Source organism: Indicator indicator, chromosome 19 (assembly GCF_027791375.1).
Source record: "Indicator indicator isolate 239-I01 chromosome 19, UM_Iind_1.1, whole genome shotgun sequence".
In the NCBI taxonomy this organism is placed as follows: Eukaryota; Metazoa; Chordata; class Aves; order Piciformes; family Indicatoridae; genus Indicator; species Indicator indicator.
In genome coordinates, this window is record NC_072028.1 from 452,473 (window position 1) to 574,368 (window position 121,896).

Consider the following 121,896-nt stretch of genomic DNA (forward strand, 5'->3'; position numbering starts at 1 on the left):
GCCACCAGCCCCCTGCTCCTGCAGAGGGGCAGTTTGTGGGAGTCTCTAGCACAGCAACTGGCAGGCAAAGCAGTGCACACACACTGTCTGCACCCCGTCAAGGGGGCTTGAGGAGGAGCCTGCTGATGGAAAGGACGTTAAAAAATGGCTGATTTTTGTTTGTACAGACACCTGGGCTGCTCTGGATGTAGAGGTGCTCCATAAGCTACGAGCATGTGCTGACTTCCCACCCCAGCTGCCAATGCTCTGGGACGAGGGGTGGCTAAGTTTGAGATGCCCAGCAGTACCATAAAAACATACATTTATAATAGGATATGAGCTGGAAGGAATTACCTGAACACCTGAATTACCTGAGACTTTCTGAGCCTTCTCTAGCTCCTTGGAATATGCTTATCATGCCTATTGTCTCAGCTTTAAAATGCAGTGGCTGCAGACAGCACTGAGAGCCCTGCTGTGTGTGTGCTGCGTCTCTGCTGTAAGCATGGACTTCAGTGCAGGGGAAGAGATGCCCAGAGCGAGCAAGGTACATGTAGCAAACTCTATCTTTTAGTTAATCTCCTATCCCAAGCGAGGGCAGCGGGCCCCTTCCCCACCCTTTGCTCACTTAGACATTTGCAATTCTTTTCACCAGTGAATTGGGTCAAACCCAATCCAACCAGTAAATTCAAACCAATAAGTGCAAAGCACTGAGGGGCACCTCCTTTCTCTTAACAGCAAAGCATCTTCCACCACTCCCTTCAGTGTGGAGATTCTGGTGCAGCCCTCCAGAGGCTGTTCCTTTCCTCTAGCCTCCTGCAGCAGGTCGATGACACAAGCTCCTCAGGGGCAATTTGCCCACCAGCTTACTGAGAAACCTTGGCCTTCCTCTGCCCCCCCAGCCTGCTGCAGGACCTTGCTGTGCTCATGAGCAAGCCCTCAACTCTGTACACAGTGCTGGCAGACAGCTACTCCCTTCCTCCCCAGCATGTGATTAGTGCTCAGCCTCACTGCCCACTGCCACAACTCATTCCCTGTGTCCCCACGCCTGGGACTGGTGAGGGCAGGGGGTGGAGAAGGAAGGAGCTGCACCAGACGGGCAGAGGCTGGCAGCATTGCAGCAGTGCTGGGTATGCAAGGAACAAGCTTGGTGGGAAACTTCCAAAAAGCCACTCTGCTGTAGTGAGGACCAGCACCACTATGCACACACCCACAGCACCCTGCCCACGCTGGGTGCTGCTGGAGCTGCCCAAGCCCTCAGCCAGCACACACAGTCCTGGTGTGGATGCAGGTGTGGGGGGAGATGAATGGGAATGTCACAGGCCCTGCCCACAGCCCTGCCACACTGACCTGCTGCATCCAGAGCACGCTGCAGCCGCTACTGCCATGCTCTGCCACAGCAGGGTGTGGGCTGCCTGCTGCTTGCACAGCATCATGCTGGACCAGGAAATCCTGAGGTCCTTTCCAGCTCTGACTGTCCTGTGAGATTTGGAGCAGACAGAGCATAAAATCCCTTCCCACCACCCAGCATTTGTTCCATGTGCATAAACCCTACAGACAGGGACAAAGCCTGGGGTCACACCTGAGAGAAGAGCACTGCAGTGCTCTGCCCTTCCATGCTACTGTTAAAGCAAACATCCCTCAGCACGCTGCTGGGAAAGCCTTTCCATCTGGGCCATGACTTGGAGACTTGTCAAAGGCCCAGCTGTGTGCTGGGCTAAAGGTTCAGGTTGGGAGGGAGAGAAAAGGCAGTGCTGCAGCTGGGCAGTGCTGTCACAGCAGAAGGCAGGCTGCAAAGAGCACCACGCTGCGAGAGCTCTCTTGCCGGGGGCAGAGCTGGGAGCCTTGTTGAAGGCTCAGCCCACAGTTTGGGTTAGGATCAGGGGAGCACTGCTGGCTTTGCACTGTACTGAAGGCAAGTGTCTCCGAGCACCTCCCTGCTATCAGTAATTCACCCTTCACAATATTGCAGGGTGTGCTATGTTTATATAACTGCTGAAACACCTGTGGTAGATGGGATCTTAATTTTGAATCACAAAATGGTTGATTTTCCTGCCACTGAAGAACTGCTTCATCTACAGTTTGTTTCAGTTGCTGGAAAGTCTTTGTCTGAGCCCATCAATGGTTTGCTGAAACGACACAGGCACACATGCACACAGTGAGCCATGGCTCCGAAGGTAACTCCAAGGAGCAGGGCTGTATTCCCATGCTCTAACCACGACATTTGAGTCCCTCCCACACGCACCCTGCAATAATCCCTGCTCAGATAACAGCGTTTCCCCACTTGACACGTCGGGCAGCATTGCTCAGTGAGGCACATCATAGCTAACAGGAGCGTGGCTCTGCGGTGCAGGGGAGCAAGGAAGCGCAAGCCCAAGGCATTATTTCAGCCCAACGCCACTAGAACCAAACTCTTCCCTTGGGACTTACCAGCTCTGACTCCACCAACGTACACCTAAGTGAAAAGTAAAATCCTTAACCCCGACCCACATTCGCTATTTGCCCATCCCGAGCAGCGGGTGGGCTTTGGGGGTGGCCTCCCCTTCCCTCAGCCTGGACCCCGCCGGGGGTGGCAAAGCCCCTCGGAGCTGCCCCCCTGCACCGTGGAGCGGGACGGCTGCCAGCTCAGGGCCGAGCGGCCGCACCTGCACCTGCTTCGGGAGCCTTGGTGAGGGCACGGCCTGCCCCATGGCCCGGGCATCACTGCAGGCACCTACGGGTCCCAGCCTGACTCTTTGTGCGCTCCGTGTGGCGCGCTGGGCACACCGCAGGGCAGGAGCGCTGCGGAGCTCGGCGCTGCCGGCTCATCCTCCCGGACAAGGCGGGCGCGGATGCTGCAGGGGCCGGGGCCGGGACCGGGCAGCTTATGCCCGCACACCTGGGGCGCACCCTCGGCCCCGCCAGCGGCATCTGGCCCGAAGCTCCGGCGCAGGGGAGGGCGGGCAGGGACCGGGGCGTGCCCGCAGACCTCCTCAACGGCCCCCGGGCCAGGCCGGCCCCAGCGTTACTTCACCTCGGGGACGGCGCGGCCGGAGCCGCCTCCCGCCTCGGGCCGCCCCTTCCCGCCTCACGGCGCGGGGCCCTATCGCCGCCAGGACTCGCGCCACCGCCCCTCCGCGCACCGCCGCGGCCCCGGGAGCGTCCCGGGAGGGGACGGTGGCGGCTGCTGGAGCACAGCGCCGGCACCCGACCCGCACTGCCGCTGTCCCCGCTGACAGTCCTGGCGCAGCCCGCGCCCTGCCCCGCGTCCCGCCCCGCGTCCCGCCGACACTGAAGAGCCCCGGGAAGGCGTCTCTGGTGCCCGACCCGGTCGGGGCGAAACTCCCCGGGGACTGGGAGGGGCTCGGGTCGCGTCCCGCCGGGCAGGGACAGGCAGCGGCAGCGTTGACAGGCGAGCGGAGCCTGGGCCTGCCCGCGGTCCTTTTCGCAAGGCCCCCGCTGTGCCGGGTGACAGCTTGGCCTTGCGGGAGGGCTGCGTGTCCCCAGCGCCCGGCTGCATCCTAAAGTCAGGCGAGGAGAGGCGCAGGCCCCTCGGCGGCTGGCCGAGTCCCCGGCCCAGGCGGGACGCGGGTGGCAAGGCGAAGCCAAAGGTGGCTCAGAGGCACACCTGACACCACGAACATTTCGGAAGTTGTCCTTCTCTTGAAGGCAGCTGGGCGCTTATGTCTTTGGGGCGGAAACGAGGGAGCTGTGCTCCGCGGTGGCGCTCGATCACCAGTCCCGGCAGGAGCAGCAGGACCGGCGGAGATGCGAGATCCTGAGGAAGAGGAGGGCTTTCGCTCTCCTGCTACAGAGAAAAGAACTGGCAGCAGAGGTGGAAGGTTATGGTAGAATATATGCTGTTTATTTATGAACGTAACCAGGACTTCCAACAAACTTTATATGCAGTACTCCGCCACCCCCCCCCCGCCCCCGAACTCAAACAACCCCCCAAGGTGTGTGCATTATACATGGTGCACACAGAACCACACACCACACAGACACATGGCACACAGACGCCCCTGGCACCGGCCCCGCTGCCACACTCCTCAGCCTCACCTCCGCAGCTCCTTCTCTCCTTCATGGCTATCTCTACTGGATGGATTCTTGCACAGCTACGACATGAGGAAGAGGTGCTCTGCATGGCTAGCAGCAATTTTGTTTATTTTGCTCTCATGCTGGGAGAAGCTCCAGGGTCCAAAGGTGCTGCAGTGCCAGGGACGAGCCTCCTCACCCCACCGCGGGTGTTCCGCAGCCCCACCCAGGCACCCCTGCCTTGGGGGTCGGTGAGCAGCAGCCAGCCCCGGGCAAGGTGAAGGCAACACACACTCACACTCACTCACCCACCCAAATAATAAAATAACATTGCAGCACAAGGGCATAGTCTCTGTCACCAGATAAGAAAGTTGTGTGATGGCAAAGATCTGAGTAACGCAATAAAAATAAAGTGGAGCTAGTATACACTGAAAGGCTTTCACATTACATGAGGCACAGCTTGGGCAGACAGAGATGTGGAGAGGAGCAGATGTCCTGGAATAAAGCAAAGTACAGGGACAGTTCCTAGTAAATACCCGCATCAATAGGTATTTATTCATTGTGCTTCGCGACCTTGTGACATACAGTACGAGACACTGCTGCTCCTTTTGCTGAAGGGAGCTCTCCACAAGCCCTCACCAGCTGCTGCTCCATCAGTCCCAGGCTGTCCATTGTTCCTGCAGCTGCAGTGGCTTCTGCCCTGCTGCCGGCCAAGGCAAGGGACTGGGCTCGGCAAGGGCAGCCCAGCCAGGCTGGGGCAGTCCTGGCAGCAGCCTGGTAGCTGCCCCACACCTCAGCGCTCAGAGCGGGTGTCTGGCACTGTGCATCCCTCTGCCTTAGTCCTCTTCTTGCTGTCCTCCCTGCAGCTACCCCTGCCTGCTGCACTGCAGGGCAGCTGGGGAGGCCTGGCTGGCAACGGCAGATGCCCTGTCCCAAAGCCTGCACATTCTGCATCCTTCTTCCTTGCGCCTTGACAGGCTGGGGGGAACAGAAAACCCCAGAGCTCCTGCAGCCAGCTTTTAAGGCACATCTGGATTGCTATGTGTGCTTTATTACTATTATTGTTATTTACCCTGTGTAGACGTGGGCTTTTCAGCGTCTTCCTTCCCCTCGCCTGTCCCCTTACAAAACCCACCATGTTTTCAGCTTATTCGTGTGTCATCCCTAAGGCACAGACCTTTTGATACTACAGCTGCCTGGCTTCTTGTATTGGTCGTTAACTGTTAAAAAAACAAACAAAAAACCAAAACAAACACCACCCCCGCCTTCCTCCCCCCTCCCGGCACAATCCGGTGCGTATAGGATCTATAGGTGAGTGGGGGTGGCCCCGCAGTCCCGGCGCAGCTCGGCGCTAGGCGCAGCTGCCCATGGCCTTCACCAAGGAGCTCTCGGGCAGCTGCCTAAAGATGCCCCGCAGAGTCTCCAGCTCCCGGGTGAGCTGCTCCACCCGCTTGCGCAGCCGCTCGTTGTCGGTGGTGAGCTCCAGCACTTTCTGCTGCGTCTCCACGTTGCGCTGCTTGGCCTTGTCCCGGCTCTTGCGCACCGCGATGTTGTTGCGCTCCCGGCGCACCCGATACTCGTTGCTGTTCTTATCCACTGTCTTTTTCGATTTGCTCCGGTGGTCCGCAGGCATCATCTTGAGGGCGCCGGCGGCGGCCAGGCCGCCGGGGGGGTGCGGGTGGTGCGGGTGGTGAGGGCTGGGCACGGGCGTGGGGGGCGGTGTGGGGTGCCCGGGCTGGAGGTGCATGGTGGTCTGGGCGCAGTGGGCGATCTGGTACTGCAGGTGGGACGGGTGCTGCTGTGGGGCGTGGTGGGGGTACAAGGCTGACAGGGCCGCCGCCTTCACCTCCTCCTCCTCGCGGGGCTCCTGCTTAATCACCAGCGGCCGCAGGCCAGGCGCAGCGATGCGCTCGTACAGGGGGTCGAGCTTGCCGTCCACGTAGCCGGCCACGCAGCCAAAGAGCGGCTGCTGGTGGTGCTGCTGCTGGTGCCCCGGCGCCGAGGCGGCGGCGCCGGCTCCATGCATGCTGTGGAAGTCGAAATCCCCGGCCAGGATGGCCTTGGCTTTCTCCTGCTGCTTGCTGTGCTGGAAGAGGTCGGCCAGGAACTCGTCGTTGAAGGCGGCGGGGTCGATGTAGGCGCTTATATCGATGGAGTTCTCGTTCTCGCAGATGTCGCCGAGCTCCGCGCCGCCCGCAGCAGGTGCCGCCGCCGAGGTAGTCTCTCTGTAACTGTAGGCGCTGCCGGGCAGGGGAGTCTGGAGCTGGTGGTGCTGGCCGCTGCTCATCGGGGGCCGGGAATCGACCTCGTAGAAGTTGGCTTGCTCCATGAAGCACCTACAGTCTGCCGGGCATGGTGAAAGGCTCCTGCAATCCAGCTTTCGGACGCGGCGGCGGCAGTGGCGGCTCTACCAAGCCCGCGGCACCCCTGTCCTCTGCGGCGACCGGCGGCGACCGGCACCGCGCGGCACGGTGCTGCTCGGCTCGGCGCTCCCTGAGCCCGGCCCCACCCGGCCCGGCCGAGCCCCGCTCCCTGCCGCCCCGCTGCCAGTGGCTGCCGCCGCCGCGCGGCCGCTTTTATACCCGGCCGGGCCCGCGGGTCGCCCCCTAGCGCCAACCTCCTGCGGGGAGGCCCTGACCGCCGCGCCCGGGTCTTAGCGCCCCGCCGGGGCAGCGCCGTCCGCCCGCCCGCCCCCGGTAGCCGCCGCACGGCCCGCCCCCCGCCCCGAGCTCGGGCGCTGGACTACGCCCGCCGAGGAGGCTCGGTGCTGATAAGAGGCCCGGGGACTTTGCGCTCTCTCTGCCCGGGGCCGCTCGGCGGGGCAGAGCTGCCCAACGCGGCACCCGTTCCAGCGTTCCAGCGCCCGCTCCCACCCCTGCGCTCCGCAGAGTCCCAAAGTTCCCCGTCGCCCGCACGTCCCTGCCAATATGTAGCCAGTCGGGAATATTCGCCCCGCCGTGTCCGCCTGGGGAAGCCGAGGTGCTGCTGCATCGAATCCCATTGCGGCTCGGCTTCAGCGGCGGGACGCACGGGGCTCTCCCGGGCACACCGAGACCGAGGAGCACAGCCTCGAGCGGCACTAGGACCCCAGACGGCTCCCGGCGGGCAGGGGCGGGGACCTCGCGGGGGGCTGCGGAGACTGCCTAGCTCCGTTCTGTTCGGTGGTGAGCGGCCGGGGGCCGCCCTGCCGCGTCCTGCGCTTACTGTTGGTCCATCAAGCCCGGAGGAGCTGCCCTGCGGGGCCAGGACAGCTCGAGCCCGGCCACCCGTGGGCCAGTCGCGCCGTGCCGCCAGCTGCTCGGCGAGGTGCTCTCTCCTCCCGGTAAGGTGCGCACCGCTGCCAGCATCGGCAGCCCCCCGGCCTTCGCCACACACAGGAAAGCCGGCATAGAGGCGCGGGTCTTCTGCCGCAGCCTCGCACGACCCGAGCAGGTAAACGCAATAATAGATTCCCGAAGAGCAAGCGCCGCAATCCTGATCGACTCCCGGCGCTTACCCGGGCCGGAGCGGGCGCAGCCAGGCCCGCCGCGGAGACGCTGTTCGCCTTCCTGGCCTCCCGTTCCTGGCGACTTCGGAGGAGATCGATATTCGGCACGGCCCGACTGGAGACAGGAACTGCGTGTCCCGGCAGTGCGCTGCTCTCCCGGGGCAGCAGGGTACGTTCCTGGGTAAAGCCGCAGACTCCGAGGAGCCCCCGTTTCAGAGCAGCTCGGCAGGGGTGTGAGGATGTTCATTTCTCTCCTTGCCTCCATCTCTTGCAGCCTGAGGAGCAGATGGGTTTGTCCTCTCTTGGATACCTTCTGGGTGCACCTCAGAAAGCCCCACAGGCCTTTACCTCAGCTGGTCCAGAAGGTCCCGTTGAAGGTGTCACAGAGAAAGAATAAATCCAGGCCCCTGGAGCAGGTGCAGGCTTAAAACTGCTGCAGAAGGTTTTCAGCGAAAACTTCTCAAACATAAAAGGCTGGAGAAAAAAAAAATTGCTGCAATTAATAGTTCTGGATGTTCTGGTAAAACTGAAGCTTGTGACAGCAGATTCCTTGCTCAGAAAGGGTTTGCCAGATTCCTTGTGATACAAACTGACAATGTCCTAAAGAGGAGAGAGAATCAGAGTGCACCAGGGAGCCATGGTGCGTGTCACACAAGGGGCAGTGGAGGAGCACAAGGAGCCAGTATCCCCTCAGAAGTGGGTTCTGTGACTGCAGCACAGAAATGGACTACAGAATGTGCTTTTCACTATCTCCCTGTTCACTATCAGCCTCCACTGTCACCAGCAGAACCACATTAAAGCCTGGACTCTTTTGCTGAGAGGCCACACGCTGGCTGCAGTGCAGCAGCAGTGCCTGGTGCCGTGGCACAGAGGGCCAGGGGGCTGTGGCACTGCCTATGCCACCAGCACACTGCTCTGCACTGGGACAGGAGCGAGTCTGGGAAGCAAAAATGTCCCCAGCGGCCCAAACTCTTCTTGTCCTACTCAGGTGAACCCATTCCCAGAACAGGGACAAAGCCAGAGCTGGGCTTTTCCCCTGCTGGGGTGAATGTCACCTGGCTGGGCAGCAGTTTTGTGGAGCTGTCTCTGAAGGCAGCAGAGAGAGGAGCAGGCTGAGGACATCTCCAGTGCCAGGCCAGTGCTGCAGGAAGCAGCAGAAGCATGTAACTCAGCTTGTCATTCAGTAACAATACCCACGCCTCTCAAGGCTTAAAAGGCTCTCACATTTTATAATCATTCTGAAATTAAGGCCTAACCACATATTAAAAGGAATTCAAAGTAAATCAGAAAGTTTAGGATCAGATTCCATTCCTAATTACTGTAATTAACAAACAAGTCCCCACAATTTAAGGACTGGTTTGCTCAGTATTTTTCTTTTACACGAATCCTTTTTATCCAAGTTAAGAACTTTTAAATAACCTCTTTTTACATGAAAACAGAAATTCCTGTCCAAACTGTTTTACTGTGGTATAAAACGAGGTTCCCAGACTTGGGCAAACAACAGGATTCATCTTTTTATTGTCCCTCCTTCTTTGAAGACAAATAAAACATTTATGGCATCCCTTCCTTCAGACAAGCACAAATGCCTATTTCCACTTTGATACCAAGGCTGATTGATACCAAATATTTCCGATCTAGCCTTGACAGAAAATGTTTGTTCCCACTGCCTCAGTTACACATGTCAGGATGGAACTGACCCAAGGAGGAAGTGTGTGGTTCAGGCTGGGTCCCTGAAGCAGCACTGTCAACTCTTGAGGGTGCTATTCTTCCATCTCAAGGCAGACCTCACCATCTAGGAGCTGGGGGAGGCAGGAGAAGTGCTCCAAAATTCAAACCAGCACCAGAAGTCATTTACACAGGGACAGCGGCACCGGTTTTTGCTGGTGAGGAGGGAAACCCAGCAGAAAAGCATGAAGAGGGAGGCATGTGAATAAACGTTTGTCTGCTTCATATGAGGGAATTCTGTGACTGCTGAGAGGTTTTAACTGCACTGAACATTGAGGTCTCCTCAGTGCAGCTGAGCTCAGCTCCTGTGCCGCTCTCAGGCTTTTTGTTGCCCTGGGCTGCAGAACAGGTTACTGCACACTGCTCCAGAGCCAGCAGCTGGGAAGGGTGTCCAGAGGATGGCATGTGGCAGCCCCGTGAAGAATCAGCATACTATTACACAGTTACTTTACTGCCTTGTTAAGCTGCAGCCTTTCATTGCTGCTGACAAGGCTCCAGCACGTCCTGGCTGGTGTGAGGCTCTGCGGGGTGAATGCCAGCATGGCATGGCACAGCCGCTCCTCTCTCCCACCTGCAGGAAGGCTGAGGGGCAAAGCAGGCAGGTCTGGCAAAGGCAGGGATGGGCACCGTGGAGCAGAAAGGACAATGGAGCTGCCATGGGAGATGAGGAGACATTGTCCTGAGCTGGGCATGGTGCTGTGCCCCATGTGCACCTTGGGGAGTGGGCAGGCAGGGAGCAGCAGCAGTTCCCTGTGTGAACACAGAGCTGGCAGTCAACCATCGCACAGTTGTTGTTGTGAAATGAAACACAAATTTCTCCCCTCTCCTGTGTTTCCTGCCCCAGAGAGGAAACATGATCCTGCACTCCAAAGCTGCCACCCAGGACACTTCTCAAAGCAGAGGCTTGATGTGCCAGAGGCTTGGAGCCCAGCAGATCAGAGTGCAGCACAGTTTCACAAGCCAGCCAGGACCTTCAGTAGCCACAGCAGCTGGTGACTGGCCACTGTACAGTTTGGCCCCACAACAGATCATTTGATTTCTCACCACAGCTTCTCTCATTTGGAGAAACCTTGTTACAACTCCAAGGTGAACCAACTCAAATCTCTGCTATTTCCCTCTACCCTTTTGGTATCATTGCCCTTGCCTCCAGGGTCTCTGTGACAATGTCCTCAGCCCTTTCCATCCTTGTGCTCTACCGACTTCTGTCGCCTCTCCTGAGGGCTCAGTCCTTTGCACTTGCCAAGCTAGCTGACTGGGAGCACCTTCTCACTTCCATTTGCCTGATTCCTGCTCACCTCCATTCAAACGGCACTGCTCACTCTGTTTCCAGCTGGCACAGCCATCAAGCACAGCCAGCTGTCAGAGGGGCAGTGCTTCATCCATTCACAGTCCCTGCATGCTGTACATGGCTCCTCCCTCATAGCTAGGACCACATTGCACTAATCATAGCCACAGTGCCCACAATACTCCAGGTGCTTCTCAGATACAGGACTAAGTCCTGTTCCAAAGAACATACAGCTGAAAGGCTAAAACAATAGATGTGCCAGCACTGCTCCTCACTTCTCACTACTCTCTGCAGCATCAAACCCTCTCCTTGGCCTCAAGACTTCCCAGAACACTGTTTACAATTCTCTGGTATGCATCAGCTATCACTTTGCTCAAGCCTCACACCATCTCCCCCTAGCCTTTTACCTCAGACTAAACAGTAACCTCCCTTCTTTCACACCTCCGTTTACTTTCCAGCCTTCTGTCTACCTTACAGCCTTCAGCAGTTTCTTTCCATCTGTAATTCATTCATGGCTGAATGAATGGTGGAGCAGTGTCCTTACTCTGTTTCACTAGAGAACTGGGAGACAGAATGACTTGCCAAGGCCACACAAGAAATAAGGAGCAAAGCTGAGAATTTCATCTTTCCTATGTGCTGGGCTGATATCACAAGCAAAGAGCAGGCAAGGGTTTGACTGCTGCTTCTTTCCAAACAAAACACTTTATTTCATATGGACCCCTCTGCTATCTTTAATAGGTTTTTTAACTGAAAAGTTAAACTAATTTTTATCTTGAAACAAATGTATTTCTGAAGTGAACTTCCAAGAAAATGCCATCTTTTGATTTCTGCCATTGTATCCTGAAGGCAGCACATAGGAAACACAGCTGTTTGTTCCACAGAACTGAAGAGTGTCCGTGGTCCGAGCAGGAAGCAGTGCAGGCCTTTGGCTGACACACAAACCAGGCACCAGCACAGGAACAGAGTGGTTACCATCCCCCAAACTTGGTTCCTAACTCTGATTTTAGGGGCAGACTCTCTGTAAATGCTGACTCGTGGAACATGGTGCTCATGGTTATCATCCACAATGGAACCCAGAAATGGAGATTTAAGCCTCCTGTGAATGCAGAGAACTGCCTGCACACAGGTGACACCAGCCTCAGGGATTTCATGGGGATGCTCACCATGGGCCTACATCAGCTGTGCAGGGCACTCAAGCTCACAAATCCCAGTGTTCTGCACTGCACCTAAAACTACCCTGAAGTAACTGAGTCTTGAGGGGCTCATCACACACGAAGCCCACTGCACTGCACTCCTGCTTTAGCACCACTCCTCAGCAAGGTCTGCTGCCTGGAGCAACAGCATCTCCTCACTTCAGGGTCCCTTCAAGCCCAAAACATCCTATGAGTCCTGTGGCCAGGCTGTAATATCATTCATATCTGCAAAAGGCAGTTCCTGGGGATAAGCAGAACTTGGGCAATGTGTAAGGGGACCAGGGACAGTCAGTCCCAAACCATCCAGCTTTCACAAGGTGCATTTACAAAGATGTGCCAAGACATTTGGAGAAGGCTCCTTAAGTAAAGAAGAACCTTGCCACTGACTTACTTTTTGCTAAACTCTTCAGATGTTAAAAAAGAAGGTGGTAGAGCGTGGCTCAGGTTTCATCACTCTAAGCAGTTCTTGTGTGCACTGAGGAAATTGTTCTGGAAGTACCTGACAAAGTTTTGCTTTCAGTGGCAGAAGGTTTTGGGGTCACAGGACTCATTTTAAAATGCCAAGGTTTGTAAGCATTGACTCCATACTAACAGAGATCCTTTTACTGCTCACTGTAGATGCCATCTTTTATCTGAAAACTTTACCTCCCTGTTGAGCTAAACTCAGCTTTCTCTAATTATGCCACTGCCAGCCCTGGGATTACTGGCAGGAGTAATTTAAGCAGGAATTGGCCTACTAAATGGAAAATGGCACAGGCAGCAAGAGGGAAAGCAGTCACAAGAAAGCTCTGCAGAGTTCTTAGTCACTTAGTGACATCACCAATGAATTCAAACCAGCCACCAGCACAGCAGAGGAAAGAAGTCAGTCAGATGCAATCTCAGCTTGGAAACCATCAGATTTTTGTTATCAGTTTCAAGCTAATGACAGTGATGCTTCTGGCAGCAGAATTTGCATGCTTCTAAGAGTAACCCCTGCATAAGGCTTAAGAAGCAGCTTATGCTTGGGAGCTGCCTTGCAGTGCTGCAGCTCTCACCTGCAGCATGCTGACCCTGCCACAGAATGACCATGCAGCAGGCTGATGGGGCAGCACTGCTGGCAGGTGAGGTGGGACAGAGGTTTTCATTCCCTGCAGGGATTCCAAAGGTCACTCACAAACCCTCAGAGAGCATATCTGGCACTGCTGCCTGCTGGGAGAGCAGCTCTGCTGCCCTGCAGGCCTGCACAGAGAGAGGAGCTGCACACGGCAGCACTCAGCACACCAGTCCTGGTCACACAAGTGAGGCATCACCCATGGACCTTCTTCTGCTCAAGCTGCAATCTGATGCTGTGGGTAAAACAAGTCTTCCTCTCAAGTGCAGTAGGAGTTAATCACAAACCAGGTGTATCTGACAAGCAGTGGGTTTTTCTGAAAGGATCACACTGCCATCAAATCCAGACACTAAGGCTGGGAGGTTGCAAGGACATTGCAGAGCTTTAGAGAAAAGCAGGACTGACTCCTTTGAATTATGATGCTTGGAACAAACCATTCCTCCTCCTTTGTTTTTGAAGGCAGCTGAGAGCTGACCCACAGAGTGCTTTAAATAAATATTTTCAGACTTAAAATGAATAAAGCCAGAAGGCTTCTTGTGGTGGGAGCCATCATCCTTTTCATTCATTCCATGGAAGTATCAAACTGGTATTTCATTTGCAATAACATTTCTGAAAGTAAACCACCAGCACCAGTGCTGGGCGTTTGCAGGACGTCTTGGTGTGAAATCCTCTTCAAGCAGTGCTGGGAGGGCACTGCCCTTCAGCCAGGAGGTAGTGACATTGCCCTGAGACTTGTATGACCACATAGCTAACCATGGAGTTAAGGATAACCAGAGCTAATCATTCATCAAGAGCTCAGGGCTGAGAGGTTTCTAATGCCAAAGAAAAAGGCCTTGCAAAGTACCTGAGTGAAAGCCGACCCAGCTGTGAGTTGGGTTCCCATACTGCAGCAGTGTCTTCTTCTTGCCTTCTACCCCTGTAATGGAAGGTAGGAAATGGGAGTACGTTTTTGGAATCTAAACTATTCACATTGAATAATTCTTTCAGGCCTAAACACTAACTAGCTGCTAGTTCTACACAAATTACATGTAACGTATCAGTATGAACCCAAACCCCACATTCCTCCACAAACCCAAGGTTCTGTCAGTGGGGAAAAGGAGCAGTACAAAGTGCTCCAGAGTCTGCTGCAGCATTCTCTCCTGATGCCCTGCACTGGTGTTGAACAAAGGCCACTGCATTAAGGCAGTATTCACAGGAATGAACTCTTTTGTTCCACGCTTCTTGTGCTTACATCACTGCACTTTGTGCCCCAGGTTTCCCAGCTAGTTATGGCGCTAGCAGAGCACAGCATCCCGGGTTAGCTTGGTGGCAGTAAGTGGGCATCACTGCTGGAGCTCTCCTGGACTTGCTGCCCATGTGCCTATCCCTGCTAGGGGCAGGCAGACACCTGTGCTCTTGCTCTGCATGCCCATGTTTGGCCATGGGAAGGAAGAGCCCAGCACTGCCTTAGCAGGGGGCCAGGGGAACCCCTCGGGTTTGTCCTGATTGCTCAGCACCTGAATGCCAAAGGGCTTAAAAGGAGGCTGTGAGGTGAAAGTGCACACAAACAATGTACATCGAAGAACTCAGTTTCCTGGTGAGCAGAGTCCTCCTCTCCAACTGCTAAAGCAGGCTTCCAGCAGGACTGTGGTGACTTCAAAGCAGTGCCTGTGCCCCTGGAGCAGGGCCCCTGCAGCCCAGGTGGGCAGCTGCGACTGCCACAGGCACTCCGTGCTTTCAAGGTTCCTGGGCTTGTGCACACCTCGGTAAGGTCCTCTTTGGAATGTCTGTGTTCAGCACAGCCTGGCTATGCAGGAAACAGGCTTCAGGGAAGCCACTGTGCCTCAGCAGGGCAAGTCAGCCTCTGCCAAGTGGCTGCTGGTGCTGTCTTGCCTGCAGTCCACGAGAGCAGGCTCAGGGCTCGGCAGTGCTGTGTCCCCCTCACCTTCTCCTTTGCTTCTGTATTTTCACAGGCAGCCTGTTCCCCTCCAAGTCACCAACACAAACGCTGTAGTAACACTGCTGATCCGGAACTCTTTCTTTGGGCAACATTCCTGATAAACTGTGTTGGTCTCTTCATTGTGTAAGAACTTGTGACCACACAATCCTGTCTGATTCAGAACCCCACACAGTGTCCAAGCAGCCCTGGACAAGGACAGCGTCCTCTCTATACAGCTTGGTTAGGTTGGTTTTAAGGCCAATGAGGTGCTTCCTAGGAGGCAGGAAATCAGTTAACTCACCCAATGGCAGGGCTCAATGCTAGAAGCCAGGAGGCACTGCTGAGGGAAGTACTTCTGCTGGGGACAAGAGATAGGCTCTGCACAAAGGTGTCCCTGCTTCCACCTAGCACAAAATGCTCCCAGGCGTTAGCACTAGGAAGTGGGTGACAGGCAGGCTGCAGCTGCCAGCACACCTTCTGAGCCTGCCCTCCCACATAGCTGGGTGAGCCAGGCACAAGTAATGGACGCAAGTGAGTGACAGGCAGGCTGCAGCTGCCAGCACACCTTCTGAGCCTGCCCTCCCACATAGCTGGGTGAGCCAGGCACAAGTAATGGACGCAAGTGAGGCAGGGCCAACAGCCAGGGACACCATCCCCTGTCAGCTGAAAAGCTCTCTGAGCTTTTTAGGGTACTTCAGAGGTCATACAGCTCCCAGGGAATAACAAAGCCAGTGATCAGAAAGAAGTTTGTGTCCTTCTCCCAACACCATGAGGCTGAAGGAGATATACCTCCAATTTCACTGCTTTTCTGCAGGGTATTTATTTTAGACTTCTGTTCTGAAGAACTGTTTTGAAGTCTGGATAAAATTCATGCCTAAAACCATTTACTCTTCTTAATAATATGTGAGGGAGGTAAAGTTTTCCAGGAGAGCCTGCCCCGTGACAGGTAATGCCCCAGCAATGCTGGGTGGGGATTTTCAGGCAGTGACTTATGCTGCCTTGGCCCAGAGCCACTGCACTTGGGAGCTAAGTTATCTCAATCCTTGCAGTCCTCCTTTCTGCTTTTGGGAATACAGGACAGGTGTGGCAGTTACTAAACCTGGATACTTGAGAATTCACCTCTTATTCCCAGGTGTGGGCCATTAACTCTCGCTCAGACTTGTCCAGCTCTCAGGAGGCTCTTTAGAAGCAGCCTTTATGTGCACAGGGGAGAGGCCATTTTCCTCTCCATCCACTTTCCTGCTTTGTTTTCACTCGTCCTTAGCTGTGCAGCCTCCTAACACGCCACACAGCTATGGCAGCAAACCCCAGTACTGAAGACTGCCAGCCTGCAACTCTGTGCCATGCTCTGCAGATACCACAACACTCCATTTGCGTCATGTAGGAGTTCAGGCAGGCCTCAAGCCAAGCCCCAGACAAACTCCCAACTATGGCTGCACCAATTTTATTGGATCAGCAGACATCAGAGAAAAGCCAGAGAACACTCACACACAGGTTGGTAAGAAGTGGGCCATCACTTGGAAGGGACCTGTGGCAGCTGAACACCACTGCACAGCTGGCCATCCGTGCTTCAATAGACTGCACACCTTCTGAGCAGCCCTCTGGATTCTGAGGAGAGGGCATGCCAGGAGTGATGTCAGGAACAGCACACGTTTCTGTGCCAGCATGCGCATGGCAGAGCACTGTTACAGGGTGACAGTTTCTACTGGGGCTAAGGAGATAGCCTGCTACCTCCAAGCCTCTCAAGATGCCACTGCTGCAGTTGTGCCTCTCAGATCAAAGTATCAGCTTGTGAATTGTGCCACTGGAGAGCCTGAGCCCATCTGGCTTGAAGCACCAGTTCTTGGCAGTGTGAGGGGTAAGCACAGGCTGAGCAAGAGCTTCACTGGGAAAGAAACTCATCATCAACAAGAATTTTGTATCTATGAATGGGAAGGCTCTGACATGTGAGTGCTGAAGAACACAGCCTGCTACCCCACAGCATAGCCAGGGAAGCAGAGGCCTCTGTCTTCTCATTCTGCCCTCCTCCACTGCTGGGGAAACATCCCCTTTGCCCTGTCCACACAGCCACTCGAGTTCCTCCCTCTTCAGACACCAGTGTGAGACGCTCCAGATACCTGGACAACTGCAAATGAGGGAACAGCCCCGGGAGATGCAGCAGCAGAAACTGGAAATACTCAGCTGCAAGAGTTACTAGCTGCAGAGAGGGCAGAACAAAGGCATTTGCTCTGCTGCAAATGAACTCCAGGCAGTGCCACAGTGCAGTGGATGTTTGCTATGAGAGCCGAATGGCTCCTTTTTGACAGAGGATTTGCTACAACAAAAGGGCTGGGACTTTCCAAGGCTGCAGTGAGGCAGGGCTAGGACTGGAAGTGCAGTCCTGCAATAGTGGTCACTACTAAGCAGTGTTTCCTCTCCTTTTTCCCTTCACCTACTCTAAAAGCCTACCTCTGACAAATCATCTAGCCACAGACAATCTACCAAATGAAATGACTGAAGTGGACTGAAAGCACTCCCAAATCCTGTGCTGAGCAAGCTGTGCCAAGCAGACAGAGGTGTCCAGAATGCTTTTGCTTTCTGAATTTCAGGTTCCTGGTCAATGAAACTCTGCAACCCTTCTGCTTCCTGAAGCCTTTATAACCTCGGGTCTGCAAAATTTAGATTTCTAAACCCGAGACTTTGGCCTTATGTGGTTCAGTCCTGGATGCAGACAGTAATTCTGTAATCCCAGAGTGCAAGGGTGGGTAAGAGAAGGGAGGTTTGCAGCAGCAACATTAGGGAAAGCCTCTGCTACAGACTTCCTATTTCTGGGTTCTTCCGGGATGAATGGCCCATGCTTAGTGATCACAAGGCACACAACCTTGCTCTGAGAGTCTTGCTACCCAGCTTTCAACACTTGGAGGGAGCAGGGAGGGCAGTTACCAAGAAAGGATTAGGATTATTTTATTTTATTCTACAGTTCAGTGCATTTGCCCTCAAATACATGGACACATCATGCAGGACAGCCTGCAATGGTGTGCTCACACCTATGCAATCCCACTTGTAAATATAAACACAAATGTATTTTTGTCTGACTCACTGGGAAGGAAATGCCTGATTGCTCCTCTAGAAGAATGCCAAAGGCATGGATGTCAGACCAAAGGGGGAAACTGTGCAGCAGCAGCAGCTGTGAAAAATAAACCTGTGACAGCAGTCTGCAAGTCTCAAGTAAATAAAATCCAGTGAAAGCTTATCCTTGAGGGCAGAGGAGGCTGAATGTTCACAGAAAAAAACCCACTTTTTCCAAGGGTAGGCTATGATCCAGGGTGCTTGTGTGGGATTTATTTCAGGACAAAGGAATAATTGCCCATGAAGACAGAGGTAATATGCATGAAAAGTAGGGTCAGACACAACAGGAACATTGCCCCCACAAGCTCCTCTCCCTGTCACACCTTTTGCCTCCAGTTCCCACAGTTCCTGTTTCCTCAAGAGCCTTTCTGCCTCGGGTTTGCTGTAGGTTACCTGAGGGTGCTGAATGCCTGTGTCCTTTTTTGCCAGGGACCAAAGTGTTTAAAGAATTGTGAGACTGGATGAAGCATGTGAAAATAAGACACTAGTGCAACATTCCCTATAGTCACCTAGTCATGGTGCTACAGCAACACAGTCAGGACCAGTGCAGGGGACTCCAGCCCAGCAGGGACCCACCTGCTTGCAGCAGCTCATCTAACTTGTAACTAAGCAGCTGAAGTGTCCTTTCCCATGCCTCATCTCCAGAGCAGCTCCCCAGATATCCCTGTGATTACTTTTTACATCACTTCCATCACATTCTATTTTTACTGTCATGCTGTGGGGGAAAAAAAAACAAGCCCTGCTAGCACTGAAGAGCCCTCTGTGGTGGTCTGCCTGCACTGGGACACACTAAGCAAGCACTGGAGCACCTCCTGTGTGCAGAATGACCTGGGACCTTTCGTCTGTAAAACAGACTTCAGGAGAACAAGCTGGCCTACATTTGATTGTCTTCAGCTTCCTTTGATGGGGCTTAATGACTGAAAGGTTATAAAGTGCTCTCAAAGCCTAGCAAAGCAGTCTCAAGAGCACACGGTCAGTACCTATTGTGAGCAAAGGAGCATGCATCATGCTTACCTGGAACTTTGCTCTGGCTACAGATGGGCGAGTCACTGTCACAGAAAACGTCACAACTTCAGCTGAGAAACAGAAACACATGACAGAAGTTAAAGTGAACACTTGATGGCTGACAGCAAAAAAGGCTTTCCTGGTAAAGCTGTTTGGCCACACTCATCCTTGTAATTCTTCTGCAAACCTTTATTTTCCACAGGGCTTTACAAAAACACACACAAACACCACCCCCCGCCCCCGGCAGGCAGAGAACGCCTCCAGGGCAGGTCTATGTGACAGACCCGAGCGACACACAGACCAGGACTTCCTCCTCTGCATATAAACAAACTCTGCTTTCCCCACAGTTTTCACTGGCTGCACACCTCAACTCTTCCAAACCTTGCTTACCTGATTAAGCTGACGGCTGTCAGCAGTGCCCCTGCAAATGCACACACATCTGTGCATCAAAGGCTGCAGTTCCCACTCGGCAGCTGTGCACACATCCCATGCACACACAGCTCCAGATCCATGCAGATGCATTTTTATGCTGTGCTTGTTTAGGCAGAATTAAGGTGACATGAACCCAGGAGTGCCCAAAATCTTAAGGGCCAAACCAATTATTTTCTACAACCCCCAAAGTATTGTTATATCAAATACAGCAGGGAATTGGTGCATAACCTTCCTATGATGTTTTGTGATCCAGAGGCTTCCACTAGCATTTACAACCTAAAAAAAGATGTCTGAGAAGTAACTAATAATCCAGGAAATGTAAGCATTTGCAATTTTTTGTTGTTGTTGTTAAAAAACAAACAGCAAAAAAAGCCAACAGTCGTTAATTTTTATTTGAAGTCTTTGGTTATCCTTCCACCACATCCCACAACATCCTGGAGAGGCAAACCACACAGCAGCTAGACTGAGGCAGAAATACACTGCCGGGGGTGAATTAACAGCCCAAGGATAATTAAGAGATGCCAACCAGTGCAGGAACACAACACGATTTCTTTTGTTGCCCGGGGGACACTGGCTGCCCCCAGGATACGACCCAGCCTAGCCCGGCTGGAGGGGAGGCGGCAGCACCAGCCTCAGGGCGTCCGAGACTGCCTTCTCCTGGCCCGGGAGGACCTCCCCGCGCTGCCCTCTGTGCGGGGAAGCCACCGGGGACAGGCAGTGCGGCTTTTCTCCCCTCGGACTGAGGGCAGGAGGCGTGGGGCCCGTTCCAGGGGGCTGCTGCGCCCGGAGCTCCCCTGCAGGCCTTCTCCAGCCCCTCTGCCTCGTTGGACAGAGCGAGACCGCGCCGCAGGCCGGGCCAGAGGGCAGCCGGCCGCTCTGGGCACACGCGTGGCATGCAACGAGCCGGCCTGCCTCCACGGCGGCCGCAGCACCACGGCCCCGGGGAAGCCCACGCAGGGCGCACACGGCCCGGGCCGGAGGGGGCCCGCTGCGGCGGGCGGAGCCACCACCACCCCGCGCCTGGGACTCGCCGCGGGCCCGCCCTGTGCGCGCGCGGCACCTGATTGGCCGCGGCGGCCGCCAATGGCAGCGGCGATTGCATCACCCGCGGCAGCCGCCAATGGCAGCGGCGATTGCATCACCCGCGGCGGCGGGCGGCGATGGGGGTGGCACGGCGGTGTCGCAATCGCCGCTCGCCCGCGCCGCACGCTACCGAAGGAGGCTCGGGCCCGGCCCGGCCCCTCCCGCCGCCGCCTCCCGCCTGCGCCGCCACAGGTAAGCGCGGGGGGCCGGGGCGCGGGGGGCTGGGAGCAGCGTCGCGCCGGGAGAAGCGTCGCGCAGTGCCGGCCCTCGCCCGCGTCCCTCCTGTCGTTCCGCGGCGGGCGCCGCGCCGGGAGTGTATGATGCAATCGGCGGGCGGCCCTGGCTCCGCTCCTCCGGTGAAGTCACGGTTTGGCAGCACCGGGCACCCAGCGCCACACGCATGGGGGGAGGAGAAGCAGCGCGGCGACGGACGGGCGGCCCAGAGGCCGCGGCCCGCCGGGGAGGGCGGTGGCGGCGGCGTCACAGGCCCGCGGGGGAGGGGCGGGACGGTCCTGGTCCCCGCAGTGGCTTCGGCTCCGCGCCCCGCCTCGTTCCCGGGATGTGGGGCTGTGCCAAGGCATCTCTGGGCGCTTTTGACAGCAGGGCCGGGCGGGCGTGACCGAGTGCGGCTGCCCAGGGAGAGGCCTCAGAGCGGGGCTCGTAACCCCGCTGGTTCTGTCACCCGTCCCGGGACGTCCCGGGAGCCCTGGAGCTGCTGTGGCCGCGCTAAATGCCGCGCTTTAACAACTGGTATTCTTTTTTCCTAGCTTCTGAGTGGAGGTTTGAGTGTCTTGCCAGAGCTCTCTGGGTCCCAACAAGTTGTTGTAGCTCCTGACAACTTTGAAAGCGGCCCCGGCCCCGGCCCCGGCCCCGGCAGCTGGGCTCGGACAGCGGCTGGGGAACAGCCTGGTGCTCCCTGCAGCCGCGGTGCCACGCTGGCTGTAATGCCTCTCCGTACAAGATAAAAACGTTGGGAGTTAAGGAATTAGTTCACGTTCAGCAATAGCTACCTGCATTATAGTTCAAGAGAGTCAGATTGATACCTCCTTGCCTTCTGGCATCAGGCAGCGTTTGTGATTCTGCCATCAAAGCTGCAAGCCTACAATTAAAGTACCTGCTTCAGATGTTCTGAGCACGCTTTCAAAAGACCTTGGAGCGTTTTTGTCTTGTAAGGTCTTTGGGAAAAAGTGGAGCAAATGAGCAAAATATGGGAAGGTGCTGTCAGCTGTGGTAATGCGATAGGGGTGAGCTGCTAGCCCTGGGTGTGTGAGGCACCATCAGCTCCTGCTAACCTGGAAGAGGGCAGGAGACCAGGCAGGAGTGGCCTCTCCCGTGAGTTCTGTGCTGTGTACAAGGTCAGCTGGACTGAGTCAGGCCCTCCTGGGGTGTTCCTACTGGAGCCACTGAAGGGAGGCCAGCTCCTGCTCTTCAGCTGTGGGCTGGTTCTGTGTTAGGGAAGGCAGCTGAGTGAAGCTGTGCAATGGACTTGTCCTGACTGGTGATCAGGGTGAGCACAGCCACAGCTCAGGAGAAGAGCAGAGTGCTTTGTGTTTTGTGCTGCTAAGTAAGAAACCAAACCAGCTGACTTTAAAACACACCTTTCAGCTTCCTGCCAAAGCAAACATTTGGAAGTTGAATTTTTGGAAGTTTTTTATTTTTTGGTGAAAGCAAAGATAATAAAGACTGATTTGCTTGGGAGTCTCTGTGGTCCCTGAAGAGTGCTGTGAGACTGTAAGAACCCTCTCTGCTGGAGAAGACACCTCTGAGCTCCCAGCTGTGGTGGGTGGCCAGCTGGTGGCCTGAGGAGAAGGCAGTTCGAACTGGCCACTGCAAACACTGCCATGTGCTGGGTGGAACCAGCCTAGGGCTGTTGCTGAGCCCAGCCTAATGAGCAGCTTTATGGGAACAAGATGCTGGGAAACTGCTGGCTCCTGCTGTGCTGGGGCTGTCACCCTGTCACAGGAAACCTGTCTGCAGAGAGGAGCCCAGCAGCTGTGCTTGTGTGGCACAAAGTCTGGGAAGTGAACTCCTGAGACCTCTCTGCCTGTCCAAGCTACTGTGTCCTTTGCCTGGCACTTGTGAGAGGCCCTTCCCTGTCTTATACCTGCTGCCTTTAAATCTTCTTGCAGCATTCCCTGAAGGATGCCCCCTGGTACTTCTTGGTGCCCAGGATACCTTCCTTCTTGTCCTGCTGAAGAGCTGACAACTGGTGACAGGGCTCTGGCCTCCAGAGAAGCAGGGGTAGAAGTTAGTTTCCAGCCCAGCTGCCAGCAGCCCTGCAGCAGCAACACGTTGTGGGTGATGCAGTGCAGGTGGTGCTGCCTGCTCTGCACAGGTAGTGGCTGAGCAGGACAGGAGCCCAGGTGTCAGCTCCCAAGTGAGGCAGCAGTGCAGACCAGAGCATGTTCAAGAGGTCATTTGACACAAAAAGCATCAGTTCCAGGGGAAGGGATCAAGGGAAGCCTGTCCTAGCAGAGCTGGAAGGCTTGTGGTGTGACACTGCTTCATCCTCTGCTCCTGCCTTTGCACTGCCCCATTCAGACAGGCCATCCATGTTTGGGTTAATGGAACAGGTTTGCCACTGAGCTGCAGGGCAGATGGAGAGAGATCTGCAGGGAAGGGTGAAGCAGTATTCAATAGCCTGGAGAGCACAGAGAGAAACAGTGCCTGTCACCTGGCGACGTGAAAGAGCCTGGTAGGTGTTGGGTGGATGCCTTCAGGAGCAGGAGACAGCCCTTCCTCTGGACCATGTCCTGAAAATGGCAGGGGTCACTTCACTGGGCTGCCCAGGGAAAGCCAGCAGGCACCAGCATGTGTTGGAGCAGAGTGGAGGAGAGCATCCTGAGAAGACACCAAAGTTAGTGATAAATGCTGTTCTCAGGGGAGATCAAGCAGGGCTGGGTGCTCTGACTCTGCACCAGTCCTGTATTGAAAAACAAAGCTGAGACAAAGCAGTGCATGCTCCCCAAGAGTGCAGTGCATGGGCACCAAGGGGTGCAGTGCATGCTCCCCAGGGGGTGCAGTGCATACCTCAGGAGGAGCACAGGCTTGCCTCTGCACTTGCTTGCAATGTGGCAGTGACCAAATACCCAGGTGGGGAGGATGCATGGATTTGTCTGTTCCAGTGTCAGCAGTGCTGGGCTTTTGCTGCTCTGGACTAGGAAGAGCTGCTGGGCAGGAGGGCTGTGGGTGTGCTCACAACTTCCTCTGTTCTAAGGGGGAAGACTTCAGAACGCTGCTTTTGAGTAGCATTCAAAATACACTTGCTGGGCTTCCCCTTTCAGTGTACTGAGCCACAGCACAGCTGCCTTTCTGCTCCCCTCCTTAGGGAAGCAAATGTGGAGTGACTCTAGCCAGCAGAACCTTTGTGATGGTACCCTGGTACCCTGGCAGGATGTGGAGCAGCATCTCAGGCTGCTGAGGAGAACAAACAGGAGCAGTAAACAGCTGCTGAACTCATGAGCTTGGAGTGACCAGTGCCACCCAGCAGCTCGCTTACAAACATCTCACCAGCTGGGCACAGCATGCATGCAGCCAGCTCCTCTGCTGTTGCTGCTGCAAGCCATCAGCCCTGGGCTAGACACTGCCCATGTGAGGTGGTTCCCATTGCCCACTGCTACCTTCAGCTGCTTTCTTCCTCAGCAGGTCCTCCTGAGGACAGGCAAGGAGGGTGTTGGAAGCTGACTGTGTGGTGCTGCCAGAGCACAGGTCTGCACCACTGCCATGCAGTCTGAGCTTGCCATCAGGGCTGTTCCAGTGAGATGCTTCTGACAGTCAAGGCTCCCTGGCTGGCCACTGAGTGCTTTTCCTTGGAGCCATAGGTTGGTGTTTCAGGAACCTGCAACAACCCTGCCATGCTTTCCCCTTTCTCTCCCAGGCACCTGGGTCCAGTTGTGAGGTGAGAAGGGCAGCAGGTGTTAGCCTTGCCAGGATTATGTCCCTGCAGCAGCTCTGGTGGAGTCCTTCCTATGCCACAGTAGGGTCAGGAGCAGGCTGACCTCAGCAGCAGAACATAGATGAGAAGGTGCCCTGCTCACCAGGCCTGTTTGCCTGCTGGAAAGGGCAGTAGAAAATGACCAGGGCAGGGGCTGCAGCAGGGGAGCAGATGTTGTGGGTGAGTCAGCCATGGCTGCGGTCATCTGTGGGTGGCAACAGTGCTGTGGCTGCCATGAGTGATTCCCACGGTGCCATCACCTCAGGTTCATGTCCCACCTGCTCGTCCTGGGCATGGTACAGGTTTTAGCTTCTTGCAGTCAGAGGGGTCCCTGGGATGTCCCTCAGTCACAGCCCTGGCACCACGCTGCCTTTTCCATAGAGGTTCTTTTTTCTGCAACAGTTGGCAGCTTGTACATTGTCATCAAAAGCATCTGCTGTAAGGTGATGGAGGAAAGGTCTCCAGAGAAAAGGGACCAAGGAGGAACTGGTCTGGAGAGGCCAAGGGCCAAGTACTCCTGTTGGTCAAGAGTCAGGCTGGTAATAGGTTTAAGCTGAGGAAGGACGTCTCCAGTCTGAAAATCAAGAGGATTATATAACTGGAGGAAAAGTTAGACAGTGGAAACTGTTGCCAAGACAGAGGTTGTGAAACTGGAGATATTCAGGGCTAGGCTAGACACCCATCCAGCAGGGGTGGCTTTGGAATGACTGAGGGAACAATGCAAACAGCCTGACTGGATGACCCAGTAACAGCCCCTTCCAGTCCAACTAAGTCTGAGAGGCTTCAGAAAGGCAGTTGGCAGCTTGTCCACTTCCAGCAGAGCTGGGATGTGTCCTTGCCAGCAGTGCCTCCTGCTAAAGCCAGGTTGCAGCAGACTGGGGCTGAGCCCAGCACCTTTCACAGCACTTCTTTCTGTTCCTGCTGGGTTCAGCTCACCTGAGTGCAGCACCTTTCACAGCACTTCTTTCTGTTCCTGCTAGGTTCAACTTGCCCTCGATCCATGTGAAGCCCCGTTGGGAGCCCCTCCTCGAGACACCCCAGGCTCAGCCCCCCTGCTGCACGGTGCCCCAGGGCAGCCTGTCCAGATGAGCAAGGCATCCCCAGAGGCCCCCGGCACAGAGGCCAACGGCGTCAGCGTCATCTACAGCCAGGCACACAGCAGTGGCCTGCAGCAGGTGCCCCAGCTGGTGCCCGCCAGCCCCGTGGGCGGGGGCAAGGCTGTGCCCCCCAGCAGGCAGGGCAAGAAGGGCTGCCTGGTGGACAGGAGCAGCGAGGAGTACCGGCAGCGGCGCGAGCGCAACAACATGGCAGTGAAGAAGAGCCGCCTGAAGAGCAAGCAGCGGGCACAGGACACGCTGCAGAGGGTCACCCAGCTCAAGGAGGAGAACGAGCGCCTGGAGGCCAAGATCAAGCTCCTGACCAAGGAGTTGAGCGTACTGAAGGACCTGTTCCTGGAGCACGCACACAACCTGGCGGACAACGTGCAGCCCGCCAGCACCGAGCCCCCCAGGGCAAGCCCCGACGGCAGCGGGCAGTAGGCGCTGCTGCAGCCCCTGCCCCTGCGCCCTGCAGCTGCCTGCAGCACCCCTGCGGTGACCCAGCACAGACTCTTCTCCTGACCCTCGCCTTGGGGCACTTTCCCTCCCTCTGGGTTTAACACTGAAGATTTGATATAGTTGCACCAAAAGCCACCTGGGTGCTCTTTGAGACCTTCCTTTCCTCTCCAGGATCTACCCAAAGCTGCAGAGCTCAGCTCACAGCCAGCAGGCAGCCTGCTCCCAGGGAAGGGCATTCCCACAGAGGGTCACTTACAGCTGGCACACTGGGAGGAATCCAGCAGGATGGACACTGCAGTACCAAAACTCCTCACTGGCTGAAATGCCTTTGGGTGGCTGTGGCTGTGTCTCAGCCCTCTGGGGTGGCTTTGTCTCAGCCCTTAGCTGGCTCTGTTACAAGCTGAAGAGACCCTGCCCTGGCTTGGTTGCTTTCCCTGGACTGTAGATCCATGGAGTGTGTCCTACAAAGCACTTCTTGGGGCTTTCTTGTCCAGTGGTAGCTGCTGGGGGGGGTGCAGCAGTGGTGATGGGTGCTTGCTGGACAGCAGCAACATGCTCTGAGGATATGTACAGGTTCTCCACAGGATCTGTACAGGCAGTTGGCGGCCCAACTACAGCCAAGGCTGAAGCATCCTGCAGTAGAGGTCAGGCAGCACACCCAAAGGTCACTGTGATCCTGCAAGGCTTTGAGGGTGCTGCTTGACCTCTTGTATAGGCTCAGGATGCTTCAGATCCAACCAGGGCCTCACAAGAGCAAGAAAATGCCCAAATGCTGCCAAACCTGTGCTCTGCAAAGCTGCATTTCTGCTGGGTTGCAGGTGTCAGGAGAACATAATCTGCAGCTTGCCTAGGGTCAGCCACAGTGCTTGGATCACTGCCCTTTGACACTCAGCTCCATTTTCGTGACTGCTCAGATTTGCAGCCAAGATCTCCAGGGAACCCAAACAGCCCTGGTCTGAGTACCTGATGCAGTGACTTGCTGCAGCCAGCACACAGCTCTGAAGTCTCTTCAGTCTTGGGTTATGTTCAGAACAAGTTTTTTCCTGCTAGTGCTGAGTCTTTGCCAGGTCCATAATGCAGTGAGCTGCACTGCAGTGAGCTGTGCACAGCAGAGCAGAATCTTTGATGTGACCTTAATTTATTTTCCTTTTAAACTATTTCCTTGCTGGTATGGTTGTGTTCCACTGAAGCAGTGCTGGCTAGTGGCTTGCTGCCCTGTCTGACTCTCCCCACAGGTGACTCTCTAGGATGCTGTTGGCTTCGTGCCTGTCCTTAGGAAGAGAACTTGCATATTATCTCTATGAAGATGCTGTTAGCAAACCTTACAAAGTTGGGTTTGAATTTAAACTTTTAATACCTACAGAAAAGTTCTATGGATTGTTTTGGATTCTGGTAGTCTTTTTACAAAGATTTTTTTTGGTTCTAGCTGCAGCTTAAGTAGGTAGGGTTGAAAGAGCAGCAGCTAATAAAACCTTTTGCTTCTAGTGCTGGCCTCTTGTCCTCTCCCTTTTCGTTTCAGAGGTGCCCACCTCAAGCTGCTGTCTGGGGGTGTGAGTGCAGCAGGCTCCATTCCTATCTTCCACTCAGGTCTGTACTCAGTGGAAAGAAAGACTGATTGCAGCTTTGGCTGAACTCCAGCTGTAACACATGCAAAGACATTTTTCTGTAACACATGCAAAGACATTTTTAGACTGAAAAGTTGTTGCAGCTGAGGGAGTTGGGGGGGCAGGACACCAAGAACTACAAGGGAAAGCTGACCAAGAGCATCTGATTTGTTACCTGCAGAAGCAGGAGCTGCTCTCTCCCCTGGCTGGCTGCTCTGTGAGCTGGGACAGTGCAGCCTTGGCGTGCAGCTGGTTTGAGAGGCTACCGTGGGGTCCTCCCCTAACAACCAGAAGGCAGCTCCTGGTCTCTGGAGCTCCTTTCTGACTGCTGTAAAAGATTTCTGAAGTCCCTCTGAGTGGGAGCAATCCTGATGCTCTGGGGGTGACTTCTCCACCTGTCACTGCTGACAGCTCCAACTCCACTCCTTGTTTGGGCAACACTCCCTCTCAGTGAGGAGCAGTCACCTGCCTGCATGAAGACACTTCTGGCTCAGCAGTCTCCATGCTTGCTTCGGCTGCCCAGGGGAGCATGCAGGCTGTGAGCAGCACATCACTGCAAATACCTGAAGCCATGCACCCAAGATAGACCAAATGATCACTTTAAGTTTACCCTCAGTGAGAGCCTGGCTGCAAGGAAGGTGCCAGTCTGTGGTTCTAAGCCCACTCCTGACAAAACAGCAAAGGCAGAGCTGAGGTTTTCCTTCTCTTTGCCCCAGGTGGAGCAGCCCAGCCTGTGTGACAGCAAAATGCCTCACCTTGGCTCTCCACTGCAAGGCACAGGGGAAGCCCCACACCTAGATGACCTGGACAAGGCTCTCTTCTTGCTACAGAGAGGCTGGGACCCTTCTAAACACCCTGACTTGCTCAGCATAACCCACTCCTCTGCTTTTGGTGCTACTCCATGCCAAGCTGTTTGCACCAAGGGGAAAAGGCATTTAGGGAAACATGGCAGGCAACAGCCTACACCACCCTAATGCAGTCAGAAAGGACCTTCCCCAGCCTCTCTGTGCCCCACTGACACATTCTCAGTGCATTGAACAGCCCTTGGCCTGTTTTTAAAGGCTTTGCCTCCCTGCCAACACAGCAGAACAGCTTAATGCACTTTTTGCTTAAGTGGATAGAAATGATCATCATTACAGCACAGACTTCTGGAAGGAAGGATGAGACTTCTGTTCACCAAGTGGATGGGGCTGATTCTGAAGGCAAATGGGAGCTGCTCATACACCCCAGACTGAAGCATGGGTGCTGCACTGGCTCCCAGTTGTGCCTTCCCCTGCAGCCTGGCAGAGCTGTCACTGGGGCACGCAAAACAGAACCAGTTCTGCCTCCTGCAGCACACCAGATTGCCTGACCTGTTCTGCAGCACAGGGCCCAGCATCTGCCAAAGTTACTCACAGCCAGGGAAAGGCCCTGGGTTATGGCTGAGCTGAAACAGCTCCAGAACTCCCTTTAAAAAAACCAAAGCTGCAGAGTGATGCTTTAAAACTGCACCCAAGCAGCAGCAGGGTTCAGAGCCCACAGCACTGAGCCAGCCCACAGCTGTGCTCAGAGCACACCACAGGAAAGCACTTGGGTGTGCAGGGCACAGGCCTCAGCCACAAGCACCACCTGGCACTGGGGAAAAAAAAAAAAACTCCCAAATTTTAGGGGCAGACAAGTCCAGAGCAGATCAGTTCTCATAACTGAGAGCCACCAAAGCACAGCCTGATGCCCTCTGCACAAGGACTGCACACCGGAGCTACAAGGCTTGAGTCACCACAGCAGGAAGGAACAGCACAGCTGCACACACAAGCTGCTGCTGTCACACCCTTCCCCCCTTACCTCTTCCCAGCTGCCACCTCCAACACTTCCCTGGCACAGACCAGTGCCCAGCAGTCTTTATAGGAACACAACCAAGTGACATTAAACGGGAGTGAAGTCCCCTGCACTGTCCCTCAGTGTGTCTCTCCAGGTCCCTGTCTGAGCACTGGGTCACCAGGCTGTGCCCAGAGCACAGAGCAGGTTCTCATCCCCACCACAGCAGCTTGTGACACCTCCAGGCTGTGCTGCACTGCCCCCCTCATGTGAGACAGGCACTCCAGCTCCCAGCTGGTCCCACTGCCTGCCTGCCAGCTCCAGGACAGCAGCAGCAGAACCCAGGTGCTAAGCTGTTCAAGGCAGCTGGGCAAATCCTCCCCTGGCCAGAGGTGAGAGCCAGGCTCTGACACCCTGTGGTGACTTCAGCTCCCTGGCACAGCAGAGGTCTGCGGTGGCTCTGCAATTCCTGGTGTCAGGGAGATGATTTTTATGTACTTACAGCCACGAGTGCTGGGTTATGATGCAAGAAACACAATTTCTCCTCCTGCAGGGTGATGAACACCTACAGTAAAGAAAGGTTTTCTGGGCAGTTTAAGGCTTGCACAAATGGGAACTTATTTGATAGTCTCTATGAATGTGCTGTACCCAAATAAAATGCACAGGATCTCACTCCGGACTGGTTGGCACTGGGCAGGGACTCTGAGCCCTGCACCAAAGGGATTTGTTCCCTTCCTGCAGCTTCCACAGCCCCTGAACACCACAGCACTCTGTATCTTAGGGAGCCAACAGCTGGGCAAACCTACCAATCCCCAGGCTGCGTGTGGAAGCTCAGCACCCAGAGCAGTCTGGCTAATGAAGGGTCGAGGCTTACAGAACACAAACTGCCCAGGTGACAAAGCAGGAAAGGGAGCAGAAGAGCACAATGATCACAAAGGTGGGAGCATCATGATGCCAAGGAGGAATTTTAATACAAATTTGATTCTGCTTACCCCAAGTGACTCTGAGATAAGATCCATAAGAAAAGCAGAAGTGTCCCTGCACTCCCACAGAGCAGCTGAGGTTTCTGCTCTGGGTTTGGCAGTGCTGGTGCTGCAGTTTAAGAAAGGACTTGGCCTGCTGCAGTCACAGCCAGCAGTCAGACAATCCCTGTGCTGTGTGAGAGTCCCAATCATCAAGGTGCAGATTCCATTGCAAGCCGTCTGAGCTGAGGTCTGACAGAGGTGTCAGCCCCTGGCAATGCAGCAGCAGCTCTCGGGTTACCTGGGCATGAGGTGCTGAAGCCTCCCTCCTTCACTGCTAGGGAAGGAATCACTGCAGCCAGCAGCCTGCCGCCCCTCTGCCCCTCGCAGCTGGACACCCTCAACTGTGCCACGGGCAGTCGGTGACTGGCTGTGGGGCAGGAGCAGCACCCTGCTGCTACTGCTGCTACTGCCTGGGACTGGAGAGGCCATTGAAGGCCTTGGCTCCGCTCCGACCTTCTGCCATGAAAGCCTCAATCTCCTCCACGGTGCGTGGAACACAGGTCAGCAGCTCCATCCCGCTGGCTGTCACCACGATGTCATCCTCGATCCGCACCTGGCAGACAGAATGGGAGGTCAGTGCCAGCCAGGCAGCGACACCAACAAGGGCACCAGGTGCATGCCAGCCTGGGCTCTTGGTGCAAGCACTGCAATTACCCATCCCCACCAGCACCGTGCTGCAGAGCTCTGCAGGATCCAGTCCTCCTTGGGCCACTGGCTCCTGCCACTCTCCTGGGATCACACAAGCTCCACGGTGGCCCCAATAGAGCAGCCCCGCAGGAGGCGGTGGCCACACAGGTGACTTGGGTGGTGCCTCTGCTGCCTGGAGTGCCAGCAACAGGCTGAGCAAGATGCTGCAGCAGTGAGCTCATGCAGCCAATAAATCCCAGCTCCTGGCACCAGGAGCAGCCAAGGGACACTTCCCTGGTTCTGCCTCTGGCCTTGCTGGCATAGGCCAGGTGCCTCCTGACACCCGCAGTGTCCACTCTCCAAGCAGTCCTCCTGCTGCTCCTCACACTCACATATCCCATGCTCTGTGCTGCAAACACAACCAGCTTCCAAAGGAGGACCTGTACCATCAAGCAGCTCACAGCTGGTACTTCAAAGATGGGATCTGAGCTGATGAGAAGGCCCTCGCAGGTTCAGATCTTCCTTTCAAAGTACAGTCCCTGCATTTCAAACCATGCAAGGACAAAGCAGATCCTCTCAGTCTCCCAGCTCTTGGTCTGCTGCAATGAGAAGCCTGCTCCATTTCTGCCTGGATCTGATGTCTCCCTACAGGACCTCTTGGGCAGCTGCTGAGCCACGGCAGAGGTGCCTGGGTAAGGTGTGGATCCCAGGGAACACAGGCACCTTACAGCTGCTCTCTCTGCTCCTGACCTCCTGGCATTTTCACCTAAAAATAAAGCTGGCTAACATTTGTGCTTCTGATTGCAAAATAATCCATTTGTTCAAGCAAAATGAGTCACCCAGCCCTCGTTAAGTGCCAACGGGTGCCTGTGCCAGCTGATTCCCTTCACTCGGCATCCAGTTCACCGCGTTTTAAAGCAGAGCTGAACCAGCCCCACTGAACCAACCAACCATCACACACTGGATGCGGGCAGCTGCAGAGCTGAAGGCCCTGAGGCTCTTCACACATGTTGTGCCTGCAGGGCTGGTGCCTTGCTGCAGGAGGGGAAATGAGCAGCACAGGCTCCACGCACCTCAGCACATTTTACCAGGGTGGCTTTTTTGATTCACTGCTTTGCTTTGGGCCAGCTGAGCCAGAAGGAACCCAAGGGCTCAGCAAGACAGTCACCTAAATGTGAATGCGGCCCTCTGTCTCACAGCAGCTCCCAGAGGACCACAGTCATAGAGCTGTGTTGGCTGGAGAAGCCCTCTCTGACCAACCATCAGCCCAAGACCACCACGTCCCCAGGTGCCATGGTCACAGAAACAGTTGGGTTTGCAACGCAGTGCTTCATGCCTTTGCCCACACCATGGCAGCCTGGGAAAGGGCAGGGAAAGCAAAGCAGATGAAAGGCAGACTAAGAGGGAGGGGGAAGAAGACAAGGGGCAAGGTTTCCATCAATGCTGTGCCCTATCCGAGCCACAAGAGAAAATCAGGGTGGGGAAGGAGCTGACAGAGCTGGAGTGACACAAGGAGCTGGGGTAAGGAAGATGCAAGTTGGGCAAGGCAGGATGACAAATAATGGACAAAGAGGGATGGGGCTGGCTCAAGAGCCCCAGGAGAGAGATCCTGGTGGAGACATGAAGTGAGAGACTCTGAGTTAGAGCACAGAGGGGTGCTGGGCTGGCCTAAGCCAGGGAACTGAGAGATCCCAAAACTGGGGACGACTGGGGGAAGCCATCAGTTTGGAGTGCCCCAGAGCAGCTCACTGTACAGCTGCGGATTGCTGTGAAAAGCAGGAGAAGCAGCAGCAGCCTGCTCACCATCAGCAACTCCAAACGGTCTTTGGAGTAGTGCTGGAGGTGCACAGACCCACTGCTCCCAGGAGGCCTCACCCATCACCTCTAGGAAAGCTCCAGCTCTTCCCCCAGCATGTCACCACTTCATGCTCAGATGAATCTCGCCTGGCACAGGAGATTGCTCTGTAGAGTGGAGTGCACACTCTGCCTGGAAGCAGTGGCAGAGCAGAGGAACTCGGCTTCTCAAGGGGCAGGAAGTTTTTATGTCTGCTCTTCCCCTTCACATGCATCACCCTGAGCTTAAATGCAGCAGCAGCAAGAAGCTTCTTCAGAAGAGCTGCAGAGCCTTCCCCCAGCAGAGCCCAGCGCTTGGCCTCGTCCTCTGTCCAAACGGACAAAAGGTGCTGGAGCTGCCCCCAGCGGCTGGGTGACCTAGGACTACCCTTCCCAGTGGGGACAGTGCTCTCCGGGCTGTCCCTGCCTGCAGGCTCTTTGTTCAGCAGTGCTGCTTGTTCCAGGGCTGCAGAGCAGGGCTTGAAGGCACAGCAAAGCGAGGTGTGGGGGTCGCTGTGCCAGCACCTCTTAGGGTGCTCTGCCAAGCCCCTAGGGACACTCTGCTGTCCCGGGGCATGCTTCACACTGTGCTCCTGCAAGGGGCAAGTGCCCAGGAATGCCAACACTGTCCCCAGAGTGCCTTTTCCTTATCAAGGACAGTGCTATGACCTGTCTAGATGGGGCTGGTTGCACAACTGCCTAACGCCAGCACAGGCCATGACATGGCTCGGCCCAGGGGACCTGGCTGCATCCCAGCACGGGGCTGTGTGTGCACAGCTGTGTGCACAGCCATGGGTGCAGCCATGGGCATAGCCATGGGCAGCACAGGAGCCGAGCACCAGGAGCCAAGCACCAGGGCTGCAGTCAGCTCTGCACAGCCTTGCACTCTGTCCTGATTGAGCAATGCACTCCTGCTCCCCACAGCCTGCTCTGCTCTCTTCCACGGCAGGGGCACTGAGCACTCCTCCCATCCTTCTGATGGGACGATCTGATGGGAACAGGCTGCTGAGAATCCCGCAACAGTTCTGGCCAATTAAATAGTCCAGGTTTGCACAATGACAGACCCCAGAAGTGATTTTAGAAGACCACTGGTGACACGGCTCTTGCTTTTTTGAATCCACTGAGCATTTGTTTGATGAGGGCTGTGGAAAGCAGCAACCTGCCCCTGCAGTAGGCTTGCCTGGGAAGCAATGGCAGGATGTGGTCTGCACACACTGCCTTGCCAAGGAGATCAGGGCAGGTGCTGGAGGAGCCTCATAGCTCTGTGCAGCTTGTACAGATTCAGAGTCACAGAATGGCTCATGGGCAGCCTCCAGCAACATTCTGCTGCTTTGCTGTTGCCCCCTGCCCACATTTCTCAGGATTCCTGCTGTGTCCTTTACAGGCAGAAACACTACACACAAACTCACCTGTGTGATGCTGGGCACAGGATGCTGAGTGCCTGGCACTGGGCCTCCCAGTGCTACACACAGCTTATGCAGAAGCAGAGTAACTATGAGCCACATCCAGGCCATTGGACTTCCAAAATCAGAAATGAGTGAGGAGACTCTCACACATTCATAGAATCACAACAGTCTGGGTTGGAAGGGACCTTGAAGATCATCCAGTTCCAACCCCCTGCCACGGGCAGGGATGCCTCCCACCAGCCCAGGTTGCTCAAGGCCTCATCCAGCCTGGCCTTGAACACCTCCAGGGAGGGGACAGCCACAGCCTCCCTGGGCAACCTGTTCCATATGCATAGAGCCAAGGGAACTTGTTTTGACTCAGCCACCAAATCCTCAGTAATTTTGAATAGAGCAAACTCTACCTCTCTGTTTCAAGGGGGACTGCTTAGGAAACAGAGCTGCCCTTATGTAAACCTGCAAGGCTGGGAAAGGCACCTTCCTAGCACCACCTTGCATAAGGTGGTAATGCCAAGGTGGTTTCCTTAGAGGCTAACAGGCTCTGTGATTCTCATCCCATGCTGCCAGGCCTCCCTCTTCTTATTCACAAGCAAATCCTTGTGTCAGGCACACTTCATTTTAACAGTCCACATATAAACACTTTATACCAGAGGATGAAGATTAGCAGGGTGAGGCCACCTATTGAGCTAGACCAAGTGATATGGCTGGAAAGACAAGCTTCAGGCACAGGCCCTTCAGCCAGGCTCAGAAAGCAGCAATAAACCATAAACTAAATACAGGTTAGAAACAACTGCTCTTACTTTAACCTAATTATGTTAATTAGACAACTTAAGAAAAAAGGGTTAAAGAAGGTTTATAAGCAACTAGTTGCTGGTTTTGGCCTTCCTACAACTCTCCCTTCTCTGACAAGAACTTGAAAGAAAGTTAGCTATTTCACTGGGACGACTGCTTTGCTCTGCAGGCTCTCCCAAAGGCTGTGTAGCATCGCTGCTCTTGTGTCCCCTGCAGTGGTAAGGAGCAGGTGAGCAGACGGTTTACTGCCCAGTAAACCATTTCATTCCACAACACACAGCCACCATCAGCCCAGAGACACAGCTCAGCCTTCTGAAACATGAAAATCAGAGCAAAGAGATGACTGCATGGCTCTGCACACCCGAGGCAGAAGCAATTAAAACCCCTGCTGTGTGTGGTTCACCATTGGCCCCTCAGGGAAGCACCAGTGTTTGGAAAAGTCTTCAGGGTGCTGGGCTCTGTAAAGCTTTTGACCTTTTAGATGGGAAACATCTGCAACTGCAAGTCAGCAGGCTGCACAGGCTTTGCCTGTGCTAAACCCAGTGCTAGTTCTACAAAAGGAAAGGCCAGGACAGAGACTGAATAGTTAAGACCAAACAAAAGCCTGAAGGGCTGCACTGGGCCTTTGAGCAAGCATCATATGAACAGCATGAGCCAGTAATCAGCTTATGAAAGGTGGAAATGTCAGACCCTAAAGGGCAGCACGTGGGGCTGATGTTTCCCCTGAGGGACTGGCTCCTGAGCAGCACCCAGCCCTGCACCCAGCTCTGCTGGCACAGCCACAGTTATTTATGAGAGGCCCTGGGTCAAGCACTGTGCCAGCGCCCAGGGGCAGCCCTTGGCCCACAGGATTCATGGCCTCAGTGAACTGGGCCTTGGGTCTGCAGGTGGGGACACAAAGCACACATGACAGTGAATGCCCAGATCTGGCCGAGGGGCTTGGGAAGGACTGAAGGTAGCAGCTGAGCTGAGCACCCCAGCCAGGGCTACCAGGGGCTGAGCCCCCAGAAACCTTCTCAGCTCCATCCAGAGGGACCAGTGCAGCCTGGGTGCCTGTGCTGCAGGGGGGCAGGAGGGCTGGGCTAGATGCAGAGCAGGCTCTGTGTAGCCACCCCAGGCAGCATGGATCCCAGCAATAAATTGGCTGGAGCCTCACCCCTTGGGGCACAGCAAAAGAGCTGCTCTCCTCAAAGCAGAGACTTGTCACAGGCAAGAGAACTACCAAAAGCCAAGGAAAGCCACTCCCTGTGCGGACAGCCCCACTGGGAATTACAGGGGTGCTGCTCTGGCTAATAGGAGTTCATTTTGGAAGTGACTTAAACTAAAGCAAACGAAGAACATTTTAATTAGTGCTGAGCTCTAATAGAGCACTTGGCTCCTTGGCAGAATGTATTTTTCCCTTAAACTTAAAGGGAGTTTGGGCAGCCTGTAGTGAGCCAGGACTGGCACCAGTGTCGACCCTGAACTGTTGATATTTGTTACTCACAACCTGGGCTGCCCAAAAGCCTTTCTAATGCTCTAGAGAGAATGGTTTCTGACATGCTTGTGAGGGAAATACTCTGGAGAAACCAGAACAAAGCAGCATGTGGGTAACTGAGCACACTACAGAGCAAGCTGCATCTTCTGCTGGTGCAGGATGGAGTCAGAGCTGTACAGCTGGAGACCTTCACCCTGCCCTGTCCTAACTCAGCTTTTGTGTGGAGCTCAGAAACCCTCAGATTTTGTTACCATTCTTCTCCTGCACAAAGTCAAGTGACACCATCTGGCTCTGTGTTTGTGTGTATTATTATTTTTACTCTCTAAGTAAAATATATTGTGCACAAGGGGACTCGAGGTTTGGATTTTTGCTCAATCGTTTTTGGGCAGCTCCCCCTTTTAGCCAAGTTTGTTGGCTGGGTCTGCTCACAACTCATCATTACAGGAAGCTAAGCAAAAAATGGGAGAAGGTTAGGACTCTTCTTGAAATCTCTGGAATAAAAGTGCCAGATCCAGCAGCTTCCTACCAAGGCAGAGATCCTCTGCTCCATACACACACAGGCAGCAGGTGCATGCCCCAAGCAGCAGAGCTGGAGCAGGCATCCACAGCAAGCCACGGAAACACAGGGGCTGTGCTGAGCACTTCCAGAGACAGCTCACCAAGAGCCAATTTCAGCTGCTGAAAAACTCTCAGTGTTTACAAGGCCAGCAGACAGTTAAACCTGGTCTTGCTGTGGTGCTGAGCTGCAACAGAACGTTGCAGGGTGCCTCCATAATGTGCCTCAGTGCACAGTGCCAGCTCAGCCTGCTCTCAGCTGGAAAATGCAGAGCCAGCTTCCCTTTGCCGGGCACCATCTCAGCTGGCTGGCTGGCAGAAGAGCACAGAGGCAGGTAAGGTCCACACCCCGGCAGCGGCTTCAGCAGCAGCGAGGGCAGGGCCCCACATCTCTAGAGCAGGCACTGCACAGGGGGAGCTCCACAGCCGGCCGCTCAGGAGCTGCCCGCTCACACCTCTGGGGGTGGCACACATGCCCCTTCCATTGGGCTGCCGCTTCAGAGCCAGCCCAGGCCAAGAGTGCTCCTGTAATGCCCCTCTCCTGGCTGGCGTGTGCTGACAAATGAGCTGGTGGCAGCAGCAGACAATTCCTAATGAGTGACTTTTCATACCAGAAGATCACCACTGCTGCCAGTGATTGTGAGCTTGCCTGAGCCTTAGCAGAAGAGCTGGGAGGAGGACGGGACACTGCAGCTGCCTGCTCTGTCTTCCCTGAGCGTGAATATGGAAGCTCAGAGAACAATGCAGCACCCTTGGAGCGCTCACCCTGCACGGGTGAAAGGCTCCTGGGTGCCTCCACAACTACCGAAGGCTCTGTGAGGATGCTGGCTTTGAGTGGGAACTCTGCCCCAAACAGGATGGAGAGACAAAGCCCCTGTGCTGGCACAGCAGGTGCAGCAGGGAGCTCTCAGGCCATGGCTACCTGCTGGGTCAGGCGCCCTGCCTGAGTACACTGCCGCCCCAGCCAAAGGTCGTTCTCAGGCGCACAGCCGAGACAAGCAGGCAGAGCCCCTCCGGCTCAGTTACTCACCCCACCGAAACCTCTGAAGCGCTGCAGGACCTGGCTGTCGATGAAGCAGGCCTGTGCAGGGTCACGCAGGGCCTGGTCCAGCAGGGGGTCGATGAAGTAGATGCCCGGCTCGACGGTCAGCACCATGCCTGGCTGCAGCCTGCGGGCCGTGCGCAGGCTCCTCAGCCCAGGCTCCTCGATGCGCTCCACGCCCTGCAAACCAGCACCGCTGTGAAGGAGAGGCCCTTGGGGCCCTGCCCCCAGCCCCTCCTGTGGGGGCTGCTCCTCAGCATCAGGATGAACTTCTTCACTGGGAGGCTCACAGAGCCCTGGAGCAGGCTGCCCAGGGAGGTTGTGGAGTCTCCTTCTCTGGAGACTTTCAAGACCCATCTTGATGTGTTCCTGTGCTGGATTCTATGGTCCTGCTCTGGCAGGGGGGGGTTGGACTTGGTGACATACAAAGGTCCCTTCCAACCCCTATGATCCTATGAGATACTCTCAAATTGGAAGAGGCTGCCCAGAAAGGTGTTAGATGGCTCATTCATGGAAACATTCCACATGAGTATAGATGGGGTTCTGAGCAACCTGATCTAGTTGAATATGTCCATGAGGACTGCAGGAGGTTGGTCTAGGTGATCTTTAAAGGTCCCTTCCAACCCAAACCATCCTAGGAAACAGACCTTAGAAAGGGGCAGCAGAGGGCTGGTGCCATGCCTCTCACCATGCCCTCACGCTGCTGTCACACAGTGGTGGCCAGTTGGAACTCAGTGCCCAGCCTGGGGTTTGCCCCACAGAAACCCTGCTTTGGACACATGTAGTGGTGTCCCAGGAGCAGGCCTGCACTGCACAGCAACCATTCCTTGCACTGTTCCCTCTTGTCCCTGCCAAGCCCAGGATCTCCAGCAGCATGCAGGTGTTGGGCTGGCCCCACAGCTGGCCCAGCTGAGGCATGCAGTAGTGAGCAGCTCTCCAGGGAGATGCCAGTGTCGGTAAAAATCACACAGCTACCATCTGGGTTCAGGAGCATGGAGTCTTCACATGACCTCATAAAAGCAGCCTGTTTAGAAGTAAACTTCTGTCAGATTCAGACTTTCAGGCAACATGGTGCTGACTGATATTATTAAAAGCTAAGCCCAAACAAGTCCTGACTAGCCAAACATCCCCTCCTGCCCAAGAGCTAGTAAAGGAAAATGATAGATGAGGACATGCTCAGTCAAGGCATCAGAAACACTGCAAAAACTAGTTCAGGATATTAATTTTCTTCCCCCACATGTACCAGGTATTGCAACATGGTTATAAATAGATCTCAATTCCATTGGCTTGCTGAAAAGTCTTTGCAACTGCAGCAGAATTTCAACAGCCAAGCACTGTGCTGGCCAGCAAGCAGCCCCCAACCCTGCACACAGGCTGCCCACCTCAGCAGCTGAGCCCCAGGCTGGCAGGCCAGCAGCACACAGCCTTATCTACCTGGGCTCCAGGGGCAGCCCCAGCTCTTGCCCCTGGCCAAAGGCCTGGTCATCTTGGCAGAAGAAGGGGTACCTCCTCTCAGGGCCACCCACAGCGTGACTGGCATCAGGAGGGCAGAAGATTGCCTTTCACCAGGACCAAGCACATTGCTCAGCACCACCCTGGGTGCCCTGGGGCCAGGGGAGCTCACCCCAGCACAGCAGGGCTCCCACCCTCCTGTGTGAGCAGTGCAGAGGGACACAGGAGCTCCAGAACAGCTGCTTCTGGGTCTCACTGAACCACTCTTCCAGATGCGTTCTCAAGGGCACACTGTGCTCCTGAGCTGCACTTGAGGCTCAGGGAGAGCCTTTTTCACAGCAGCCCTGCTTGCCAAAGCCAGGCAGGAGCCTTTGCAGCATCCTCAGGGCTCCCCCAAGCAATGCTGGGCTAGGGTTTCCCCTCTGCAGAGCACTTCCACACAGCATCTCACAGCAGCTTCAGGGCTCACCAGCCTGGAGCTCTGCAGGGAGATTTGCCTATTTCTCAGTGACGTGGAGCATTTGCTCCCCCTTACAAGCCAGCAAGTGCATCCTGACCCTTCTCCCTGGGTCCCTCCATAGGTGTCACTGAGTGCTACAGAGCACTGTGATACCCTGACAGCAGGAAGCATGACTTGGCTGTACGGAGGCCAGGAAACAAGAATACTCTGATATTTAGCAGGGCACTCTGCATTTATATCCTTATCAAACCCCAAGGAGAATCAATATATTTCTGAACTTGAAACAATAACTGCACTGAAATGGAGACATTTTTCTTTCTGCTGCTGCCCCGTGGGGTTTGGCATCTCACACATTCATTGTAATGCCTAAAGGAAATGAGGGCATCCAATCTTGTGGATTAATCTCCCCATGAGCTGTAAACAATTAGATTAGTGTCTGGACCTTCTGGTGTCTTGCCAGCTATCTCTCGGCTGCTTTACAACAAACAACCCATAGCTGGCTTTTAAGTACACTTCAATTCTGCTGGCAAATGCCTTTCTGAGCTGGCAATCTAAGACAGATGCTGCAAACACGAATGCTGCGGAGGCAAACAATGGCCCACATCCTCTGGAGGCAGCCCTGGCACCACGGCTGCAGTTTGGAGCCTTTTCTTACAACACAGGACGCTGGGCACCAGGTGATGGTGGAGCCTCATGCCCACGGCAGACACCTCTGCACAGCCATCAAAGCAAGGTGCAGACACTTTCTCTGGACTGCTCACCCTCTGGTTCTGCTTTGAATACTGCCTCTGAGAAGTCAGTAAAACAGCTACAGACCAGGAGCAAGTCCCAGGGATGCCCACTGAGAAACTTCTTCCAGCAGCGCAGGCCCTCCGGGCTGCCAGCAAGGCAGGGCAGGCTCCTGAGTTGCCTGAATTCTCCTGATCCCCCAAGAGTGGAACCCTCCCTTCTCCAGAAGCAATCCATGAACTCTGGTTTCTATTCTTCCCCTCCTATCTCACCTCTGGATGGTGTCAGCTCTTGGCTCCATCTCCAGATGGCACTGAAGTCACCGTAAGTAGCAGTGGTTGTGTCTGTGACAGGCCCTCAGAGGAAGGCTGACACTGCTCAGCTTTTCCAAGACAGTGAGCAGGACACTCTTGGGTAGAGTTGCATCAAGGCAGCCCAACGCTCCCTTTCCATGGAGGCTAGCAAGGTGCTGAGCAAGAGCTGACAGAAATGCAAGGGACAGGTTGTGGCTACTGTGCGTACGTAGCTATGCACACCAAGCAGGGGACAGCCCCAGCCCCACTCACTGTGAGGCCATCATGGGCAGTGGATGAGCAGAGTGGGGAAGGAGATGACAAAACCTTCTGAGCACAGCACTGGATCAAAACTTACATCAAACTATGGCTTCAGTGTCCCAAACAACATCTGAGCCCCGGGCATTCGCGGCCATCCCGGTAGCCATCCAGGCCCCAGGAGATGGCAGTTCTCAGCCCTCAGCCTGCTCCAGCTGTTTGTGAGAACTGGGACAAGATGAGGACTTTTGGCAGCGACTGAAACACCACTGCCCAGTGAACCAGAGTGACAGGTGTGAGACAGGGACCCTGCCCCTTCCCACCAAGGCAAAGCCTGGCACTGCCATCCAGCAATGTAAACCTTGTGCCACTCCTGGATTTTCTGCTTTGTGAGGAGGAACCTTCCCTGCATGTTGCACCCCCTGTTTTCAGTGACAACCACAGTGACGTCCTGTAGTTGGATAAGGAGAAAAAGCAAAGTGAAGGCTGGCACAGGAGCAGGCCCTTGCCACAGGAGCAGGCCCCTGCCATGCTCAGTGCTGCACAGTGGCCTTGGCAGTGCTGGGTTGATGGCTGGAGGCCTTTTCCAAGCCAAGCAGTTGTGTGGCTCTGTGACCTGTAAGGCACAGGCTGGCAATCTGCGTCCAAAGAGTGCAGAGAGAATAACCTAGAAAATAGGAACACCTGGGCAGCTGCAGAGCACTCCCAGTGACATGCTGGGAAATGGCTTTTTGAAGAGGTGGTTCTTTTCCTGTATTGCAACAACAGCTTAGATCTGAAATTGTTTTCTAACCCTGACTTTATGTGGAGGTTATGCTCCTAGTTTAGAGCAGGGACACTCCCCCCCCCGCAGTGAGCACAGATGTAGGAGCCTGTCATTTGTGACTGTACTGCTGCCAGGAACAGCAGATTCCAATTAATGGTTCATGTAAGGTAACAACCCCTAGCATGTCTAGGCAGTAAGGACTGTCAAGGGAACAAGAGAATTATTATGGAAACTGATTTCACTACTATCCAAGCAAAATAAAAGTTCAAATTAAGTGTGCAGTAAAATTAAACCTAGATTTTTTTTATGAATAAGCAGGGAATTAGGAAGGATGCAACTATGGCTAACCCTCAGAGAAATGCTGTGGAAGAGCAGCAGTTACAGTATCCCCAGAACACCTCAGAATAAGGATGAGTTACTGCCTGCTCCTGAGCAGCTCAGTGGTTCCTGGGGGCTGTGCTGCTTTGTGGATGCAGTGTAGATCGTGTTGGACATGGCTGGCTACCAGAAAAGTGATCAGGAGCAGAACCGGCTTTAGGCCCTCTTGGGTGAGCCTCACCTTGGCTGCATCTGAGGACAGAAGGGAAGTGCAGGAGCTGTGTCTGTGCTGGCTGGTCCTTGCCACAGGGCCACTGGAGCAGCAGGGGATGCACAAGCAGAGGAACAACAGCAGCCTCCCTCCTCAGTCCCTCCCCAAACACCAGGCAGCTGTTTTCAGAGGACAGCATGGCAGCAGAGCCTGGCCACAGCACGGCTCACAGAGCTGCTCAGAGCTGCAGGCACTCACCCACTCCCAGAGGCTCCTGCAGCAATGCTGACTCTCTCTGGTACTTTCTTCATCACAGAACTTCTCTGAGCCTGACAGTCTGTCCCAGTTGGACCATATCCAGTGCTGTGAAGTCCCCACCACCTGACCAAGCTAAGTGCAATCAGGTATTTAAATGACTCAGAACATCAACACTGTATTTAGATTGTAAGGACTCAGCAGTGAAGCCTCAGCTCTTCCCTTCTCCCCCAGCATGCAAACCCAGCTTCTAATTAGCTGAGTTACTGCAGGAAGCAGGGAGCCCTGTGCAGCTAATAAAGTGTCCTCAATTCCATTTCCCTGGCTCCTGGGCCCTTGTTTCTCTTGCTATGTGCTGCTAATGAAGATTGGTCTATTCAATCTACCTGCTTTTCCCCAGCAGCCTGAGCTGCCCAGAGTCACCTGCAGGAGATGCTCACTAGCCTGGCCTCTGCAACCAGCACCAGGTCACCAGGAACATCCCAGGCACTGTATACCACTCCTGGCATTTGCAAGTCAAAGATTCCACTTCTGCAGGAGAATCTAATTACCAGCTGGAGCTTTTGGGACACAGCTCCAAGTTCCTCCTGGGGGTCAGATGATGTTTAAGTGGCCATTTTCACTGGCCACGTTTTTGTCCTTTCCCAGGTGTTAGCTGTGGTGTCACTTCCAAGCTGCCTAATATCTTTCCCGTTACTGCAGGGACCGAACACGAACCACCTGCCACTGACTGCTCAAACAGAACTGCATTTCAATCCACAGCTCCAGTGTGGTTCTGAGCAGCAGTTCCATGTCATTTTTGCTTCCTGACCCTGAGATGTCATCAAGCTCCATTGCTATCATAATGGAAATAACAAAATACACAGCCTATGTATTTTCTTACAACCTAACCATGAGGAAAAGAAAGGATGAAGCACACAGTAAAAATCACCTAAGGCACACCTCTGATGGCTTTTACACAGAAAGATTTGGCTTCTCTCTCCTCCTGTGCCTAGAATGAATTGCTCAAGCACACACAAGCTCTGCTCCTCTCTGAACAACTTCAGAACCATTTGGACAACAAATACTCAGATAAAAACTCTCTTAGCACAGAAAGCCTTCTGCAAGAAGTAAACCAACCATAAGCAAGCATGTCCTTCAGAAACATCAACCTAGAACTAACAAAACCAAAAGCAGTTCCCTTCCCAGGAGGGAAACCCTTCACACTGCATGGACACTGCACCTCTTCCTTCTCTCTTCTGCCTCTGCTCAGGTCCTCAGCTCCCACAGACATCCAAATCCCAGCATCTGTCCTCACCTGTGATTCTATGGAACTGACAGCAGCTTTCCTGAGCACATATAGGATGCCACAGCAGGGTAAGAGGATCTGGGAGGAGTTTAAAATCCCCCTGGAGAATCTGATCCTGCAGGGAGCTTTGCTGGCTGGTGTCTGACCCAACAGGCAGCAATAATCACTCTGGAGCCAGGGCTCTCTGCAGGAAAATCCTGTACGATTGAAAGTCTTCACTGGTTTGTCTCTTGCCTGCTCAGCTGCTCACAGCCACACAGCTCTGCTCTGCAGGGACTCAACCTGACGGAAGGTGACTCAAGGGGACCCCATGAAGCAGAAACAGCAGAGTTTCCTTCCTGATCCTTTCCTTCCTGATCACCTTTCTCAAGGTGAACAAATGCTTGCAGGAACAAAACCTAAAGCTGGTGAGAGGCCATTTCACTCTCAGCTCATATTAAACACCTACCATGCAGGTTGTTTCATGTCTGCAGGTCCTGGGTAGGCACAGCTGGAGCAGGGCTGTGCAAAGTTGTGACCAATTGAAGCAATTTGCATTGCTGGAGCTCTACACAACAGCTTTAGGCTTCTTGGTAAGTTCTCCTCATCCTCTGTTTCTTCAAGGTGAAAACATTGACGCATCATTTGCAATGCTAACCACCAAAAAATGTCAGGCTGTACTTCAGCAGAAGGCAGGCTACTTCAGGAAAACAGCTGCTGCCAGAGCCAGAAAGGCAACACCAGGATTCCTGCATTCTCTGGTATGTTTGGTGACCTGAATCCCCAGTCAGTAACCTGGGACCTGGGAGCAGCTGAAGCTTCTACACCTCTCTGAGCAGCAGAGATGCTCCCCAGGCACACACGGCCACAGGCGGACAGGGACCAAGCCCAGCCCTCCAACCCTGATGTGCTGCTGCAGAACAGGGATGGAAGGGTCAGCTTTGCACAGAGACAGAGAAGTGAGTGGCAGCTTCAGAGTGAGGGAGATCTCATCGCTTGGGAAGACAACAAAAGGCAACTCTGCCTTCAGCAGACATTAACATCACTGCAGTATTAACCTTGCTTCAATTAGCTGCCTCCTTATTACAGAAAGTCATCAAATGTGCTCAGCATACTTCAGAGCCTTACAGTCAATTAATAGAACATGAAATTGAATCAACGAGCATCTGGAGACACAGAACCTAGATTTAAATGGAAACTTCAGCCCCACCTACCTCAGGCTCTGGAAATCTGGGATCACCTACCACGGATTCTGCTCTGAAGCAGGCACAGACCCTGGTTTCTATCCCATATCAAATTTAGCCAGAAACAAACAAGAGGGTGTGGGAAAACCATCTCCATCATTAAATTTTACAGCTGAAGCAAAGCCCAGTGGAGTTCTCACCCTTTGAAGCTAGCTCTGTCTGACTAAGGGCCAGATTTTCTGCAGTGATTACTACCACTGGGGCTGCATTTCAGGGCTGCTCCAGTCACAGTCAGGCCCCGGAAAGCAGCAGGCAGAATTTCAAAGCAGTGCTCGCCGCCTGCTTTCCCTGGGAGGAATATGGCAGCCCCCTGCAGGAGAGCTGAGTCCCAGAGCGGCTCCTGGCTGCTGAGCACTTCTGCAAATCAGGACATTCACTGGTGTGCTCCAGTGGGAGCACTGCTGGTTAGGGTCCTGCAGAAACCTTTCCCCCAACACAGCTGCTGAGCTGCGTTTGCTGGCAGCCAGACCTGACTGTCCTTTGTCACGACAGAAAAAGGAGGAAGAGCAACGTTCTGTCTGCTGCTGTCCCAGAGTGTCCTTGGTGGGAAACCTGCAAGGTTTTTGCAGTGTTTGTCAGAGAGGAAGAAAGTGCTGGTTCAATGCTGCTTACTGGAAAAGATGAAAACTGATTATTGCCAAATCTGAAGAGAGCAATCTCTGGCTACCAATGAATAACTCATCTGAGCTAACAATGTCTGGAAATTGTTGTTTTGGAACACACAAAACTCTGTGACAGATAAAAATTAGGAAACTAAAGCTTATTGTGTTATTCCAAATGTAACTGTTTACACTTGAGGAAAAATAATGGAATAAAATCCACTTGGAAAGCTTTTATTTTCAAAAAATCCTTTGTAATACTCCCAGAAATTCCCTCAGCCAAGAGCTTCTCAGCTAGCTAGAAAAAAGGAGCAAAGATACTACAGACATGGGCTCAGCGCACAACAAACACACAAATGGCTTTATGAAACTCCTGCTCAACATTCTGCTAGCTGCTAAACATTTCAAACACACCAAGAGCCACTCCACAGTGTCCTAGATGTCCTCCAAATGTATTTTCTCATGAAACAGTGAGGCACAGCTAGAAACCCTGCCCCTGCGTGACACGTGGCACGCTCGCACCACAGGTGTCCGACTGCTCCAGACGAGATTCACCTGGACAAAACCATGTTCTCTGAAGCCTCCCAGAGGCTCGCCCCCAGGCTGCCCCACATGCAGGAAGGGTTTTCCTTAGGATTGGGTTTTGAAAGTTAGTTAGCTACACAAATACTCTTAACCTGAGGGTGCAGCTGCCTGTCTAGTTTTAACATTTTCAGGTATAAAATCCTGTTTGCAGAAAGCTCTGCAATTTCCACCCAGATCTGGTATTTCTCCCCACAGCTGGCATTTTACACACACTCAGTGCAGAGCCTAATTCATCTGACAAGCCAGTCCCTCTGTCCACTTTCACCTAGGAAAGCCTGCTCCCCAAAGCTGTGGGTAGATGGGGCTGCTTCCAGCAAAAGGACCCTCCATCAGATACAGTAGTGGGCAGGTAACAGCTCTACATCTGGTCACTTGCTTCAAGAACTGACTCTGCAGCTCCTGTGGCAGGCTGCTGAACACTGCTGGAGATGGTGGCAGCTCAGTACAGGCTGCTGCTCCATACTCATCCCAAAGCAGTTCCCAAAGCCCCCTTGAACTCCAGGTCCTTGCTCAAGTTCTCAAAGCAGTTTTCAAGTAAGCCCCAGGCTGGTACTTTTCACTCTCACAATTCTTTCCACCTGTTCCTACAGTTTAGGTACCTCCTTACTCTATCAACTCTGGAACATGGGCTCCAGTTTAGGTGAGCCCAGCAAACTCAGCAAGCTGATTCACAACAGAAGTGCAAACAGCCAAAGCAAAGGCAGGAAACATTTGGGTTGGGGAGTTCTGAGTCCACAAACTCTCCAAGCAGTCACAACCCTCTTGAGCTTAGCTGAGTGCCTCTGTTTGCACACAGAGAGGAAGCACTGGGCGAGATTAATAGATTCCTTTAAAAAGCAGACTGCAGAGAGCATCCCATGCAGAACTGCACAGCTAAATGCACCTCTGCTGCAGCTCTGACGAACTGGAAGTGGCTCCCCATCCATGCAGAGAAATGCTGGTGGAACTGAGAGGGGTTAATCCCTAAGGCAGTTGAGAACGGACTAACACTGACCTCTGGGTAGCCTCCAACGTCGTGCACATCGATTCCAAGTAGATGTCCAAGCCCGTGTGGCATAAATATTGCACCCAGATGAACCTTCACCATGTCATCCACATTGCCTTTCAGGATGCCAATTTTAGTCAGCTCCTCCAGATGGACTCTGTCAGCCAGACGGTGCATATCAGGCCAGGCCACCCCTGGGACAGCAGACACGAGAGCTGAGTTAACTCTTGCTCACAGTAGGTGAAGACCACTTGCACAAGGCAGAGCTTACAGACAAACCACAAGTAGAGAGAGCAGCTCCATCAGCACAGAAATCCTTTCAAGGAGACAAAATGATCTGAACCTGCATGCAAAACACAGAAAACTGCAAGCAAGACAAAGAGCAGCACCTTATAATCCAGGCCCACAGGCCAAAGCCTGCAGACACTGCAGCTAATCACGGCCATGCAGATGCAGAGGTGTGTGTGTCCCGCACCAGTATCAAGTGGCAAATGTAGTGATTCAGGATGCAGAACAGGAAGGACTACCCTCCCCCCATTCCAGCAAAGGCCATGCTATGCAGAGCACTGGGGATGGACAGCACCTCTCTACCCACAGAGGATTTAGAGCCTGCATCTTGCTGGCAAAGGCTCTGCAGAAGTTAATGACTCCCTTGTGCTAAACACTAGCCTCTAACACATGTCCTCAAGCAGCATTGCGACACCCTGCTGGCTGCCTGGAGACAGAGTGCCAGGATCCATCAGACCCCTCTTTGGTGTCCTACATGGTTTTGTCTCACAAACTGCTGGGGGAGGGGGGAGAAGAAAGCAGCTTTTTGGTTAGTAACAGTGCTGGCTCAATTAGTTCACCATGGCTTTGAGTCATCATCAACAGAGTCAAGACAACTAGGGCTAAGGTACAGCAGAAGAACATTTTCCTTGTTCAGCTTTGGTATGATAAAAATTGCTCCTTCCCCACCTGTTTAAAGGCAACCCCCCATTCGCTGCATTTGCTGCAGCCCAGTTCAGCAGGCAGCTCTGGGGGCTCGTGAACATGCTGGCATCTCTTAATCACATTAGCACTTCTCACTGCGAGTGCCAAGGCTTCAGAGGCTGGAACCAGCTCCTCCTATGGAAGAGCTCAAACAGCAGTCAGCTGCTTTGCATGGCTCTGACAAAGGCCAGGAGCAGACAGAGGGGCGAGTGGCTGCTGTACCTCACACACCAGGAACAGGCAGCCTCCTTCTCCCCATCAGACTGCTCAGAGATCAAACTTCTCAGCCTGCTGCAGGCATGCAGCTGCAGAGGTCCCTTCCCTGCCCCAGCAAGGCCACAGGCCAGAGGTGAGCAGCACGGTAAGCTGGAGAAGCTCTCGGCTGCTGTGTCAGCACAGCTGCCAGCGGCGCTCAGTGATGCTCACTCACAAGCCGAGGGCAGGCTTCCTGCTCAAGATGTGCTCTGCCTTCTTTAAAAGGCCATTCAGCGTTTTCCTTCAATTCCCTGGAAAAGCCCAATTTCCCTTCCCTTACTGCAGCTAGCCCCAGCTGTCCTTTGAGAAGTCTGTGAGAGGATCGTATTTTGCAGGAGTTCATCCCTTTGAACGCTGACTGCGCTGCAATTTGTGCCTCTCTAGATCCAGCTGTGTTTCACAGCTCCCTCCCTCTCAACTCCAGTCTGTTGCAGCAATGAATTGACCTGATGACACTCTCTTGGATCAGCACTGCAGGTATCCCACTGGAAGCACTGGATCCCAGCTGCTTGCCCGTTCTCTGTACTTGGGAGAACTTCTGCAGGTAACTCCCAGGTCAGCTACTGCACTCTACCTGCTCTCAGAGCCTTCGGAGTTCTTCCTGGGGACACTAGATGTTCCTTTGGGATCTCTCCCGTGATTTCTTAGCTGAGTATCACCACAAGTCTCCTATTTTCATCCCCATGAGCACAAAGCCACATGCAACATCTGACTGTGGTAAGCCATCCAGAGGTTCACCCTCCCTTGGTACAAAGACAGGCCAGAGCTGGGGTGCTGTGAGACAAAACACAGCCACAGCCTGGATGCTCTGAATCAACTGCAGATGAGGTGCTTGCTGTGTGCAGATCAGCTTCCCTCTGCAGCTATCTGTCTCAATCCAAGCCCACAGACTCCACTTCAAGAGACAGAGCGACCTTTATCAGACTCAGGAAGAGATACAACTACCAGGAGATAAAAAGATGAGACTGATCAGCCATGAAACCACCACAGCCACAGAGCCTTTTGTCTGCACAGGGATCACAGAGCCAATGAAGGACTCCAGTGGGCAGCTGAGAAGATTGCTGTGGTTGTAAACTCTGAGTACTGCTGGGCACTGAGCAAACCCACTGCAGCCTCTTTCTCCCTCACCTCTATTTTCTTCCTTTCTCTCCTTCCCCCACCCAGAGCTCTGTGCTCTCCAGCTGCTTTGGGTTTTATACATCTCATCTGTTTCATCAGAGACATAGCACAACAAAAAGCTCCACTGCAAGACAAATAACAAGGCTGGATGGAAAACCTGCAGCTTTGGGCTCTTCTCCTGGCACACAGGCAGGGCTTCAGACAGAGCCCAGCAAAACACTCTGGGCCACTCTTTATCATCCAGCTGGTGCCATCAGCTCTGCCACAGATGGGAAATCTTCAGCTCCAGCACCAGGACAGCTCTGCTGCTGGAGGCCTCCTGCTACAGAACACACATTCTACAAGTAACAGGAGTGCACAGAATCACAGAATCGTAGATCTGTTGGGGTTGGAAAAGAAAGACCTCATGGAGTTCAACCATCAACCCAACCCCATGATGGCGACCAAACCATGTCCCCAGGTGCCATGGCCACATGTTTCTGGAACACCTCCAGGGATGGGGACTCTACCACCTCCCTAGGCAGACTGTTCCAATCCCTGACCATTCTATGTTGTTCAGACATCTGTGGACACATCTAGGTGTGGGTAGCACTCAAAACAAAGATAATGAAGAAGCCTCTCTGCAGGCAGTCAGGGAGCAGTCTGCCCAGCAGGGCAGCATCTGCAGCTGCAGAGGAAAAAGCTACTAACTAAACAAGGCTGGGTGCAGGTGGTTTCCATAGAACCATCCACTGGAGTGGGTTGGAAGTGCCCCTAAAGCTCATCTAGCTCCCTGCTGTGGGAGGGATGCCCACTCCTAGCCCAGTGGAAGGTGCCCATTGCTTTGTACAAAGAACCCTCAGCCCCTGGAGGTCACTGGATGCTCAGGCACTGGATGCTCAGGCACTGGGGTCTGCTTTCACTGCAGTCCTGCTCTGCCCCTCCCCGTGAGCTGATGTGGCAGAAGTCAACCACCACAGGAACATTCTTGTAGTGAGAACAGGCAGTCAGAAACCAGCTGAGCACCACACCAGAGCACCTTCTAGACGAGTGGCTCTGAGCTCAGTTGTAGGAGCTACAGCAGTGGCAATTTGCAGCTCCCCCAGGCCCCCTGCCCTCAGTCCCCCTCAGCTACCATTCAGGACTATTACTGTTAAGATTTGTCCAAGTTTATCATACTTGTGGAGGTGCTTTTTGTGTAAAAAGGTTTATTCTGGCTGCAGATGTGCAGTGTGGGTGAAAAGGGGAGTTCTGTTCTTCCCTTTAAGCCAATTTATAAACCCACTGACAGGGGAGGATTAGACAGCCAGATTCAAGGATCCTTGGACTTTGACAGCTTGGGTCAAACTGAGTCTGTCCTCAGGAAAATCTGCTGATGATGTGTCTGCTCCATCCCTAGTTCTCTGCCAAATGAGACAGTGACTAATGCAGGTCACTGAACCAGCCACTGGCTCCCAAGGTAGCCCAGCTCCATGGGCTCTTGCTAGCTGCCATGCAGCGTGTGCTGGGGCCAGGGCAGGAGGCACCTTCCACAGCAACCCAGGTACCAGCACCAGCCAGGCAACAGCTGTGCCCCACAGGGAACTGGGACACAGCATGGATCCATTCACCAGCAGGGAACTCGAGAGGCTATCAGCTGTCAGGTGCCCTGCAAACAGCACAGCAGAGCTGTGGGACACTGTGTTTAGAAGTGGCAAACTCCATACGTTCAATACTTTGACACTTGATGACAAAAAGGGGGTGAAAAACATCTGTTCCCAGCAACCTGCCTGCAGCTGATACTCTGAGGTACTACTGAGACAGGAAAGAAAAAGAGACAGTGAATATTGGTTTCATTCCTTGAACATACTTCCTCTCTGATGATCTGTTTGCCAACCCCACCCAATTCTAGATCCAGTCCCAGGGATAAGGAACTCAGAAGGCTCTGTAAGGATCTCTGCCGTAAGCTGAGCCCTCTCTGACCATGCCATTGACACGAGAGACTTTTGTTCCAGCAAAAGAGGGAAGAAACGCTTCGAATGAACCCAGAAATCAAAAGCTGCCCTGTGTTTTCACAAACACATCACACTTTGGAAACATTTAAATGACAACTAATTAGATTAGGAATTTAAAAGATGAGCTGCCAGAACACCTTGCACTCAGCTGCTGCTCCCGTTCCAGTGGCTCCTTTCTGGTGCTTGCTGAGAGCACAAAGCAGAAGCAGCACACAGAAGTGATTCGGAGCCACTGCCTGGTGTGTAGCCGCTCTGGTCGGGAAGTGCTTCGAGAAGGCCCTACCAGGATTATTTTGGCTGCTGCTCAGGGTGCTTTGTGGTTGTAATGTGACAATGATTAAACCACAAATGATTTAGCAGGGTTGTGCTGGTGTTGCAGGGTGGGGGTTTTGCCAGCACAGATGTCACAATCTTACTGAAAAAACGAGTATGGCAAGGTTGGAGCAACTCCTCCCCAGGCTGTGCTAAGGTTAAGCTAATTTAATTTTGGAGTGTCCACAGACAAGGGAGAGAGGCCTGATGTCCCTTGGCACTGCCACTGATGTGCAGACACAACTGCAGCCCCAGCCAGCATCCCACTGCAAGAGATGACAGTCTGCCAGCCTGCAGTGGCTATAGCAAACAGAGAACAATAGGGTCAGCTAAAAAATCAGCCCCAAACCTATTTCAGTACTAAAAACATGATGTCTTTCCTCTTCCCTTGGGTGCTATAGAAGAATTTGTTTCACTTCTGATGCTCCTACTTTCCATTGGGCCCACAAGACTCAGCAGCTACTCAGTTTTGGAGCCTGCTTTCTTGCAGCCCCAGGTGAGGCAGCTCTGCAAAGGGCAGTGAGCAAAGCCTCTTAATCTTCCTGTTCTATAAAGGTGGAAAGAGCTGCTCTGCCTTTGCTGCTGTGCTGCACCTACAGATGCCTGCAGCACTGCCTGCAGGGGCTGCTAAGCTTCAGCCTGCTCTGTGCCACGGGTGCCACAGCTCTGAACCAGGATGCACTCCTTCAGAAACCATCCCACAGCTCCCCAGTAAGACGCACGTGCCTGGGAGGTGCAGGAGTGACCAAGGGGACACAGAGCTGAAATTCCTCTGCAATTCCTGCCTCTGCTTCCAAAGGCTGAACAGAATGGTGCTGTTTGGTCATACCAGGACATGGCTTTTGCACCAGAGTGATGGAAGCTTTAGCTGGCAAACCCATGCTCCCCATCATAACCACTGCACAGGATGGTCTGTAACACCTGAGAAGCAAGGGTCTGCCAGGCTGCAGCCTTAGGAAAAGCAATGGGAATAGATGGAGACATGGACAAGAGGAGGGAGTTTTGTCTGGAATGACGCAGCACTGGAATGTGGATTTTCCTTAGGAGGTGTGTGCTGAAAAGAGAAGGAAAAAGACTGGAGGAAGGAGGGAAGTGCTTGGAGGGGGCAACTGCAGTGTAGAAACCTATCAGTCCTGCAGCTTCCAGAGGACTCTGGTTAGATAAGATTGAGGGCAGATAGCACAACCTGTGTCTAGCAGGTTTGCACTCAGCAGCTGAGCTGCTGCAGTGCCAGGACCCAAGGACTTGTGGACTTTGTACATCAACCAAGTCACCCTGTGTGAGGAGTGCATGCCCTGGACACTGAACTGGAGATCAGTGCACATCAGACCATGCAAAACCAGCTTACTCCCCTCATTGTCCCTGCTGAAATCAGAACTGTGCAGTGCTACACCATTACCTGCTGCAGCTGGGAAAGAAGGATTGAAAGGCGGCTTTAACCCAGCCCCCACTCACCAGAGAAAGGCTAAAATCCTGCAGCCAAGGCAGGCCCCAAGCCTGTCAAGACTTCTCAGTGCATTTGCTTTGCACAAGCAGCAGCTTTGCAGAGCCATTGGAAGCAGTGTGAGACCTGCTGCATGCAGTGGGGCTGCAACGCTGCAGGATGGTTCTGACCTCCTGCAGCCACTGCCCCTGAAGGGGACTGCAGGGAAGAAAGGCCCAGCTGTTGTCAAGTGCCTGGCTTTGTGCACTTGGGAGTAACTCAGGGTTATTTTAGTCCCCCTAGCATTGCAGTGGTCACTGCATGCTTGGGTCAGCTCCTGGGAGCTGGGCACAAGTGAGGAAGAGCAGCTCCCGAGGGGCTTGCAGGCTGCAGACTGAAACCCTGCACTTCAACAGCCTGGAGCTGCAAGATCTGCTGAGCCAGGCAGAAAAGATGGCCTTTTTCTGACACCCCTTGCTGTAGGACACTGCTCTTCTGGGCAAGGTTAGGCTCAGGAGGCTCCAGTCAACTCCACCATTTTTACTGCATAATACCTGGCAGGAGTGAAGGACTGCAGCCCGACTGGCAGCACTCTGTGCATCCTCTGGCTCCTGCAGCTTGCATTCCCTGCCTGCTGGCTAAGGCTCTAACCAGCGTAGGCACTGACAGAACCGGGATCAAACACTGCAGCCAGTTCCATGCAACAGAGAAGAAAGGGCAGGCTACAGGCAGCTTCCTGACAAGATTCCCTTTCCACACACTAACACATTCTGAACTGCCAGGGTGGGAAACACAACACTGCAGTGCCATTCAACAGGACTTGTGAAGATCAAGAGCTGGCTCCAACATGCCCTGAGAGCAGCTGTTCTTCAGGGGAGCTGCTGCAAACCCTTCCCACTGTGCCATTACAGTTTTGTTGGAGAATCATTGTTTTGCTCCAGACATGACAGCAGATGAGTAATGATCAGCCGCACTCTGCCTAAAACCTGATAGCCTTACTGGAAACAACTCACATGAGCGTTCTGGAACCCTACAAACTCCACAAGAGACTCTGCTCCCACACCCCTCCCTCTTGTGCTGCTGTCCAAAGGTCTGATGAGAGCCCAAGTTCTTTTCAAAGATTCACCAGAGCGAATTGCTGCTTCGGCACAGCATGACAGACGGGTGTGCACACTTGATGTGTGCTAAGCACAGAGCTGGGCTGCCTGAAACAAAACTCAGGTGACATGTATGCAAAGGAAAACCTCACTGCATGCCAGCAAGAGCCTTGTGCCTAGCTTGGAAGCAGTAAATAGTTAGTAGTGGTCACACTTGGTTTGGTCAGGTAAAATAAATGTTAATCCTGGCTGAGTGCAGTGGCAATTACCACAAAGCAACACTCAGAACAGCAGCAGACAAAACCAAACCTAAATTCTAAAGAAGCTACAGAACTGCCCCAGAGCAAAAGCAGCAGGAACCTGTGAAGCTGCAAAGCCTGAACAACTCTGCCCAGCTGAGCAGAGGAACGGCCAGGGACAGGGGCTGTCAAACACCTCAGCTGTCAGTCTCCAATTAAGCAGTTCTTTAATTAATTATTTGGGTTATTCTAATCCCTGGGTTCGGTGCTATCCTACCTGAGCTAAATTCTGCTCCGTTTTGTTAGACATGTTACTAGAACCCAGAGCAGGCAATCACACTGCTGCTGAGTTCAGACCACAGCCCTTCTGTTGTGTCATGACACCAGCCCTTGGTCACTCAACCTCCCTCCTCCTGACAGTCTCACTCACAAATCTGGGCCTCAGTATTCAGCTCCCAGAGTGTTTGCAGGAATGGGCACTATCCAAAGAGTACTGCCCAAAAATGCACTCTCCAAGTCCCTGGGCTTGTAGCTGCCTCCATCAGCTTCACTACCTGAGTACCTCAACAGCAGATAACTAGGGAGGAGGCAAACACTACAAAATAAAGGAGCTGCTTCAGTTTCTCCTTCTAATTGGCAGCATTCCCTGGAAGGATGTCCATTGCTCTTTAAAGAAAGACCTCAGTCAGACCCACAGAAGGGTCTAATGCCCTTCTCTGAACTATTCTGCACCTCAGTTTGGCCCTAAATCTTCTGGACATGAGAAAGCAAGGACCAAGTGGAAGGGATACTGCTAGCTGGAGAGAAACACCTTCAGACACCTGTTCCCAGCTGCACAGTGCAGGGCCTGACCTGTGAGACAGAGCAGGGCCAGAGGTCACCAGGGCCACCAGCTGCAGAGCCCTTTGTGCAGCCCAGTCCAGAGAGCTGCTGGGCTGTGTTCAGTGGCTGCCTTCTCCAAGCCTCTCCCCTCGTTCTCTTTACCTCAGAAGCCTTTAGTCTTCAGGGAACTACTTCTCTGCAGTTACTCAGCATCCACAGACAAAAGGGACCCATTCCCCATGGGCTCTAAGGAGCAGAAGATAGCTGCATGTTTAGTAAGATGATGTTCTCTTTGCAGGACACCTGGCTTTGCTTCTATGCCTGAAATGCTTCTGACTGCACTTGCTTTTGACGCATACTGAATGCCCTCTCTTTCTCAGCACTACATGGCAGTCAGTGAAGTCTGCAAGGGCTCATCTCTGGTTTAAGAGCTTAATCACCTCCCGGCCTCTCTGTGCAGTCTGTGTTCTGGGAAAGCTATGAGCAGGCAGGGAATCTTACAGCCTCCATAGGGAGAAACCTCCACTTCCCATTACCAGAGGTGTTGGTCCTGGGATGCAGCTTTCCTTCAGACGGTTCCTCAACAGTGTTTATCACAAAAAGCAAAGCCTGAAAGCCAGAGGCAGCATGATCTTCACTCTCTTGGACAGCAGAAGCAGGAGCTGGGGACATGCAGATCCCCCTGGGAATGATCTCTGGCCTGAGCAAAGGCAGCGAGACCCCAGAGCCACGGCAGTGCTCGCAAGCTGCATGGAAACCGCCTGGTAAACAACAACTTTTGTGCAGACTTGGAACTGCTTCTGATTTTTCATTGTATTGAAACAAACAAACACCAATCAGCAAATATTCCAGTTGCTGATGTCTGAATGCAGCTTGGGTTCAATGGGGACTTGGGATATATGAGCTTTAAAAGTCACATAAATGTAGAGATAGGGAACTGAGTGGCTGCCAGCCTGGCCTCACTCAGCTGCTCCTTGGGAGCAGTTTGCTAGACAAAGAGATGGTTTCTTTAGCTGGAATTTAGGACAACAGACCTTACTGACTGAGGTGTTTGAATTCCTTCTCCCTCTCCCCCCAGATACTAACATCTATAACCTGAACAAAAGGGCTTTTTCCTGGTGGTGTCTTTAAACACACAGAGGTAGCAGGAATGCTGAGTACGAGCAGCTCTCCCCCTTCTCCTTCTCCTCCCACTGCTCTCCAGAAAAGCTAGGGAGGAATGTTCAGAGGTCCCAGTGTGCGGTTGCAAAGGGATGGAAATGGGAAGTATGTGATTGCTTCAATATTTAGCTCATTAATCTCAAAGACTCTGTTTCTGGTTTAGTGCATCAATCCAAGCTAGCTGTAATTGCAGGACTTAAAGATAAGCTTATTTCCTTTTTACATCTTCTCAGCACAGCAGCACACATTTGAGTGACCCCAGCTGTTCTACAAGCAGGAACAAGCAGGAACAGCGTACACTCCTCACACTAGGAATTAGATGTCCAGAGCCCTAATTATTAATACTCTCTAAATGCTCAAGATAATAACCCAAAGACTAAAGAGCAGCCATCAGCTGAGAGGCTGCCCATGGTCTAAGTGCCCAGCCATTTGCTAATGGCCACAGGAGAAGCTGCTCCACAGCAGCCTCCCAAGCACTGCTGGGCTCGTCTGCATCACTGACAGTGAAGCACCCATGTGGGACCCAAGCCTTGCTCACAGCTGGGGCCAGCAGCAATGCATTTCATGCACAGCACCTGCAGCACAGCCTTGCAAGGTGCCACCTCCCCTCTCCAGAGCTGGAGCTGAGCACACAGCCATTGATTCTCATCAGCATCTCTTCTGCTCACAGCACTGTCACTTCCAGGTGCCACCAGAGAGCAGTTCACCTGGACACTGGGTGCAGCATGCAGCTGGGGTCAAGAATGGAGTGAGGCAGGATGGATTGGGGAACAATGCACATGTGCCCTCTCAGGGTCTTCAGACCTTTCCACTATGAACAGGCTTGCTCACAAAGGCTCTAACCTAGCCCTGCAGCTCATGCCAGCTGTCCCCTGGAGACTCACAGCATGGTCTGCTGCTGAGATCTCCCAGCCTGCCAGGTGACACTGGGCAGCCTCAGTCACCTCACTAAGAGTCAGTCAGCTTCACACAACAGCCAGACTGCAGAAAGAAATGCACATCCCTGAGCTCCACAGACTACTGCAGCAAGGGGGGCAGGCTGCTGGCAAAGGTGAGCCCTTCCACAGCCACAGTTATATAACCAGGGTTTGGGCTCCCTCCCTGAAGGACTTGCTCCCTATCTTGCACTAAGGAGGACTCTGGCAAACATGAACCTTTTGAAGACAACAACTCCATGTGCCCTATGACCCTCTGCCACAGGCACCAGAGAGGCCCAGTTCTGAAATACCATTTCCTGCAGGGGCTACCTGCCCTGCCCTCCTCTGCACAGCCTGGCCCAGGGATGGCCACTGCACTGCACTGCCTTGACCTCAGCAGCCATGGGAAACGAAGAGCAACAAACCCAGCAGCAAAGTGAGCAGGGGCTCCACAACTCAGCACATCTAACTGACCCATGTGGGGCTGGGTGCTGTACTCAGTGCCTCCAAACCTGCAAGCTCCTCTGCCTCCTTTCTCCTTTCTTCACAGCCCTTCCAGCAGTAACAAGCCTCTGGTCTTTGCTGTGTTTTCGAGAGCTCACCAGAGGCCAGTACAATGATACTGGCAGAATTTTTCCACCAACAGACAGGTGGGTTAAAAGCTGCAGAAGAAGTGGGGCAGAAGCCCTAAGGACCTACCAAGCAGCCCTTGCCAGATGGTGCCAGTTCTTGCACACTGCTGGACTCCATGAGATCTGATACCAGAGAGTGATGATGGTCCTGGGTCACATTTCCCATTACAGAGGTACCAAATGAAGCAAAGCAGTGAGTGCATGCACAGGATGTGTTGAACCTGCTTTCTGTAGCCAGAAAACTTGTGACCATTAGTGTGATCAGCAGCAGAGGTGCACCTGCACAGTCTTCTAAGCAGGCAAGACAATGAAAGCACAGTGAGAAGAGGAAAGTGAGAACAGGCCTCACCTTCTGCCAGCCATAAAGAATGGTTTCTGTCCACCAATCTCAAGTTCCCCAGGCTAGTACAGCATCCTTGTAACACTTATCAGTAACACTTCACTTAGCATGCCTTTATTTTCTGACACTGTAAATAAAGTGTTAAATAGACCAAGGAATTCTCTACACCATCCTGAGCACAGCACCCTATGAGCTTTCAAGTTCTGAAGACAGTCTGCAAATGACGAGTAAGAAATTCTACCAGAAACATTACAAGGAATGAAAGGAGGCACTGAAATGCAAAGCACACTGAGAACAGGAGCAGGAAGAAAGTTCTTCAGGGCACAAACAGCAGATGCTGGAGCATGCTCATCACAATTAAAATGGCAGGACATCCAGCCTCATTTTGCGGATAAGCTTCAAGGGTTGCTGCTGCCCTGCAAGCTGCCCAAATGAGCCCTGCTGCTGTCAGCTGGTGTCACAGGAAGGTGATGTGAGCTCTGCCTGGCAGCACAGGAGGCCCATGGACTCAAGGCCTGATGACTAAAAGCTAACACAGGAGCTGTAAAGGCTAAGCGAGCCTTGGGCATTTAGTGCATTTCTCTGTTAGTTACCCTGAGAAACGCTAACACCAGAGCAGCAGCCAGCTCTGAAAGCATTTATTTGCTGCCCTGAAAGCAGGACCAGAGAAGGAGATTTTCATCCAGGCAGGCACATTTCAGTTATGACCTGAGGAATTAGCTCTCCTGCAGGCACACAGAGCAGTGCCCAGTGGCCAGTGCCCTCTAAAGCCTCTAAAGGCTAGTTCAGCATCCTTCTGAAGATGCACAGCCCATCCATCCTCTTCCTCAGAGGATCACAGAGAAGCTTGAAACAAACCAAAGCACGACACCCTGTGTCACTCAAACTGTGACTCCAGCCTTTGGCATCAGCCTCCTGGAAGCACTGGCAGGCAGTGTAAGGCTGGAGCAGAGCAGCAGCTGTCAGCACCAGATGAGATCAGCTTTGCAAGGGTCAGCACCAGAGCAGGTCAATAGCCTCAGACGACTGCCAGTGTGCTGCCTTTCAGAGAGCTGCGTGCACAACACCGCGTGCCCTGCTGCTGGCCTCCAGAAGGACCTGCTTAAGCGTGGAGATGGATTTGGCCACCTCGTTCCTTTCCAGCGCTAAGTGCAGACAGAAGTGTCCTGACAGGCTGAATGCTGCCATCGAGCCCAGGGGAGCCTGCTGGCAGGGGCCAGCCTCCTACCTGGCTTGACTGCTGCCATCACGGCTCGTGACGCCCTCAGCACGGCCTCGTAGATGGCCCTCTGGGCAGGGCTGAACTTGCTGCTGGCGGGGAAGGTGCAGGTGATGTCGGAGCCATAGCAGTAGTACTCTCCTCCCATGTCAAACAGGCTAGACAGGGAACACAGAAGGAAAAAAGGAACATTTCACACCAAAGACATTGGAGAAAAGACGGCATTTCTCTTGCTCTGCTCTTAGAAGTCATCTGCACCTTCCTAGCCCGTCAGATAACCACCCTCTGAATGCTCCTCCTACCTACAATGAGATGCCAGTCCCCTGGAATCTCCTAGCATTACATAGGGATGGACACCCTGCCAGATCGCCCTGCGCCCACAGGAAAGTGCTGGGAGAAAGCAAGAAGGAAGAGAACAAGGACACGAGGAACCCACTCCAAGCTCTTCAGTGCCAGTTTGTAGGCCAGATCTCTTCTCAGACATATAAACATGGCCTGTTTCCCTTTCCTGAGCAAGGCTGGGCCCACATCAGGAGTCTACCCTCAAAACCTAACACAGGAAAGTTAATTAAATTATGGCTTCTTGTGTCTAAGTGCCAGGATACATCTGCTGGCTTGCATAAAACATCCCCAGCAGAGGCTGATTGCCACTGCTCACAGGGCAAACTCTCCTTCAGCACAAACTCACACAGCAGGGATTAAAGAAACAAGGATTATGTGCAGATCAGCCAGACAAGAACTTTTACCAGAGCCTTCTGCATCAGAGGCAGCAAAGAAACGATGAATGAAGTGCTCTCTGCTATGGGCACCCAGGACAAGCTCTGCCCCTTGGGAGGCAGAATGATTTTGTGTGAATCTGTGCTTCTCCACTGGCACATCAGCTGCCAGAGATCCAGTGCCAGGGCAAGCCAGGGGTCTCTGTGCCCTTGTGAGAACTAGCTGAGACAGCTGCACTCCTGTGCTTCCTCAGCCCACCTCATAAGGCACTGGTCTGGTTTCAGCAGGCTCCAAAATCAGCAAATAACACACCAACCACTGCCCAGGCAGTACCTGAGCAGATAAGGTCCCTGTCCAGCCTGCACAAGCAGGCACGTTTGCATGCAAGACTTTGGGCTTTTTGTGTGACCTCCTGATTCCTCAGGTAATGAACCAGAGCTGAAATCTGCTGATCTAAGCCTTTTTCCCTCTGCCTCAAATGACTGTAAAAGGGGTTCAAGCCAAAGGAGCTGGAGTACATGTCACAGGCCACAGGCTTGCAGAAAGGCCTGGCTGGACAGGTCCCTCCTCACAGGAGATGCTTTGGCCGTTCCCCAGCAGGTCCTCAGTGCTGCTGGCAGCAGCCCTCCTGTGCCCAGCTGAGCTGAGACTCTGCTCCCTGTGCAGGGACCCAGGAGTTTGGAGAAAATATTCCCAAGCTGGTTGATGTTGAAGTACATAGAGGCTCCTAAGCCAGTGCTGCACCTCAGACACTACTGGGACGTGACACACAGCAGCTCTTCTCCCCTCCTGTCCCTCTGAACACCACAGGTGGGCAGGACACAGCCATACTGCCATCACAGAATGTAGGCACCACGAAGTGCAAAGTGGCTTTGGAGCCTTTTGACATGGGTTTAGCTTTAATGGCCTCTGCTGGGAAGCACAGCAAGTACTCGGTGTGACACTTCAGATGTGAGGACTAGCAACAGCCCTGGTTCTTCTCTTCACCAACTGGCTGTATACCACATGAAAACAATTCAGCCTCCTCTTCTTCCAAGCATGTGCTTCCCCTCATAGGCTTGCTGACACTTTTATTGTCAAATCATGTGAAACTGCCAGGTAAGGAAGCAGCTATGGCCAGCATCACACTGGGAAGCAGTGCTTCAGTGGGGACAACTGGGCCATGTGCATGACCTGAGCTGTCCAGCACCAGCCCAACCCAAGGACAAGCTCTGGCAGGCATCTCCTGGGAAGCCAAAGCTACTCCCACCAGCTGCCTTCCTCTACACATCTGCCTGGTCTGCATGCTCAGAACTGAAGCTGCCCCTGCCGAGCAATGCCTGTGGTGAAAGCCAGGTGGATTTTCTTCTGTGCACCCTGTACTGAGTGTCACCCACCTGCAACCCACAGCCTGCCCAGCTCTGTCCCCAGCACAAACCCTTCCCATCCCCCAGGTCTGCAAGAGCAGTAATTAGAAAGCTGCTGTCACTGGATCTCCCCTGCCCTCCTTGCAGCTCAGGTTAAAGGAGAGCAGTGATGCTGCACTTTACCCAGGGATGGCTGCTGAGCTGTCAGGGATTTGTGCCACCACCAGCCAAGATGCCAAGGAACAGCCACACTGCTGAAGCTGTGCCAGCCCAGTCTCAGGGCAGCACACACAACTTTCTTCTCCTCCTGCTGCAACAAAAGCCATCCATTTCCAGCTGCAGGCTTCATTCTGTGTGGTCCTGTCACACCCTCTCCAGGTTCACAGAGGCCTGGGGCAGCAATGAGATCCTTACATGCTCCTGCACTAATAAAGGCAGACCCTTTGCTCACTTAAAGACTTCTAAGGCAATCTTAAGCAGGTAGGGGAAAAGAAGTAAATGTCTGTATCGAAATTTGAGGGAGAGAGGTTTACAGGCCTGCAGCTCTGCCATACAGACCTCAGTGGCTGTAGCAAGAACAGAGGAAAGTTTGAGCTGGTTGGATTAAAACAAAGAGAGAAACCAAAGCCCTGCTGCAGGGGTCTGTGTCCTGTCCAGGGTCTCCTCTCACCGCAGCAGGCACAGAGCCCCTGGCTGGCAGCACAGGGCAGCAGTGCTGGCTGTGCCCCTGCTCTGCTCCACTCCGTGGGCTGCTTCCCCAGCCACCCACAGCACCTGCAGCATCCTCACTGACAACACTGGGGTCAAGCAGAACTTCAGATCCATGGATCTCACAGGGTATGAAACCCCTCTCTGACTGGGTTTGCCAACTGAGCTTAGCCTAGGAGCTGGTGCAGCAAACACCACATCTGCCAGCTCAGGGGCTGCTCACACACAGGCTCAGGGCTGCTGCCTGCACCACTTCTCTCTTGAAGACATCTGAGACAGCCCTAGCTTCCTGCACTAGGCACACCAGTTGCCACCATCGAGCACAACCCCTCCTTTCTCACCCCCATGCAGTCTGCAATAATGACTTACTGAAACTCTTCTGTCTGCCAGAGTGAAGAGTCAGCCCCTCCTGACTGCCTTGTTGGCAGCCAAATCCACCCCCCCCTCAGTGTCACCTCCCTGTGCTCCTGCGTGCAGAGACGCCTGTGACACACAAGTGCTGCACACAGAAGAGGTGCTGGGAACACCAAGTTGGTGCTACTGGCTTAGGAGAAGGAGGCAGCAGCAGTGGAAGCTTCCTAAGAAGCAGAAGGAAGTGCTGGCACCACCCCCTACCGCCTCTGCTAGCCCCAGGCAGGCACCCCCAGAGATCAGGATGAGTCCCAGGGGAAGCTCTGCCACAAGTTACCTGTCTGCCCTGGCTTTTTGCTGACTGGGATTTTTTTCAGGCTTTCCTAATTATTTTCCATTTGTAATCAGCATATTGAACAAGCAAATCACTGCCTTCAGCAGAGACAATGCTTTGCTGAACAGTTGCCCCAGCAGAGATAGCAGCAAACCCCTAGCTTTGGCCACCTGCCATGCACTGGAAGCCTCCCCATAGGAAGGTGGCATCTGGGGCACTCCTGGCTCTGCTGACTTGCTCAAACAAGTGAGGATGTCAGAGCTGAAGAGAGGGCAGTGTGCAAGGGCAAAGCTGGAGTGGCACCTGAGTACTTCCCCATCCAACAGCACAGCAAACCTCAGGAGCTCCTCACTAAAATGGGAGATAGCAGCAGAGGGCAACTCTCCCACAGCTCCATTTCCAAGTCCCTGCCATTTTGCAGTCATTTCTAGATGTCTGCTGAGAAGTGGAAGGTCCCTACTGGGAGTGAACTGCAGCTACTTCTAAGGCAGGCCATGGTTCTTAGGTGCTAACACTTGGCCTTCAGAGCCTTAGCTTTCAGCAGTTGGGTTTGGACACTCTGGCATGTTCCCCAGCCTGGACAAACAGCCTCCAGAGTCCACAGGAGTAGGTGAAGTGTCAGCCCTGGCTCCCTGATTGCTTCTGCAACCATGTCAAGCTCTCTGCTGTGTGCAGCCTCCCCCTCATGTGTCCATGTAAGGCACAGGGCAAGGCTGCTGATTTTCATCCCCCATGTGTGCAGTGGTACAGCTTGGGTCAGCTTCTTACACATCCTGAAGTAGCTCTCGGGATTCTTCAAGCAAATTACAAGTTCTCAAATGGCAGACAGAGGTTCCAGAGCACTGCAGCAGATGACAACTGCATGCAGAAACCCAGCTAAGCCAGCTGCCAGCCTCCCCACAGCTGGGTGTCCAAACACTCCAGCCAAGAGCACAGCAGCCAGCACTGCAGAAAAGGAGGCTGCCTGCTCCTCCTGAAGCCAGCTCTGCAAGACTCTGTCTCCACCATGGGGCAACAAGTGATTCTCTGAACACACAACACCAGAAGACCAATGCTGCCTCAAACACAGGAACTGGGGATTATGCTTGGTTCAGGGGGATACATGAAGTCTGTTTTGGAGACTCAGTGCGGTTCCTTTCTTTAACAAAATCCATTTGTTGCAGATTAGCATAAAATTAACATGGTCTGTGGCTGCAAACAACAGGAAAAGCCCCACACTGGCTGCAAACAGCAAGTGTTAACCCAAGCTGAGGGCCTGAGCCAAGGGAATTGCTTCAGAAATGGGTGGCCAGTTGGTTTTGCAACCCACCAGTAAGTAGTAGCAATTCTCTTCAGAGTATTATTAGAAACAAAGCCATCACTAACAACAAGTAGTTTCAAAACTACAGACTGAAAGGTTAGAGCTGACCATCATTTTTGCATATTATTACAGCAGCAAACTTCAAAATGCATAAAAACCATGGGAGGCCAAATGCAAATCCTGGTCTCAGCCATGTGAAATGACTGAGCATTTACATCTGACACATTAATATCCTGGGCTCTGCAAGGCAGTGCTTTCAAGAAGTAATAAACACAGTGTTTTGTTCTGCAGGATGAATTGGTTTAATAGCAGTGCCTGGCTGGCAAAGGGAGGACTTGTGTCAGCCAGTGGAGAAGGCCTGGGCAGCTCCTGGTTTCCAATGCAACATTGCCCCCAGCTGGCCACACAGCTCTGCTTCCCAGGCTGGCATCCTGCAGCGTGGTGAAGCAGGGTGTCAATTCCAGCACAGGCTGCAGGAGAGCCATAGCCAACCTCTGCCAGCTTTGGCAACATGCTTTTCTCAGGCACAACTAAGTCTTTGAGCTGACTTACTGAGAGTCCTCTCAGTGTTTGCTGGAATGACAGAGAGAGTCCCTTTACAGCACACACCTCCTCCTGCCTGCTGAGAGAGAACCATGCTGTGCAGCACTGGGGTGGATTGCTGATGGAGCCCCAGGGCAGTCGTGGGCATGGACAACAGAAAGGTTCACAGCTCCCACAGGAGGTGAGAGACCTCCTGACTGGAGAAACCCAGCTGGCATGCTGATCAAAAGAGTCAAAACAGCAAAGTAACTTCTGTGGGACCTCACAGGAGGCTTCAACTTCATGAACCATCAACAACTGGATCTGACTAGTGCTTGCAGTAAGCAGCTTCCTTCTGCAATATTCCTCAGACACCCTGAAGTGACCATATTGCACTGGTCCCAGGCCTGCAGGGGGACATTCCAAAGCAGCCACATTCCCTGTGCTGTCCAGAGCAGCCACAGCACAGCAGGGCTGTGAGGGCACTGAGTGGGGACCTGCCCACTCCAGGCATGCAGTAGCCCTTTGTCAGCATCATGACTTGGCAGGGTGTTGCCAAGGGCCACAAAAGTGCTGAGCATTTCAGCTCAGCAGACAACCATTTTCAGTGCTTTGCAAAGCCAGACTGGACCAGCTCAGCCACCAAAGTGTCACCAAGTGCTCCAATGCCACTGATCTGCCAGGAGAAGCTGCTCCCTAGATGCTGCACTGTCCCTGAGCCACACTTGCCAGACGCTGAGCAGGGAGCCAGGGCTGCAGCTCACGCCCTGCAGAGAGCCCCCTGGTAACAGCCATATCTCCTCAGTCATGTTTGAGCTGTTTTCTCCCATTCCTATCATTGAAGTGTGAGCCTCATGAAAACCAAGCTGTATTTTAAGACCACAGAAGCATTTTCTGTTTGCCAGGCGCTGCAGCAGCCATGCTGGTCAGCTGCAATAAAGCAACCACCTCCTGCCCTGCCGGCGGCACGTGGCGTGCCCAGTGCCCCAGGGGCAGGCTGCACAGGTCCCTGGGCAGCAGGCTGGCTGCAGTCAGCTCTCACCTGCCTCAACACCTCCTCCAAACCCACACCAAGAGTACACCCCTCAGGTTCAGCACCTGTGACAGTTCCAACAAGCAACCTCCCAAGCAACAAAGGTGAGAAAAGATGTTTGCTGCCCCAGGCTTCCTCTGCCAGCTTGCTCCTTCCCTGACAGCCACATGGCATGGCTCCAGTGGGGCAGGGGCAGAAGACAGAAGGGATGACCCAAGGGGACTTCATTTCTGGGCAGCAGATCCTGTCCATGTTCATTGCTGCTGAGCTTGATGATTTTTGCATGAATACGCTGGTCTTGACTGAACTTTTCATGAAGGTTATTTCCCAGGGTCAAGTCACAACTCCCAGCCAAAGCAGAAGCATTTTTGCCTGTGATGCCCTGCTGATGCCACCAAACCCTTGTAACTCAAAGAGCAACCAAAGCATGCACCTCAGGGCTCTGGAGCAGCAAAGCATTACTCTTCCAAATGGATTTCTTTAGCATTCAGGTGCTTTGGTTACCGATTTGCTAATTTTGCACTGCACTGCTTTGGACATAAAAAAACTGAGCAGCACATTCCTGCAAATGCCTGGCTGTTAGTCACAGCCACTACATAATGTTAAGAAAAAGGCAGGAAATTCCACAGACTAATAAAAATCCTACCAAGCACCCAGCCTTCCACTTCTACTGCATGCAAGTACAGGAATGTTACCCAACCCCTGAAGCAGCCTTTGCCCATCAAACAAGCAGCTGCCTTTTCCCTGTGTCAGGGCTTCCTACGATTATCCAACAGAGGGCTCCCAGGAGCTATTAAAGCTTAATTGAGAGCCACGTGCAGCAGCTCTAACACACCCACAGCAGTCAGCAGACCTCTTCTGCATGCACACACAGAGCACAGGCAGACCTCATCCATATTGCAACTGGATGCAGTCCTTCAGTAAGTGGCCAACACTCTCCCAACCCTCCACCCCATCACTGGAGCTGAGGGTCAAGAGCAAACTCAGACACATTTGCAGCTCTCCTTCGACTCTCAATACAGGCATTTCTTCAGCTAAATTCTAAGTGCCTTTGCAGGGAAGTGCTTGCAAACGATCTCTCTTTGCCCTGGAGAAAACACAGGTCCACAGGAGTGCTGGAAGAAACCTGCCTGGTGTAGCAAGCACACCACATTCTACTGTAAGGACCTGTACTTCCATCACTATGCAATCAGCACGTTACTGAGTCCAAGAACACACACAAGATGTGTGTGGGAACAGCAGCTTAACAGAAACATGAAGCAAACTCTAAGCCTTTACTTACCACAGGTCTCCATCTTCAATAGTCCTGTCATTTGGGGCTCCAGCATGGCCATAGTGCAAAACAGAGGAGTTCTCCCCACTGAGAGATGGAAAGGAAATGCAGCACAATGAATGCAGGCACAAAGGTGCACAACAAGGGAAGGGACATTGCAAACATGGGACACTGTAACCACCAGTGTGCTCATAGGTCACATGGAAAATGCTGCAGGAAACACCACAGGCCCTGCCTCTCTGGGCTGGAGCTCACCCAAAAGGAATAGGCACTGAAGGGGCATTTTGCTGCCCCAAGGTGGAATCTTTCTGCAGGAGCCTGGCACAGGTGGCACAAAGACCTCCCACATCCATGGCAGTGCTAGGCAAATGCTTATGCAAGGGTCATTTTTCAACCTATGCCCTTTCTTAATTACCACCGCGAGTATTTCCCTGAGGTTAAACACTGCGAGCCACGCACTGCATGGCTGAAGGGCCCCAAAGCCAGGGGCAGTCGCTGTGCCAGGCTCCGTCTGACAGCGGCCGCGGCCGGCATGCCTCACGCTGCTCCGCCAGCGCCCCCTGCCGGCAGGCCCCAGAGCTCTGACACTGCCCTGACCTCTTCGAAACCACAGAGATTGTTGTTCCTGGAAACCTTTCAGCTGAAGCTGCCGATTCCCAGGAACAAAACTTCTCCAGAGAAGGCTGGGCTCTTGTTCTGCACTTCTGAAGCCCCAGCTCAGTGCTCTACATTTGTCCTTGACATCTTCTTCTTTCTCTCAACATCCCCCCCATGCCTATCAAACACCAGCTGGATGCCTGGTAAAGATCTCGAGCTTCACCTCTTTTTCCTTTGGTTCTCTCCTCAGCTGCTCTCTCTCTTTTGCTCTTCACAGAGCTAGAATGACATCAAACCTGGAATGGCTTACTGCAGCAGCTCTCTGACCCTCCAGCTGCCTTGCCGGGCTGCAGTCCACCTTGCAGAAAAGCTCTGCTGGTCACCCTGCTCCAACCTGACTCCTCCAGGTCATGATGGTGCAACACTTCTGTATCTTCAGTGAAAGGAACCTGAGACTCAGCTCTTGTTGTAACCGGAGTGTGCCATGTGAGGCACTACTGGCAGCAACCCCCTGTGTGGCAGTTTAGGCTGGGTGCCCCTTGCCACTGCTGCATGAGACACACCTCTGGTGTCCTGGGTGCTCGCCCAATAGGAGTGGACACAGGAAATGGCGTATTTCTACCCATAAATCCTGCGCCCTATAAAGCCATCTGCAGAGTCATTCTCTTCCTCTTTCTTCCCTCTCTGCTCCCACGGGAGATGTCCTCTCTTATCGGGTAATGCCGGGGGGGTATCTCAGGCCTCTTAGGCCTGACTAGGCCTAATGCCAGGAGGAGAATGGAGGGGGGGAGCAGTCTCAGACCCGGCCAGCCTGAGACTTGCCTTGCCTAGCAGTGGGAGGGGGGGGGAAGGAAGAGCCCTGAGGGATTGGGTAGACCCTCAGGTGGGAGGAAGGGAGGATTGGGAAGCTTTTGGGAATTCTGTGAGGGGGTTCTGTATGCCTTAGGATTTTCTTTTCCACTATGCTTTGTAGTTTGTAGTTTTCTGTAGCTTCACCAATTTGCTTTTCCATTTAAACTTTTCCATCACTCTCCAATCCGTTTGCGTGTGTCATTCTTTTGTCCCTTTCGGGGCAAGAGATGTTCTGGCTGGCCTCAAACCAGCACAGATTTTTGGTAGCAGAGGATGGTTCCTGCGGAATTCTGCAAATTGGTTTGGAGAAGTGTAGGGGTGGAAAAGTTAAAATGGTATTGGGCGTTGTTGTTGTTTTTGGTGGCTGGGCTCAAGGCTTTGTGCTGGCGCGATCGTGTGAGCGTTTTATGGGTTCCGAGGGGACGCCCTGGTGCATAGCAGTGGCGTAGAATCCCGTCTGCCCTTCCAAGCGGCAGCAGTGATTTTGTAGCCATTTGCTTCGGGGGAAAAGCTTAAGAATGTGGTGCCTGTCTCTTTCCTTTCTGTTCCCCGCGGTGCCAGTGGCGAGCAGAGCGGCGAGGAGCCGAGGAAGGGGGAGGGACAGTCGGAAGCAGACCAGGGTCGGCTTGTCCCACGGCGGTGGGGGCTGGCCGCAGCGGGAGGTGAGCGATGGCTCCCGTAATCAAGAAGGCGAGCGGTGGCTCCAGTTCAGAGGCTGCTTCCAAGGGCCCAGGGAGCGACGGTAGCTTTGGCTGGAGAAGCCGCTCGTGTGGCCCGAGGGGTGGTGGCAGTTTTGATCTGTACCGCAGCTGCAGAGGTGACGGCATCTCTCGCTGTTATCTCTCCCCTGATTTTCGGACGCGCTCCGAAAATGGTGCCTAAGCACCTGGCTCCGCCTCTCTTCTTGGCGGGTTGCAGTGCAGCCACTCCCTCTCCGGGGGAGGGCTGTGTAGCCGGATGCCTCCATGCCTCAGCATACGTACGCTCAGGGGGAGCGGTGTGCCTGTGTGTGGTGTGCATCCGTATTAGCCTCGGGCCGCGGCTGGAAGTGGTCAGCACTGGGCTTGAGAACGGTCCGTGCAGCTTTGGAAAGTCTCAGCGTGCTGTTGCCTGCAAGGGGTGGAAGGAGTCGAGTCGAGGAGCCTGATTGTTCTGACTCGATTGCCCCAAGGGGTGGAGACATGCCGCTTGAGCAGATGGAGATTGATATTTGATTGAGAAGTTGTGAGGTTGTTTCCAGGTGGCCAGGATGTCCATCGGATCCATGAAGAGCTCACTGTGCAGAGGAATGAACTCTGCTTCGCTGGGAGGTTCCACAGGATGAGGGAGAAGAGCTGGAATGAACTGTGACCTGAGCCCGAGGGACAGACTCTTCGGAAGGACGCCCAGATGAGGACCTGGACTTTGCCAGACATGTCATCTAAGAATTGTCTCTGATCTGATGATATGTTTTGGGTGCAGGAATTATGGGTATGAAATAAGGGGTGGGCTGTGGCAGTTTAGGCTGGGTGCCCCTTGCCACTGCCGCATGAGATATACCTCTGGTGTCCTGGGTGCTCGCCCAGTAGGGGTGGACACAGGAAGTGGCGTATTTCTACCCATAAATCCTGCGCCCTATAAAGCCATCTGCAGAGTCATTCTCTTCCTCTTTCTTCCCTCTCTGCTCCCACGGGAGATGTCCTCTCTTATCGGGTAATGCCGGGGGGGTATCTCAGGCCTCTTAGGCCTGACTAGGCCTAATGCCAGGAGGAGAATGGAGGGGGGAGCAGTCTCAGACCCGGCCAGCCTGAGACTTGCCTTGCCTAGCAGTGGGAGGGGGGGGGAAGGAAGAGCCCTGAGGGATTGGGTAGACCCTCAGGTGGGAGGAAGGGAGGATTGGGAAGCTTTTGGGAATTCTGTGAGGGGGTTCTGTATGCCTTAGGATGTTCTTTTCCACTATGCTTTGTAGTTTGTAGTTTTCTGTAGCTTCACCAATTTGCTTTTCCATTTAAACTTTTCCATCACTCTCCAATCCGTTTGCGTGTGTCATTCTTTTGTCCCTTTCGGGGCAAGAGATGTTCTGGCTGGCCTCAAACCAGCACACCCTGATACACGCAGTAGCAAAAGCAGTCACACCTACAGTGCCTCCCCCGAGAGCTCACCCTCAGGATACAGCCAGTGCTGGTGAGCAGTTAGACATTCAGGGCACCATTGTACATCCAGCAGTGGTTATGGAGCAGTGGATGCTGCCTGAAATTTCTGAAGGCTCTCAGTCCAAGGGGCTGGATGATGTTGATGCTATGAGAGCAGCAAGGGTTCAGTCATTTTCAGCATCTAGGAATCAGTCTGCAATTAGGCAGTGGAGTGCCCTGAATCACTGAATGATGGGAATAATTTTCTGAAACAAAGTGCAGTTCTTGAAATGCCACCTGATTATGGTTGTCCCACCCCACCATGCTGGAGTGGTGTTTGAACTGCTTCTGAAATCACAGAATCATAGTGCATCTGAAATGCACTTCAAGGGCGGCCCTTCTCCATGTGTAGTGGTTTGCAGACGTGCTGACCTCCAGGGGGGCAGCTGCCAGCGGCCCACAGCTCCCCACAGCACTTCATTCTGAACCCTGGCTTTTGGTGCAATGATGATGGACGTTTCAGAAGCAGCAAAGGCACCACTTCTATGCCCTTCTAAGCCCCTACAGTGTGGTGGGATGGGACAGCCACAAAGCTCCCCTTTCTGGAGCTGAACCCACAGGACACCAAGGGAATAACTGCTGGGTGTCCCCACAGGGTCACAAGGAACCACTACACAAGCATCTGGGAAACGTTTCTGTAGGCTTAGCAAGGCCTCTAATGTTCTCCAGCACCCACAGCAGACCCTGCCCACAGGCTCTGATTTACTGCCAGTGAATGCAAAGGCTCTGTGGCTATAGAAACCATCAAGAGAGACAGCTTGGTTTGATCACCAGCACCTGTGACAGTGTCCTGAGCTGGAGTCTCACTGCAACAGGATGGCAATTCTCAGGTTACATGAAAGTGCTTAAAATAGCAAACTTTTCAGACAATTTAGGTGCACAATTTGCCATAAACCTGCTGCTGCTCCAATTTTGCATATAAACTGGGAGACCACATTTATAAATAAGCAAAGAGCACAAAGAAGCAAGGACAGTAACTGCCCTTATTGCCTCCAGAGCAATACAACATTAGTGTCATTAAAGTAAACATCTTTTATTGTGTGCCTCTAGTGCAGGGCAAACGTTTGTGAGCAGTGGAGTGTAGACACCAACACAGACACCTCAGCTGGCTGCCAGAGATCTGGGACCAGAGCAGTTCCACTGCCCGCCCCCCACAGCACGGCTGTCCATCAGCACATACCCTGCACTGTTCTCTCGGAATTCTGCACATAAAAAAATGTGCATTCTTGCAGCTGCAGGCAGAACTATGCTAATAATTTCCCAAACACAACGCCCTCAACACTAGCAGCTCAGCAAGAAAGAGGAAGAAATGTCCAAACTCCAAAAAGCTTCCTTCAGTCACCTCCTACCTCTGAGGTAAAGAATGTTGAGACTGATGTGTGTTTCAAAGAGAGCATTTCTGGGCACCAGAGGATAGCTCTGCACCCCTTCTCCAGAATGCTGTTTAACAACAAGCCAGCTGCAGCACAGATCTGAGCACTGATGTGACCCTGGCAGCAGCAGTGGCTGCTGGGGAATCTCCAGAGTGCTGCAGACTCCTCTAAGGCACAGCCCTTGTCACATGCCTTTGGCTTTTCCAGAGGAAGCAGCTCCAGCCTCACTCTGGTGGCACCTGCAAACACATCATGTGCCTAAAAGGAACTATTTGACAAACACCCAGTGGGAACCTGACCTCTGGGTCAGAGACAAAGCAAAACATGACCTCAGACTGCAAGTGCTGAGCCCACAGCAGAGACTCACCTGCCACAGATGCAAGTGTAGGAGGTGTGCCGCATGCCACCACGAGTGTAGCAGTAGTGCTGGAACAGGCTGCAAAGGGAGAAAGGTTGCAGTTAATAACAGAGACAAACCCACCACAAGGCAGGGAGAAAAGCAAGTCCTGCTTGGGTACAGCTCCAACCCCTCATGGAGGAGGAGGAGCTCACCACAAAGAGCAAAACTGGCACTTCAGGGACTGGATTTTCAGGTGTGTGCCAGACAGGTCTGCTGTCAGAAAAGCAGCACACAAGGTACAGCAGAGTCAAGGACAGTGGTGGGCCAGGGTCTCATTAGGGTGCTTATAATGAAAGTGTATTTCTATTCTTTAAATTGTCACACTGGGTTCCCTTACTGGTGTGTGGTATTTCATATCCACAATCATTCCTTCAGTGCCCCTTGCAGAAAATTGCCTCCTACTAAAAAGAAACCTGCCCACACTTCAGGAAGTGTTCTTGGAACACAGCCCTTAGGACTTGCCTGGAAATGCAAGCAGTGGGTTTGAACCATCAGCTGGAAACCACAGCAGCTTAAGTGAGGTCTGCACACACCTGGGAAGCTGTTCTGTAGGCTTGTGGGGTTTTTTATGACTAGAGTTGGAAGGCACAGGTGAATATCTGTTAGTCGCCTGTGCACTGAATTACTTCTGAATTACATCTAGAATCTGCCCCTGTGCCTTCTATTGGGGAAAGATTAAGCACAGTCCTAAGGCAGGCTAAAGCCCAAAGCTTTTGGAAAGGGCTCACAAAAGGCCAAACTTTGCAGAACTGAGCTCTCTATTTATACCAGGGCTGAAGGCCACTGTTCTCATCATTTACACACATAAATACCTTCACACAAGCAAGCCACAAAGCCCAAATAACACCAAATCAGGCTGGGGGCAGGCAAGGAGGGGTCAGTAACAACCCAGCAGTGGATACAGGAGCAAGGTGAGTAGCACTTGCCTGGATCCCACACCTGGCACCAGGAGGTTCTCAGTACAGAGCACTTCCTTTGTTAACCAATTCACTTTAGTCAGGCCATTTATTTTCCATGGGCAGCTAGATGCTCTAAGGCTTAGTTCATCTAATCCCATTCTCATATAGCTCACACCCCAACACTGTAGCATTGCAAAGCATGTCTGAGGGTGGTTTAATAGGACAGAAGTCAGCACTTCAGTGGAGAAGAGTGGAGAGCAGGTTAAGTAATCCAGTTCACTGCTCATGAGCAGACAGTGCATTACAAACTTGCACCAGATCAGGAAAATTAGCCCCATAAGCAGCTGAGCAAAGGATTTTTCTACACCCTGGAGACAATACCATGAAAGATTTACAAAAGCAATGTTAGAATTTTAGTGGAAATTGTTATCTAACTCTGCAACCTCAACAGCAGCTGCTGCTGCTCCAGAGGCTTAGAAGACAACCGAACAAGCCAGGCCCTGGCAATAGGACCCTTGCTCAAGTGCTCTGTAAATGCACTTTTTCAACAAGCTGTCTTTAAATAAACACTCAGAGAGCCTTTTAAGAAAGTCTTCAAATATGGCTGTCAAATTATGAATTTCCTGGAACTCTTCTAACTCTGCTCAGGAGATTCCTCTGTTGTTTGTGAGAGCTGTTTGATCTCCACAAAGCCTGTCTGGCTGATGGATTCAAATATTAACACTACTGAACTGCTGAAATCTTTACAGTTACTGGTTCACAGCCATTCACAGCACAGACCTGCAAGGACCTCCATGCTAACTCTGACAGCCAAGGTGTGCCTTGCTCCCTGGCTTTTCGTGTGCAGGAGCTGGACTGCAGCAAGCATGGCTGTCAGCAGAGCACTTGCCTCTGCCAGAGCTGCCGAGGGCTGGGACAGGGCATACAATTAAGGGTTACCCAGAGGGCTGCACCAGAGCTCCAGTGAGTCAAAGAAGCACTGCTGAGTGACTGACACCCAAAGCATAACCAGCAGCAGAGGCTGTCATCACCGAGACTGCAGCTGCGGTTACACCGTCACAAGCAGTGACTACAACTTGACCTGAACTGTGCCTGGGCTGACAGAGGCACCAGAGCCTCCCTGCAGTCCCCTGCAGCAGCAAGTCAGAGTCAAGCTGCATCTGCCCCCATCTGGGTGGGCCAGCACTGTCCTGTGTGTGCTGTTGCCTGCCCCTCTGCAACTGCCCAGCTGTTGTTGCAAGGCAGCTACACAGCAGCTCTTCCTGCACAACAATCTGCAAGCTACAAAACCTTGAGCCCAGGATTGATTTTCATGTTCCCTACAGCAAAAGGGTTTTTAAAGGAGTTTCTAGTCATCATCAAATTCATAGGTGGCAAGCAGACCCCAGTGCCACACTACAGAGCAGCCATCTCCAAGAAGGGTCTCCCTCTTACTTCACCAGCTCCACCTGGAATCAGATCCACAAGTAAAGAGGCAGCACTAAGGTCTGCACTGCTGTGACTTTCACACTGACTCCGCTATTACAGAAGAGGTGGCAGGAATTTTTCTTAGACTCATTGCTCCATTTCCAGCTCTAATAATTCTAGATCTCAACTGGCATATTTTAAATTAATTTTTTTGGTAGTTTAAACCTATTTATCAACAGCTAATTAATGAGGTCTAAATCCTTTGATGACAGAATGATTAAACTGGGTTTTAACTAATCCATCTTTAATTAAAATGCTGCCAGCAAACCATTTCTGGATGTGTAAAAAGGACACAGTTATAGATGCTCACTCTTTTACTATGCATTATGTAAAGCCAATAATTAGAAGAACTCATGATTTCAATTATATTTTAATTAGTTACATATAAAACATGCTTTAATAGATGTAATGCAATACATTTCCTTTCTTTACAACCCACTAATCATTCCTATTGGGGTGACAACCAAATAAAAGGAAGCTTAATATATGTCCTGGTACAGGAATCCTGGGTTAGCTCTTAGCCAATTCTCTCTCCATTTCCTCTGCAGCAGAAAGGTCCTTAATTATCTCCAGAGCTAGCCCAGAGATGAATCCCTATAAATCCCTGTTAACACTCTCAAAGGAGATTAGCCATAACTGACCAGAACAAAGAGGAATGCTTTATCCTTATTACTGCACTCTCCCGTCTCTGAGTTTCCCATCCCAAACCACCTAGCCAAGGGAAAGCGACAAGCTGCCACTTGTATCCAGTTCCCTGTCCCTTTCCTTTGCAATCTTAGGGAGCAATAGGAGCCAAGAGATGCTTCAGTCCTTGCAGGAGTCATCAATTTTCATTTATTTAGGGTATCCCTGGACTCCATCTGGGAGGGGAGGGTGGCAGATGAAGATAATGTGATGACGGCAGCCAGCTCCCCAGTACCTGCAGGAGTGGGCACCTGAGACATGCAGATGAAGGTGACGGATGTTTAACTTTTCCGTCCTTTGGCTAAATCATTCCTGAATGCCAACGTGGGACAAATTGTTCCCTTGTGAATCCCAGAGAGCACAGACAGCTGCTCAGGGATGCTCACTATCCTGTGGCAAGCCAAGCTTTTCAACTGCATCTTCTTACAGTAGTGTTTTTTGCTCAGGCAACCCCGAATGCCATGAGTTACAGTTACTAAACATGTTTCTAAGCTCTGCATGTTCCACAGCTGTTGCCAAACACAGAAAACCCAGTCGTAGGGTTTCACTGCTTTCAGTGATCTGAATCTGGCATGAGGAAACTAATCAGCTTAAGACAGAAGTCCATTTGACTTGCCTTTTCCAGTGACCTGATGCACAACCAAGCAGGTGCTCTGTGTCTCTGCTCCCAACTCACATGTGAGACAGGCTTCACCCAGCAGCACCCAGGGTGAACACTCCTTCCTTTTTAAAGGGACTACAGGAGCTTTTCCTTTGCAACCCCCCACCCAGACTCTCCAGCATGTCATGTGTGGCATCCAGCTGCTGCTCCACTACCTCAGCAGCCTGGTAGAGCCAAGGCAAGTGATGAGCAAATGAGGCTGCACCTGCTCACATTCCCTGGCCTCTCCACCAGGTGACTATTTGCAGGGTCTCTTAAGGTGCCTCTCAGTGTGAGGCCAAGGACAAGACTGCATGCATATTAGAGAAGAAATATTGGAGCAGAACAAATTCCTGAGCTGCTAGAAGCACTGGGGAAGGATGGTGGCAAGGCCAATACCAGGGTGACAGAAGCCAGTCAGAGACCCATGGATGAAAGCAGCAGCTTGTCTTACAACCTAAGGTGCTGAAGTGTTTAAATGCTTTGTGTTGCAAGATGGCTCCTGGCCATGAAGTGCTCTAATGTCCTTCTCTGTCTGCAGAGCCTTTCCACAGAGTCAGGGGCACCAGGCCAATGCCAGCTGCCCACCTGCTTTCATGCCCAACCAGTGCCCTGCACTGGAGCAATGCAGGAAGGCAGAGGGGACATTTGCTCAGGGGGATACTTTTGGCAGAAGCTCCTGGCAGACTTCTCCAAAGGCAGAAAACTGCAACCACGCCCAGATCTCCCGTAGCCTTCTGGGGTAAGACAGAGAAGAGAACAGCAGAGAACATCAACTAAGTATTGCAAACCTGCTGAAGCACTTCAGAACCACCTAGCTGCGTCCAGAAGCCCTCTTGGCTTCTTTTACAATACTAGAACAAGACTGTGCTTGGCTGGAGCCACTTCCAGACACTGCATTGTCAAAGCAGAAGTTTTCCTGGCTTGTCAGATGAACGCTCACTCAGAGATGTCCTTCTCTAAACTTTCTGACCATCTTTCAAGGGTTCTGATCGTATAAAATGAGAGAAAACCTGCCCAGAGGACTACACCATTTACCACAGATTACTTCTTTATGGAAGAATCAATTTAATAGTCTCCTGAATTTCAAACACTTGCCTCTTCAGTTAAGTGGAATTACTCTTTTGAGGGCCAAGCCTGAGATGGATGACTCCAAGGATCCACTGAGGCTGTGACCCATCTGTTATAAAAAAATCTAGAGAGGACTTCTAAGCTTTTGAAAAAGGCTTTGAGTAAAAGAAAACATCTATCAATACTTTCACATTGCATGGCTAAAAGTGTCCAGATTCAGCTGTTGAGTCTCCAACAATCCCCTGTCCCAACAGCCCAGAGAGCTAAACTGAAGCCAGTCCAACACAGCAGCACCAGAGAACACTTCCTAGGGGCAGAGGAGGCTGTGCTCCCTTGCACGCTGTTCTGGAAGCTCCTGCCTGCGTTTCTCTGCTCACGCAGGGAGAAGTTTGCAAAACTGACCTTGGGAGAACAAAGCCCTAGGCACATACTAACTGATTTCAGCTCCTGAGCAGACAAAGCGCAGCTCCCAAAGCAAACCGCACTGCATGACATGGGGAACAAACTCAAACGCCTTCAGGGGTGACAGTGCCAGCAGCCCTCCAGTCCCAGGAGAAACCCACAGGCACTGATGGTGCTGCCCTCAGCACACCCTGTAGAGCACAGATCTCCATTCCAGTGACAGCAGAGGCAAAGCACATCCTCAGCAGGACCTTCAGCCATCCCAGCTGTCACACAAGGCTTGGCAAATCCACTGGCCTGCCCATACAGGACACACAGCAAATTGCCCAGCTCAGTGCCCAGCAATTTCTGCAGATCCACTGCTTTTATCAGAGAGAATTAACACCACAAGGATTAGAAAGATGACATCAACCAACCATAAATGAGCCTAATGTTTCCCTGCATGCCTGAAGCCCTTGGGATGTTTCAGTTACTGCCCTCCTTCTTATGCTGGGGATACCAGACCTGGGTGCAGTACTGGAGGTGGAATTGAACTCAACCTCCTCCACAACTCCAGTCTGCACACACTGGTTGTTCCCTTCCTCCTGCCCCAAGTGCAAATAAGAACTACGTGGTCTGATAAAATTTAAACCACTCCTTGGCTCTTCTGCGCTGAACACAGACAAATGGGCATTACCATAAAGGAGGGGACAGGAACAGCAGGCAAAGAGCATTCCTGTTATCAGCACGGGAGGGTGACCATAGTTTCTCTACATCCACGGGGGAATAAACATAGTGCATGAGATCCGTCTGGATCCTGGATTGATTTAATAGTTAACCATGCAATTATTTTATGTTCAAGCCAGCAATGTGACCTATTAAAGCCACTGACCGCCAAAAAGTTCATTTTCAGTCTTTACCTTTTGGGTATATTTTAGGCAGTATTTTTTACAGGACTCCTTATTTAACCACAGTTGGCTGCTAATTCCACCACCAAATTACCTTTCCACTTCATTTCCCAGTTCAGTTACTTTCTCCGTTCCCCAAATATTCAGCAGAAACAAGTCAGATCAATAAGAATTGTCAGTTCTGATCTGCCTCATGAGATGCCCCCAGCCCTAGCTCGACCTAGCCTGGGTGACTGTTACTAACAGCCATTAGCCAGAGTGGCAGGAAGAGAGGACAGCTCCCTAGCTTAAGTAGACACCAAGCCCAGACAGACCTTCCAGCAGTGTAAGTAACTGCACAGCTCTCCACTGTGGGTGAAGTCTCTCTGCTGTCAGCAGCAGTTAGGTCCCGTCACAGGAGATGTGCACAGCATAGCGACAAGCACTTTGCTGAACGACAAACTCCATCTGCCTTAGCATAATAAATTAAAACTACTCAATGCAGGTACTTGAGCAAAGGTCTGTGAGAACAAGCGAGGTAGAGGAGGTTGTTTGACACAGAAATAATCAGAAAATCATTACAGGGAAGCAGAACACACAGCAGCTCTGCTAGGTATCACTGGCTGCTACAGAACAGCTCCTGCTTCACCTCTGTGCTATCCACTCATGGCCTGGGTTCATGCCATCTGCACTTAGAATGGACTGGGCTGACACCAATCATTTCTCTTTGGGTAGATGGTCGAGTTGCATGGCAGGTAAAGCAGTCCAGGGTAATACCCTGGTTTTCTGAGCCAAAGCCAGGCCAGCAGTATGATTCACATTGCAAAAGGAAGCAAAGCAAACTTTTGCCACCAAGACATGGCACAGCAGTCCAGGGTTTGTTAATGCAACACATCTGGTCCTGACAGCATTTCATCTTCCTTTTCCTTTCAGGCTTGCTGCATTTTGTTTCTGCCCATAGCAGGGGGTTGGAACTGGATGAGCTTTGAGGTCCCTTCCAATCCAACCCATTCTGTGTATCTATGAAAATATGTATTGGTTAAAAGCACAGCTTTTGCCCTCCCAGTTCTTAGCAGCTTTCTGAGGTTTATTATTCCTCTGAAATATTCCTCAAAGCAGGCTGAAAGCTGATGGTGTCAGGCTGGGAGCAGCACTGCCACGCAGGGTTTATGAGTCTGTCTCAGAGAGGCACACTTCTGGGGAGTCTAAGAGATCCTTTGCTCTAACAACACAAATCAGCAAGACTGGTGGCTTTAAAAAGTATTCTTGTTAGCAGTCTGCCGCCTGAACATTGCTTCTATCAAAGCCCTGTGCCAGCTCACCCTAGAAATAAATTGCAACCTCATAAAATTGTCAAAACTGCATTCCTGAGGACCAGCCCAAGCTTGATTCACATGCACTGCCTGCCTCATAAAGTATTTGGTGTTTTGTTTCCCCCGCGCCAGGCGTAATCGCCCCATAAGCTGCTTTATGCCATGGGGCTGCAGGACATCCATTCACCAGGTAACAGACAGGGCACCAAATCCTTCACAGCTTCTGCTCCAAGCATTCCTGAGACTGCAAGAACCAATGGGTGCAGCAAGAAAGCGTTGTGGGGGGAACAACAAGACCAACCCAACAACAGAACAGAACTCTCTGCCAACTGCTGCCAGCCTAAAGCATTCTAGGGTACAACAGGAGCCAGGCTGGGGAAGCACGAAGAGATGAGAGGCAAAAATAAACCAACAAACAAACAGATAATTAAATAAACCCTGAGCTTCCTAATGAAGCAACAGCTCTCTGGCAGCAGGGAGGGAAAGGTTTCCATTTGTGCCTGTATCAACATTTACATTGAACTCAGTATTCCCACATGAACTGAAAAAATCACTTCATTGTAAATCAAACATCACTGACTCCACAGGCAAATAGAAGCAGCTTCCAGGTCACAAGCCCTGGTCCTCATGGATGATTTCAACCACCCTGACATCTGCTGGAGGGACAACACAGCAAGGCACCAGCAATCCAGGATGTTCCTGGATTGCATAGATGACAACTTCCTCCTCCAAATGGTAGAGGAACCAACAAGAAAAGGTGCTATGCTGGACCTTGTTCTCACCACCAGGGAAGGGCTGGTTACCAATGTGAGGCTCAGAGACAGCCTTGGCTGCAGTAACCATGAAGCAGTTGAATTTAAGATCCTCAGGGCAGCCAGTAGGGCGTATCCTAAGCTTACGACCCTGGACTTTAGGCGTGCAGACTTTGATGGCTTCAGGGATCTGCTGGCCAAAGGGTCGTGGGACAAAGCCCTAGAGGGAAAAGGGGCCCAGGACAGCTGGCCAGTATTCAAGGATCACCTCCTCTGTGTCCAGGAGCAATGTATACCAACAAAGAGAAAAGCAGGGAAGAATGCTAGGAGGCCTGCCTGGACGAGCAAGGAGCTGCTGGACACACTATCACTTAAAAGGAAACTCTACAAGGAGTGGAGGAAAGGACAGCTGGAATGGGGGGATATAAGGAAGCTGCCTGAGCAGCAAGAGACCTGGTTAGGAAAGCCAAAGTACAGTTGGAATTGAATCTAGCTGGGGAGGTTAAAGGGAACACTAAGAATTTCTACAGGTATATTAATGGTAAAAAGAAGCCTAGGGAAGGTGTGGGCCCCTCAGAAAGGACACAGGTGAAATGGTCACAAGGGACCTGGAAAAGGCTGAGGTTCTCAATGACATCTTTACCTCAGTCTTCACTGCAAGGGCCTCCAGCCACACTCCTGGAATATTCATGGAAGCGAATGGCAAGAACCAGAGGGAAGAACTGCCCATCATAAGTGAAGATCAGGTTCGTGATCACCTGAAGAACCTGAAAGTGCTCAAGTCCATGGGACCCGAGGGATACACCCACAGGTACTGAGAGAACTGGCAGAGGAGGTTGCTGAACCCCTCTCTATTATATTCCAAAAGTCCTGGCAGGCTGGGGAAGTCCCCACTGACTGGAAAAGGGGAAACATTACTCCCATTTTCAAAAAGGGGAAGAAGGAAGAACCAGGGAACTCCAGGCCAGGCAGTCTCACCTCTGTGCCTGGTAAGATCATGGAGCAGATTTTCCTGGAGGCACTTCTGAGACAGAAGAATAGCGAAGAGGTGATTGGGTACAGTCAGCATGGGTTTACCAAGGGCAAATCCTGCCTGACAAACCTGGTGGCCTTCTATGACAAGGTCACAACATTAACAGATGAGGGGAGAGCAACTGATGTCATTGAGCTGGACCTTCCACACTGTCCCACACCACAGCCTGGTCTCCAAACTGGTGACACATGGGTTTGATGGGTGGACCACGAGATGGATAAAGAACTGGCTTGATGGCCACACCCAAAGAGTGGCTGTCAATGGCTCCATGTCCCAGTGGAGGCCAGGGACAAGCGGAGTCCCTCAGGGATCAGTCCTGGGACCAGTCTTGTTCAATATCTTTGTTGGTGACATGGACAGAGGCATTGAGTGCACCCTCAGCAAGTTTGCTGATGACACCAAGCTGTGTGGTGCAGCAGACAGATGGAGGGAAGGGATCCATCCAGAGGGACCTGGACAGGCTGAAGAGGTGAGCACAAGCCAACCTCATGAGGTTCAACAAGACCAAGTGCAAGGTCCTGCAGCTGGGTCGAGGCAATCCCAAGCACAAATACAGGCTGGGCAGTGACTGGCTGGAGAGCAGCCCTGAGGAGAGGGACTTGGGGGTGCTAGTGGATGAGAAGCTCAACATGAGCTGTCAGTGTGCACTTGCAGCCCAGAAAGCCAACCAGATCCTTGGCTGTATCAAGAGAAGTGTGGCCAGCAGGTCAAGGGAGGTGATTCTCCCCCTCTACTCAGCTCTGCTGAGACCCTACCTGGAGTACTGCATCCAATTCTGGAGCCCCTATTACAAGAGGGATATGGACATGCTGGAAGGTGTCCAGAGAAGGGCCACCAGGATGATCAGAGGGCTGGAGCACCTCTCCTATGAGGACAGACTGAAAGAGTAGGGGCTGTTCAATCTGGAGAAGAGAAGGCTCTGAGGTAACCTTCTTGTGGCCTTCCAGTATCTGAAGGGGGCTACAAGAAAGCTGGGGAGGGACTTTTTAGGATATCAGGTAGTGACAGGACTAGAGGGAATGGAATAAAGCTGGAAGTGGGGGAAGGAAGAGTTCTTCCCCATGAGAGTGGTGAGAGCCTGGAATGGGTTGTCCAGGGAGGTGGTTGAGGCCCCATCCCTGGAGGTGTTTAAGGCCAGGCTGGATGAGGCTCTGGCCAGCCTGATCTAGTGTGAGGTGTCCCTGCCCATGGCAGGGGGGTTGGAACTGGATGATCCTTGTGGTCCCTTCCAACCCTGACTGATTCTATGATTCTATGACTCACTTGAAGTATGAAGAGGAAGTAACTCTAGCCAGAGGATTACTATGCATGAAAACTGCACCTGACTTCACAGAGGACTTATTTTGGAACTGAGTGTGCAAGACAGCAGCCAGTTTGCAATGAAATGCCCACAAATCTATGCTAAAAGTCCCACCAGAGAGTCTGCCACAGGCACTAATGCGACACTGTGTGCACACTGCTGTAGAACAGCAACACTCACAGCACCCTGTGCACACAGACTTAAACCTCTGCTTTGGAGCAATGCTCTCCAGTTTCCAGATAATGAAAACATAAGTTTTCTGTATTTTAATAGCATATAAATTGTTGTGAGCAGTGGAAACTGCTAGAATGCAGATATTAAAACTTCAGGCTCAGAACCCCTCCTCCTCATGGACAAGCTCTCCTAAGGCAAAGTGAACAGCCCATCCCCAGGGCCCCAAACAGCAGCACTGCCCCCCCAGGCTATAAAGATGACAAAGTGTGCCCACAGTGCAGGCTGCAACAAATTAGATTTCAAATGAGCAAGGCACGAGGCACTTCTCGGGCTTTCAACTCAAGTCTTCGCTTCACACAAATCAACCACCCAGCTGCTTCCACCAAGAAGTGTCCTGACAGTCACAAACTGCTTTTCTAACCCCAAATTCCAGCCCAATATTCCTGAGCTTTGTGAACTGTGGTGATTTACCTGAATCAAACAGCACTGCAGCACATGCTTCTGAAACATTCTGCAAGGAATCACACCCACTTCACCACTCAGCTCCCCAAGCAAAGACATATTGGAGATGAAAGAGGAGATCAGAACAGGAATCTGATGCACAAGAGCTGAAGTGACATCACACATACACCCCTTGTCAAGCTCCTCCAATGACACCATCTCCATGCCATCTAGAGCTGAGATGAAACTGAATATTCTTCTAAGAAGCAGCATGATGTGAACCATCCCTCAGCCTGACTGCCAAGGAAATGGACTCCAGCTGGGATTCCTGCACCACCCATCCTCCACACACACTTCCGGAGCTCCGGACAGGTGAGCAGTGCCGACTAATTGTACAGCCCTGCCCTCCCCCTTACAGCTCTGGGGGTTTCCCTTCAGAGATTCACAGATGGATTGCAAAGCCATGCTGCAAATCCAAAGGAAGCCACTCCTCATTACCTAGTTAGAATTGCCTGGGCTCTTCTGGGAAGCTGTTTCTCTGCTCTTTGATCTCAAGGCCACCAGCAGCGTCTACAACTGGTGCATACCTGAGAGGTGCTTGTTCCCAGGCACCTTTTCAGCACAGCTATGAACTGCTACCTCCTCCCAGTTCTGAAGGGAACTACCAAGGTGAATGCTTCATGGATTCAAGAAACTTCTTCAGATTGATAAAAATAAAAGAAAAAAGAGAGCAATATATGTAAACCCAGCTAGGACTGACTCACAGACAATGGAGTGCAGTCTGCTGCTGCAGACCTATGTGTCAAGCTCTGACTACAACTATACACAGAAAGCAAAGCTGAACCCACACCTAACACAACCTTCCTCTGAGAGCAGCATCCTCAAAGGCAAGGTTGTACAACATTCCTCTTGGTATCTCACAACTGCTTGCACCTTGCACAAGCTTCTGAACCCATGCTGCAAGTTCTATCCATCTCATCAGAGTTTTATCACAGCTAATGAGCAAACTGCACCCAGCACTGGAGATGGCACATGAGAAAATCGAGGGGGATGGGGCAGGAGATTGCTGGGTTTGGAGCTGCTGCTGTGAGTTACAGCAAGCAATGATTTTCATCTCTCCTAGAATAATGCAGGTACTTTGACTGCTAAGCCTTAAGCAAACAAACAGCAGAATTCAGGCGGTGTGAACACAGACCCCACACCTCTTCAGAAGGCAGCAGACTCCCCTGGGGGCAGGAATCCGCTGCTGCTAGCCACTGCTCTGGGCAGGCTGATGGCTGGAAGATGAACACATTGCTCCTGTTCAGCACAACATTTCTCTCCTGCATACTGAGTATCAGACGCTAACCCATGTTCCTAAGCAACCCCACGCTCACTCCACAGCCTCCCCCTCTGCCACCAGCAGACAAGAGGCTTTAATTATCAGCTCAGACTGCACCCAACATGCAAGAATCCCATCAGGAAAGGCTTGGGCACAGCAGCAGTGCATTCAGCAGCATCAGGAGCTCCAGTCCCTGTCTTGTCTTCACCAAGACATGCAGAGCTTAGCTGAAGACAGCACTGCTGCCTTTGAGCTATGTGTAAGACAAGGGGGTTTGAAACCCTGGCTGGCAGAGCAGCTGAGCGTGCCTGCTCTTGCCAGCAGGTGTAGAAGCATTCTTTTAGAGGTACTGAGGGTTAAACTTTTTTCTGACATTTATAATATTCAGTGCTGGAAAAAACCCTCTGCACAGAGTAATTGCTCCCACAGGGACCAGTCCATGGGTCACAGTTTTTTCGCACTTGACAGCAACTGAGCCTTGAATTGAGATTTTTCTCTACAACCCAGACTTGAGCCTGCAGCACAATCACAATGTTTGCCCTAGCCCTAGAAGCTGAACTAAAGCACCACTTCCACGCTGTGATTATTCCACATATGTTCCAAAAACCCACAGGGAAATTTTATTATTCAGAAGAATAAATAGGGTAAAAATAAATGGGTTTTAATTTTAGCCAATTTTCACACTCCTTATGAATTTTCATTTTTCTTATGCAAGTTTAAGTCCATGGGAGGGAGGATTTGCCTTGGAGAAATAATTAAACTTTCATCTGCAGTTATGCTACTTAGCAAACACAGAGCCACCCACACAGCACACAACACCACAGTGCCATTCAGTGCCAGAGAATGCCAGCAGCAACACCCGCCCTTCCTCAGGGAATGCCAGCACCAGCACCTACCCTTCCTTAGAGAATGCCAGCACCAGCACCCACCCTTCCTAAGCTCCCCTACAGTGGCAAACTGAGCGCCTGCACTTCGACCTGCACAGAGCAAGCAGAAGCACAAGAGCAGCTGAGGCTAGAAGGAGGCTGGGGTCACAGACAGAGCTTGATTTGCCCCTGATGCTTTTTGGAATACTTGAGCTGCTCCTTGAGAATCATGCAGTGGTGGGACATGCACACCCTCCACCCTGAGGGGTAGCAAAGGTTCCAGCATCCAGGGTGTGCTGACAAGGTCTGAACCAGTCAGCTGGGCAGGGCAGGGAGGCTGAGGAAGCAAGACTCCCCCCTAGCTCAGCAAGATGCAGACACATTTTGGGACTCAAGTCTACCCACAAAATCTTCTCCAGTTCCTGGACCCTTTCCAACGCTGCAGGAACCCAAAACATGGCTACAGAGGTGCTCTCTAGACAGAGAGTCTGCGTGGCCACAAACTCATCTGCAGAGAAGCCACAGCCTGTTCAGAGGCTCTGGCAGATCCACCCAAGCAGCTTCACTCAGTTGTACCATCACCTGTTAACCAGAGCAATGAGGATGCCTTCCCCACTGCCACCCCAGAGGACACAGCAAGCCTCATCTGGAAATAAGGACCAGGAATGCAGTGCTGAGCTGCTGGCAGATGTGACAGCTCCCAGGGGCATTGTACCAAGGAAGAAGTGATGGCCATGGCACCTTACACTAAGGGATTAGCTTGTGGAGTCTTCACACATCACAGTCCTCCTTGGTTCTTTTAAAAAGACAGGTTTCAGTAGATGACTTGGAAGACACAGAGTCAGTTGTCAGCAAAGCTCTTCATATCCCTCCCTTCCCAAGACTGCCTCAAGGCTCAGTTTGGTCTGCTCAGGAGGAGCTGTTGAAAGCAAAACTTAAGTAACCAGAAAGGATGTTGGGTTTTGAGGAGTTCTCAACAAGGGCAAATTCCTTTCAGCAGAAACATCACCTCCACTGTCTAACATGATCCTGAGCTTCACTGGAGGTACATTTTCCATCACTTCTGGCTGGTAACTCAGCTCCATTCTGCTCTGCTGTGTGACCCCCCGTGGCTCACACACTGCTGTGTGACACCCCTCTGGTTCACACACGCTGTCTCCAGTGCTGCTGAGGCAGCAGAGGTGCAGCAGAGCCAGGCAGAACAATCCCACCCTGGTCACAACAGCACAGCTCTGCACAGTTCTGCCTGAGAGGGATGGTGCAACAACAGCAAAACAAACAGAAACCACAAAGGTAAAGAACTGTCAGGGGGACTGTTGGAAATGCTGTGCCATGAGCTGGAAGGTGGCACTGTTTCAGCCAGGGAGCAGTCTGGTGTGCTGCTGGGGACTCCTGGAGCACTGCTCTCTTGTTTGACAAAACCAAATCCTAGATCCAAATGGCACTGAGGGCCACGGCATGACCCAACGCCACTCCCAGCTCACTGGTGAAGAATTCACCCTGCACCCTGGCTGCAGTGGGCATCCTCCCTCAACATCCACACACCCATGCAAAGGGCTGGCTGGTGGTAATCAGGTGAGATCATATGGAGCACACACGGCCCTCCATCACTGCCTTAGCACCAAAGCAATCACAGTCTCAAAAAAGAAATGCAAGCCAAGCTACAGAAAGCAAGCAGACAGGTGGGGAAGACATGGCTTCCTCTAGCAAGCCAATAATGAACCCAGCAGTGCCTCAGCGGTGCCCCAGAGCTGCAGGATCAGGCATCACCTGAGCAGCTACGGTCAGATGCTTCCTCCTTTGCTGCTTTTACTCATGGAAGCAACATGCAATGTAGGGCTGCCTGCTCCTGACAGCACAGGTCACACTCCCAGCCCTTCACACTAGCTAACTGCTCCTTTGTCTTAACAGAGCCCACTCTGAAGGATCAGGATCCAAGGGCTTGGATCCTCGGTGCTGGAATCTCAGCTCCTTGCATGGTAACACCGAGGTCTTCGTGTGCTCTGCAGAGGGTTCAGGGACTGTTCCCACGGAGTGACAGAATTGGGTTGGGAAGGACCTTAACCATCACCCAGCAGTTCCAAGCCCCTGCCAGGTCTGTGCACACTCTCCTCTCACAAGCCCATCAGTGCTGCTAGGAACAGGATAAACCCCAGCAGAGTGGGCAATGCCTGCAGTAGCTGCAGGGCTTCATGGAGAGAGTGGCTCTTCTGTTGCTAAAGAAACACTTGCAAGTCATTCCCCAAGTAAATCAGCAGCCCCAAGAAGCCATTTGTATTTCTCTTCAGTTAAAAGGGGAACAAACCAGAAAATGCACAGAACGCTCAAAATCATTTGGTAAGTATGAAGCAAGTGAACAGGCAGCACTCCAGCCACAGAAGAACACTGACTTACAGAAGGCATCTCCTCCTGCAGCAGAGGAGTTGATGGCTGTGCACAGATCTGCACACCCAATGCTGTTCTTTACACACTCATTTAACCCAGCTCAAGTCACAGATTCTTTCTCACATCCTTCTTGTGCTGAAGGCTTCTTCTGTCATTTTGCTGCATTTTGACAATATATTCACTACAGGGCAGCTTCCTAATGAAGAGCCTTTAATTAAAGAAGATTAATTAAATATGAGATAAGCACAAATACTAAAACTACTTCAGAGAAGCCCAGGCTCTGACCTACCAACTGCCTCTCTCTGCAATTACACACGCTGAGAATTACTGCTTGTGGGTAATTGCCTGGGCTGGCTCCCTCAGTCAGCCCATCACAGATTAAACTTAAATAACATCACACCAAGAAAAGAAGTCAGGGCTGATTAGACTTGCACTTAAATGAGTTAGTTTTTTATGTATCTCAGTGGTAACACATTACTGCTGCAAAATCCTTTAGCAGTGCACCTCAGCCATGAAGAATGCTGCCAGTATATTCCTGAAGCTAGCTTTCCACACTCACATTAAAATACCCTCTCTTACCCAGGGATTTCTCCACCATTTACTTCACTTCCTTCGAATGGCTTCTCAGAGAGTACCCCACTCCTGGACACAGAGCTGGCTTTATGTATTGGTTATATATTGACAGAAGCACAGAACTGTGGAGGTTGGAAGAGACCTCTGAGATCAGCCAGGCCAAGCAACACGTTCTTGCTATAGGATACAGAAGGAAAATGACTTCACCTGTGCAGGGAGGCTGCTTATCTGAAGGGACAAAGGCAATGCTGAGCACCTGGATGCACTAATGGAACACTGCAAGTGCTTTGGGGATCTCTGGCATTATCCTTCCTAGAGGACAGGGGCAGAGCAGTTTTGTACCACTCACTACACTCCACAACGTCAAAGCATGAAGTAAAGCAGAATGAAAGGGGAGGTCACTGGCCACAGTGCAAGAGATCTCTATATTCATTTCAAAAATTCATCATTTCACAGTGGGAACTGCAGAGGCACCACCTGGAGAAGAGGGCTACACAATTCAGGAAGCTTTCACAAAAGGAGTGGAAACCATAGAAACACCAGAAAAGAAATAACTCCTCTCTTAAATACAAGCGTGAATGCTTCTGAGAAATCTGTACAGAGCAGGAAGTTTGGTACTCTGCAGCCTTGCATCTCAGGTGCACCAAAGCTGCAGAATGCAGAATGCCTCTTCACATAAAAAAACAACCCACCCCAAAAAAACCCAAACACCACTAACACCAAACAAAAATCCCAACCAAACAAAAAACAAACCTCCACACACAAAACACCCAGCAATGAAACAAACAAACCTCAAAATCAGCCAAACAAACAAACAAAAAAAAACCCACAACAAAAAAAACCCCACAACAGCCCCTCCAAAAACAAAACAACCCAAAACAAAAAAACAAAGCCAAAATCCCAACCCCAAAGCCAGAGCAACCCTCCTGTGCTATGTGAATGCCAAGTGTCTATTTGTGCTGTCAGCTCTTCCCAGGTCTCTGCACCTCCCCTCCTCAGCCCACACTGATGTGTTCCTCCACACACAGGAGGTATTTCCTTGACTGTTTCCTAACTTCATTTATAAACATTTTGACTCCACATTTCCTGCCAGGAAGGTGTGGAAATGACAGCCTTACATTTTTAGGACCCTCTTCCCCTAAGCAATAAGGGAAAGGCAGCAGAGCTGGGCTGGCTCCCACTAGCTACAGAAGCTGAAGGTCTAATTATAGCCTGCATGCAGACACTGGAGGTAGGCTGCCAAGCCCTCCTTCATTAGTGCAATAACCTCCAACTCTCTCCAGCAGCCTCATCTAGCAAGACATATGGGAGAGCAGAAGGCAATTTTAAATAGGTTTCATAGACAGCTTCCAAATTTATTTACCTTCTTAATTGAAAGACACAAATGACTCTTTGCAAAAGGCTGAGGTGTATGGAAGAAACCGGCCAGAGAAGAGTGAAACCTGCAGTGCACCTCACAGAGCACCAGCAGGCTGTGTGCCTGGGTTTGCTGTGGACACAAACCAGCCTGCCAGGGCCACAGCACGGGAGAGCGCTTGAGCACAAACCCTGCTCCATGGGCAGCGAGGAAATGAACACACAGTCCTGCCCAAATCCCTGGGGCAGGGATGCAATGGATTCTTCTCCCCCTGTTACCTGGTGGGAAGTGCAGCCAGAGTTTGAAGCACAACCCACAGCCCCCAGCCTACAGAGTTTGGGGAACAGTTAACTGCTGAATTGTAACAGGAGTTTGCCATGTTGCATTATCTGGGGGGCTGAGCTGCTCTGAAACCCTGGCAGCAGATGATGAGGCCACATTCCTTTCCCCTTTCTGGGCACTGGATCAGCCTGCTTCCTCAGGTTGGAAAACAACTGCCCAGAACCACCAGTAACTGAGATGTGGCTGCTCTTGGCTAGTTCTGCATCATGCCGAAAATACAGGATGTGAAATGAAAAGAAATGGACTTGGTGATCAAACCATGCTTTGTGAGACAGGCTGCTGCTGATCCAAAACAAACCCTGGTGTAAAAGAGGAGGCAATATCCTGCTTATCTAGGCATGTCACTACTGCATCACTTAGGTGCAGCAATCCCTCCTACAACACCAGAGATATGTATGGGGTTCCTGGGGACTCCTTCACAGCAGCAGTAAGATCCCTCACATCTGTGAGATGAGCTCCTTGTGCAGGCTAAGCACAGGCAATGCCAGCTTGGAACTGCAGGACAAATGTAACTGAGCACAGCCTTTACAAGGCTCTTAAGCACTCATACATGCAGGCTTCCAAACACAGCAAGTGTAAGGGCAATGCTTACTCATAAACATCATTTTACTGGACAGCTCCAAACAATAACAGCAGCTATTTCCCACTGCTTCTGCACAGCACTACACCCCCAGGAAGAGAACTATGCTACGCTAAACCATCACTGAAAAGTCATCAACTATTATCAAAGGCACGTTTGGAACTCGTGAAGCACTGCCTCAAATAATGAACTAACGCTCACAGCGACCTGCAGACAGCAGCCAGCTCCCAGCCTCACCTGAAACAGTGCCTTAGCTACTGCTGCTACCCCTGCTACAGGCTCTCTGCTTTTTATGGCAATTAGTGAAGAAACTCTTACCTCTCCAGCTCGTATTCTTTCATGCCTGCTTTTACTGCCTTCATTACCTGCAAGACATATTAACAGGGGACATTGAGAGCAGGAGGGGATCTCGTATTTATACATCTGGGACTTATGACTGAGCACCTCCAGAGGAACCTGCATTGCAAAAGTATCACCTGCACTTCATTTACACCAGCAGGTCCATTTTAAAGCTACATTAGATATCAGACTGATCTTCATCTTTAGAAATGCCTGCAGTCTCCAGCCACAAAGCAAGTTCAGCTGCCAGACTGCTACGTCCTAATGAAGTGCAGCTCACCACAACACTAATGTTTGGTGAAAGCTCTGCTGATCTTGGCAGCAAGGCCTTTTGTTTTACTTCTATAAAACACTAGCAAAACAGAACTGTGACCTGGAACACACTACAGAGGGAGACTCACTTTGATACTTTGCAGTCTGAACCAACAGAAAGCTTCTGGAGCTGACACTGTTCCACATCACAGAAGTTTGATTTGGTTGGGTTTTATCTGCTAAGAACATGCACCAGTTTGATTTCTTTGCCTGTTTCTGGGTTGTAACAGTTCTGGACAGCTGCTCTGCAGAAGGAATTCTCAGATCTGCTAAGATTATTCAAGGATGATGAGGAACCAAGGTGAATGACTGAAAATCCCTAGACACTGCAATTCTACAATACTCACTTCAAAATATGCTTTACACTTCCCAGCTCAGAAATCTGAGGAGCAGAAGCAAAGACAACAGCTGAGTCAGTAACCTCAGAAGCTGCCTCTGGTCATTGCTCAGCACTCCTGACTGCATCACCTCTGACTGCATCACTCCATGGAGTACAGGACTGCCAAGTGAGCTAATTTTGTCATCAGTGCTAGGTCCAACCCAAGCAGCTTTGCTGAGGACTTGGATTGGTCTTTGCCATGCTATGTCAAGAGCAGCACCATGAAGTACCTCTGAGGAGCAGCCTGAAGAATCCCTGCACTGCCCTCACTCACCTGTTTGGACAGGACCCTGCTAGTTAAACGTCTCAGAGCTGCACCTGCTGCCAGGGCCAGCACAATCATCCTGCTCTCCTCTTTCTCCATCACTGTGCAGGCATTTGTCACACAGGACAGACAGGCTGCCAGCAGGTCACCTTCTGCTAGGGCTCCAGCTCTCAGCCCTGAGCACACTTCTCACACGTCACAAATGCAGCAGTGAGTTCAAGGGCAATGCAGGCTACATTACTGGGCTGTAATAGGAGGGATATTATCCTCTCATTTTTATCCAGCCTCTCCATTATTTTATTACTGAGCAATCCAGGGCTGCTGGGAACATTTTCTGAGTACCACTGTTACTCCAAGAACAGAAATGGTGACCAGTAAAGGACCTCTTACCTCTTTATGAGCTTCACTGGAGATTTTATTGGTGTAGCGCAGGACTTCCAGCTCCATGTCTGTCTTAATCACACGACTGGAAGGAAAGAACAGACCCAGGTTAGGTTGCAGCTTCACAGCTTAAGAATATAAAATCAAAATCCTGAAAATAATGTGCACCATCTCTGCTAAAATGAGCTCAAGCACACCTCAAGAGCAAGGAGCTGCTACAGTATTCATGGCAGTTGGGTTCAGTTGGCACTGACTCACCCTATGAAGGGGGCTCACCAGCAGCTCCAGCATCAGCCTGCAGGACTTTAATACTCCTAAAGGAGTGTCTCAGCCAACTTTTTTTCATCTTATTCAGCAATAAATGAGGAATAAAAGCAATGCACTTCTGCTTGTGCTGTGGCTCCAACACTGCTTCAAACACAACATTTCTACAAGTGTACTCCATGTACTTTTTAAGCACAATCTGAAGCTAGTTTACATAATGAAATCCCCAGAGCTGCAGAATTTCTGCTCAGCACAATCTCAGCTCCCACCTATTTGCAATACCTCAAAAGGGGGCACCTGAAGAAATGCTATTTCTGCTTGGTATGAAAACAAACCAAAGATGAGATTCAGAAACCACAGCAGCCCACACAGATGCCCATTCTCTTCATATGCTTCTAGAGGAAAAAAAGTGCAACCAAACAAATCCCCAAACACCCAACCCTGTTCTTCAGGGCTCAGGAGATACTGAGCTGTGCCTGTTTCTGAGCTGGACACAGACTTTGTTCTGAACTTCTCTCAAGAATTCACCACACAATTCTCACCTACCTGCACTGCTTCCTGCCATGCATTTCAAACCACAGCAGCTGTTGGGTGACCCCAACAGGGAAGCAGAGACAGCTCCATGCCTTCTGTTACCAACCACTACTCTGCCCACTGCTATACTTAGCTACTGCCCCACATAGCCACTGTCCCATTTTCTGATCCTGTCTGCTCTAGGTAGGCTACAGCAGAATTTCCCTGGAATTACAAAGTAAAGTTCCATCAATAATAAGTTAACCAAATTAATGCAGTTAAAATAAATCCTAGAGAAATTATAACAATGAGGGTGACCTCTTCAGAGGGTTTTCATCTACCTCCAGTTTTGTTACTAGAATCTGAAGACTCTTCAGTGCTTTTCCTATCACACAAATTCCCTCTGCCACAGATAGGACTCAACTGCCAGCACAACCTATAAACATGTACATACAGGCACCATGCTTAAGAAATATTCCATCATCAGTTCTTCACTCTGCAGTGCTGCTCCTTAGCCCTGCTTTTACTTTGGTGTATGATTTCCACTCCATAACATGAAATCAGCTTAAAATTCAAACTCCTATAGTCAAGTAGGAGGCTTCTGCTGAGGGCAACTCTCTGAAGCGGTGGCACAGAGTATTTGCACATTCCACAGTACTCAAAGAGAAATATTTATGCTGCTCACCATTCTGCAATCTCAGGATGGAGGATTTTGTTGTTCACATTAAATCTACAAAAAGAAAAAAAAAACACCAAATATTAAAGCCCAGGCAGACACACAGCAGCAGAGGTTACAGATTTATTTACTGCGGTTTAACTCTGTCCTCTCTGAGGATGGAAAACTTGTGAAAGCAGGTCTTGTGTTGGCATGGATCAGAATGTACCCCCCACCCTCACTGTGCACCCCTCACCCTCACTGTGCACCCCCTCACCCTCACTGTGCACCCCCTCATCCTCACTGTGCACCCCCTCATCCTCACTGTGCATCCTCATCCTCACTGTGCACCCCCCACCCTCACTGTGCACCCCCTCATCCTCACTGTGCATCCCTCATCCTCACTGTGCACCCTCATCCTCACTGTGCACCCCCCACCCTCACTGTGCACCCCCTCACCCTCACTGTGCATCCCTCATCCTCACTGTGCACCCTCATCCTCACTGTGCACCCCCTCATCCTCACTGTGCACCTCCCACCCTCACTGTGCACCCCCTCATCCTCACTGTGCACCCCTCATCCTCACTGTGCACCCCCTCATCCTCACTGTGCACCTCCCACCCTCACTGTGCATCCCTCATCCTCACTGTGCACCCCCTCATCCTCACTGTGCACCCCCTCATCCTCACTGTGCACCCCCTCATCCTCACTGTCCACCCCTCATCCTCACTGTCCACCCCCTCATCCTCACTGTGCATCCCTCATCCTCACTGTGCACCCCTCATCCTCACTGTGCAACCCTCATCCTCACTGTGCACCCCCTCATCCTCACTGTGCATCCCTCATCCTCACTGTGCACCCCTCATCCTCACTGTGCACCCCCTCATCCTCACTGTGCACCCCCTCATCCTCACTGTGCATCCCTCATCCTCACTGTGCACCCCCTCACCCTCACTGTGCACCCCCTCACCCTCACTGTGCACCCCCTCACCCTCACTGTGCACCCCCTCACCCTCACCGTGCACCCCCTCACCCTCACCGTGCATCCCTCATCCTCACCGTGCATCCCTCATCCTCACCGTGCACCCCCTCATCCTCACCGTGCACCCCCTCATCCTCACCGTGCATCCCTCATCCTCACCGTGCACCCCCTCATCCTCACCGTGCACCCCCTCATCCTCACCGTGCACCCCCCACCCTCACCATGCACCCCCCACCCTCACCGTGCACCCCCTCATCCTCACCGTGCACCCCCCACCCTCACCGTGCACCCCCTCATCCTCACCGTGCATCCCTCATCCTCACTGTGCACCCCCCACCCTCACTGTGCACCCCCTCATCCTCACTGTGCACCCCCTCATCCTCACTGTGCACCCCCCACCCTCACCGTGCACCCCCTCATCCTCACCGTGCACCCCCTCATCCTCACCGTGCACCCCCTCACTCCTCACCGTGCACCCCCTCATCCTCACCGTGCACCCCCTCATCCTCACTGTGCACCCCCTCACCCTCACTGTGCACCCTCATCCTCACTGTGCACCCCCTCATCCTCACTGTGCACCCCCTCATCCTCACCGTGCACCCCCTCATCCTCACTGTGCACCCCCTCATCCTCACTGTGCACCCCCTCATCCTCACCGTGCACCCCCTCATCCTCACTGTGCACCCCCTCATCCTCACTGTGCACCCCCTTCCTTTGCAAAGGCAGCAGACCAAGCAGATGCCATCCTCAGGCTGCAGAAAGCAAATGCAGGGAATGTTCGGGCCTTGGTTATCGACCTGCTTTTAACCCAGATCAAATGCTCAGCTATCCATTCACTGCTATCAGTGTTGGCTGGACCAGGCTGACCTCAGGGGTCCTCTTACAAATTGTTCTGTGGTTTTACCTTTGCTTCTCCAACAGCCTCTAATGAAAGCAAAGAGAGGGAAGTGGTGATTTGCCCCTTTGCTGGATCCCCTTCCATGTCTGTATGATATGTGACACACCAGCTTGCTCAGAGCACAGGAAGAACAACATCTCCTCTTTTCCCACCTGCAGAAGAGGCAGAGCAAAAGCTCCCACCTCACCTTGGCCCCAAACACTTCACCATTTCTGTTTACTTTCTGCATCAGCAGTTCCTGCAACTGCTCTGAGGCTCTCCAAACAGTCACATTACAGTGGCCAATAGAGTAAGAAGCTGAATAATGAAGTGGAGCACAAATGGATTTTCAAGCATTGTTCAAGAGGGGTTTTGCTTACAATTTAAAGGAGTGTTCTGCAACAAAGACATTTTTGTCTAACTCGGGACTGTTGGCTCTTCATTTAGGGCATGTAAGAGAACTTAAATGCTCCAAGGCTCCCAACAGACCTTCAGAAGAATGTTGTAAGACAACAATTCATTTCCCCACATTTTTGAAGGAAAAATTAAATTTATTTCAGGTTATTAACAATTCTTCATACCTCAGAGGGGATCACAAAAGCACAAATCCAATTAAAAAAATAATTAAAATAGTTTAGAAGTCACTTCTAATTGCACAGGGTCTTCCTGCATCCTCAGACAGCAGAGAACACCTCACTGCATTTCTCTGTTTCAAAAATATATGCTCATGAACTTAACACATCCTAACAAGGTGAAGGTAACCAGCCTGCTGTTCCTGCCCCCAGCCAGAGAACAGCTTCTCACAGCAGCCAGCAAGGAAGGACAAGCTGCAGAGGACTCAGCATCAGGGCTGTTGATCAGACACCACTGCAAGGCAGCAGTGTACCGAGAGCCACAAGTCACAGCACACTGCAGGATCTGAAGGGGGCTGCAAGAAAGCTGGGGAAGGACTTTTGAGGGTGTCAGGTAGTGATAGGACTGGGGGGAATGAAGCAAAATTAGTGGGGAGATTCAGATTGGATGTTAGGAAGAAGTTCTTCCCCATGAGGGTGGTGGGACTCTGGAACAGGTTGCCCAGGAAGGTGGTGGAAGCCTCATCCCTGGAGGTTTTGAAGGCCAGGCTGGATGTGGCTGTGAGCAACCTGCTCTGGTGTGAGGTGTCCCTGCCCATGGCAGCTGTTTGGAACTGGATGAGCCCTGAGGTCCCTTCCAACCCTGACAATTCTATGATTCTAAGTTGGTCACCTGCAAGCAAGAAAGCTTTTTGTCAAAGCAGAGGGAAAAGGCACTTTGGCAACTGAATCACCACCACCCCACAGCTTTCACCTATGGGCACCAAGACAGCAATCACTTCTGAATGGAAGAGCCATCAGCTGTGGAAGCAACAAGAAACTGCAACTGTGGGCTTGAGAAGGAAGAAGTGAAGAAGAGCGAAGTGGTTTAGGCTGACTCTGCAGTCACTCTACCTCATCAGCTGTCTCAGAGCCCAGAGAGCGATGTGCAAACAAGTTCAGCTACAGACCACCAGGAGGAAGAGGTGGAAGCCCCAAACCACCACTGGGTGACCCCCACAGCACACAAGGAGCACGTGTGCAGGAGGTCAGCATGTGTAAGGAGTTCCATGGCTAGTGTGAATGTGCTCAACACTGCTGAGAAGAGTGATGATGATGATGTCAGAGATGCAAGAGCCATGCTCAGAGCTAGACTGGCTTGGAGCCATCCCCTAGGTGTCCAGCACTGACACAGAGATGCTGCTTCCCAACAGCTCACTGGGCTGGGGCAGTTGTCTTGCCCTGTTCAGTTACAAGATCCCAGATCTCAGCTCCCAGGACACAGAGGAAAGATGGTCCCAGCATGCTCTGACTGCACAGTGAGTGCCCAGAGCTGCAGCCAGCCCTGTGTAACACCATCCTCAGTGCAGAATTGACATGCTGGCAGCAGAGGTGGATGGAGAAAACCACAGCAGGGTGAGTGGCAGTCAAAAATCATAAAGAAAGGCACCTGCTGACCACCCCAGCAGGAGTGTTCCTTTCAACTGGCTTTTTAACTGGGGGCAAGGAGCAGGGGGGAATCTTTTTTGCTATACACTCAAATAGAGAATGATCTCATTTTAGGAGACCAGAACAGGCAGTTGTATTCAATTCAAAATTGAGGCCATCATCCTCACATCCCAGAGCAGGCTGTGATGTATTTTATTTGTTGCATGCAGGCAGAGAGCAGCACCCCACGAGCACCAAACAAAAGACACCATCAAGGGACACATCTCAGTAGAAAAGTGATCTCTGAGACTCTGCACCTGTAATGCCACAGCTCTTCAGGAGACTCTGCATGCCAGAATCCCTGCACCTGCCTGAGTACTGCACAGGAAAGTCAGGAAGAGAGAGAAGCTGCTCCTAAATACTATTTTTCTGAAATCTGAAACCTAACTATTCCAGTCCCAAGAGTGGAAATGCAGGTAAGGAGATGGCTCTGCTTGGGTTTAGATACTTGATGCAAGCACAGAGAAGCACTGTATGACCTTAGATGCAAAAGAATCATAGAATCATAGAATCAGTCAGGGTTGGAAGGGACCACAAGGATCATCCAGTTCCAACCCCCCTGCCATGGGCAGGGACACCTCACACTAGATCAGGCTGGCCAGAGCCTCATCCAGCCTGGCCTTAAACACCTCCAGGGATGGGGCCCCAACCACCTCCCTGGACAACCCATTCCAGGCTCTCACCACTCTCATGGGGAAGAACTTCTTCCTCACGTCCAGCCTGAATCTCCCCACTTCCAGCTTTATTCCATTACCTCTAGTCCTGTCACTACCTGATATCCTAAAAAGTCCCTCCCCAGCTTTCTTGTAGGCCCCCTTCAGATACTGGAAGGCCACAAGAAGGTTACCACAGAGCCTTCTCTTCTCCAGACTGAACAGCCCCAACTCTTTCAGTCTGTCCTCACCAGAGAGGTGCTCCAGCCCTCTGATCATCCTGGTGGCCCTTCTCTGGACACCTTCCAGCATGTCCATATCCCTCTTGTAATAGGGGCTCCAGAACTGGATGCAGTACTCCAGGTGGGGTCTCAGCAGAGCTGAGTAGAGGGGCAGAATCACCTCCCTTGACCTGCTGGCCACACTTCTCTTGATGCAGCCCAGGACACGATTTGCTTTCTGGGCTGCAAGTGCACACTGATAGCTCATGTTGAGCTTCTCCTCCACCAGCACCCCCAAGTCCCTCTCCTCAGGGCTGCTCTCCAGCCAGTCACTGCCCAGCCTGTATTTGTGCTTGGGATTGCCTCGACCCAGCTGCAGGACCTTGCACTTGGTCTTGTTGAACGTTAAGACACTTCCAAAAAACTGCCCTCTGTATTTCAGGTCACTAGGAAGATGTCAAACATTTCCAAACAACTATCAATGCATTTGATCTGCCACCCAGCACCCTGTCAGCAGGAAAAAACATCTCTTCAGGTGAAATCTAAGACAGATCAAGAGAACCATGCAACAACTGGTGTACAAAAAGGTCTTGGCACTTACTGGCTGATGCCCTCGAAGGACGCTTCTCTGGAGACACTGCCACTGTCAGTGTTGACACCACGCTGCAAGGGAAGGGATCCAAGGACAGTGACTCTGGGCCAGACAGCAGCAGTTCAAACAGCAGCAGCAGGCAGAACCTGCTGCCACCAGCCTGCAGGGACCTTACACACAGGTTTACTCGAATCCCTCCAAACAAGCTCCAGACTGCCTGGTGAATGTGAGAAGTGGTGGGTTCCACAGCAGAGCGGCACAGAGCTCAGGCTGCATGTGCTGCTGGAAGCTGTGCTTTCTAGCCCCCTTGTGTCTGCAGAAGCAGCTGAGAGGGAGATAACAAAGGGCAGGAGAGTAACAGCCAGCAAGGCTTCTTCTCAAGTATTTGCACTTCAAAATGAGTGACTCTGCACTGCCTTGGCAATGATTGCTATTGCAGCTTGCACGCTGCTCCCCTACAGCTTTTTAGTCAAGCAAGCAGCATAAGCAAGAGCATTTTGGCTGCTACAAAGCAGAGGAAGACTTCTGACATGTGCCAGGGCAACCCTGTGGAGAAGTGTCACAGTTCTGTATCTGCAGCGGGAGCACAGGAGGAGAGGACCAAGCTTACAGCCAGCCAGGGGACAGTCAAGTGCTCTTCCATGGCAGGAGGAGCAAAGTGAAAGTATCACAGCTCCATCTTGTCAGCCACAAATTAGGTGAAGGATCCTGGTTATGACAGGATGCTCACAGTGACAACTACTCAACCCCTTGAGGTGCAGAACTCCCAGTAAGTAGCAGAAAATGGTCAGATCCTCCCTTTCACACTCATTTCTCTTGAAGGACAGGAAAGAAGCTCCAGGGTTATCTTCTGTGTGTGGGTACAAATGTGTGTGAAAAAGGATGGAAACCATTCATGGCCTCTGCTTTCTCTGGGAAATCAGATCTCATGCTCTGTGACTTCAGGAATTTTCTGTGAAGGCTTCTGTCTGGCAGCTACTGGGAAAATGGAAAATCCAAGAGCTGCCACTGCGTTTGCTGCAAGGAAAAGCTCAGACAGCCAATCATTTCCTGTACAGGCTGGAGACAAGCAATCAGAACTCTGAACAGTGAGAGGCTTACAAAACATCTGTGACAGAAAGCAGCTGGTGAGAGGTGATGGGGAAGGAACGACTTGCAGGCTTTACCTCAACTCATTCATCCTTCTGGAGAAAGAGGCAAGCAGCACTCAGAATGGTGCTTGGCAGCTTCCTTCCAGAAGCTGTTCTTGCCAACCCACTCTATGCAGGGCAAGTATTCCCTGAATCCTGGTGGGGTTTCCACAGGAAGGCCTAAATACGCTCATGACATAGCCAGAGCAGAGTAAGAGACAAAAGGAGTTTGGAGTCCTTGCACACAGGCTGGAGGACAGCATGGTTGGTGTTAGGCTTCTCATGGGTGACAGCTGCTGGCAGGGAGAATGCAGGCTGCAAGACCAGAGGTCATGGTGGGGCCAGAAGAACAGGGGACTGTTCAGAGGTGGCCTCCAGTCAGCAGAGATGTGGGGAAAGAGGAAGGCCAGTGCAGGAAAATGCTGCCTAAGCTGATCTCCTTCCTGAAGGAAATGAGGCCTCTGCAGGGCAGTGACTCACCAAGGTGAGCAGCACGGCAGGCTTCTTCGAAGTCAGGACACTGCAGATCTGCAAAGACAGATTGGAGCCATTACTATTCTTGTTTCCTTCCTCCTGAACATACTGACAGCAACTTCATGCCCAGCTGCTGTCTGCAGAGGAGCCCCTGCCCACAGGAAGCAGGCAGCTCACCTCGGTCACGTAGTGCACCTCATCCACAGCATACTTCTTCCTGAAGAACTCTGGGGGGTGAATCCTTTGGAAAACAACAACAAACACTTGGGGCTAGCTGTGCTCTTCTGACAAGGCCACAGACAAAGCAATGATGCCCTCTGCCATCCCAGCAATGCAATCAGACATGAGGCTCTAATAATCTCATTCTTGACTCAGTCTCTCAAAACAGAGGCTGCGCAGGAGCTGCCACAGCTGGGCACTCAGCCTGCTTGGCTCCAGTCCCTGTCTGATGCTGGCATGGTCTCCTCCTCGATTAAAGGGTTTCCTTTCCCACTCACTCTACACAGAACAGTCCTGTTAAAGAGTTTTGCCATGCCATTTGTACTCAGCCTGCCAACTCAGCAGGTGCTGGCACATGTGGAAATAGCACATGAACAGAGCATTCTCTCTCTACCCTGGGGACCTCTCTGATGTGAACACAAGAGACTGGGGGCTCTGATGCTGCTGCTCCTCAGGATACCAGAGGTTCACCCACTCCTCCCACCCAACAGAGTGTGCAGCTTCACATGGCCACGTTCAAAGCTAAATCATTTCAGCCGTCTTCACCCCACAGCCAGTCACAGACCCTGCCTGCAGTCAGCTGGGGCAGACACTGGTGTGGATCAGTGCCCTGGAACTACTGCCAGCCTCCCACTAGTGGTTTACCACTGCTCATTCCTTCACTCCATAGCAACAGTCAGTTACTCATCAGACTCTGGTCTCTGACTGCAATCTCTCCACTCCCAAAGAGAAACAAGTACAAGCAGTGTACTGCTGAAAACAAAGTCTCAAAAGGAACAAACCTGCCTAGCTTACACCCTGACAGGAGAAACAAAGCATCTGAACACCTGGAGTTTGGAGGCTTCTGGGCATTTCACTTCCTGAGAGGCAACAGGAGAGCAAGAGGTGTGCCCAGGACCAGACCTCAGCTGTTTAAACATTAGACTGCAAGAGTGGAAGAGCAGCTGGGGAAAGACTAAAGGAGGCTGGATGCTGCAGAATGATTCTAGCAGTGAGGAACAGCAGAAGCACTGGGACACAGCTCAGCATCTTCAGGAGGTGGTTCACGAGACAGGCAGCAGCAGGTGGCTGGAGCTCTGACTGAAGTTGGGTTTTCCATCCTGTGCTTTTGTTTCTCATTCCATATCCCTCTGTGTTCCAAACAGCACTGGGCTGAGACGTGACAACGATACACCGGCATTTCTGGTGCTCCAAGGCAGTACCTCAGAGATCTGAAGCACTGCTTCAGCTGTGACAGCACAACTCTAGCACATACCAGCAGCTCCTTCTGGCTGCACTTCTGCAGTGCTCCTTTCCTGGACTCTTACCATCACTGCTGAGCCTTCAAACCCATTGAAGCATTTCTCTCCCCAGCTTCACACCTAACAACACAAACCATGACTGCTGACTCCTCCCTTCCTACACCCCATGTTTGAGAGTCCCCTTACGCTCAGCTTTTGCATAGAACATCTCCTACAGGCATCTCCTTTGCCCTTCTTTCATGCCTCATATTCCAGAAACATCACAAACAGATTAAGCCCTTTCAATTTTTCTTCTCTTTTACAGTTCCAACCAATTCATCTGGTATCAGAAGAATCCCAACTGCAACCCCAGCTAATTTATGGCCTGTGGTAATTTATGGTAATTTATGCTGGTTGGAGCAGTACCTCCTCAGCCCCATGCACAATGAGCTGTATTGTTTGAATCAAACAACTGTTTCTTGTAAAGTAAATATTGCTTCAAGTGTGCCCACAAACGTGCTGGGCTTTGTTGGCTTCATTTCACGGGGTTCAAGCAAGAGCAGCTCTCCTTGTCCAGTAAGAAAACTTTTGTCTTCACAAGCTGCTTTGGGGTTGGTTTTTGTTGCCCCTTGTAACTGTGTGGTCTACAGCACACTGCTGCTAATTTAATTCCTGGTTATGGCTAATATTAATCCATTATTGATTCAGTTCCAGCTGTAATCCCCCTGACATCCCTTCTTATGTATACTAGAGCTCTGAGTGCAGCTCATCAGCCTTTCAAGGCTGAGAAATTGGGTTTCTATTTTAAGAGAAAGAAAACAGCAGCTTCTCACAGTCCTTCACCCTTTCTCTCAGTTATTAAACCAGGCCATCTTCCAGATACCTTGGAGCCCATCACACCACCTGCCAAGCTGCCACCTTTCCCACATGGGCACCTCCTTGCTGATCTCCTTCTTGCTACCTCGTTCAGAAGTCAGCAAGACTTCTAGTAGGAAGTGGAATGCCAGACTGCTTATCTCCTCTCTGAAGCACTCAGAACTGCCTCACTTCTTTCCCTCAGCCACTTAGCACTCTGACTAGATGGTAAAATAAACTCACCTCCACTTCCCACGAGCTACCATCCCACAGGAGCCATGTGGGACGCTTCAGTGCTGAAGCCACCTCTCCCTGGGAAGAGCTCCCTACTGCAGAGCCATGCAGGTGGAAGTGCATTAGAGCAGAAACGTTCCGCGCTGTTACACACAGAAAAGCAGCAAAGACAAAACAAAAGCACAGGGATAAGGAGGAGCAGAGATGGTCCTCACTGAGACCTTTCCCTATTCTCCACAGCCTTCAACATTTCCACAGTTCAGCAGCAAAGATCATCATGCACCAAGACCATGGTGACTGCAAAACCAGTCCCAGTGCAGGGTCCCTCAGCAGACACAGGGCTCAGTTTATTTTCACCCAATTTAAAGAAAAACCAGTCCAAACTCCAGCACTGCCACAGGAACTGCACCTCCCACAGCATGATCCCTGACACCAGAGAACTCAGAAGTTACACCAAGTTATGGCCATGCCAAGTCCTTCTGACACCTTCCAGAGCTGAGGAGCATTCCCCGCTCCAGATGACTCTCAGGCAGGCAGAAGAAGCTGATTGGTTGCAATGTTTAGATCTGGCTTTGTGTTTTGAAGCTGCCAGCTTCAAAAATTCTGATTAATCACTGCAGAGGCTGCAGACAAACAGCCCCACAGCAAGCCATAAAGGAATCAGCAGGATCACCCAATGGAAGATGTGATCCCAGCTACTGCAGAATTGTGTCTCTCCTTACCTGCAGAGATAACCTGCACATCTGGAAGCAGATGTGGACAGCTGAAGGACTTTTCAGATTCCCTAGCAACACAGATTAGCAAAACCCCCAAGAGAAAAAAGCACTTCACCCTAGGGCTCAATGTCCCTTCCCTATGGGAAAGAAGATGTTGAGTCCCTCAAGCCTTTTCCTCACCCTTGGCCACTCTGTTCCCCCTGCATCCAACAAAGGCCAGAGGCTCTCCCCAGTCCACCTTTGGTCACCAGTGCATTTGCAGCAGCATTTCCTGTTCTCTGTGACAGCTGAAGCCAGACTCATTTACAGCTGGGTGCTGCCCTTCTCATATTCTCCCTGCACAGTCTCAGGACAATCAGTAGGATGAGCAGCTCTGATGGCCTATCTATAAATACACCCCAAAAATGCATTTGGAAGCTTTTGTACAGCTGGGCAAAATTCAAGCCTCCATTTTTTTGGCAGTATTTCATTAACCATGTTTTGCCTCCGCTTTAAACTCAATATCAACTTGGTCTCGTTGTCTAAAAGCATTTCAAAGCTGTTGCTCATTACACTGCACAAGAACTCCTAACAGCAAATTCGGACAAATTTGACAATACTGTTAGGAATTCCATTAGGCAACATTTCTTTGTGTTCTAAAGGACTCTGGAGCAATAGCCTCATAATAGCAACAGCAGAAAAAAAGAGTTCTGTTTGTCAGAACTGCATTCAGAAGAGAGGTACAAATGAGATGGATCTGAATCACAAATGCCAACAAAAGCTGTGAGCAGAATTTCTAACAGCTGATAGCTGCTCCTGAACGAAAGGCAGCTAAGGCCCCTGCTCATAGATCTGCTGCCTAATTGCTGCCATACATTCATGTGTGTGTGCTGCCATTTCCATCTAAATGCTCTCCCAATCCTCAATATATGGAACAACTTTTTCCTACTGGTTGCTTTGCATTTTTCAGTGCTTCTGGGACTTAGCCCTTACAGTAGCTCAGCTCTACAATGAAATTCAGCTTTTCCTGAAGTACCCCAATTTCACTCAGCATTTCAGCTGGAGGTCCTCATTCAGGATCACTGATCCCACTGCATAGCCTTCAGTGTAAAACTACTCAACTATTTCTCTTGGATAAAGAAATCCTTTTCCTGGTATCTTCATTACAAAAATGGGATCAGTCTAGCTAAAGCTCCTTTCAAAACGTTTTCTGAGCACTGAATCTGGTTTTAGCCACACACTGCCTGACTTAACACCCCAGCTGTCCTCACTTCCACCAGGGGAAACATATGAACCAGGAGTAAAGTGGACAGGCAGAGTTCTCAGCAACAGTCCTACAGTTGACAGCTCATTGCTCAGACCCTGCTGGAATGAACAGAGTTGAGTTTCAGTGAGCCTGCACACAAAAAAGAAGAACCCTGAGGGGAAGGAGAACAGATGAGCAGAAACCCCCCAGCACAGCACACAGAGCTGCAAAGGGAAGAGAGATGCAGAAGCAATCTTTGATGATGCTGAGATCCACCAGTGACTACCCTCCTCATTACAGCATCATCGAGTCAGCAGGTGGCAGAGCATCAACCAAGCAAGAGGGTGTCAAGGGCTCCAGGAGGAACAACACAAAAGGCTTTACAAGTCACCAGCAGACATTCCTGGCTCTGTCCAAACCATGCAATCACCTCTCTATCCAAAAGGAATTTCACCCTCTCAGACCCTCTCTTCAAGACACCAAGCTAGGTCTAAAGCAAAGCAGCACTAATGGGCTCCTGACTCACGAGCAGCCTCCAACAACATTCTGCTGCTTTGCTGTTGCCCCCTGCCCACATTTCTCTGGATTCCTGCTGTGTCCTTTACAGGCAGAAACACTACACACAAACTCACCTGTGTGATGCTGGGCACAGGATGCTGAGTACCTGGCACTGGGCCTCCCAGTGCTACACACAGCTTATGCAGAAGCAGAGTAACTATGAGCCACATCCAGGCCACTGGACTTCCAAAATCAGAAATGAGTGAGGAGACTCTCACACATTCATAGAATCACAACAGTCTGGGTTGGAAGGGACCTTGAAGCTCATCCAGTTCCAACCCCCTGCCACGGGCAGGGACGCCTCCCACCAGCCCAGGTTGCTCAAGGCCTCATCCAGCCTGGCCTTGAACACCTCCAGGGAGGGGACAGCCACAGCCTCCCTGGGCAACCTGTGCCAGTGTCTCACCACCCTCACTGTAAAGAATTCCTCCCTAATCTCCCGTCTCAATCTCCCTCTCATGGTTCTTCCCAATAAAAGCCAAGCTCTGAACCAGCCATTTCATCAGCTTCAAATCCCCATCTCACTGCTCCTGCTCAGCTATTCCCAGCACAGGTGCTCCCAAAAGATGAGAAGTTCTTTATGCTTTCTATAAGTTCTACCTTGAGAGGCAGTGCCTCAATTAGACATTTAAAAGAGACCATCAAGAGCCACCCCAAGCCCCCAAGACACAAAAAACTTGCAGCTGGTAACCTTTGCTTTATTTCTCTCTGCAAATACAACTCTTCCCTAGAGAGGAGATCTTTTGTCACAGCACAGAACAAAACTGTGACAAAGGAAACGTTTAGACATTGAAATCCCTGAAAGACTTCCTGTAGCATAAGTCTGCAGACAAACACTCATCAGAAAGCTCCTTTCCCCCCCAGAAGAGCACAGAAATAACTGCAGTGGTTAAGAGGGTAAGCACAGCTGCTAGGTCACTACATAATTACGGTGTCCCACTCAAACTCTGCTCTCAATTCATGATTCTCAGCTGAGAAAGCTACGTATGGAATGTGTCAGCAGCAGATGCTCTGCTCTGACTTTGGGAGGCAGCAAAGGAGGAGTGTTGATGTCCCACACATCAAAGCACTACAGCAAGCTCTGCAGCAGAGCCCTGCCCTTGGCCCAGGCAGGTGGACAGCGGAAGGCAGCATGGAGATGCAGAGCTCTGCTGGAGCACTGCTCGGAAACCCCCATGGGCACTGCTGCTGCTGCAGCTCACCTGGCCAGCAGCAGCCAAACACAAAGCATACCTGGTCAGAAGAAAAGTTGGATGTTCTGCTATTCAAGAAGCTTCTCAGGAGCTGGTGGCACTGAACTGGATGCCCTGCATTAAAGTCTAAACTATCAGCTGCCTGCTGGGGTGACCCATGTGCCCCATTGTATCACAGGAATGAGATGCATGCAAGCAAGGCTGAACCTCCTCATGCTGTAGCTTGGAGCCACGTCAAGTCATTAAAAAGGTCTGGTGCAGCACTGTCAAGCAGATTCACTTAGTGCTGGTTCTATTGCTCAACACACCCAAAACACAGAGAGGAGGAGAAAGAAGCCCTCTGACACTGAATCCCTCACTTGTGCAACCAGTCAGAGGTGTGTGCTGCTGAGCTTTGCAGATCAGTGTGCTGACAGAAATAACTGTCAGGGTCTGGAACATTCCCAACAAGAAAGACAAGGAAACTTCAGCAGCTACAAAGCAAAGATTTACACAAACACTCCCTGAAAGAAAGAATCCACATTCAGCCTGGATCAGAAAGGGTCCTGGACAGTTAGGATACTGTGACAGTGACTAAACTGATCAGTTGAGAAGTCAAAGCATTCCAGCAGAGCAAAATGATCATCAGTAAAGTGGCCAGAGCAAGCCAACCACTAATCACTCTGTAAAAGTCATTTGTATCCACAGAAAACCTTGTAAGAAATGAATGGGAGACAGGCAAGGGAACCACTGCACCGTGGAGAAAAGTGGAAGGGTGGGGAAGCAGCAGCCTGGGGAACTGCAGAGGGAGGCCTTCTCAGTCTAAAGCAGGCAGCTTCATTTGCAAGGCTCAGCTGCAGGGTGAAGCAGCAGCAGATGTGCTGTCTGGGTAAAAGATTTGATACAAGTCTCTCTCAAAAGTATAACTCTCCCAGACCAGCCCAGGCTGGCTTGGACAGCAACACTGTGATATGACCCAAACCCCAGGATCTGTCCTCACAAAACCCTGGAAAGCCTAAAGCAGAGGATAAAAAATAAATACAGAGCTGAAAAGGTGAGCTCTAAAAAGGCTGGGAGAGCCTCCAGCTGGCAGCCTGGCAAGTGCTGTGTCAGTTCAGACTGATGTTTTCACAACTGGGAGTGACAAACAGCAGTGCACTTCAGGTCTTGATTAGTGAGAGGCTGCGATGACTGAAATGAGTTCTGATGCTCTTCGGCAACAGAAGCAGCACTGAGCATGTCCATGAGATCCACAGATGGCATCTGCTGGCCTTCAGCTGCAGAGAAATTGCAGTTGTCAGTCGGCACAAAACAGTGATAAGATGACCTAAAGTAATTCAAAATGGATTCCTTGGTTTTGAACCAGCAAAATAAAAATTCTGTGGGTAGGGGGAAGGGACAAGTGGCAGGAAGAAATCCAACCGAGCCTCAGAAACAGAAAAACTGAACAGATTTCATTGTAGGGAAAGTGTCACAAGGAAAAGCAGCAGGGGATGTCAGAAGGAGAAGCAGAGACCCTTCTAGAGTTCACTGTCTGCACACACAGCTCCAGAGAAGATTTGCACCACAGCTGCCCTAGGAACTGTGCTTCATTCCCACAAAACCCACAGCAAGAGCAGCACTGAGGGGGACTCAGCCTGCTCCCCACAGCACCCACACACCCCTCACCACTAAAAAAGCTGCAGCCCTCATTAGTGAAACTGGAGTCTGTGCAAGACACAGCCACACCAGCTCCCCAGGAACAGCAAGGGGGCTGCCAGCTCTGTACCACAAACTGGTCTAGGTAAGGCCATGCCCAGGGCAAGGGGCACTTAGAGCAGCTGCACTTCTGGAGCCTTTAACTGCCTTACGTTACTGGATTCAGGTCTTTAACTCTTGCTCCAGAAGTCAGAAGAGTGCCTCAGGAATGCCCAAGCCAACCCCTGAATCTGTTCCTGCTTTACAAGCCATGGGAGGGGCAGGGCCACAGATCAAGAGATAGGCAAAACAGCTGGAAAGATCTTCCCAGCCAACTAAGATACAGAATCATCCAACACTTGGAGGAGTGCCCACACTCACAACAACAGAGCAACTGTCCTTGCAATCCCTTCACAAAGGTCCAAGGTAGGATCACCAGTCCTACAACCTCCCTCACAATGGTGTGACTGGCACCTAAAGAGTCTGTGGAATTTCTGGAGAGCCCTCACAGTCTGGGAGTTAAATTCTATCTTTTCTCCCTCTTAAAACTGCAGACATTGTTTTGGCTTGAGGGACTTCTGAAAGGCAGCTTCACAACTATTTACAACTCTATGGAGCATACACCCTCAGGAAGGAGTCCTGCAAGATGGGCAACACTTCCAAAGAGGTGGTAGCCACCCTCACCATGGGTACTACACAGCACTGGCTCCGTGGCTGACCACAGCCCAGGGTGGGGCACTCATCACCTCCAAGTTCTTCTGTTCCAGAATCCCCAGGCACCACCTCAGCATGCAAACCTGCTCACAAGCCCCGGTGCAGCTGGTGAGACCAAAGCAGTGACAGTGTTGATGGGCTCAGCTGCAAAGGTGAGCCTGCTCACCTCCAAGCAGCTGCTCCACGTAACTCACTGCTTTGGGGCAAGCTAAGACTGACTTGAAAAAGCCACGGAGCCTCACTGCTTTGTGCATCAGTTCAAGGCAAACAGTTTCACCCGACTGCCACTGCCCCTGCTTCCTAAGCTGCACTTTGAGAACCACTTCAGTATGTCCCCTTTGGAAGTGACAGCACAACAAGCACCACAGTTAGTGACACAGCAGCAGCAAAGGGCCTTCTGCATTCACTGGGGAGATCCCTGCACCCTGCCTAGCCTCACATGGCCTTTCCCACATCTGCCCTGACTAGGAAGCAATGCACACTGCAGGCAAAGCAGCTGTGTCCTGTGCTGTGAAGAAGAGCAGCTGCAGACCTCTGCAGAGCACCAACCCTGGGCACTCCAAGGAAGGCACTGAACTGACCCATGCTTTGCTGGTGCTGCCTCAACTTTTCTGCAGTGGGCAGCTAGGGCCTTCCACGTGCAACAAGCACTTCCCAGGCAAGCCACAGCAGATAAACAGCACTGGATGGAAAGCAAACTTATTTGGGCTTGTCTTTCAGTGCTCATTTTGACTTAAAATTGAGTCTTCTGGGAAGGGACACGATCTCTAGCTGGGTGCAGTACCCCTGCCAACCAACTTACGAAGCAGAACTGCTCCTGACTCCCCAATGAGCTACTCATCCATCCTCCTGACAGGCAGAAACAGTGCATGGCCACGGGTGACAGGGGAGGAAACAAAGATTCCAAGTGAGGCACGCAGGAAGGGGAAGGAGGAGAATTTGGAAAACAAGGCTTGCTGTGATAAAGACAATTTGTTCTACCCTGCAAAAGGACACAGTGACAACAAACCACTTTTAACCAGCTTGCAGCTCTGTAAGTGAACCAATAATGAGCAGCACAGACAAACCCCAAAGGTTCCCACCGACAAACACTGTGATGCTCTGCTCCACCAAGAGTTTCAGTTCTGTGGCTCAGCCTTTCCAGGCTGTCAGCATGGGCATGAACCAGCTGATGGGAACCAGCAGAGGAGAACTCAGGGGGAGGAGAAACCTCTGTCTGTAAATGAGAACAAGCACCACCAGGGAACAGACTTCAGAGCGTACACAGTGGGGGTCAAACAGAACCCACCCCCCATGCAGCTGCAGAGCTCAGCTGCCACACCTCAGACAGCAGCACTCAGCCATTTCTGTGCCATCACAAACTATTCCAGTTCCCAGGCAGGTCTAGGACAGTGATGTTCATATTAAGTCCCTGAGAAGACAGCAGCCATGCCTCACCGTATGGTCTGGCACAGTTCAGCATATGGGATCGGATGCAATTGTTTTCTCTTTCCCAAAATTAGCATTAAATTTAAGTGATAGCTTCAATTAGAAGTGAAGCAACCTGGGCTGCAAATATTCAGTTAGAACGTTCTGAGAGAATAGGGACAAGGAAATTTACAGTTTGTTAGGTGGTGTAAATACAATTAAGAGTGAGACAAGAAGTGAACACAGAAATAAATCAACTCCTCCACTGCTATGGTACTGAGCAGCATTTACGACCAGTGTGGATAGTAAGAGAGATGTTTATGTCATACTCAGAGGACAGAATTCCAATCACATTCCCCAGCCTGTCAGTTCATATGAAAGAGTATCAAAGAGCCTAATGTACCTTCTGCCACTGGCAAAGCCTCATCAGCTAAGGTGGCTGCAGGCTGCTAAAGACTGCTTGGCTCTTTCACTTGTTCAGTCTCAACTCGACACTTCCAGTTTCTTTATGGCTCAGTGTCCTTTCATGGACACCACAACAGCCACAAGTGCTGGTTCTGAAGGATCATATGACATAACATTTTGTATCATTCCACTGCCCTGCAGCTCACACCAAAGGCTCCAGTGCAGGCTGGCTGCAATGAGGCAGCAGTGCAGCTCTGCAGACAGTTGTTGCACCCACAGCCAACAGAACACAAAGAGGTCTCTTACTTTCCCATCCAGACTGCATAGCTCTCAGGCAGTTGTGGAACAAAGAGCATGGATCTTCCAGTATCAACATCTACTGCTCCAAAGCAGCCTGCTTCAGTGACTCCAAATGTCCAGTGAAAGTAAGATTCCTAGGTGCAGACAAAACACATTTCTTAGAGGAAAGCCCTCTCTGTGCCAGCTCTACACACACCACAGTGCCACTCACTCCTGCTTCCACACACCCGAAAGAGCTCTTGGCTTTTGGAGTGGGGGAAGTGGTATAGGTCTAAAGCTTGGTTAGGTTTAGGTAACAATCAGACAAATCCCTCTGCTGGCAACTGGAAAGGATCACATTAATCAGCTACCATCAGAAATAAACGGGCCAGCTCAGCACAATAAAACAGATTCTTCCACTCCAGAATCAGAGAATGCAGGATCAGGGGCAAACAATCATGCCACAGGAGACAGGGCAAAGTAGAGTGCAGATTCACTGGGCTGTGACAGCAGAGAGCTGAAGCGAAGACTCCCAGAGAAGAGAGGAAGCTGAACCAGGAACAATCTTCAGCCAAGAGTTACTTTAAGAACAAGGAAGCAAAAGCCAAAACCCCAAACAACAGAGAGATGAATTTTGGTAAGCACAGACATGTGCTCTGACAGCCTGGAAGGTGATCTCCCCTAAAGAGAGTTAAGACAGCATATCAAGACATGCACAACCTGGACTAGCAGTTACTGTTTTCTTCATGACACCCCAGCTCTACTACATGCACAAAGCAAAGGACTGTGGCAGCCACGCCAAGTCTGGGGCTGTGTTACACCAACCTCCCCACAGGCTCAGCCTGCACTTGACATGACACCAGTCACCGAGTCCCCTTTGTGCCAGAAGAAGGCCTGGGTGCTGAAGGGAGAGTCTCATTTGAGAAGGCACACGTTGGACATTCTAAGGTACACACCATTTACACCACCTGAAATACTCTTCTATAGGAATGCTTCAGTCTAGGTAACATGTTCTGCTAGAGGAAGAAAGTTATTCTGGGGGTCACAGACAAGACTGAAAAAACTAAAAAATACTCCATGGCTGTCTTTAACATCATGTTGAACATGGACAGGCAGGGGGGCCTGACATCAGGCAGTGAGCCTGCACACCAAGGCACCAGGAGGAACTTGAAGCTGAAGGAGCAACCCCCAAGCAAGCGAGGCAAACCCCCAAGCAAGCGAGGCAAACCCCATGCAAGCGAGGCAACCCCCCACGCAAGCGAGGCAACCCCCCACGCAAGCGAGGCAACCCCCAAGCAAGCGAGGCAACCCCCAAGCAAGCGAGGCAAACCCCACACAAGCGCGGCAAACCCCACACAAGCGCGGCAAACCCCAAGCAAGCGAGGCAACCCCCAAGCGAGGCAAACCCCACGCAAGCACGGCAACCCCCACGCAAGCGCGGCAACCCCCAAGCAAGCGAGGCAAACCCCCAAGCAAGCGAGGCAAACTCCCAAGCAAGCGAGGCAAACTCCCAAGCAAGCGAGGCAAACCCCACGCAAGCGCGGCAACCCCCAAGCAAGCGAGGCAACCCCCAAGCAAGCGAGGCAACCCCCAAGCAAGCGAGGCAACCCCCAAGCAAGCGAGGCAAACCCCCACGCAAGCGCGGCAACCCCCACGCAAGCGAGGCAAACTCCCAAGCAAGCGAGGCAAACCCCACGCAAGCGCGGCAACCCCCAAGCAAGCGAGGCAACCCCCACGCAAGCGCGGCAACCCCCACGCAAGCGAGGCAAACTCCCAAGCAAGCGAGGCAAACCCCACGCAAGCGAGGCAAACCCCAAGCAAGCGAGGCAAACCCCAAGCAAGCGAGGCAAACCCCACGCAAGCGAGGCAAACCCCACGCAAGCGAGGCAACATGCTCATGAGGGACAAAAGGAGAATAAATCAAAGTGATTTAAAATGTGGTGCAGCTGAGGAGTTCCCTGCTCTGCCTGGCTGCTCTGTTCAGCTCCCACCTGGCGAAAGACAATGCCAGTATCTGTGCAATATCTCTGGGCTTCTTCTCCCCCCTGCAGCAGCACAAGAGAATTCTTCTGGATGTGGTTGTTGCGCCGCAGGCGATCACACAGCCGTCTTCTATTCAAGGCAAAGAGGGCCACAGGCACTTTCAGCGTCTCCTTGCCCAGCCAGAAGGAGGGTCTAGGAAAGATTTGACAATTAATGGGAGACAAAGACAGTGACACACAGTGACTGTTAGTATGGAACAGAAAAGGCAGCTTGGTTCAACTCTGTGACCAAGATGCCCATCACTCAAGGGGAGGAGATGCTGCATACAGCATTGTGCCCGGGTGACAACCAAGCACTGCTCATACCAGTACCAAACAAGCTGGCAACAGGAGACAGGGCTGGCTGCAGCTATGGCCTACAGCATCTCCCGCACTTGTGGCACTGCTTTGAGTAAAGCAATGAGAAAAGTAGATGCAGCAAATGACAACAGCCTAGGTTCAGAGAATCACAGAACTGTTTGGGCTGGAAAAGCCCTCTAAGGTCATCCAGTCCAACCATCGACCCAACACCACCATGGCCACCAAACCATGTCCCTAACTGCCCTGGCCACATGTTTCTTGAGCACCTCCAGGGATGGTGACTCCAGCACCTCCCTGGGCAAGGAGAATGGGAGAGAAGAAATTGAGTTCTGAGGTACTGCAAAAACAGGAGTGGAAGGTTCCACTGAGTTGCCCATTTCAGTAAGTGCTTCTGGGAAACGTTCGGCAGCTGACACAGGGACTGCAGGAAACAGCTGAGCCAGGACATTTCCCATACTCACACAGTATATGCAGATGGTTTGCTCTGCACTGTTTATTCCTGTGTACACAGAAGCGGCTTCAACAAGTGACAGCACTGGCGGCTACAAGAGCCTGGTCTGGGTACCTGCTATATATCACCACCTGTCCCTAAGGCAGCACAGACACTGAGACAGCCCAGGCAGATTCTGAAAGGTTTATTCAGCAGAGCCACAACCAGAAGAACAGTTTCAAAGTAGAGAGCTGTCTCTTAAAGTAAACTGGTTATGAGATGATCTGAGGTGTTTCCATTGCTGAGGCATCCACATTTGCTACAGGGCCCTACCTGTACTTCTTGGAGCCTTATCAGTAGCAGAACAGCAACTTCTAGAATTATTTCTTTTTATAACAGATAAGGAAAGAAGAATCTAAGAAGATTCCCTTCCTTTTTTTAATGTTCACCATAGCAAAGCTGTGCTTTGCTGCTTCAGTAGTTCAGATGAATACTGTTTCAGCAATCAAATCTCCACCTCAGCTTCTCAACTTCCTGAAGCCTGGCTGGTGATTTTCTGTCAGACATGCTTCTAAAGGAGAGGCCAGAAAGGAGTAGTTAAATTGGTACTGTGTTTAGATGACAAGAAATGAAGCACCAAGGGCCTTAACCTTAGCGAAGCAGAGCTGCACCTCCTATTTGTTATATAGTTTTCATAGGCAATCGGAGAGGCAACCTTTGATTTACAGCTGCTTAAAGTAACCTCCTTATCAGCATCAGAAATGCAAACCCCATCAGTTCTTACTGCAGACACAGCACAACAGAACTAATTAAGTATTTTATTTTACTTGTTTATAACTACCTGATGTAAAAGCCTAAGTAATTTCAGGAGGTGAAAGACTGCTCCTGCTAACCCAATTTTCAAACTATCTGCCTAGAAGTCCAGCTGATAGAACACAAAATCTGAATGTGTTTGGTTGTATTGCTTCCTACGCACACCTGCTTGCCCAGCACCACAGCAGGTGATCATGGCAGGCTGCAGACTATCTGCTACAGCATCTTGGCATGGCGTGGGAGCACAGCACCAGCTTCCATCGTGGGGCACCCATGCTTGCAAAAGAATGAAGCAAGCTCACACCATCCCAGCACCAGCTCCTGAAAGTTTTACACCAGACAGCAAACCTTACATTAAATATGGGCAAGACTCTTCAGATGTGGCTGTGGCTCAGCAATGCACAAGAGGCTGCTATCCAAGCATGGAGCAACTCCATGCAGGGGTCTGGAAACCATACCCTCCCCTTATTGCAAGTATAAAAGGGAAGAAAGAACACCACCAAAACCCCTTAAGCCATTGGCTGCTCTCAGATCTTTGTATCTGCTGATAAATAAACCAAACCCCAAAAAGGCAGAGAGATTGCAGCACAACCTGTCTTGTGCTTTGCTTCAAAAGAAGGGAAAAGGTCCCTTTCGTGGTAATGTTACCCCTTCACAAGTTGGAGCTTTTTCACTGTCATTTAAAAACCAAACCACCCCTCTGCCACCCTGCCTGCTCCAGGCCTTCTCCTAGAGCTTGTGGGAAGCTGTTACAAAGGCAGTTTCATCTCCATCGAATTTCGTATTAATGCTTTTATTGCACTTAAAACCTTTACTAACCAAAGTGAGACTCAAAGAGAAACAATGCTGCCAGGCAGCAGTTCCCCCTGACACTCTCACTGAATCACTTCAGCAGTGTCTTTACTGGGATCCTAACACTTGGGCTGGTGCAAAATGTTATCCAAACCCATGACAGAACTGTGCTCCTCCTTATGTCTACTTGCATTTGATGCCACAATATTCACTACAGTGGAATCCAGCCCTGTGCAGTTCAAGCTCTGCTTCTTCTGCTAGCGCAAGGACTTTGACATCTCCAGCCAGAACCTCACCCAAGCTGCCAGGCAGGGTTACAGATGCCCAACAAGCTTCTGAAGGATGTTTTATGCAAGCTCCGCCCTGTGGTGCCTCCCCCTCTGAAGTTACCCAAGCTGCTGCAAACCAGCATCAGTCAGTGTCAGAAGTGGTTGCTTGCAAGACCAGCGCAGGACAGGTGAAGCTCAGCTTTCTCCTTTCCTCCAGAGCTCAGCTGCTGCTCAGTTTGCTGAGGGCCTCCCACAGCACCTGATGCTGTACCTGCTGGCTGGCACACAAAGTGTTCCTGCTCACTCAGGCCCACACAAGAGTTCTTTGGTGTTATTGTACTGGAAATGAACTGCATCTGCTCCTCCAAAGGACAGTTTTATTTTGTCTGGGTTTCAGTCCTTCCTTCAGGAGTTCTGTACATTCAGGGAGCTTACATTTTGTTAGTTTATGACCCATGCAGTATTTGGTTCCACACTGGTAACCGAAACCTATTTTATTCCTGGTTTTCTCACCACTTTCCAGTTAACCTTTGGTCCTTCTGTTCTTCAGAAGGAAATGGATGGGCTGCCTTTCCTGTTCTGCTGAGGTGATGCAGACAGGACCCAGGTATTGATGAAGATGAGGAACCACTGAAACTACTCCTCAGGAAGTCTCCATTTGTTTGCTGACTGGGCCTTTGTGATTTGGAACAAGTCACCAACAGCAGCCTGTAGCTTAGCCCCTTCTGAACCCTGCCTCCACATCACAGAATCACAGCATTGCTTTGGCTGGAAAAGACTTCCAAGGTCTTAGAGTCCAGCACCAACCTAAGACCACTAAGCACGGAAAGCGCAAGAGGCCCACACCACCAGCAGCACAAGCACAGAAGAGGCACAAGGGAAGCAGTAAAAGCAACAACCTTCACCCGAGGAGGACTTTGGATGTTTTCTTCACAGCACACTCAGTGCTGCTTGCAAACAAGTCAGTACCTGGGCAGTGCCACCCTGCTGGATGCCCCATCCACCTGCCAGCCCAGCTTCGCCCAGCGGGGTGGGCAGGACTGACACTGCTGGGGCAAACCAGAGGCAGGAGAAGACCTCCTAGGGGACCAGCCTCCATCCAAACAGCAAACAGTCAGAGCCGAGGCCCTGCATCACCTCTGGTCAGTGTCCCCCTCCTCTCAATGCCCACAAGCAGCACCTTCCTAAAGCACTGCAAGGAACAGCTGAATTCAGCTACAAAACCTGGGTGAGGCCCTGCTGTGCAACCCACAGCCTCTGGCAGCCACCACAGCCTCTGGCAGCCACCACAGCCTCTGGCAGCCACCACAGCCTCTGGCAGCCACCACAGCCCCAACCCCCACAGCTCGAGGGGTGCAGCTCTCTCACCACCCCAAGGCCAAATCCACTCTCGGTTCACAGAATCATTCAGGTTGGAAAAGTCCCTTGAAGCCATCAAGTCCAACCATTAACCCTACTCTGCCAAGTTCACCACCGAACCACAGTGCCAAGCACCACATCTAAACGACCTTTAAACACCTGCAGGCATGCTGAACCCAGGCTCGCCAGGCAGCCTGTTCGATCCCTGACCACCTTTGCAGTGAGAACATTTTTCCTAATGTCCAGCCCGACGCTCCCCGGTGCAGCGTCAGGCCGTTTCCTCTTGTTCCATCCCAGCACATACCTCTCCATGTCGTCCTTTCGGGTAATCGCAGAGCGCCATAAGTTCTCCCCTCAGCCTCCTCTTCCTCAAACTAACCAGTCCCAGGTCCCTCTTCTGCTCCTCACCAGCCCAGACCCTTCGCCAGCTTCGTTCTCTGGCTGCACCATGGCTGGTCCAGGCCAGGCTGACACATGCTCTCTTTGCCACCTGGGCACAGCGCTGGCTCATCCTCAGCCACTTGCTCTGCTTAGGGAGCCTCTGCTGCGGCTGAGGCAGCCCGGTCCCCCTCCCCAGCCTGCCTCCGGCCCGGGCCCCCCTCACCGTCCCGTGCCCACCGCCGGCAACCGCGACCCACCCGGGCCCCTCGGCTGAGCCCCCGCGGCAGCAGCCGGGTTTGCGCGGAGCCGGCCGGAGGAGCGGGACCGCCAGCAGCTCCGCAGCATTGCTTACCCCTCTGCCGCCGCCATGCTGCCAGCTCCACTGCCACACGTCACGGGCGGCCAAGCCGGGGCGGGGCCAGAGGAACGGAAGCGCCGGGAGCCGAGCGGGGCCGGGGCAGGAGAAGCGAAGGGAAGGGTCAGGTGAGCCGGGGAAAGGCCAGGCGTGGCTGGGCGGAGGAAGGCAACGGGAAGGTCCGGCCGGAGCGGAGCGCAAGTGGAAGGCAGGCAGGCTGGGAGCAGCTTTACTGCACACGGATGAGGCTGATCCCCTCTGCACTGCGTGCGGCTGCAGCCCAGATCGCGCAGGGGCAGACCTTGGTACCCCAGAGACCGGCTTAGAGCATTTCCCTCTGGAACAAGGTTTGCCTAAGGGTTAATGTCACTCGTCTCCCAGGAGCACCTCTGTGCTCAGGATCTCCGTGCTGTTGAGGCCTGGTTTTGCGCTCCTGGCATCTTCAGAACCCCTGCTGCAGCAGCCTGGGTGTGCAAGAGATGCAGCACTGCAGCGTGCGAGGGGATTCTGCCCTGGCCACAGCCTGAGACCAAAGGCTGCTTGAAGGCTGTTGTGTGAGCACAGCGGGAGCCTGGCACGGGCTCTCAGACTGTCACCCTTGCTCAAACACAGAGCAGAACAATGTGCTGCTTGAATAGGGAAAATTCAGACCTGCAGAATGAGACAGAGCAAAACAGAAGAGCTCTCGATCACAAGCATCTCCTGGCCTTTGTGCCCTTGCACTGGGAGCAGGGCAGCAACTGCAGTCCTGCTCTGCATCCAGTCAGTGTCTTTCTGAATTACATCCAGCTGCAGACAGTCCCTGGGGGACCTATGAAAGATCTTCTTCCCTCACCTCTGAGCCTCCGCTGTGTAACTCCACTTAGTTCCTATGCACTTTCTGCTCCTGCTCCCGGTAGGACCTCCTCTTTCTCCTCAGGCTATGCACCAGTTACCCACAAGTAACTGAGCTGCATAAGAATCTCTTCTTATGTAAAGGTTTTAAACAACTCAAATTCTGTCCCACAGACATTCATTCACCTGGCAGAAAAAACTTGGGAAAGAAGAACAGAAAGGGTTCTGTAACAACTGGTCACTTTACACCTAGCCAAGAAACCAGCAGTGACAAATTGGTGCCAGCACTTCCCTATTGCTCTTTGTCCCTGTGTTTATGCTGGGGACAGGTAGGATGTGAGAGCTGGGCACCACCAAGGAGTGCATTTGCAGCTTCTGCTATCTGACCTGAAAAGAAACCAGTTTAGGTTGTTCTTATAATAAGGACATTACATAGCTGTTGTGAATACAGGTCGAGATACTTCCCCATTTTTGCAGCACAATAGATAAAAACCCAAGGCTGGCAGGAGCAGATGCGCTTCAGATACAAACTGGGAGAAAGAAGGAGCTCTGATGACAACATGTGCCAGAGGAGCATCACCCTTCCCTTCTGCCCTTGAGCCAAGACTGCGTGTCAGAAAAAGAGCTAAACACTCTCTGACTGCTGCACAGTGCTTGAGCTTCCCTCCTGCTTTGGGAAAATACACTTTGTGAGAGACCAAATCATCCAGGGCTGCCACACTGAGAAACCTTCAGCTGCCAGCATCATGACACAAAGTGGGGAACAGACTCTAATGCTGAGAGACTAAGGTCACAATGGGCCCTCCTTAGCCAATCCTTACCTGGATATGTGAGTTCAGTGACTTCAGTGCAGCTCTCAGCTGGTTTCCTCACTATCCAGCAGGCTCCCATATCATACAGGCCACCACAAGCCCAGGAAGAACAGGAAATCCTGGTTATTGGACTAGAAATGTTTTAAAGTTCAGCTTCATCTGTTTTCCTGCTGATTATTCCCTCAGTTTTTTGTAGCTGGGACATTGCTGACTGAAATGCAACGTGACCTTCTTCACTTGGATGGGCTCGGCAAGAGCAATAGATGGAGTTTGCAGGTGTGGGAGTGGAAGCATTTCATACATTGGAGAACCAGCTGTGAGCGCAAAGCAATCAGACAGCTCCCCCTGTTAAAATGTGTGAGTGCTAGGGGCTTCCTCTGATTCTTAGCATCCCATCACTGCAAGGTATGTGTGCTGTCTTCCTTTGATACAGGGCTACAAGTCTTTAACTTGGAATTAAGATTACAAGGTCCCTTCAAAGTAACACACTGAACCAAAGCATCTGCCTTTGGCATTTTCATCATGAAACAATTTGGAGTAAATTTTCCCTCGAGCACTAAATGTATACTGCTCTATTGATCTTCTGGAGCTTGAAACAAAAGTCTGATTTTCCGAAAGCCTGCTGGAACTAAATTATTATGAAAGACAGGAAAGGTAAAGCATTGCCTTGCCTTATTACTCTCCCCATTGACTTTCACTCCAGAGCGAGAAATTCTCCTCCAGTCCAAACGTGCCCATCAAGGACAGCACAGGCTAGGGTGGCTTCTCCAGCTGTTGATTATTTTTACCAAATAGTGTCATTTTATTTTGGGGGCTGTTTTTCTGCAGCTTCTCAGCACAGGCTGTCATTGTTCCATTTAGAGCAACCTGCCCGTCTGCATTTGTTAGCTGCTGCCACAGGAACTCTTCTCTTGTGAAGGAGGTATTAAACCAGCACTATCACAACTGCCTGGGAGACTCCTTTTCAGCAGGGCTTTGGTTTGTTGGGCTGTGTGAGGAATTGGTGGCCAGTGTGATCATCTCTGTAATGTTCCTCTAATATCTCTGGCAGCTTGAAAGAATCCATCTTTGTATATTGCAGCACATTGCTTTGCTTCAATGAAAGGAGACTTCTCCATGAGTTTCAGTCTGCTTGCTCAGAGGTTGGATTATCTGCACAGTCCATCCCTGTCTGTGTGTCCTTTGCACAGTGCCCAGCACCACACCTCCCTCTTTGTTGCTGCACAAAGGAGGTGACTGTAGCTCAGCCGCGGCCAGCTGCCAGGCAGAAGAGATCAGCCATGTCCTGTGTCAGCAGGGTAGATGGACCTGGTTGGTCCTTCTGGGTGAGTTCTACAGAAAGGGCTGCAGTGAAACTTTACAACACTGAGTTCAGGACACAGTGGATGCAGAACTATCTCTGCAGCCACTACCCATAATGTGGACACATCTGAGAAAAAATTCCCTTA

General features: G+C 51.9%; 3 protein-coding genes across 3 annotated transcripts; 1 reads left to right on the forward strand and 2 right to left on the reverse strand.

Annotated features, from left to right (window-relative positions):
• Positions 1-5,341: 5,341 nt before the first annotated feature.
• Positions 5,342-6,319, reverse strand: CEBPA (CCAAT enhancer binding protein alpha). The gene has a single exon (XM_054389812.1). It carries the CDS (start codon positions 6,317-6,319, stop codon positions 5,342-5,344), a length of 978 nt encoding a protein of 325 aa, XP_054245787.1.
• A 14,160-nt stretch (positions 6,320-20,479) lies between these two features.
• CEBPG (CCAAT enhancer binding protein gamma) lies at positions 20,480-27,263 on the forward strand. The gene is made up of 2 exons (XM_054389621.1): positions 20,480-20,508; positions 25,231-27,263. The coding sequence occupies exon 2, from the start codon at positions 25,336-25,338 to the stop codon at positions 25,786-25,788; it is 453 nt and encodes a 150-aa protein (XP_054245596.1). The 5' UTR covers positions 20,480-20,508; positions 25,231-25,335; the 3' UTR covers positions 25,789-27,263.
• Positions 27,264-30,632: 3,369 nt separating this feature from the next.
• PEPD (peptidase D) lies at positions 30,633-118,816 on the reverse strand. The gene is made up of 15 exons (XM_054389725.1): positions 118,800-118,816; positions 114,053-114,236; positions 112,089-112,216; positions 101,558-101,621; positions 101,387-101,434; positions 99,786-99,847; positions 94,443-94,487; positions 92,990-93,065; positions 91,623-91,669; positions 72,806-72,874; positions 67,455-67,532; positions 59,871-60,019; positions 47,390-47,574; positions 37,947-38,138; positions 30,633-30,782 (listed from the first exon to the last, which is right to left on the reverse strand). Exons 1-15 carry the CDS (start codon positions 118,814-118,816, stop codon positions 30,633-30,635), a joined length of 1,494 nt encoding a protein of 497 aa, XP_054245700.1.
• Between the last annotated feature and the right edge of the window lie 3,080 nt (positions 118,817-121,896).

Coding starts and splice junctions, on each gene's coding strand:
- CEBPA (XM_054389812.1), bottom strand. CDS start 6,319: ATGGAGCAAGCCAACTTCTACGAGGTCGATTCCCGGCCCCCGATGAGC.
- CEBPG (XM_054389621.1), top strand. CDS start 25,336: ATGAGCAAGGCATCCCCAGAGGCCCCCGGCACAGAGGCCAACGGCGTC.
- PEPD (XM_054389725.1), bottom strand. Junction 101,622..112,088: donor TATGCAGTCTGGATGGGAAA/GTAAGAGACCTC, acceptor TGTTTTCCAAAG/GATTCACCCCCCAGAGTTCT. Junction 93,066..94,442: donor CATCCTGAGATTGCAGAATG/GTGAGCAGCATA, acceptor CTTTCCTTCCAG/TCGTGTGATTAAGACAGACA.